Genomic DNA, 144,179 nt, shown 5'->3' on the forward strand with positions numbered 1-144,179 from the left:
AGACAATGTAGTACTGGCATAAGGACTGACATATAGGTCAATGGAATGAAATTGAGAGTCCAGAAATAAAGTCTTATATTTACGGTCAATTATTTCTCCATAAGGGTGCCAACACTAGTCACAGGGAAGTAAGTCTTTCAACAACTGGTGCCTGGACAATTGGATATCCACATGCCAAAAAATGAAGCTAGACTCCTACAAGGCACCATATGCAAAAATGTATTAAAGATCTAAATATAGGAGCTAAAACTACAAGACACATATGATTCTTTAAGATATGACACCAAAAGCACAAGCAACAAAAGAAAAAATAATTTGGATATCACCAAAATTAAAGTCTTTTGTACTTCAAAGAACACCATCAATAAAGTGAAAATACTATCCAAAGGATGGGATAAAATATTTGCAAATAACTTATCTGGTAAGGGACTTGCATCAGAATTAAACAACTCAATAATAAAAAGACAACTCAATCAAAAAATGGGGAAATGTTCTGAATAAACATGTCTCTAAAGATGATAAAACAGCCAAAAGCACATGAAAAGATGCTCAACATTAGTCATTAGGAAAATGCAAATCAAAACTGAGATATCGCTTCACTCCCACTAGGACGGCTGGAATCAAAGTCAGATAATATGTGTTGGCCAGGATGTGGAGGAATAAGAACTCAAGTTGCTGGTGGGAATGTAAAATAGTGCAGCCACGTTGGAAAACAGTTGGCAGTTCCTTGAAAGGATTGGGCATATGACCCAGGAATTCACTCCTGTGTACATAGCCAAAAGAAATGAAAGCTTATGTCCACATAAAAACTTGTACACAATGTTCATGGTTGTAGTACTTATAATAGCCAAACAGTGAAAACTACACAAATATCTACCAAATGAACAAAGATATGGTATAGCAATACAATATTATTCAGCTATAAAAGGAAATGAAGTGCTGAAACATACTGCAACATAGATGCACCTTGAAAACATTGTTCTAAGTGAAAAAAGCTAGACACAAAAGGCCACATGTTGTATGATTCTATTGATATGGAATATCCAAAATTGGCAAATCTATAGACAAAAAGTAGATAAGTAGATTAGTGGTTAGTACTTGGAGAGCGGGGAGAGACAGTCACTTTTAATGGGTACAAGATTTTTTTTTTTGCAGTGATGAAGATGCTCTAGAATTATATGTGATGCTTGCACAATCTTGTGAATATTCTAAGAGCCACTAATTATATACCTTAAAGGGGTGAATTTTATTATGTGAATTATCTTAATTAAAAAAACAAAGATGAGGGAAAACACTCCTCCTCCATTTTGAGGTAGATGAGGGTCAACTCCTGTAAAAGAAATCACTACAAGCATCTCCAGCCTCTCAATAGATTCCCTCTTCTGTCTTGCAACAGGTTGCCTAGCATCTGTATCTCAACTTCACTGAGTCTTGGATATGATAATCCAAGCTGAAGGAAGGGCAGGGCCAGGACTGAGACCCAGTCATCCAACTCTGAAGGTTGTACCCTCAATCTGTGCACTATTTACTAGACACATGCCCATCACATTTTCTATGGTTTCCTGGAGACTGGAAGATAGGATAATTATTCCAGATCCTGTTCAGCTGAACATAAGAATCCTGATTTAAGGGTCAATTTGTAGCAATGGTTATAAGGTTCTGGCAAAACAGGTATTCATCATGGTGAGTGCTTCATTTAATATAAAAAACACAGTATTTAGCAAAGAATAGCTCCTTGATGTGAGGGTTTGGCAACAACAGGATGGTGTAAGACACCCGCTCCCATCTCCACTGGGAGAGGAGTGTAGCCACAGAGGCTGGCTGCACAGAGGCTCCTGGTTGCCAGAGCACATCCATAAAGCAGGAAAATCTTGCCTTCAAGGACTTTGTTCTTTTCATCCTTCCCCTCTTAGTAACCTACAGTTTCACAGGTCGAAATGACAGAGCCGGTTATTCTGGGGAGCCACTTCCTCCAAGAGCAAGTTCTTTAGCCACTAAATATTCAAATATTTAAAATAAAAACCTTTTTGGGGGAGGAGGGAGAGGAGACAGGAGACTGAGGCCATCTTTAGCGGAAAAAAGAGAAGCTTCATTGAACATTCTACGGCACGCTGAGTCATTTTCACTCATTCATCAGGTAGTGATTGACAAGCTAGTGGAAAAATAGAGCTAATCCTTTAACAAAGTTATTATGCAACTACTACATGGCAGAGGCACAAAGATAAACAATCTTCCCCATGAATCTGCCCACATCAGGTAATGATTATGGGAAAAAAAGAAAAATCCCAGTGATTCCTCACTGTTCGATGTGCCCAACCATGCATGAACTACCATGGAAGTTTGGGTTGCTGTTAGGTTACAGAGACACTCTGGGGGTTGATGAAGAAGTCTTTATGGGTGAGGCACTTTTAAAATTTTGGCCTTCAAGGTTACTTGAGAAATATGAAATAATTAAACACAGCATGCTAAGATGTGGGTGGGGATGCAGGGAGACATGCCTGTAACTGATGGTAAATAAGATGTGGGTGGGGACGCAGGGAGACATGCCTGTAACTGATGGTAAAATTGGAAAAGGAGGTGGGGCTGAGCCTATGGAGGGTTTTGGATGCAGGCTTGCAGATTTATTCAAAGGGGAACAAGTTTTGAAGCAAAGGATATTTAAATTAGCAAAATTGTGTTTTGGCAGAACAAAAAAGAATGCAAGAGGACGTTAGTCAGGCAGATGAGTTAGGAAGCTACTAACAGCATCCAGGTGAGTCAGAGGATCAGGGACTGAAAGGAAGTATGTTGAAGGATGGAGGGGGAAAGAAATGATACAAGCAGTGATAACTGAGGGATGAGGGATTCTGAGTTGAAAATGATGCTTTTAAGGAAGAAACAATAAATGGTAGGTACAGACATAAGAGTTTCATTTTTAAGTGCATTGATTTTGAGGTACCAGAAACATATTCTGGGGATAGAGACTGAGCAGAAGACATGGATTTGAGGAAGAATCTTTTTGAGTGGTGGTGGAATAACAGACAGAATTGGGCAGGTACAGACCAGAACTTTACAATTATAGTAGTATCCATCCAACTGAAAAAGGGACAGTAGCAGATGAACCAAGTTCAGGGTGCTGCCAAGGTTACTGGAGTTCTCACTGGCAAGTAGGAGGCTATGAGTATCTTTCAGGAGAGCATTTTTAGTGGTACAGCAATAGTTTAGCAGCATTTCTCACAGGGACACATCTGCACCAAAATCTTCCTACAGTGGTTAACAAAAGTCAACTACTGGATTTGAATAGGGGAAAAGAAAAAGTCTTGAGACTCTGCACTAGTAACACTCTCTAGCCTCCCCAGGAAATTACACACTAACACTGTAGTAAAAGACAACAAGAGAGAGAGCCAGAGGAAGCTGTGCTTTGAATTCTCTGGCAGCTCAGGGAAGGGGTAGGGAGGGTAAAGATGGTCCTTAGAAGGCAGTGGAAGGTCAAAAAAGAAATTTAAGGTAAACAGGTAAGGGGAGCATGACTACAGAGAGCAGCCTTGGGAAGATACTCCTTCCAATGACAGTTGGAATGAAATTCTTGAGAAAACCCCTTAAAGGGGCCTGAAATCCCAGCACAGTCATGGTATTATGGGAACAGGGAGTCATGTTGCCAGGTTACAATCATGTCTTTTCTAGTAAGATGGACCTGTGCCAATGGGGAAATGAATACCATCAGCAAGTGCTGTTTGAAGCCTCATTTCGTGTATCTCCCTGCTTACGTATGTATCCCAAAATAAAGCTAGGGAAGTTGTCATTGGATTTTATCACACAACTAAGCACAGCCCAGGAAAGTATATAGGGGAGGAAATCCAACTCAATTTGCTGAAGCGGCCGGGCTCCAGAAAAGTTTGGCTACAGGCCGTGTTTTTTTTTTAATCACACAACTAAGCACAGCCCAGGAAAGTATATAGGGGAGGAAATCCAACTCAATTTGCTGAAGTGGCCAGGCTCCAGAAAAGTTTGGCTACAGGCCGTGTTTTTTTTCATCACACAACTAAGCACAGTCCAGGAAAGTATATAGGGGAGGAAATCCAACTCAATTTGCTGAAGCGGCCAGGCTCCAGAGAAGTTTGGCTACAGGCCGTGTTTTTATTGTATGTTTGAAATACTCAGTAACAATGATATATAAGAGAAAGTTTGTATTTTATTTGGAAAACCAATTACTTTAGTTTATGGTTCTTTATTTCCTCCAGAGCTTCCTGCTGATCCAGGCAAAAGAGTACTTTATAACATGACATCTGGGGTAGATATCTACTACAGTCAAAATTTCTATTTTTTTTCCTCTTCCTAAAGATATTGTTCCGTGACAGTTTTGTAAACAGTAGTGAAAAGGAAGGCAATGATAAAAAGAAGTGGTAACATGCCCAGGATAATTAGTTACTAAGCAAGTGAGAGCAATTAGTCTAGACAACCAATGAATTTTTCTCTTAAAATATTTTCAAGAGTAGGTTTATTTTCAACTGTTTGTTAAAAGTCTATTTGATGTGAATTCTATGTCTGATAACCTATACTCAATTACTATTCAAAAACTTCACACAGATATTATTACAACTGTAGAACTTCAATACTGTAGTGATAATAAAACTTGAGAACCAAAGAACACAAATTTCTTCATGAATTTATTATACAAAACGCCCCCAGAGTATTTGATTTCTCTTATTCTCACTTTCATTATACACAAGAAGCACAGGAATGAGAGGCCTTTTAAGATGACTGTAGTAGCATGAGGGTCCCTTGCATCAAGGTAGTGTACATACCTTAACAGTGTTCTAAAGGCTGGCCCAGAAAAACCCCATGTTACTTTATCACAATATGGAAAGCAATGTCTTCTTTTTCCACTAAATTATGGTGAAAAATGTCACTTTTATTTAGCATTATGGTACATAACAGTTAAGTCTCAATTACTAAAAGAATTAAAATAATTCTTAAAGACATCCTCTTTCCCCCTCCAATGATTTGAAAGCTGTATTTTTCCTGCCAATTTCAAACAAATCATCAAATTGATCTGTCATAGTCAGTTAAAACAATCATCGAGGCACAAGCTCAGCACATTAGCTGTAACTTGTAGTAAAAGGATATATCAATATGTCTCTTCTCAGTTAAAAATACATAATCCTTTTATTTTATATTGCAATAAAAGAAATTAACAACACAGACACAGAAGACTAGAAAGGGGAAGAAACTACTTACTTCTGAATGTCCAGTAATTTAAACCAACCTGTACTTTTCCATAGTACATGAAAGTATTATTTAACACTTACTTTTTGAAATAAACTTTAATCTTTGGGGATAGACAATGTAAATAGGACTAAAGAGTAATAGTTCCATTCACTTCCAGGTCTCTGCTTACTGTATGATTAGGTAAAACAAGGCACAGTAGCCATCCTTTCCATTATGTTCCAACACTGATCATGTGCCTTGATAAAATGGCTGATTAGATATGATGGCAACATGAAGGGAAGACTTTGGATTGTCTATTTAAAATGCGGGTAATAAGCAATTAATAAAAAATTTATTTTAAGTGCACTTTCACATGCTTTATGTTTATAATAAACAACAAACTTCCTACCTTTCTTGCAAAGGGTTTGACTACCATTTCTTTTGGCCAAATGCACTTTTCCCCAGTAAACTTAAAACAACAACAACAACAACAACAACAGTGACGACAACAACAAATCCCTGTCCTTCCATATACTAAGAAAGAGGATTGGCTACTGAAACAGTTCATTGCAAGACACATGAAGACAACATACTGTGGCATGAGTTGTTTTTAATTCGTTGTGCTGTTACTAAAGTAAAGTTCTGAGGGCTGCAGTTAAACATTTCAAGTTCTCCCTTCCATCTTTATTGATTTTAAGATTTTGCACAGAAAACTCTTTGGGGACTAGAACAGCAGCAACTGCATCACACTGTTTTCAAGACTTCAAGTTTCAAAAGCAAATTGTTTAAAAAAAAAATACAGCTCCTGATTTGAGTTAGATACAGGGACAAAAAAAGTAGCACATACTTGAAGGTTACATGGTCTACAAATGGTGGCAATATTTTCCTTGGGAGAGTAGTTTGTTGGTATATATTTTTTAAATATGCAAAAAGGCTCAACCTCAAGCAGTAATAAACACAAGCAAAAGTGATTTAACCCTTAAAATAAATATTCCGAAAAACCTCTCTGTACATACAAGTGAAAGAAAAAGTAACACTTTCACGCAAAAAAATAAAATAAAATAATAATAATAATAAAGGATTTGTTCATATAAGTAGCTGAAATCTGCTGTTCCAGCCCACATATCCCCAATAAAGAAGGGAGGCACAGACATAGGTGACTACTGTGGTTCACTATTTTACAGCCTTTTTGTACTGGGTCACTATCACCACCAATTTTATCCCTCTTGTTATATTTATTAAAATTTAAAATTTTTTTCTCCCCCCCCCTTTTTTTGTTTTTTTACAGCATGCCAAATCCTTTGGCATAAGTGATGGCCTTCAACAATCTCTCTTTAAGTTTTTCTTTGCTTGAATATTCCGGAAGTAAAAGGACATTAAAGCAAGTATGAGATGTAGGTAACCTATATAGAGAGAAAGGGGAAAAATAGGAAAATAAGTCATGGGAAATACGCTCAGTATTAAATGATCCTACTTTAGATGGTATATATGTTGAGATGGTTTGCAATGCAGACTATACATTAATACAAGTCATGGATAATCTTTCTGCTCTTGCCATACAACTACCAAACTGCAGTTTGTCTCTATCTCATAAATTACTCAGTGCTAATAATGATGATGGTTGATGATAACATATTGCATCCACAAAATTATTACTACATACCAGATACTGTTTTAGGTACTTAACCCTGAGAGCTCATTTAACTAAATTTTCTCACAATAAACCTACAGACTGGGTGTCAGTTTCCCCACTGTAGAGTTGAAGTCACTGAGAAATTAAGTAACTTACTCAAAGGTGGAGGTAATATATTCAAACCTCATTTCCAAAATTTCAAAGTCTGGGCTCTTTAATGCTTATTAGAAATATTCTTGTATGACTATGTAATTGATTTGATAACCAATAAACTTACATTAATACCAAATAATACAGACAATACCAAATAATATCAAATAATGTAGAAAACTAATAGAAATGTTTCTATACATTCAAGCTATTAAATATACTACTGCTCACATACGGTCACTATGCACCAAATGTTAACTTACACGACGGAGAGGAAACACAATGTAAGGACTATGAAATTCGTCATTCTAGCATAATATAGGGCTGAATAGACAATCTCCTGAGCCTCAACTTTACTATTCTAAATAGATGACATAATATGGCTTTCAATTAAAAAATTCTCAACCAAAAACTAATCACACCAATTTTTAAAATTTCAAATCAAGTGAACTCCATAATAATTTTTAACCTGGCCAGTGTTTAAAAATTTTCTCAAACATTAACAGCAAAATATTCTCTGAACTAATGTTTCATGTGATTTGGAGATTTCTATATAAAATTGCAAAAGTGCTCAGAAGCTTCTGGATACGTCACACATGTGTAATGTGGAATGCACGGTTTTCAGTATACAGTCACAATTTAATAATTACCTTTCTGTGTCTGGGCCATTTTTGGCTATAATCATCTTTAATTTTCCTAGTCCGCCCACAGGTGCCCTGTCTGTGCCCGTTGTAAACTGCAAGAAGAGTCTTTTCTGCTCATCTGTAAATGAATGAACGATTTCCCAGAACTCCCTAATAAGAAAAGATAAAATACTGATTTTAGTTTGGCATTCATTATAACGAGCACTAATGTAAGTTTATGATTTGCATTAAAACCATAATAGGAGATAACCTGGAAGTTAATATCAAGTACCCTGAAGATTCTTTTCTGGTCATCTAGGACCTAGGAATTCCACTACGCAAATTTATCTTAAGGAAACAGTTTTTAAAAATATAAAAGCTTTTGTTCATCACTACATTATCTACAACAGCAATAACTGGTAAACCTAAGTGTCCAACAAAAGGAAATAATTATGTAAACTGTAAATATATAATCAGTAACAAACAAAAGACAAAATGTGTGTACTGTGAAAACTTAACTCCTGATGTCTTCGGGTGTGTGTGTGTGTGTATTTTATTTACCCCTCCTTTATTTTCTTTGTCTACGTGTGTGCATGTGTGTATACATTGTATTTACCCGTCCTTTATTTTCTTTGTCTGCTCATATCTTACACAACATTGGGGAGAAGGTGATACAGATAAGAGACAAAAGAAAAGGAAAAGAAAAAAATAAAAACAACCCACACACCTAAAAGTACTAATAAAAAAGTATACAATTATTGTATAATCAATATCAATAGTGTGTGCTGGGGAAGGGGAGATGGGGTATTATTCTGATATATCTGTCATCTGCAGTCATTTTAAGAGAATAATTTAATCCCTGGCATTCCTAAAACCTATGTGATAAAAGTCATGTTATAATGATGCTTGTTAAACTTACTCTAAAAACAAAATGCAAGCACATTAAGAGCAATCCTGGCATGCTTGTTTGAATAATAATCCATAAATTTAACATACACACTACTTCTCAGATAAAAATTTTTAAGATTTTGGAAAACAATTAAAAACATTTTTAATTGGTGAAAGAATGCATTTTTTAAATTTAATTTTTATTTTATATTGGAGTATAGTTGATTTACAATGTTGTGTTAGTTTCAGGTGTACAGCAAAGTGATTCAGTTATACATATATCCATTCTTTTTCAGCTTCTTTTCCCATATAGGTTATTATAAAATACTGAGTTCCCTGTGCTACAGAATAGGTCCTTGTTGATTATCTATTTTATATACAGTAGTGTATATATGTTAATCCCAAACTCCTAATTTATCCCTCCTCCCACCTGTCCCCTTTGGTAACCATTAAGTTGGTTTTAGAAGTCTGAGTCTGTTTCTGTTTTGTAAATAAGTGCACTTGTATCATTTTTTTTTAGATTCCACATATAAGTGATATCATATGGTATTTGTCTTTCTCTATTTGATTTACCTCACTTAGTATGATCATCTACAGGTCCATCCATGTTGCTGCAAATGGCATTATTTCATTCTTTTTTATGGCTAAGTAATATCCATTGTACATATGTACCACATCTTCTTTATCCATTCCTTTGCTGATGAACATTTAGGTTGCTTCCACATCTTGGCTATTGTAAATAGTGCTGCAATGAACACTGGGATGCATGTATCCTTTTGAATTATCCTTTTCTCCAGATATATGCCCAGGAGTGGGATTGCTGGATCATATGGTACCTCTATTTTTAATTTTTAAGGAACTTCCATACTGTTCTCCATAGTGGCTATATCAATTTACATTCCTACCAACAGTGTGGGAGGATTCCCTTTTCTCCACACCCTCTCCAGCACTTATTTTTTGTAGATTTTTTGATGATGGCCATTCTGACCGGTGTGAGGTGATACCTCATTGCAGTTTCTATTTGCATTTCTCTAATAATTAGCGATGTTGAGCATTTTTTCATGTGCTTTTTGGTCATCTGTATGTCATCTTCGAAGGAATGTCTATTTAGATTTTCTGCCCATTTTCTGATTAGCTTGTTTTTTGATATTCAGCTGCATGAGCTGTTTGCATATTTTGGAGATTAATCCCTTGTTGGTCACTTCGTTTGCAAATATATTCTCCCATTCTGTGGGTTGTCTTTTTGTTTTGTTTATGGTTTCATTTGCTGTGCAAAAAGCTTTTAAGTTTCATTAGGTCCCATTTGTTTATTTTTGTTTTTATTTTCATTATTTCAGAAAGATATTGCTGCAATTTATGTCACAGAGTTTTCTGCCTATGTTTTCCTCTAAGAGTTTTATAGTATAGTCTTACATTTAGGTCTTTAATCCATTTTGAATTTATTTTTGTGTATAGTGTTAGAGAATGTTCTAATTTCATTCTTTTCCGTATAGCTGTCCAGTTTTCCCAGCACCACTTACTAAAGAGACTGTCTTTTCTCCACTGTATATTCTTGCCTCCTCTGTCATAGATTAATTGACCATAGGTGTATGGGTTTGTATTTGAGCTTTCTATCCTGTTCCATTGATCTATATTTCTATTTTTGTGCTAATACCAAACTGTTTTGATTACTGTAGCTTTGTAGTATAGTCTGAAGTCAGGGAACCTGATTCCTCCAGCTCCATTTTTCTTTCTCAGGATTGCTGTGGCTATTCGGGGTCTTTTCTGTTTCTGTACAAATTTTTAAAATTTTGTTCTAGAAAATGCCATTGATAATTTGATAGGAATTGGATTATCTGTAGGTTACCTTGGGTAGTATAGTCATTTTGACAATACTGAATCTTTCAATCCAAGAACATGGTATATCTTTCCATCTGTTTGTGTTGTCTTCGATTTCTTTCATCAGCATCCTATAGTTTTCGGAGCACAGGTCTTTTTTCTCCTTAGGTAGGTTTATTCCTAGGTATTTTATTCTTTTTGATGTGACGGTAAATGGGATTGTTTCCTTAATTTCCCTTTCTGATCTTTCATTGTTAGTGTATAGAAATGCAAGAGATTTCTGTATATTAATTTTGTATTCTGCAACTTTACCGAATTCATTGATAAGCTCTAGTTTTCTGAAGAATGCATTTTAATATTTATTTGAAAGTTCTTTCCAGAAACTTGGCAGAGAATGTCATACTTCCTACATCCATAATTACAATTCTAGTTTTTGATATTCTAGTATTCTAGAATACAATTTCTATTACCAAAATGCTAGTATTTTTGTTGGTGCAATGCCATTATTTCTAACATAGCTTAGCAGCTTTATTAGCATTCTTGGCTCTCTCCACTTCCCTTCCCTGACACTCCAATATCCTCCCCACCCTTCAGTTCTTGCAAACCCCCTATTCACCTAGAGAAAAGAATTTTAAAATAACTACACAAGAGGAAATTGGACATGGAATGTATAGGCACATCTCTCAGGAAGGAGAGAAATCATACCACAGTTTAGGTCATTCCTTTTGGGTGGCTGGCAAGAAAAAGCAAGTCTGCTGTAACCCAGAGCCCTTTGTCAGGGCAGAAAAGCTTCCTCACCCTTCAGGAGTGTTCTAAAGCCATACTGAATCAGCCACACCTGAAGAGGCAGACCAACGGGTGCCCTTGAGTAGAGGAGACAAACCCTGAAGGAAACAGCAGACCAGCAGTGGTCACTGTGACAAGTTTAGCTGTTTTTTTGGTTCTTTCTAAAAAATTAGAACTTAAAATATTAGGGTTACTCCTATCAGTTTATATAATGAAAACACTTACTGAGCAAAATTCTTCTTTTCCTATAAGTGTTACGTTCTACATTAAAACTGTGAACTAAGAATGCAACTATTTAGAAAACTGAAAATGAAAAAAAGAAGCTTCTGTGTTTCTACATTAAAGTGGTAGCTGTATGGATTGCATCCCACTCACATCTTCTAAAACCTATCCAGTACATAAAGGAGACAAATTCCAATAAAAACACCCATAATCTATGCCTAAGTTAACTAGAAAAACAGAGTGGAAAACTCAAACTGACATGTAAACTGGAGTTTATATACACCTGAGTCCACACCAGCAGAGTCCAGCAGCAGCTATGTGGAAGAATGGGGTGTGCAGAATTACATGGGCTAGGGTTCACCCCAAAAGGGCACCCCAAGAGTGAACTACTAAGGGCAGGTAAGAGCACTGGCAAGAGGAAAGTATCTTGGACCAAATATGGCAGTCTTAGGAAGACATCATGCCTGAAAGGGATAGGGGGCACCCTGGAAAGCAGAGGTGTCCCCTAAAAGTAGCTTCTGGTTGTAAAGGGATGAAAGCAGGTGACAAAAATTGGCCCTAGTCAGGTAGAAGGCACTGGGCCACATAAACACACATGGAACTCAGTGAGAGATGGACAAATCTGAAATAGAAATTAGAAGTCTCTAAAATACTCAAGAAATATGCAAAATAAACTTGGAAATAAAGCTAATTTATGTGGTGACTAAAGGAGAAACAGTATGACTAAAATTTCTACTATGGACATAGGAGGTCAGAAACAGAAGAGCAAAAATAAAAAGTATTTTAAAAAAAACTAAAGAAATACAAAGTATTTAACTGCATAAACATAATAGTTTTCATTTGGAAAACACCCCTGTAAGCAAAGTCAAATGACAAACTAGGAAAAAATATCTGCCAATTTATTCAAGTGCTGATGTCCGTAATACAAATATAAAGTTTCTAAAAATCAAAATGAGCAGCAAAATGAGCAGAACTATAAAAATTACTAATAGCTTAAATATAAGAAAAGATGCCCAACCTCCCTCATTCATAATGAGAAAACCACAAATTATAACTACACTGAAATGCCATTTCTCAACTAACAGACAGGTAAACAGCTGAGTTTAACAACACAATGGGTTTGGGAAAATTGTAAGAAATGAGATACTCATATATTACTGGTGGGAGTGCAAAATGTCACAATTTCTGTGAAGGAGAATTTGGCAGTTAACAAAATTACATATGTATCTACCATTTGGTTCAACAATCCCACTTTTAGCACCAATTCCCAATTTAATGATGTCTCTACATATGTATGGAATAATCCGTATGTAAGATGATTCACTGTGACTTTCTCCTAACAGGGTTGGAAATAACCAACATGTCTGTCTACACAATACGACAGTATTTAGACACAGTTTTTTTTTTAAACTGCTAAAGTAAAAAATGTAATAGGACCCAGGGTCTCCTAACAAAACAGCCATAATGTCCACCATACAATCCAAAATCACCTGTCAAACCAAGAACCAGGAAAATCACAAGGAAGAAAGAGAATCAACCAATGTCAACACTGTGATGAATAAGATACTGGAATTAACTGACAAAGATTTTAATGAGGTCGTCATAAAAATGATTCTACAAGCAATTACAAGTTCTAGTGTTTCAAAACTGAAACATCAGAAACTCTCAGCAAAAATTATAAGTTATAATAAAAAAGAGCCAAATGGAAATTACAGAACTAAAAAACAGAGTAAGAGAAAAATACGAGATGGGCTCAATAGTAGAGTCAAGATGACCAAGGATAAAAATCTGAACAAAAGAGAAAATAGACTGAAAAAAGATAAATAGAGCCTCAGGTACATGTGAACAATGACAAATGACTGAATGTTGGTATCATGAGAGGCATAGAAAGAAAGGAAAAAGAGGGATTTCTCTGGTGGTACAGTGGGTAAGACTCCATACTCTCAATACAGGGGGCCTGGGTTTGATCCCTGGTCAGAGAACTAGATCTCGCACGCATGTCGCAACTAAGAGTTCACAAGCCGCAACTAAAGATCCCACATCCACGATGAAGATCCCGCATGCCACAACTAAGAGTTGGTGCAGCCAAAATAAATAAATAAAGGAATATTTAAAAAAAAAAAAAAGGAAAAACAGAGTGGTACTGAAAAAGTATTTCAAGAAATGAAATGTTTCATGCCTGAAAACATCCCATGTTTGGAAAAAGACACAAACCCAGACTTAAGAAGCTAAGAAACCCCAAATAGCACAAACAAAACTGTTCTTCAGAAATAAAGGGGAAGTCACCCTCAGGCAAAGGAAAACTAAAAGAATTTGTCATTAGCAGATCTGCCTTTGAAGACTAACTAAAGGAAGTGATAAAAGATGGACTCTGAGGCAAACAGAAGAAAGAACAGAAATAGAAGAAATACAGGTACATACAACAGACTACCATCCTCCTCATGAATTTTATAAATCATATGTGATGACTGCTACAAAAATTATAACAGCAGTAATATTCAAGACAACGATATTTAAAGGTGGGGTTTCCATACTTCACAGGAAGAGATTTTGATAGCAATATCACATATGTACAATGTAATACCAACAGCAACCATGAAGAACACTATACTAAGCAACATACACAAAAAAAGAACACTAAAATCATGAAATCCTTAAAATGTTCAAATAACTAAGTATCCCACAGAAGGCAAAAAGATATCAACAAGGAACCATAAAGAAGAAAGAAACAGAAAACAAATAAAATGGCAGACTTGAGTCCTAACATATCAATAATTACCTTGAATACAAATGGCCTAAATATACCTAAAGGCAAAGATTGACAGACATGACTCAGCTATTTTTAAGAAACTCATTTCAAATTCAGCAACATAGATAGGTTGAAAAGTAAAAAGACATTAAAAGATATATCATGCAAACAAAAAGCAAAGCAATACAAAACCAGGAATGGTTACAGTCATATCAGATTCAGATCAAAGAAAATTACAAGACATAAAGAGAGACCTTACATAATGATGGGGGGTGGGGTGGGGAGTCAAATTAGAAGTATGGGATTAACAGATACAAACTACTATACATAAAATAGATAAGCAACAAGCATTTACTGTACAGCACAGGGAATTATACCCAATCTTATAATAACCTATAATGAAATATAATCTGCAAAAAAAAATCACTATGTTGTACACCTGAAACTAACACAACATTGCAATACTGCAAATCAACTATACTTCAAAAAAAATTTTTTTAAGCATTCACATATGATCTTAAGATATGTATCAAGTAGCAATTATGTTATTATAAAAGATAGAAATAAAACTAAGACCTTAACTTAAAAAGTAATTTCTCCATAAGGAGGAGCACAAGATATCTTCAACTATTCTAAGGGAAACATTAAGACGCTACACAGTCATAACTATCTGTGATCAATAATATCACTAACAGAGATGCTGCTGTGATAATACTCACAAGTGAGGTTATCCTTTCATCATGTTATCTCAACCCTTTTATGGGTCACCTTTGAACTTCAAGTAAATAGCAGAACCGTGGTTGCTAAAAGTAAAAAAAGCTCACGACTGCTGCTAGAAATGACCAAGGGTGTGCTAAATAGAGGAAATATCAGTAACCTCCCACAAACCAGAATGAAGAATAAAGTAACAGAACAAAAGTAAACAAGAGAACATAAAATAACATATTGTTTATTTCTAGATACAACTGATATTCATTATGGTTTTCACACACTTGAGTCTTAGAGTAATAACCTTCAGAGACAACCTCCAGGAATGCCTTCCCACCTCACTCCACCAGTGACTACCAGAAGGGCATCTTTGTCCCCTTAAACCCACCTTAGTAGGAGAGGAAGAAGCCTATGTCTTTCAGGACTGGACAGTAGTAAAGAAAAGAAGACAATAGCATTTGCTTGGAAGCAGTTAAGACTGGGAATCTCTGCTTCTTTCTGTGAGCATCTGGAGGCTTCAGATGTACAATAACAATTCTAGTATGTACCCTGCCATGTTGTAAGGATTAAATCAAAGAATGTACCATTTCACACAAAAGATGCTTCATATAGGGTAGGTAAGTAACATTTCACAGAGTTCAAAAGAAAGGAGAAATACTTGGAAGTGATAGTTCTATTTTCCTCATCATGTAACTGGCAGTAAGCACATTCTAACCAGAATTACTAGGAATATTAGATACGTTATACCCCCAATGCAGAAAAAAACATGCCACTTACATAAAACACATTAGTCAGGAAATAAACCACAAGATTAACAATAAGAACTGGTGACTGATTATATTACAAATATACCTCCAATTTTATAGATTGAGAATTTGTGAGTTTGCTTATTTGGGAAGTAAAACCTGGAGACAAAGGTCTAAAGCATAAAGCACACATCCCTTTGGTGAATTAAATCTTCCTTTTAAGAATTAAGCACTTACCTAATCACAACAGAGTCCCTGGTATAGCCACCGTCATATTCTGTAGTTTCTTCTAGTGCTTGGAAATCTAGATTCTGCAAATTCAAGAAAACATGTCTTAACATCTACACCACACCATTACAAACAATTAATCAATAGAAGATATTTTTGCAAACCCTTGCTTTCTTACCCGGCTTCCACATATAAGCAATTCAATTTCCTCTGGTCTGAATAAGTACTTTAAAGGAGATTCATTGGTCACCATATGAAAACCTCTCCGAAAAGCCTTGAACTGTTTTTCTACTGATTTATTGAGAATGTAGTCAGAATAGAGATTGACAAATTCCTGCAGAAAATATTAACCACAAGAGCATCTTATAATATGCAGTACAACAAAACACAACGAGCTACAGGGCTGCATAACTTTTTTGTTTTTATTTTCCCAAAGAAAAAACATTCAAGAATATTTTTTAAAATTCAAACTTTACACACACAAAGGAAAATACCTTTAACAATTTCACAGCTCTCTATTATAGTCAATACTGAACTGTAAAAAGGCCATGCACAAATAAGTTGATACAATTTTAAAGTTCTCTCAATTAGGTATGCAAACAAAGAGACATTTAAACCATTTATACATCAATTTATAAAAATTAACATTTTTAATAAAGTGCAATGTACTGGATATGTATAAGCAAACAAGAAAGTCTCATGTTTTCTATTCTAGAATATTTGGGGAGCTGCCTACTGTATCCAGTTCAACAAAAATATTGGTTTTAATTGATGCACAAGCTACTATACCAAATCATAAATGGAAAATATACTTTTGTATCCTAACTTAGTGAATATAATATTTTATCAAAAATTATATTAACATCACACTTACTAAAGGTTTTATATATATCATAATTTCCCTGTTATGCTCTGGGTTATTCCCCTCTGTTTACAGATGCATACTTTTCTAGTCAACAGAAAACACAAAACTGATTTCTTTAAAGTATTCTTTAATACTTTTCAGACATATACTTAAGGCACATGTATGTGTGAGTACATTAAATGCAATTATCATCTGTTTGGTTATAAGGACCTTAATTACAAGGTCCCTGTTTCCCTCCCCTCTACAGCTTAATATGAGAAACACCCCACTTCATGCTTTATACCACAGCCACACTGAGCCATTCACTACCTCCTACGCATGCCTTCTTTCTCTAAAAGGGGCTTAATGCCCAACCATGTGCTCTCATACAGCTTACAGCCAAAATTTAGGAAACTGTGGTTATTTCCTTTATAATAACTTGGTTACTTGATTTCTTGGGTCTCTGTACGGATATTAGATACTCCTTTAAAAACTAGAAGCATATATGATTTAAAATTCTGTTAATAAAGAGAAAAGACAAGGATGACATAAAAACATTTATTACCTTCCTGTTTTCATTTGTAATTGGAATTTTATCACCATTTTCCTTTAGATCATACATCATTGGATTACCAAAAAGATCCGTCTGAGATATCTGGAAAGTGATCATCATATCATCTTCCACATTCCCTTCATACTCCAGTAAGTCTTTTAAACTCTGATATAGAACCTAACAATCAGAAATGGAAAATTAAGGCTACCACAGAACTACAAAATACAACAGTTTGTATCACTCTTCTTGGGAAAAGATTAAAAAAAAAAAAGCCTTTAACAATAAAAATTAAAGCATAGATAGTATTCCTGCCCCAATAGTTTATATGTAGAAACTAAAGAAAGACTGTCAGTCATTGGTGATGTCCCATTCTCTGCTGAGAAACCCCACACTAGCTACTTAGCAATGGATCTCACACTGTGCTCTTATGAGAACCTTAGAGGTGTGTCTCAAGGTTAAAGAGCGGCTGTAGCCACCAGCCCCTTACTCAGCGCAGCTCTGATTTAACTGGGCAATTTCATGATTTCATTAAAAACAAACAAACGAACAAAAAATTAAAAACACTTTCCTACAGAATCAATCTTTACAAAGCCAGCTTGCTGACAGCAATATGTAAAAAAGTTCCCCTTCGAGTTTTTAAGTGTTTATGGTACTTCAGACAGATTAAAGCAACTTTATTTTACTAGGTATAGATATTAACAAAGGTTCCAAATGAAAGCTTTAAAATTTTTATATAAATGAAAGTCTGTATTTGCTTTTAAATAAAATCTAAAAGAGAGAAGAAAAAATGACCAAAGACTTACAGGGTGCGAGTCTCCCAGGTCAAGAAAAGTTCCTTTTTTCCCCATTAGCTTCCTGTAGACAACCATGGGAAAATGTACATCCAGTATACAGTTATTGTAAATAGCCAGACCCAGTACTATGCCAATCAGAGTAAACTGACCCTCAGTTTCAAAAGAGGATGGATTAAACCAAAACAATTTTGTAGATTCATCATACGTGAACATACCTATAAGAAATGATTTTTAAAAATACATTACTTTCACATTTTATTACAGACTGATGAACAAATATTTATACATATAAAATATAAAAATATACAATAATTATACATGTAAGCTTATGTGCACTACGTATAGAAATATTTTTTCTCTTAGATTAACACTTGAGAAAACAAAGTTCAAATACATATGAATGTTATAAATTGTGGCAAATGGTAGCATATATTTTTAAGAAGCCAAAGAAATAAAGTAATAAGGCATTTTGGTGGCATTTTCTAAGAAGTTAGGGAAAATGTTCATTAAATTCAAGTTCTCTAATCTTCTACTAACACAAATGAAAAGTTAATCTGCATTCACACTTTATCTACTCAATCGTTGAAAAATAAATGCAAACGGAAAAAAGGCTAATCATACTTTGAAAATGTTTCACTTATAAAAACATATTCAATCCATACATACCGTTTTAAAAAACAATTTTGAATTTCATTAAGTAAAAGTCTGTTTTCTCCCCAAATTGCACAACGGTTCCATGAACTTTTTCCAGCACCTTTCTAACAAAGATGCCAAGTACTTAAACTCAGGTAAACTTGATAAACTTAGATTATACCCCAAAATCAAACCCATTTAATACACACATTAACTGTGAGCCAGTAAGTAAAACAAAAGTAATTTGTATTTGTAGTCTTCTTTCAGTTTCACATGGTCTTCACTATTTTAAACGCAAGTTTGGAAACCTTTTTGATATCACTCATTTAAAAATAGGAATCTGAATAGCCATTACCAAGGTAGATTTATCTCCTTCCCTTTAAAGAAATATCTAAGATAAAAGTTAAATGGTATTTTAATTGAATTAACAATTTCATTTTACTAAAATGTTTTTCACTTGCTACTGTGAAACTGAATGAAAATATTTTAAGAATTAGGTCTGGAAAAGAGGGGGAAGTTCCAATAGAACAAACTTTAGAAATCAATAGAGCATATAAATCAATTTATAAGTTTTTTAAAAGTTTTGAAAATGTTTCTTCATTTTCACATGCAGTTTAAGTTAAATGTAAAGGGAAATTTAAAAGGTCCCCTTGATCATAAGAACATGAATTAAACTAAGACATTTTTCTAATGCAATTTAATGTTCATGAAATAACATTTTATAAATTATCCAATTCATACTTGAATTTCACAGTTTACATCCAAATTTTTTTACAGGCCTAAGTTACAACATCTACTGAAGTGCTTAAAAACTTCATTTAATTATAAATATGGTATTAACAGGGTCAGAACAGTTAAAAATAATTACAATTAATAACTTTGATGAAATATCACAAATGCATGTCCTTGGTCTCAAGTGCAATAAATTACAAATTAATCAGAATGTAAATTACATAGGTCACTACTCTCATCTTTCTGTGTGAAAGATAATAATATTAAAGTTCAAGGAGATACCATTTGGGGCACATTTATTTTCAGGTCCCTGGAAGAAAAGCTCCATAAAGCGTGGCTCTTCTAAAATATTCCTTTTTGATATTTCTATTGTCATCATTTTAATTGTTTTACTATCAAGTGGATCTGTTTAATGTATGGTTTTTCTTAAAAGTATTTCTGCATATAATGTAAATATACTTTATAGCTAATGTTTAACTTTTTTAGATACATCAGAACCTACAGCTAAAGTTTACCAAATTTATGAAAGTCATAAATTTTCTGTCTCAAAAAGGGCATGGTTCTATGTGTCTAGGTTTACTTTGAATGAATTACATACAAAATGGCATAGCTTTCTGATTAACAAACATTAGCTAAAATACAAAGTCTTAACTATTATATTTATGTCATGAACTCAAAATGTCTATTTTCATTTGCAAGTAGACTAAGAACAATTACAGAAAAGTCAATTCACTGTACATACTGAGAATCAATAGACTTTAACGGTTCAATTCTCAAAGCTTAAGGGAAATGATCTGTAGTACTCTCTGCCACATTCTTCACAATTATGATGGTAGCTTTTGAGAAATTCTTTTCCTATAACTGTCATGCAATCAATTTTAAAAGTAAGCAAACCCAGTAATCAAGTAGTTATACTGTAGAAATTGAATCAGATCACAATTATACAATAGTATACTACCTAAGAAGCTGTTATCTTTTTCCTGTTCTACTTTGCCAAGTCTGTCTATTACTTTGTCTATCAGTGAAACCCAAATTCTTCACTTTTAGACTGATATATTATAGATCAGTTTTTCCCAAACTGTGTTCAATGAAAACTCTTCTGGGAAGCAAATACTATTAGATACAGGATGGAAAAAGGGTTCTGGAGTTCAAAAAGTTTGGGAAAACATTACAATATTAAGCCCAAGAAATCCTGTAGCAAATAAACCAAATTAATTTGATATCAGCCAGTGTTTCCAAACTTTGAGCATGATACACTTGTGAGACATTCTCAACAGTCTTCAGACCATTATTCTATGAAACTCTTGTCTCAGAAATGCTATGGGTCGGACTTCCCCGGTGGTCCAGTGGTTAAGAATCCACCTTCCAGGGGCTTCCCTGGCGGCACAGTGGTTAAAAATCCACCTGTCAATGCAGGGGACATGGGTTCACTCCCTGGTCCGGGAAGATCCCACATGACGCAGAGCAACTAAGTCCGTGTGCCACAACTACAGAGCCTGTGCTCTATAGCCCGCGAGCCACAACTACTGAGCCCGCGTGCCACAACTACTGAGCCTGCATGCTGCAACTACTGAAGCCCACGCACCTAGAGCCCATGCTCCACAACAAGAGAAGCCACTGTAATGAGAAGCCTGCGCACCGCAACAAAGAGTAGCCCCCGCTCGCCCCAACTAGAGGAAAGCCCATGCGCAGCAACGAAGACCCAATGTAGCCAAAAAATAAAAAATAAAATATCTGTTTAAGTTATCTAAATAAGAACTTGAATAAATGAGTGATGCAGGACCAATCCCCAAAGTCCACAGATTCAGTCATTATCTGTGACTCTAGGTAATCCATACCAAAATCTCCTTCTGCTGCTCTTCATAACTGAAAATATTTATAAACCTAGGTAAATAAATTCTTAATTCAAAAAGATATGACACCATGATCACATCACTAAAATATTTACCAATATCTGGATTGAAGATTTCCTCCACAACCAGCTGAAAAAATTCTTTGGAAACACCTCCCTCATCAACTCCTTGTTCTCCTTCAAATTCCACATACAACTGTTTCTTCAAGTCTGCAGGATTTTCCATAGCGATCATCTCTAGCTAGTGAGTGAAAAGATAAAGTGAAAAGGTGAATGCCAGTATTAGGATGAAAGAAAATAAAAATAAGGTGTAGGGGTAGGGAGCAAATAAAAGATAACGTTTTTGATATATTTTAAATGGAAACAGGAAGCAAACTGGTAGAAAGCCAGCGAAGGCAAAGATTCAGTCTCACAGATAATGGAAAAATAGGACAGAAGAAAAACCGGCATCGAATTCTAAAGGGTTACTTTCTAACTACTGATCTGTTATGAAATTAACATACAGTAGAAAATTAGAATTAGGTTTTCTGTTAATTATGTATATAACAAACCTGGGCAGTAAGATTAGGACATGGAAAAAAGTCAAGATAACAAAAATGCCTTAAGTAACTACTCAAATTATTTCAGGAGAAACAACGGCTTATAGAAGTTTGACTTCAAAACTGTTCACTTGTAGTTCTTTATGTTTACTAAAATAGAAACTCAAGAATTAAGTCTTAATATCTATTAAACCATAAACAAAACAATTTCAATTAAGAAAAATACATTTAGGGAAGCAGTTTATGGTCTCCTAATAGCACCTTAGGTACAAATTACCATTTTAATGGATTAGAACATATTTTATATCCACTTTTTTTTTAAAGCAGATGAGACATACACTTGCCTATATCCTTACTCTTAACTTCTAACAGTTATCAAACCCCAGTTTCAACATTTCTTCAACTATAAATCTTTACCAAATACTTTTTGTATCTATAGAATAATATAATGATTGCTCTCAGTTATTGAGATTAATCATAAAATCAACACTGTATTCTAATGTGAAATATTTATACTGTAATTTGTTGTCTTATGTGTCTGAAATTTACTAACAGCATGCCTGACTGATCATCCACCTTATTTGCTAAAGTGACTTTAAATCTGCCAAAACAGAACATATTTAAGGGTGTTCAGGTTTTTGCAACTATTCCAATTAGAATCTTTAAAATGGTTTTGAGCAATGCAAACATCATCAGAGTAAGTGTACTATAGTCAGTCCTAAAGTAATTACTTTAAGTAACAGCACTATTTTGTACATTCTAGTGTGTCTATAAAAAATAAAATAAAATCTCACAAATTCATGATTCAGGTCAGTTGCCCTAGATCAATGTTTTTCAAGCTGCCAACTGCAATTCATTAGTGGGTAGTCCAATCCATGTAATGAAAACCAAATAAGGGAAAAAATCAGAATGCATTCCACAAAGTACTGGCACCTACTGTTCTGTGAAACTTTTGCTTCAATTATATGTACAGGCAGATATGCACATGAGTACTGGAATGCTATGTAAAATATCTCTTACTAGGGGCTGCAATCAAAAACATTTGAACAAAGCCAAAATGATCTCCTGGATATCTTCGACTTTTGGATCCTATGATTCTGTGAATTTAGAATCTTTAGCTTTAAGGAATGTCTATCCCGTACAACAGTGGTTATCTACCATTTGCAAAATCATTTTTATGCCAAGTTGTATTAAGATAATTTATCTTTGAGACAGTGCCGTTGTGGAAAGATTGAGTCAAATACTCTGTATTAGTCCCAACTGTCACTTAACATAATTTTTAACCTTTAAATTTTAGCAAGGAACTCAGCTGAGCCTGTTTCCTCATCTGCAAAGGGGGGAAAAAATTAGGATGGTATTCTTCACACTGCGAAGTTGTGAAGGCTTAATAAGAATGTATGAGAAAGAGTTCTAGAGTGGGTGATATTAAGGTAACACATCATACTGTTACCTTTTAAAACACCTCTGCTCTTTGAACAAAAAATTCTCAATTTGATTTTATAGCCTAGTCTCAAATTTTGAAAATAACTTAGGGGAAAAAAAATAGTTCCAGTTGGAAACCTGTTTCAAATCACTGGCTATAAAGAATTCCATGGACTAAGTCAGAATTATCATCTTAGCTCAAATGTGGTTTACCCATCAGGCCAATATCCTGTATTGCCATGAAACGCATTGCTAATTTCCTTCTCCCAGTTTCCACCTGCCTAGGTGTTATAGAAATGTACATCAATGTTTATGTACACCCTTACAACACAAAGACAAACCTGCTTCTATCAGGTACAGCTATTCCAAGGTGGAAAAAAATAATTATCTGTTATTTAATTATGTGTCCTGTATCTCTTCCTCACTAACATTTGTAACTGAGAGCTGACTCTGTGTCAATGTGACATACTTTTTAAAAAATTTGGTGTAGTTTCTAAAGAATTCAGAGGCCCCGTGTTCTAGTCTTAGCTCCACACAAGACACTTCGTATCACAGGTGAAGCAAATTTATCTTCAGTCTTAATAAAATATTATATGTCTCTCCATTCCCACCAATCTTCACTCCGTTCCACACCTTGAATGCCAAAAGAATTTAATGCAATATGTTCTATTATTATGATAATTATAAACAAGTCACTTTATCTCTTTTAGTTTCATCTGTAAAATGAGCATAAAAATATATCAATAAGTTAATGTATGTGAAGCACAGATGAATTCCCTGCACAACAATTCTTTATAAATACTAGCTCTTGGGCTTCCCTGGTGGCGCGGTGGTTCAGAGTCCGCCTGCCGATGCAGGGGACTTGGTTTCGTGCCCTGGTCCGGGAAGATCCCACATGCCGCGGAGCGGCTGGGCCCGTGAGCCATGGCCGTTGAGCCTGCGCATCCAGAGCCTGTGCTCCACAACGGGAGAGGCCACAACAATGAGAAGCCCACGTACCACAAAAAAAAAAAAAAAAAAAAATACTAGCTCTTATTATTACGTTTGTTTTATTGGCTCTCAAATTTTTTTCAGGCTTGGCTGAAAATTTAACGACTCAGCTATAACAGAACAAAAATATTCCGGTATTAACAACAAAACAATATATAGCACTTAATATGCCAGGACACTTTACACGTATCAACTCATTTAATCTTCATAAGAATCTTATCAGGTCGGTAATATTATTAACCCTATTTTACAGATGCATACCCTGAAGTAATGAGATTCATAAACTTGCTCAAGTCAGTCAGTAAATGGTAGAACAGAAATTCTAGTCCGGGCACCAAGCTCTTTACCATGCTTTACTGCCTCTCCTCAATGACTAGCAACAATCTTTTTTAAAATATTGAGTGATTTTCATTGTTATGCTCTTCTGTATGTTTCAATCTTTTTTTATTACAATAAATATATATTATTTTTAGAATCAGGATATATTCAAATGTAAATATTCACAGAAAGAATGGCTTGAAAAACAGACTGCAACTGAATTCCGTGGGTGAAAATTTCCCATTATTATTTATTTTAGATTATCATTCTCAGATATACTACATGGTTCTCTAAAATATGGTATAATTTATGACATCAGTAGCCTATCTTTTATAAAAATTACATTTGTGGTAACAAACACGTAACAAAATTTAGCAATAATTATTTTGACAAAGGCCATTATGAATGGACTGCATTTATTTTTATTTTTCTTAAAAACAAGCACTTCTAATTCATTGTTCAATTAGAGAAGACTTAAGAATTAAATAGTAAAGGTATATCACTTTATGTAATAGACACATACCATTTAAAATTCAATTTTTTTAATCAAAAGCTATCTTGAAGGCAGGAGAATATTTGGAAATTGGAAGCATATGTCAATGAACAGTCTGAAAAAGGAGAATTTGCATGCATCCTTTAATTAAATTCATTTAGTACACAGACCTGGATTTTTACATATAGGTTTTCTTAGAGTACACTTTGTATTAATTTAATATGGAGACTGGCAAAAGACAGATGATGTCAAATGTATCCTGATTCATAGTCGAAAAAAAAATTCCTAATGGTATGGATATTTAAGTAGAAGTAGCAGTATTCAGATAAAACAGACCTAATACTTAAGAATGCTTAGGATCCATAAGAATGGCTGGCTTAAACTACTTCAGTCAACTTACTAGAATCTACGTTTAAACACTTTGCTAGTGAGTACATTAAAACTATTGACTGGAATGAGATTTTTAGATCACCTGGGTATATTTAGCTTTTTCATTTCTCTGTAAAGAGATTAGGAAAAGTTGTTTATCTTAAATATAAAGTTTAGATGTCTGGGTAACAGCCAAATCATATAATCACATCTGCCTGTGAGACCAGGAACCCTGAGTTCTACTTCCAATTCTGTTATTAATTTCTGTAGGTCAGAATCTGAGTTTCATTTTCCTCGCATGTAACAACTAAGAAGTTTGACAAGTTTCATTGCTTTAAACTATTTTACGATGAATCTATGTAGATCTATTTCACTCTCTTGTTCTAAGTAAAGGACAAAAATCAGGTATGAAATTCTTCAATTCAATTAGAATAAATCTTAAGAAACTATAATGGCCATTGCATTAAGCACAATATAGTGAATGTAGATGATACAATTAAACATACCTAAAGGAGCACAGAATAATCTTACTCCTAAAGCACTGTAGGTCAATTGACAAGAATCAAGTTTTGTTTCAATAATAACTAAGGGTGTCTATCAAGAAAAATGCTGGGGACTGGGTTAGACAGTATTGGTATAGCAGAGCCCAGAATAAAATGAGTGAGTGATTTTTAGAAGAGATTGAGCATAACCTCTTGGCAGTAGGGCTTGCATTTGTACCTATCACCTTTAATATGTTCTAGTTCTTATTTTTGGACTTTCCTATCCAATTCTACATCACAGCCATTTCTTTTGGTCTTTAGATCTCTACTCAAAATTCTAGGACTCCCTGACTAATCTGAACCAAGTCTCATATCACCCCTTACCCCTATGCCTACAATCCTCATCACTCTCTTAAAGCCTGCCAGTTCCTAAACATGTAATTGTATATAAAAATGGCCTCAATAAATATGTATATATAAACTTGTACAAACAGCCATCTCCCAAATACTGGTTTCCAGTCTGGCTTTATCAGAATACCTGGGGTTACTAACAGAAATATATATTCCTAGGCTATACACGAGAGCTCCTAATCTGAATCTCTAGAGGGTAGAACTTTGGATTTTTTTTTTTTTTTTTTTAAACAAATCTCTCATTCAGATACGAAGGCAGTTTGGGGCACCTCACAGACAAGCAATACTGTCTTCCAAAATACTCATACCCTCAACTCAATTTCCTAACATAAAAGGTAATTAAAAAAAATTTTTTTACATCTTCTTACCTTGAAGATGTTTTGTCTAAGAAAAAAATGACAAATTATCTAAAAGATAATTTAAAAGAACACACAAATAGATAAATGTTATTAGCAAAATACCATAAAAACCTCATCACATTAGGATCGTTCTCATTCAAATGAAAGCTGAGTTCTGAGCCCGTTTATCACTGTACTATTTCCTACGGAACAACAAAAAGTAGTGAAAATAAGTCCTAGGGAGAAATATTCCAGTAATTTAAGGGTTAGGGGTAGTTTTTTTTTCGGTACGCGGGCCTCTCACTGCTGTGGCCTCTCCCGTTGCGGAGCACAGGCTCCGGACGCGCAAGCCCAGCGGCCATGGCTCACAGGCCCAGTCACTCCACGGCATGTGGGATCTTCCCAGACCGGGGCACGAATCCGTGTCCCCTGCATCGGCAGGCGGACTCTCAACCACTGCGCCACCAGGGAAGCCCCTGTAGGGGTAGTTTTTAAACGATTCTGATATCTATTTGTGGAAAGACAACTTATATATTACATTTCATTGATTTTTAAAATTTGCTTTTGTTTTCATATTTTAACGTCTCTGAAATCAGGATATAACATAAAATTGACAGCGTCTCAAAACTAAATTGGCAGCATTTGTTCTTTTTAGCTGTATTAAAATAACAGTGTGTCCTACAACCAGTGAAGATATCTCAGGTTTGATAAAATATTGTAAACACTAATACTCTTATTGTCATCAAAAACAGTTCCTCTAAAAACTCCAGTTAGGAAACAATTTGCTACTCTGGTTTGAATTATATGGTACATGAAAGCAAGGAATATATTTTTCTTTAAATAAAAAAAAATCTATAATCATTAAGTTACTACCGCTCCCTCCAAGCTAGTCAGTCTTACAATTAATAACTGAAAAATAAGACCCAACAGAAATACTCAAGAGTGCCATTGTTTCCAGGAAATAGTCACTATTTTCCAGGCCTCATTTATAAACTAACGAGTAGATGAGCTCCAAGGCTCCCTTTAGCTCTTAAAGTCTAAGGTCCTATAACCTTGATTATTTAATTATTAATATTGAGCACACCACAAAGTTTCTCATTTCCTCTTCTCTTCCTGACCCTACTCTGTAGTTCAAAATTAGCAGGTCATAAGAAAGTGGTCAATAGGTTTATTTTGTTTGTCAAACTGTTATATAAAAAGATGAGGCTTAAAAAAGGCAAAGTAGGGCTTCCCTGGTGGCACAGTGGTTGAGAGTCCACCTGCCGATGCAGGGGACACGGGTTCGTGCTCCGGTCTGGGAAGATCCCACATGCCGCGGAGTGGCTGGGCCCGTGAGCCATGGCCGCTGAGCCTGCGCGTCCAGAGCCTGTGCTCCGCAACAGGAGAGGCCACAACAGTGAGAGGCCCGCGTACAGCAAAAAAAAAAAAAAAGGCAAAGTAGATCTTACTGGGGAATAAGATGTTGAAAATCCATCAGTACTTCTGAGAGTGTACCTGAGAGGATCACCTTAAACTACTTTTTGTTACTAAAACACTATAACTTTATCATGATCATCACCTGCTAGGAATGTTTCCCCAAAATTGGCAGATTATCAATTTGACTTCCAAGACCTATTTTGATGCTTTTTATTTTTTAACCTTTTCACACTGTGTTATTAAAGAAGGAAAGAAGGGGAGGGAGGGAGGGAGGGAGTGGGGAGGAAGGAAGGGAGGGACGAGATGGGAGGAAGAAAGTTAGCAGTAAAATCTGCTTAATGTGTACCCCTAAGAAGCTCCTCAGTGGTCATGATTCATCTTTACATCTCTATTGCTTAGCAAAGTGCCTCACACAAAGGGTTTCTGAAGTGGTAATATTCAAGTACAGATATTATCTAGTGAATCCTAGTTTATAATAGGTAAATTGATAATATTTAGCTTTGACATAATTAAGCTGAACTCACTAAAAAAACAATTTGTTAGCATAATTTAAAAGCTCACAGTTAACTTTACCCTAACACTTGCTCAAAGGACATCCTTATAAACTAAAATGGTTGTTTCCTCAAAATTCTAGAGGATAATTTTAAAAATAGAATAAAGTAAGTATACAATAAGCACCTAAAGTTTCGTAGGTTCTTAGTCTTGCTTTACTGGGGGGGGGAAATGGGATGGTGTGGGGGAAGACAGTAAGGCTCAGTAGATTTCTGAGAAGGCAGCTAAGAAAGGTAGACATTTTTTTTAAATTCTGGATTGAATGTCACAGAGAGTAATTTCATTGCTTTTAAAGGCCAGGTACAGCTTTTGGAAACAGATGAAAAGGTCCTAACCCAAGAAGACAAAGATAAAATGTGTAGTTTGGGGATTTGTAGTTCTGCTCTAACAATGGAAATTCATAGATAGACCTCAACGTGCTTTCCATAAAATATCATCACACCCTTATACAATACCCTATCATTCTGCTAAACTATGGAAAATAAGTTGCTGGCTGTGTGATGATCTGTTATTAAGTATATTAAGTCAGACTTATTCATGTAGCTCAAAACTACTAAAGTAAAATTAAAAGGGCACCAGAAAGCAAGCAAGCAATAATTACTCTAAGCAACTACTGCCCCTTTCTGTCTCTGGTGAAAAACTGCCTGAGTTGCTTAAATAATGAAGAATCCTTTTTCAACATTAGAGACCTATTTGGTATTAAAAAAAAAAAAAAAAACGGTAACAAAAGAAGCACAGAACCTCTGCAACTTTTAAATTTCTAAGATGTCAAACAACTTTTTCCACTGGTTTAGTTTTATAAATTCTCAGATTTAGATAAATCCATTCTACAACTAAAATATATTTTGAAATAAATTTCATTACTTTCTAGTTATCTGTGTCATGGGTTCTTTTCCTTTATTAGTATAGAAGACTGACTATATCTTAATTTTAGTTGCCATTAAATTTTACTTGAAGTTGATGAAAAAGAACTAGCAATGCCAGGTACATCTAATATTATAAATACAATAAAATCCTGTGATAAAGAACCCTGTAACAAATGTAAATGTTGGTACAATGTGATTGGCAATTGGTTTCTGTCTTCTGGAAAGGCTTACATTCTTAAATGGGGGCACTAAAATTCTTATTTTCTGTGGAGGGAAGGAATGAACAAAAAGCAACCCATCTGGAGAAACAGGGAACTAGAAGGTGGGTACCTGTGTTCTCAGTATTCTCCCAGTTCAATCTCCCTGGATTGGGTTGATAATACAGACACCACTAATTACAAGATTCCTGGAATAGTTGCTGTTTTCCCAGAAGTTCCAACCAACTCCAAGACCTGGTGTAGTCCATATGTATATTTAAGTAGGAAGAAACTACTACAGTCAGGCAGTGCCAAACAGGGACCTTCTGAGTGACCCCGCAGGAACTCGTACCAGCAGCATGCACCACCTGCCCGGGTCACTTCATTAACCTCACAATAATGCAATACTCAACCTCACATGATGGCATTTTTAGACACCACTTATTATTTCATGGTGTGGTTTTATTCTACCATTTCTCCCTATTAAGACTTTACATTCATACTTATTATTGGGTATCTCCACAACCCCCTAGTTTCTGTGCTCTGCAACATCCACTTCTCTTCTGAATGACAAAACTTTGGGGGTTAGTTGTCAAGATTTAGAAAATTTATTCTTTTTCAAAGAGAGAGTGATCATGACACAAGACAACCAATATTTTGTGGAACATTTATGAACTTGGACAGGAGCAACAAAAATATAGTACTTACATTTACAATAAAAAAGTCCATGTGTTCCTATACTATATAATCATATACATACATTTTCCCCCCAAAGAGTCACTTATAAAATGAATTCACTGAACTGTATCACAGTCTCCCCATCATTAGGTATTCAATCTAGTACTAATTTTTAAACAGTAGCCCAACTTACCCGGACGAGGGCATCATCTATGATGTGGTCACGTCTGACTTTGAGTCTCAAATATGGATTCAACTGCTGTCCTTGAACTAAGCTGTAGAGAACAGTGATTCTTCGTTCACTGTACATGCGAATTCTATTGTCATAATACAATCCCAAATTCTTTGTGACAGCATTCAATATAAAGGGACATGTCATAAAAGAGAATTTGTTCTCTGTTTCTACTTTGAAAAAAGTATAATCTTTATCCATTTCTAGAACATCATTCAGTGGTTCATTAATAAACTCTTCAAAAGGGATAAGTGGTTTTCGACAATCCAGAGTTTTAACAGCAAGTTCAGTTTCTAGTGGGTCCACTCGAGGACCTTTCTTGTTCCTTCTTTCTTCTCCCAATAGCTCCTGAAGTGTCAATTCACTGGACTCAGGAATGGGCTCTTCATCATCTTCTTCATTATGATTTGTGTCCACTTCCCCTCCCACTACATTTGCATAGTAAACCATTTTCAAGCACTTGGAAGCAGCAACAATAGCATCATCATCGTTCACTAGATTTCGATTGTTAAAGTCAGTGCTTATGACTTTGTATGTAATAAGCTGTTGAAATGTTTCCATCATTCTCCGAATCTGGTCTGCGCTGTATTTAGACCACAGTCTGACCAGTTTTCCTTGGGCTGCAAGGGGTAGCTTACTCATTGCTTTGCAAAACAGTGGCAAAGCCATTTCCAGATATTCAGGACTGTGGAGATTTCTATTCTCCATGACAATAATGAATAAATTCAGATAATTAGGATCTCGGGAGTATACATTGTGATATGTCAAGTCACATTCCACATTAGGTGACAAATACACAAGTGCATTGAGAAAGGCAGTTTCTATTTTTTCATTAGAGAGCAATCTGGTGTAGACCCTTCTAATGGCCTCAATATCCACAGACACATCGTCAGGACCTAATTTTTGTAAGTTGTTATCTCCTTGTGAGCTATCACTTATCCTTGAGGAAGATGCTTCTGAATCTTCTTCCATAGCTGCAGCAGAACATGCAGCTTTTTCCTTTTCATCTTCATCTTTGTCTTCATCCTTTCCTTGAAGAGATTTCAGTTCTTCCTTGGTGTGTTGTTTGACTTTCCGAAAGCTTTGTACCAATGCCTCAGCACTAGAAAAAACTCTTCCAATAACACGAATTAAAGGGGAATAATCCTCCCTCTCTCTACATAATTCTAGAATTTCATATACCGTCTCTTCTGTTAGGTAAGTCACATCTAGAAAATTAGGAAAAAAGAGAACATTTATTTTCATAATATATATGTATGTTTGCTTTCTTTTAATAAGTTCTAGTGAAAAATAAAATTGCCAAACATTTTGCAATAAATACCATTTATGATTTACAACTCTTAAAAAGTATCTTAATACTTAGGTTCAACCAACAAAATATGCTTACCTATTTTTTTCAATGTACTACTAATATTAACAACTTTACTCATTCTTTTACATTCTATATGTATTCTTATATATAGCTTTTAATGAGCTCAAGCTCATTTTCACAATGATGGTATATATTAACGTGCAGTTTTAACTGTAAATATGAACCAAGATATCATGTGCCGACTCATCACAATATACCTCTTACAACTTCGCTTTACTTTAGAGCAGAAACACCACTATTTTTCTGAGAGGTTTCTTCCTTATTTCACTACTCTGTTTCAAAAGACTAGGAAGGCAAGGTTTTAATAAAGATTTCTTCAGAGTCCTCTTTTGGAAACAGCCCTTGTCCTAAAACCAGACTAGTTCCTTTCTGAGTCTTCCTTTCTGAGTCTTAGTTTTTTTTCAGGGTGGCCATTCTGTGGGTGACTGAGAAGGATTAATATATCATTTCCCATAAGCTCTGAAGTTGACAGACACTGCCATCTGCAGCCAGGTTGGAATAAATCTTACACAGTGACAGGAAATAGTTACAAAGCAGTGAAAACAATAGGGTGGGAAGAAGGCAACTTATGAGCAGACAAGTGAAACAGACTACTATGTAGTCACCAAAATCTGTTTCGTCTCCTTCCTGGGCACAGAGTTGGACACATTCTCCAGCTTTCCCAGCTTTTTGAGATAAGTGCTACTTTCAGGCTAATGCTTTTCTCCTTCTGGCTAATGGGATGATGCTTCCAGGATGGTTCTGAAACTCGTGTGTTAAAGATAGTGCCATTACAGCTGCAACTCTGAATGACTGCATGAACCAGAACTCTCTGCCAGTCTAAAATATTATGGCTGTTAGATGAGCTAGAAACAAATTTCCACTGTTTGTAATAAGCTAGTATTCTTTCTGGGGTCTACTTAATATTGTATTCTAGCTGATCCTTACAAGTAGAGAAGCCTTTCATTTTCCCCATCTTGCCTTCAGAGCCTTTAAAGTACACGTAATGACCATCTCCCCCCTAAAATGATATATTACCACTGTTTTTACAGCTTGTAGTATTCAAATCCATGGGAGTTTTATTATGATTTTCTATTATATCCATTCTTCCCCATAAAGAAATAACATCATAAAAGGCAAAAATGACAGCAGGCCCTGAAAGGCCAGACTGAATATCAACTTACTACACATTTTCAGAGTTACCGTAATGTTAACAAATTAAAATTCTAATGAAGTCACAGAAGAAACAAAGAAGAAAATACTTCAAGGACTTTTTGAGATAAAAATCTCTGGAGCCATGGACAGTTGCAGGGGTGAAAGAGTTTGTTGCAGTTTGCTGGAATTCATTTTACTTCCTTCTCATATCTGTCTTAAAATATAGTGGCTTAGGCCTCCACTGTCAGCTTTTGCCATTAGACTTTTTACATTTGCTATTATTCGCTTTCAGACAAAACCAGATAAACCTACAGCTCCCATTCTCTTTAACAACAAAATTTAAATCTATACATATACTCCCTTGAGAGGAACAGAGTAAGTTTGGAGGTTACAGAATGCATGAGTGCTTAAGGTGAGTGCCACTGCATGAAATACATTAGAAAAAGAAAGAAAAACTCCATGTGTTCCTTCTCTTACACTTTTCTTACTCGAGAAAATACAAGCACACACACAAAAATGAATTTTAACATGCTGTTTCCTAAAACTGCAAGTTCTCATCTTACTCAAATGTTGATTTATTTTGTGCAGTTTAATATGAGCTTTCATAATGTTTGACTTTTTTCAAAGAAGTTACCGAGTACAATGACTGGAGTGAAAAACAATGTAAAACATTCAAACTCAAAGAGTAGTAAATCCCAATGGTTGGGAATATCATACAATAGGCAGTGGGTTGATTCAACACCTCATATCATAAAACTCCCTGGCACTTACCATGAGTTTCAACTAAAAAAAAAAAAGAAAAAAAAAGAAAAAAACTAACAATTTTAAAATGAAAATTAGCTTAGCTATAATGTACTCTACCCTCATAATGTTATCAAAAAAACCAAACCCACCCTACATTCTCTCACTTATTTTCTGAGATAAGCCTATATAATTACAAAATTTCACCTACCAAAGCTGAGAAATATAACCCAATAACACTATTTTTTGTTATGACTTGCATGAATATTAGATTACTAGATATAAAATAAAATGTTTTAACAGTCAACAATTTATTGCATGCAATAAACAGGAGCATAAACGATTGTATTTTAAATGAAAATACAGAAGTAAAAATATTTCAATCCTGTAGTCAAATAACTACATTAATAAAAGAAGTGAAAACAGCCTTTAAACAGAAGATAACCAAATTTCACTTTATAAATCAATTCTAATAGCAAAGAAAACAATGAATGCTCTGGGCAGAGATAATTCAAAAACCCTGAAAGGGGGTGGCTGGGAGTGCGCATGTGCGCAAGCGTGTGTGCGTGTGCGCGCACGCGCATTGTGTGTGATCCCTAATGACTATAAAACATGTCTGGCATTACTCAAAGTACTCAAATGTTTGACAGGTAAGACTAACCGATTACCAAAAGGATATGAAACCTCTAATGACCGACCACAAGATCTCATTCTCAACTAACAGAAAGCTGAGTAACGCTGGGTAATACCCCAAGACTTTTGTGTCCTGATTAATAGCAGTTTAGTTTACATGGCTATATCAACTTAAATTTTCATTGCAATTACTTCTAACTCCAAAGCAAGTGCTATCATTGTTCTGTATCTGAAATGTGATCCTCTGAAACTGCTCTCTCAACCTCCAGCTCTCTAATATATCTGGGCAGACACTTTAGGCTGGCTAACTCCAAATCTATTCACCATCTTTACCCCGACATGCCATTGTGATAGAAACTGAAAACTAAACACTAGTATTCCAATCCTCACTTGCATTGGGGGCGGTATGTGACACAGGTCTGCCAGTGACCTAAGTGGAAGCCTACTGGTGGACTTCTCAGGATTTGTTTTCCTGATAAATGAGACAAATATGACTAACTCATACTTTGAGTAGAAAAAAAAATCATTTATTCTTATTAGCAGATGTACAAAATAAGCTAACTAATATAATTTTCAAATTACCCAAGCAAAGACTATACAGGTCTCTACAAATTATAAAACTGTCCTTCAAATTAAAAAAAAAAAGTGTTTACTAATATTTTGAGACCACTTTTCATACAGGCCAGTAAAAATTATCGAATTGTGCAAGAAATAAAAATGTAGCACCCCAAATAAAGAGGTTTTGCCATTTTGAATTAACTATTCAGATATGTTATTTTACAGGAAAGAGAACAAATGATATATTTTGTCTGTTAACTCTAAGAAGATGTACTGGTAAAACAATATTACTGACAAAAGTCTTAATCCCTTTAATCAAAACAGTGACAGCCTTGTCATCAAATACTTAGGCAGAGGATAATTTTAGAGTCATGTAGATAATCCTATCTTCATTGTGTCAAATGGACCCTTATACTTGTAATGAACACATATAAAATTTCTTAATATGATTCCTACTTCTGCTTTTGTATTTGCTTCATAGTAAAAGATAATACAAAATGCAAATGGTCAGTGAATGAGCAGCTTCCAAAAACTGAACCACAAAAATACCAAATTTTATCACACCACGAATCTAATCTTTGGTCCTTGCTACCAGACTGTCAACACCTTCTTTTATGGGCCATAACTCTTTAAGAACGGATCCTTAAGGTTTGTTCTATTCAGGATATTTAGGCATCTTCTGCTAAACTTCAGTAACCTCTTCCTGAAGTGTGTGAAACTGCTAACTGGGAGCTTATTTCGCACTACTTTAGTTGGAAAAAATTATAATATGTTCTTATGAGACCAGGCCCAAAAAACAAAAACAAAAAACACCTAATTTCTTAAAATGTAACCAAAACATAGTAATTATCTATTATAAATAACTATCCAGTTAGGACATAGGACACTCTGTATCCTAATCATCAAATAATAACGTTAACAAAAAGTTGCCTTGCATGTAGTAAATATGGCTTATCTTACGGATAAGCAGCGTTCTAGACCCACGCACCCTCTGTTGGCATGACATGCTCTTCAGAACATCTTCAAGTGATTCTGACATTCTACTAATTCTACATAAAATATACCAATACTTTATTCACGTGGTGTTTTGTTTAAAATGTTAAACTGAGTTTTTCAGACATAAATGTAACTTAGTTAAAAAACACTGCATTTTGAAATATAAACATTCATTAACGTCTGGGTATCAATAAAAGGAGGTATTCTACTGAGAAAACAATAAATGAGACATTTTTGTATGACATACCTGTATATTTTATGATATATGTGTATTTGAAAAATACTCAATCTATAAAATTTTAAACTTAAATTCTTATGCAAAAAGAGAGTTTGGGGCAGACTATTCAACACCTGAAACTTTGTAACTAGAGCTAACATATATAATTAACACTCAAAATGAAAGTACTAGTGCAGTTAATATATTTATAATTCCTAGTAAAAATATACTATAGTAAATACAGATGTTGCAGGAAAAAGGGCGCAGGGGGGAAAGAGTGTAGTATGTTGGAAGAAAGTACAATGAACTGCTAAATTATATAAACTTGAGCTTAAACAGTACACAAAGACTGAGGATAATCACCCAATAAGTACCTCTAAAATGAACCACATAGCCAAAAAGAAGATGGGTACGTCCATCCTGCACTATAACCCCCATATGGCTTCCTGCCTTCAACTGTGGCAGCACATCCTACATTCACAGTAACGGCTGTTCTTATGGTGCACACTTGCTGGGGAAATGTGTATAATGCAACTTCCACATTAACATATTGACAACGTTCACTTATTTATCTGGTGTGTGAGCTAATTCATGGAATAGAAATATTCATGCAATAAGCTGTAATAAAGTTATGAAAACAGCTTTATTATGGAAACAGAGTAGAAGCTATTAACACAATTCCATTTCACTAATTAATTTAAACTTGATTCAAATGACGTTACTGAAAACTTTAGAGGTAGTATCTAACTTCTATATATCCTAAACAAAAAGCTTCCTCTTTTAAAATACAATTACCTCTGGTAGGACTGTCAGTCATTCAAAAATCTGATTAACTTGTTTCTAATACCGATTTGCCTTCACTGGGAAAAAGAAAGCTTGAAGTTTATTAAAAAGAGAAAAAATTTTAAAAGTATTGAAATACAGCATCATTTAGAAAGAAAAATAAGGCTTGGGTAAGACCACCATTGTTAGGTAATGATTCTTGGCAGTATGAGCGTGCCAAATGCCTGGGAGAAGGTGAGCAGGATATAGGAAGAATACATTAGAAAGAAAAATTGATTATTTCTCAGGTAACTATTAACAACATTTTGCCTTGCCTTCAGAAACAGAAAAAGACCACTAATCAGTCTGCTACTTTCACTGTATAGTGCTCGGGTTCCAAAATGCATGCCAGATATTTAGTCCAGCTATTCCAACATCTAAATGACTTTGTGGCCTAGTTTAGGTTATTAACTACTACTTAATACATTTTTCCTAGTGGAAAATATTTAAAATTTCTAATCAATCCATTAGCAAAGGAACTTTGGGGAATATAATCTGCTTCTAATTAAAGATCATCGGAACAGTAAAACAGAGTGAAATCATTAACTCAACTATTAGTTCTGTCCTCTATCACAATAAAAAATCGATTCCACCATACTATCATGTCCGAAGGTCAAAAATGAGACAAAAAAAGCAAACAGCAACACCTCACACATTTTGAAAATCTCCAATGTGGTTTTCAGTCCAAAATTCTCAATTAAAAATAGAACGTCTTACCTTTAAAATCATCTCTTGCTCCTTGTCCATCCTTCTTGTTCATTTTCATGTCAGAGCAGTTGTTAGGGGCACCTTTAGAGTTTTCAAGGTAAGCTGAGCTTGCTCCTTTCTTGGAGGGATGAGGATCACAGAGTTTTGCATTAATCTTATAAAGCTCAAGGGCTTTAATAGCTGCTGCATTGTTATCCATACGACGAAAAGTTGGACAGGAAGCACAAAACTCATTCGTGCAGGCGTCATTTCCACAGCCCTCAGTTAACTGGTGGTAGTAGCGTTCTATTAGATGTTTTGCAGCTGCTCGCTTCCTGTACCAAACATTCAAACAATAAGCACAGTGATTAGTAGAGCTCTCAGGTACAAAGCTCAACAGATCATCAACAAGGCAGAAGTTAGTCAAGCACTGAAGTAATAAACCTGCGTATTAAGATGAGGTATAGAAAATGGAGATACACTATTTACACAAAACTTTTAACTGGTGAAATATGTGATACTTATTTCCTAAGACATATGATAAAGAATATCAATGCTTGTCAAAAATCATTGTTTTAATATAATATGCTTTCCTTTGGTTTGGGGCGCAGTGGAGGGGCGCTTGTTTGATGTGCTTCAATTGTTTAGCACCACAGCTGAAAATCACAAGTTTTATGACTAAGAGTTTTAGTATTCTATCACTTTAAAAATTAACATTAAGAAAATGAGAGTCTATTTAAAGTATCAATCCAGCTTTCCTTTATATAATCACCATTTTGTTTCAGCAGCCTGTAAATACTTGACTTACAGTTAACATAGAACTTCTATGTGGAACAAAGAAGGACCCCCCCCATTATCTACTATACGGAAGATTTAAAAAGAAATTTATAAATAAAATATCCAAACCTTGTGTTATATTACAAGAAAGTGGCTCAAAACATACAATTTTGAACCCAAAAGGTATCAGTAAACTTCCTCATTAATACCATGTCATAGGAACATGGAATATTTTAAATTCCTTTTAGAGCAAAATCTTATGTTACTCTTACTTTGTGAACATAAAGTATGCGAATTAATGTTCCATTATGGCTCTTCTAGCAGACCTAGCAAGGATATTGAAGAAGGGGTTATTTCATCAAGCAAGAAGCTGGACTAATTTCTATCTCTATGGCTTATTCCAACTCTTAAGATCTATACTTCTACTATTGATGATATGAGATCACCATAACTTGAGTAGTCGACTGGATCCAAAAAAACATAATTCACAGCTATTCCTTTTGTTTCCAAATAGACATGCAGGAATAAAAACTACAAATAATCAAAACTATTTAAAAAATAATTTATCTAATTTAATTCTCAAAATGTTCCTACAATGATCTCACAAACATGTAGGACTAAATGGCAAATGGTATTAGAATTTACATCTTGTTAATCGTGAGATACATCTTGTTAATCATGAGATACATCTTGTTAATCATGAGAAACTGAACAACTTACAAGAAGACAAATAAGAGACACACTAATAAGTCCAATTTTGTCTCAAAAGTAGGACTTTGTCTCTAAACTATCAAGGTAAGTGACAAACAGTAATAACTCAAACACATTCAATTCATTCTGGTGCTGTTTTTCATATGTTCCATGCAAATTTACCACTCAATGCATGCAAACAGAGAAAAAAGAAAAACCCACAAAACGCACTTAGATATTTTATTATATGTAGCTATAAACAATTCCACTCCTGAAAATTAAAACCTATTATTTCAGATATATCACTGTGCAAAATACTAAAGTGACAACATGTAAAGAAAGAGAAATATAGAATTTACAAGGCTTATACCATACACTGCTATTCTTCTTCCAAAACGCTATAGCTTTCCCTAGTGAGAATGTAAATAAGTATGTATTTCCATTCTGGAAGAAAATTATGAACATTTATCAAAAGTCTTAAAAATGAATCAGAGGATGAACCATATGAATCAAAGATCCCATTTTGGGTGAAAATAATTGGACAATTTTGTTTCTACAAAACCTGGAAAAAAAATTGTCATGCCCAAAAATAGATTACTAAAATGAACTGATAACCATTCACACAATGGAATAAACAAAAATTATCAAGATCTGAATTTGGCATAGATCACTAATTGATCTTTTAATTGTAAAAGACTGTTACAAAGTAGTGCCATATGAAGCCATTTTTATTTCAAAGTGTTAAGTCATTTCCCTGAATAATGTGATTGAATCCGTTTTTTAAATTATTCTATCATTTTGCTTGCAATTTATTTTTTCTATAACATGCTACTTGTATATTAAAATTAATGAATATGAAAAGGGAAAATGTTAGTGGTTTCAAAACTTCATATACATGATTTGAATGGCCTCAAGGTTTACTAAATTGTCCATATGAGTTTTTAAAGATTAGTTTCAAAAATCAAAATACCAAAACAGTCTAGCTATTTTTCTTATTGTCCTAAAAAAACAAACAAACCAAAAAATACCGGTCATACACATAATGCTTCTGAATGTAATACATAAACAAGTGTGAACATTAAAAACAGAACAAGACTGAGAAATCAGAAAACCGGCTTTAAGAATCAAAGTAGCTGTACTATCTGAACAACTCTGGGCCTAAGTTTCCCATCTTTAAGACTCCTTTCAGTTCTAAATCTGTTAATAGGGAGGTGAGCAAGGAACTATAATTTGTTGAATGCCTGGTAACATACTGGACACACTGCAAGGGACTTTCACATAGGTTATCTCATCTGAATCCCATGACTTTGAGGATGATCTTCAGGCCACAGCCAAAAAAGGAGACAGAACTGAAAGAGTCAAATCACGTATCCAAGGTCGCACAAAGGAAAGTGCAGAACTAGGATGAGAGCAGGAGTCCAGAGGTCTTCCAGCTTCAGAGTGTAAGTCGTTTCTACTATATTGTCTTACAGGTGATACATTTCAAAATAATTCTTAACAATAGTAGTACTAAAAACTTTTATGGAAAAAAAAATCCCATAAATAATGTGTAATTGAAAAAAGTAAAATGCCTTCTGAAAAATCGTAATTTGAATCTCAAATTTATGCATACCTGGTATCACACAAGAACACAGTTTCCTGAAGAACAGGTAGCACTATATTCTGTAAATTTAATATATTTATAATTTGTTGAAGACCTACGTGCTAGGCTTACAGATGTTCTTGCTTTAGACGACCATAAACCCTAGAAGTTAAAAGTTCACACTCTGAGGCCAGATTGCCCAAGTTCACATGCTGGCTCTGCCACTTAATAACTATGTCACCTTGAATGAGTTTACTTAACTTCCTGTGTCTCAGTTTCCTCATCTTAAAAATGATGGCATACAGAAGAATTATTATGGCTGTGAGAGAATTAAATGAGTTAATATATAATAAAGTGCTTAGAACACTGCATGGCACATAGTAATTATGGCACATAGTTAGCCACCATTATTGTTACAATTTTTATTAGCATCCTCACAAGTCTATGATTAGCTATATTAACCTGCATTCTGCTGATGCTCAGAGCTGCTACCTAACAAGTTACATATCTAGTAAGAGATCTGAACCCAGGTTTGACTCAAAACTTGGGCTTTTAATACCACTAAGGGTAGATTTAATATAAAAGTAGGCCCCTCTATTTGATCTGCTTTGCTGCCCCAAGACTTAGAAACGGCAGCTAGACTGATGAAACAGGACTGAAAGGAGGCCAAGACAGAACCTCCATGTTATTAGTGGAATCAACCACACCAAGTATTTTTCTTCTTTCCTCACTTCAGTGACACCCTGAACTACCTGTATATAATTCTGTATCCCCATCTAATTTAGAGCACATAAAAAAGCTCTACATTGGGAATATGTACACTAATAATGACATTTTGGTAAATAACCTGTACAAGGTTAATCCCTATACATCAAGTTGCCAAATCATAGCTTATGGACCAAATCTAGCATGCCACCTATTTTTTTATAGCTTGTTTGGTTTTTAAATTTTAAATGGTTGAAAAAGTCAGTAAAAGAATAACATTTTGTGACATGTAAAAATTACACGAAATTCAAATTTTAGCATCCACAAAGTCTTACTAGAACATAGCCAAGCTCATTCATTTACATATTGTCTACTGCTGTTTCCACATTACAACAGCAGAGTTGAGTAGTTTTAACAGAGACTGTACAGCCTGCAGAGCCTAAAATAAATACCACCTGGCCTTTAGAGAAAAAATTTCCCAACTCTTAATTTAGAGACTGTGCTTTCTGCCCTCCAGTGACACTTCCATCCAATCACATGGCCTCCTACTCTTTCTTTTCCCTCAGCAAATCATTTTATGCAGTAAAATGTATAACTCCCTCAAGTATGATTTCAAAAAACAAAGGAGAGAGGGAAAAAGAAAGATAAAGAAGAGATGAGGAGAGAAAAAGAAGAAGAAAGTGAAATAGAAAAAAGGAAAGAAATGAAGAGACATCTTTTCCCAATGGGGTCCCCTTTAGTGACACCTTATCTGTCATTCAAAACTACCCCAAGAGGGGCTATGGCTAACTTTCTATAATTTCCTCACATCTCACTGCCTTTTCTTCTATGTAAAAAACAAACCAAGTATTATACTTTATAATATACTGATTTTTTATAAAGGGATTTTTTCTTATCAAGTCAAGTGACATTTAGTGATAGCGCTCTCAACGCTCTTGAGATTACTTACACATTGAAAACAGGTAATACTTTCCACTGACTTCTTTTACTTCTATGACTGAATCAGTGAGACAGTCCTACAAATAAATGTTCTGTGGAATAATAATATAGAGAGCCAGAGTTACTCTAGAAAACTTGGCGGAAATCTTTTAAAAATGGTTTCACCTTAGGGGGAAGTGTACTGATGTCAGCAATTAACTTTGAAATGTATGGGGGGGGGAAGATGGATTGATAAATAGAAGGGTGGACATATGATAAAGCACTGTAAATATTAAAGGTAGAATGTAGATGACAGGCATATGGCATCAACTGTGCAATTCTTTCAATTTACCTGCATGTTTGGAAGTTTTCGAAGTAAAACACTAGGGGAAAATACTGTTGCCGTATTGTAACTTTTTAGACAGCAGATCAAATGGCAGAGGAAATGGTTTCAGCCATCAGGGGAGGAAAAGGAAAACCAATGTCAACATCATCAATGGTACTAATACCACATTTGCCGACTCTGTTTTTGGAACAGTCCGGTACTTAACAAAAACAAACAAAACCCTATAATAATAATGATAAATACAAGAGTTAAACTCTGACCACATTATACACAGCAACTTAATTTGCCTGTCAAGGACACAAATACTAGGAAAGTATGTTTAATGTTCCTATACCAATGGCAAACCACTGGAATCAGAACCACTGAAACAGCTGCCAACAATATAAGAGATGTTAGTGGAAAATGATCTTAAATTGAACTTAGTAGGAAGTTGGAAAATAAACAATGAATACAAGAACAAAGAAAATGAAGAAATAAAAATAGTAACTGTCAGGGGACTTCCCTGGCAGTCGAGTGACTAAGACCCCGAGCTCCCAACACAGACGGCACAGGTTTGATCCCTAGTCAGGGAACTAAAGATCTCACATGTTGCATGGCATGGCCAAAAAAAAAAAAGCAACTGTCAGAAAGTGAAGATGTATCAGTGAACAGTGAGCAAACAAGACTGTTAATTATAATACAAAACGACAGAACTTAAAAGAAATATTAACTGTGACGTGCAACCTAAGAACTATTGGTGGAGGAAGTACAGAATAATGAAAGGAGATTAAAAGGCAAAGATCAAAAGAACATGTGAACGTTAAGTAGAGGGGCTTTAATTGAAAATGAAGTCAAATGAAGACGTGAGGAATCAAGAAGCCAGAGATAAAACAGAAAAGGGCCCAAGGCTTATATAATCAGTCTATAAAGCTAATAACCACTGCTTACTAGCCTCAAAGAAAGTAGAACACCTTTGTTCCTTCTAGGATGTTGCCTTTGTAAATCCTCCACCCCTTCCCCAAAGTTTTATTTAACATAAAAAAATTTTAAGAACGACCAATGTCATCCTAGATAGTATTAGGCCTTACAGAAATAGATCCGACCAAAAATACATCTGTGACACAGCCATGATCAGGTTTATGGCTGGGTCTATTACAATGGATTTGAGTGAATTATTAGATTATTTCAATTGTGAACTCATTATTACCATGATCCAAGCAACAAGCCATTAACTATAGAATAAGATACAGTTTTCACAAAAAAAAGTTTTTATTTAAATTGGTATTTTTTTACTGTTAGAAATATGTTTACTGTAATAACTCCTGAGTATTCTTTTATTGAGGCTTATAATCTCAATGCCTAGAGAGTTCATTATACAGTAAACACAACTGTACAACTAAATATTTATACAAAATTACTCACCTTAAAAAAACTTTTTGTTTTTAAAACAGTGTGACATTTTAGAGTGAAGAATAAACAAAATAAAAAATATATCCATCCACCTCCCTCCAATTAAGATCCTAAAGGGAAAGGAATACAAAGTACACGTTGGCATTAGTGTAGAGCAACTACTAATTCTCTGTGATGATCATGAAATATGGTCTTTGATTTTTATTTCTGATTCAAAGACAATCAAGACAAAACTTGTACCTTGACTAATTATACACTTGAGTGTCTACCATGGATCAGGCAATATGCTGTAAATTCTGTGATAAAGATCTGGTTGGCAGACTATTCTGCATTCTAGATAACTGGATCACTCTTATAAAATAATCTTTTCTAGGAGGTTAGGGAGCTAAGAAAACCTTGGAGTTATTAAAAAACTTAATAACTTTTATAAATATTGTTGAGAAACACCTAGAGTTCTTTCAGTGTTAGGGTGAGAAAATTCTTAAGACTTAACTTTGAATTTATACTAAAGATTTAATACACATCAAAGTTAGCTTTGTATAGGTGATAAATGAGCTTATAGGTGCATTCCTATCAACTGAACTGTAGAATTACTACATTTATCTGAACAAAGATAAAAAAAAAAAACTAACCAGCCAACCAGAAAGGACAGCAGGATGGAGAAAAAAAGAAGCACCAGAACTGATTCCCCCACAGAAACTCTGACTTATATGTGATCCCAAAACCTTTTAGGAAACCTCCAAAACCAATTAGAAAGTTGCAGTACCTCAAGCAAGCTCAAAGCCTAAACCAGCCAGAAATGTGTAAGAAAAGTTGTTTCATATCAATTGCCTCAACCCCTCCTCAAACTGGCACAGTTCACAATAGTGATGAAAAGCCCAACTTGCAGCATCACCCTTGGGAACAGAAAAAAAAAAGAGAAGAATTATGTCCAACATTCTCAAGGGGGCTGCCCAAAGAACTATTTTCTGTCTTGCCTAACTCAGAAAACTGATGGAACTAGCATACACTGGATGCCTAGGGAAAACAAAAGACAGTTCTCTGGCTTGCTCAGAGAACCGTAAGTGCTACAGAAAGACACAAGAGAAGGCAAAATACTATAAGCTCTTGAAACAACACCAATAAACCTCTTCAATTGGGAAATTACAAGCACAAGTCCAGAGAAGATGCACTCCCTAAAAGGTTTTAGAGGTACCAAGAATCTCTAGCTAGGCTGAATGATGGTGATCTTCCCCTCTATGAAGCCAGACCATAAAGACTGGGAGAGAAGCTGTTTTCCAAATGCAAAATCCACATCAATAACAACAAAAAAAATAAGGCACATAAAAAAACAGGGAATCATGACCCAGTCAAATGAACAAAATAAAGTTCTAGAAAATGACCTAAAGAAACAGAGCTGTGTGAATTAAATGACAAAAAATTCAGCCTAATTGCTTTAAAGAAACTCACAGTACTACAAGAGAACACAGAGAAAAATAGATGAAATCATGATGCATGAACAAATGAGAATATCAAAAAATATATATATAAAGAACCAAAGATTCTAGAGTTGAAGAATACAATAAATGAACTGAAAAATTCTCAAGAGGTAATGGCAGATTTGATCAAGCAAAAGAAAAGAATCAATGAACCTGATGGGCGGGTCTTTGAAATTCTTGAGTCAGAAGAAAAAAAGAAAAGAAAAGAAAAAGAAAAATGAAGAAAGCCTAAGGGACTTATGGGACATCATCAAGATGACTAATATATGCATTAGGGGAATACCAGCAAGAGAAGAGAGAATGAAGCAGACAGCTTATTTGAAAAAATAATGGCCAAATACCTTCCAAATAGGAGGAAGAAAAAAATGGTATCTAATTTTAAGAGGCTCAAAGGACTCCAACTAGGATGAACCCAAGGAGGCCCATACTAAGATGCATTATAATCAAACTGTCCATAGCCAAAGGTAAAGAAAAATCTTGAAAGCAACAAAACGGAAAATACTGGTCATGTACAAGGAAGCTACCACTAGACTATCAGCAGATTTCTCAGCAGAAACCTTCCACACCAGAAAGGAGTGGGATGACATATTCACAGTGCTGGAAAAAAAATACCTTCCAACCAAAACACTATTTACTATCTGGCAAACTGACTTTAAAAATGAAGGAGATATAAAGACCCCCTAGCATAAACAAACCTGAGATAGTTCACCACCACTAAACCCACCTTACAAAAAATGCAAAAGGGAGTCCTACAACTTGAAACAAAAGGACACAAAACACAACACAAAAGCATATGAAAGTATAAAGCTTTCTGGTAAAGGTAAATTTATAGACAAATACAAAATCCTGTAATATTATAATGGTGGTGAGTAAATCACTTTTAATTCAGGTAGAGAGTTAAAATATAAAAACATTTAAAAAACTCAACTATATGTCAATGGATATGAAATATAAAAAGGTGTGATTTGTGTCATTAACAAAAATGGGAGAGATGTAAAGAAGTAAAGTTTTTGTACACAACTGAAATTGTTATCAGTTTAAAATACTTCATTGCAACTGTAAGATTTTATGTAATTGCCATGGTAACCACAAAGAAAATACCTATAGAAGATGCACAAAAGAAAGGAAGGAATCAAAGCATGTCACTACAAAAAAAAAAATTAACAAAACACAAAGGAAGGCATCTCAGAGAAAAAGAGGGGAAAAAATAACTACAATATATACAAAAAAACAATTAACAAAATGGCAACAGTAAGTCGTTCCCTATCAGTACTTACTTTAAATGTTAATGGATTAAACTCCCAATCTAAAGACATAGATTGGCTAAATGGATTTAAAAAAGAAAAGACTCAGCTATATGTTGTCTACAAAACAGTTACTTTAGATACAAGGACATACACAAGCAGAAAGTGAAAGAACAGAAGAAACATCCTATGCAAATATAACCGAAAGAGGGAAGAGATACATATGATCAGAAAATAAAGAAAATATTTATATATAAGAAAATAAAGTCAAAAACTGTCACAAGAAACAAAGGACACATTATATAATAATAAAAGGGTCAATTCACCAGAAACACACTACGATTATAAATATATATGCAGAGCACTGAAACATACTAAGCAAACATTAACAGCATCAAAGGGAGAAATAGACAGTAACACAATTACAGTAGGACATTTCAGTACCTCACTTTCAATAGTAGATATATCAACCAGACAGAAAATCACTTGGGAAACAGAGGACTTGAACATCATAATAGACCAAATGGACCTAACAGACAAATAAATGACACTCCAACACAACAACAGCAGAATCTACATTTTCTCAGTTGCACATAAAACATTTTCCAGGAAAGAGCACGAGTCTTAACAAAATTTAAGAAGACGGAGATCATACCAAGTATCTTTCCCAACCACAATGGAATGAAGTTAAAAATCAAAATCAAAAGGAAAACTTGAATATCCACAAATTTATGGAAATTAAACAACATAGTCTTGAACAACCAATGAGTCAAAGAAGAAATCAGAAGAAAAATCAGAAAATATCTTGAGACAAACAACAATGAAACACAACATACCAAAATGTATGGGATGCAGCAGAAGCAGTACTGGAGAAGTTTATAGTGGTAAACAGCCACATTAAAAAAGAAAAAAGACCTTGAATCAACAACCTAACTTTAGACCTCAAGGAACCAGAAAAACAGACTAACTCAGAAGAAAGGAAACAAAGATTACAGAGAAATGAAATAGAGCATAGACAAATGAAAAAATAATCAATGACATTAAGAGTTGTTTTTGGAGAATTTCAAGAAAATCAACAAATCATTTGCCAGACCAAGAAAAAAGAGAAATGACTCAAATAACAAAATCAGAAATGAAAGAAGATAAATTATAATTGATGCCACAAAAATAAAAAGAATCATAAGAGACTACTAACAACAAGTATACACCAACAAATTGAATAACCTAGGAAAAAAATGAATATATTTCTACAAAAGCCCAGGATAAGATAGCTTCACTGGAGAATTCTACCAAAGATTTAAAGAAGAATTAACACCAATACTTCTCAAACTCTTCCCAAAAAATGAAGAGAAGGATACATACACTTCCAAACTTACCTATGAGGCCAGCATTACCCTGATACTGAAATGAGACAGAACTACGAGACAAGAAAAATACAGGCCAATATCCCTGATGAATATGGATGCAAAAATCAATAAATTACTAGCAAGTAGAATTTGACAACACCTGAAAAGGATTATATACCATTGCCAGGTGGGATTTATTCCTGGAATGTAAGGATGCTTCATCATATGAAAATCAATCAATGTCATACACCAAATTACCAAACTGAAGGACAAAAATAACATGATCATCTCAACTGATGCAGAAAAAGCATTTGACAAACACCCTTTCATAACAAAAAGTCAAACTAGACACAAAAGGAAATTACCTCAACATAATAAAGTCCATATAAGCAAAGCCCACAGTCAATATTATACCCAATGGTGTAAAACTGAAAACCTTTCCTCTAACATCAGGAACAAGGGAAGGATGCACACTCTCACCGTTTCTTTTCAACACAGTACTGGCAATCCTAGTCAGAGCATTCAGGCAAGAAAAACAAATGAAGGCATCCAAATAGGAAAGGAAGAAACAAAATTATCTTTGTTCATAGATGACATGAATATGCAGGACACCATAAAGATCCCACACAAAAAAATGTTAGAATAAATGAATTCAGTAAAGTTGCAGGATACAAAAATCAACTTGCAAAAATCAGTTGTGCTTCTATAAACGAAAAATGAACAATGTGAAAAGGAAATTAAGAAAATATTCCCATTTGCAACAGCATCAAAAATAAAATACTTATGAACAGACTTACCAAGGAGGCAAAAGACTTTTACAGTGAAACTGACAAAAAATTTCTGAAAGAAGCTAAAGACACAAACAAATGGAAAGACACCCTATGTTCATGGACTCAAAGACTTAGTTAATGTTGTTAAAAGGTCCATACTACCCAAAGCAATCTACAGATTCAATTCAATCCCTATTGAAATCCCAATGGCATTTTCTCAGAAACAGAAAAAGAAATCCTAAAATTCATATGGAATCTCAAAGGATCCCAAATAGCAAAACTAATCTTGAGAAAGAAAAACAATGCCAGAGGCCTCACAATTCCTGATTTCAAAACATCTTTACAAAGCTACAGTAATTAAACAGTATGGTACTGGTATAAAGACAAGTCATACATACCAATGGAATACAACAGAGAATACAGAAATAAACTCTTACACATACGGTCAAATGATCTTCAACAAAGATGCCATGGGTACACATGGGAAAGAACAGTCTCTTCAACAAATGGTGCTGAGAAAACTGAATATCCCCAAGCAAAGAATGAAGTTGGACCCTTAACTTATACTATACAATATATAAGTTAATTCAAGATGGATTAAAGACCTAAATATATGACCTGAAACTATGAAACTCCTAGAAGAAAACATAGTGGGATAGTTTCAGGACACTGGATTTGGGTAATGAATTCTTTGACACCAAAAGCATACGCAATGAAAGCAAAAATAGCCAAATGGGACTATATCAAACTTAAAAATAAAAAATATCAAAGGAAACAATCAATAGAGTGAAAAGGCAACCTATGGAATACAATCTATTCAATCTTCTGGGCTCAACAGTCTATGTCAGGAGTACAGGAACCAGAGGGTTGAGGCTGGAAGATAGTAGAGGGGCCAAGGGACATCTCTTAAAGACAAGGAAGGACAGATGGGATGACAGAAAGCAAGTAAGAAAGCACACAAAGTCTGCAACCAGAGGTGGGTGTTTTAATTAAAGGTTTCAGGGGTAAAACAGTTCAGACCTACCTGCCTATGGGAATGGGAAGGAGCAGGAAGCAGAGGTGAAGGTTTTTGAAGATAAAATGGGTGGGGAACTGAGATGTTGTTAGAGGTTACCCATGTAAACAAAGACAGCGGATCTGCAGCAGAGTACAAAAGTATGAGTTCTTCAAAGACTGAGAAAGGCCTGGGAGATAACTAGATAATGAAGAGAGAAGATGACACAGCCAGAAAAGCACAGCCTCAAAGGAACAGGGATTCTTATACTGAGAAAATAACAGAAACAGTCCAGAAGCATTAGTGGAAAAAACAAGTAACAGTGTGTAGGAAACAAAGTCAAGGCTTACAGCACCCTGTATCCAGTAATGTAGAGACTGTTCTCACCAAGTTACCACTTTTCACTCCTTATTTTACTTAACCTTGCTGAGAAATGTAGGCCTTTTGGAAATTGTTGACTGTGGGCTTTCAGGACACTATTTCCTGATTTCCTCCTTTCTCTCTGGCTGTTCTTCAGATACTTCCCTTCCTAATCTAGAAATGCTTATTATACTCCCCAGGGACCAGCCATTAGACACTTTTTCTTTTGTATTTCTCTTCAGACAGTTTCATCTTTCAAGGCTTTAGGAACACCTGATGACTTCCAAATGTCTCCTTCAGTATAGTTCAAACTTTGCTTGAGAAACTAGTACTATTCCAGCTCCTATGGCTATTTCTATATGGGCTCTTTCTTCAAGGAACTTACTGTTTAAAGGGGAAAAAAAACAGAAGATTTTAACATCATAGGGACTCAAGAGGTATGGCAATATAAAGAGAGGCATTTTGACCAAGATGAATCACAAAGGATGACTAGGAACTGACAACACAAAGGGTGGGAAGACTGGTTCAGATAAGAGGGAAATGAGTGAGTGAAGGCAGAAGAGCCTAAGAACATGGTCTTATGACAACTGGAAGCAGTTCAACAGTAAAAAGTTCAAAGAAGGACTCAAAAATTATGAAGAGGCAGGGAGAAGCCACATTATGGGAGACTTTATAAGATATGATAAGAAATTCAGATTTTAGCCAGCAGAGGAGTAATCTTACAAAGGCTAATAACTTTCTCCACATAAAAATTCATGCACATATACTCCATCTGGCAAAAAGTTTCAGAACGTTCACACACTATTCATAAACCACTAGATAAGAACACTTGCAGCAGGAGTCACTAAAGGGTTTTAAGCAGGTCAGTGACTAAGTCAAATCTGCCTTTATGATAATTCCATTTTCTAAACTGGGACCAAAGTTGGCAAAACTGGAGACAGGCAATAGAGTTAAGTGATGACTACTATTACAGACCAGGCAAAGAATGAAGAAGTAGCAGGAAAGAAGAGGAAACTGATGCAAGAAACATTTAAAAGATACTGCTACTACATACTGCTATGTAGGGGCAAATGAGTTGAAACAGCTAATACCTAGGTTTCTAAGATGGACACCTGGGTAGAAGGTAGCGCTACAAGCTGAAATGATAACGATAAACATTCATTAACATACAGTGAGTGGTTTTTGTAAATTATGTCCTTTAATCTTCACAAATTATCCTAAGAGCGAGGATTGTAAACTATTCCAACATTTCTTAAACTTTTTTTAAGGACACGTAAGATATAATGAATAAAATGCAAAATTCACACTGATTCTAAAAACTGCTTCATTGGAGTACTTCAACAAAACAGCAGAATTTTGCTCATTCTGCCTTCTGAGAAGACTCAGTCAGAGGCAGTTCATCTATTCATCCATCCCTACCATGAACCAGAAGCATGTTTCCTTGTATACAAAACAGAATATATAGGTTTCTACAATGCTTTGTGGTAGAAAAGTGGACAGACTATGACTCATGTCACTTCTATGCCTAACACTTTTCATTAGTTCCCATGTCTATCAGGAGAAAACCAGGGACTTTTCAGTAGTGTCAAGGCCTTTCACTATATGGTTCTAGCTTTCTAATTCCAACTACCTTTTTCACCACTTCTCTCGTCTCGTAACTCTGTATTCCAGCATAACAGTTCAGAGGATTTGTTCTGCTGTCTTCCTTGGCTCCAGGTCTTAAAAAAGTTTTTCTTCCTGCCTAGAATACTATGATCTCAACATTTATAACTAATCATCCTCAAAGATTCAGCTTAGCTATCATTTCCAGGATCACGACTGCTGCTCCCACAGTAACCTGTACCTACTCTCAGTACACCTTATAATAACTGCCTATTAATTACATGGTAAGCTCCCTGAGACACATGATCCGTTAATTTATTTATTAATAAATTAATAAATAACCCAGTGAATTTCAGAGCCTCAATGAGGAGTCTTCAATTTCTCTCCTGATATTGTCTAGATAACAGTGTCAATTAACTCTATCTTTTTCTAGTACTTAACCATAAAGGGAAACAGATGTCAGGATACCTCCCAGTTTCTTAGGTATATCAGATGCACACAAAAGAATATGCAAAGGCTCAGTCTGAAGAAGAACGTGCTATCAGAACCCATAGGAGAGAAACCTGAAAACAGAAGAGCTATCTTTATTTGGTTGAAGAGATTTGTATCTTTTACTTCAGAATGTATTTCAAGATGTTACTTAATCCATAAATGTTTTTATACACATGTAAGTATATTTGAGTTGAAAGTCGTATAGAAATATTTTCTCCCACTCCACACTGAAAACAGCATCCAAGCTATATCTCAACTTCTGATTTCTGGTTCCACAAGTAAGGAGCTAGGAAATCACTTCTCCAATCCAATAACAAGTAAAAAGCTAAAGAGACTAAAAAATCCACAACTCTTCTTGAATCCCTAAGGGAGGGAGAACATAAACTGCAAACTGTTGTCCCTAATACTGAAGAGACAAACACAGTTTTACTGAAGCAGAGATCCACAAGCAGGAATCTGTGACAGGACATGAGACTGAGCATAGGTAAGTCTAGAGTTAAAAACTCTAGGGGGGCCCAGTCACAGGGGAGCCCCCACAGTTCTTATGAGACTTACCCCAAGAAGCTCAAGCAGGTTCTCAAAGCAAGTACTGGGGATAATCCTCTCATACTTCCAGCAGGGATAGGAGAAAAGGAACCATTTTGAGACACACCAGAGCCCTCTATTCTTCTTACCAAGGCCTGTCCTCAAGCAAACTAGTTTACCAGAGCCTACCCTGATGGGATATTATCAAATGCTTCCTTTCCCCTTATATCTCACTATCACATTACTAAAGCCCTATTTACAGCAATTCCTTTACTTGGGAAATCATGTGCAGCTATTAAGAAAAAATTACAAAGCATACTAAAAGGCAAAAAACACTATTTGCAACCACAGAGCAAGCATAAGAACTAGAAATGGCAGGGATGTTGGAATTAACACACCAGAAATTTAAACCAACTAAGGGCTAGTTAATATATAATTTACTAGTTTTAATGAATAAAGTGGACAGCATGTAGGAACAGATGAACAATGTAAACAGAGAGATGGATATCCTAAGAAAGAACTAAAACAAACAAACCTGGAGATCAAAAACACTGAAACAGAATTCAAAAATGTCTTTTATGGGCTTAATAGTAGACTGGAAACAACTTTTCTCAGTAGACTGAGAAAAGACTCTCTGAACTTGAAGATATATCAATACAATCACCAAAAACTGAAAAGCAAACAGAGCAAAGACTAACAAACACAAAACTGACTATCTAAGGACTGTGGGACAACTATAAAAAGTGTAGCATACACATACAAGGGATACCAGAAAAAGAAAAGACCATCAGAAATACTTGAAACAATGACTGAGAATGTCCCCAAATTAATATCAGACACCAAACAACAGATCCAGGAAGCTCAGAAAACACCAAGCAGGATAAATGCCCCCCCAAAAACCCTACACTTAGGCATATCATTTTCAGACTATAGATAATCAAAGGTAAAGAAAAAATTCTGAAAGAAGCCAGAGGAGGGAAACTCCTTACCTACAGAAGATCAAAAATAAGAATTACATCTGACTTCTCCTCAGAAACTATGAAAGGAGAGTGAAATGAAATATATAGAGTATTAAGGGGGAAAAAAGAAAGAAAAAAAAACCAACTTAGGGCTCCCCTGGTGGCACGGTGGTTGAGAGTCCGCCTGCCGATGCAGGGGACGTGGGTTCGTGCCCCGGTCTGGGAAGATCCCACATGCCGTGGAGCAGTTAGGCCATGTAGGCCCGTGAGCCATGGCCGCTGAGCCTGCGTGTCCGGAGCCTGTGCTCCGCAACGGGAGAGGCCACAAGAGTGAGAGGCCTGCGTAGCTCAAAAAACAAAAAACAAAAAACACCAACTTAGAATTCTGTACCCTGTGAAATTCTTCTTTAAATGTGAGGAAGAAATAAAGACTCAGACAGATAAAAATTCAGGGAATTTGTTGTCAGTAGACCAGCCTTCTTGTTACAAGAAGTTCTCTAGAGAGAAGGAAAATGATACAGGATCAGAACCTCAAATTTACATAAAGAAGGAAGAGCACTGTAAAAGAAATAAGTGGAAAGTAAAGTAAAACCTTTTATTTTTCTTTATCTTAACTGACCTATCAGGTAACAGTTTGTTCAAAATAATACCACCATGTATTTGGTTACGAATACTTATGTGTGTGTACATATATGTGCGTGTACATATATGCTCATATATCTGTATATATATGCTTATATATGTATTTATGTGTATGTATGCTATTATCCAAGTGAAATGTATGACCGCAATGATACAAAGAATAGGAGGGAGGAATTAGGGTTATTTTGTTATTACAAGGTACTCACACTCCCTGTAATGTGATACAGCATTATTTGAAAGTGGACTAAGAGTAGATGTAAATGCAAACTCTATGACATCCACTAAATAAAGTAAAAATGTAGGATAACTGATATGCTAACAAAGGAGAGAAAATGGAATCATATAACATGCTCAAGTAAAAACCACAAAAGGCAGAAAAAGAATAGAAGACAAAAATAGGAACAAAAAACAAGGGCAACAAATAGAAAATAGTAACAAACATGTTAGATATTAAACCAACTGTATCAATAATCAGTTTAAACATTAACGGTCTAAATGCACCAATTAAAAGAGATGTCAGAGTGGATCAAAAAATAAGACCCAACTATATGTTTTCTATACTTCAAATATAAAGACACATATAAATTTAAAAAGATAGAAAAAATATATGCCATGCTAACAATAATCAAAAGAAAGCAGGAGTAGCTATATTAACTTCAGCCAGAGGGCTTCCCTGGTGGCGCAGTGGTTAAGAATCCACCTGCCGATGCAGGGGACACGGGCTCGATCCCTGGTCTGGGAAGATCCCACATGCTGCGGAGCCACTAAGCCCGTGTGCCACAACTACTGAGCTTGTGCTCTAGAGCCCGCAAGCCACAACTACTGAGCCCGCGTACTGCAACTACTGAAGCCCGTGCGCCTAGAGCCTGTGCTCTGCAACAAGAGAAGCCACCACAATGAGAAGCCTGTGCACTGCAACGAAGAGCAGCCCCCACTCACCGCAACTAGAGAAAAGACCATGCACAGCAACGAAGACCCAATGCAGCCAAAAATAACATAAAATAAATAATTTCAGCCAGAGCAGATTTCAAAGCAAAGTAGTTATCAGGGTTAAAAAAGGGGCATTACATAATGCGAAATGGGTCAGTTCTCCAAGAAGATATTATAATCCTTCATGTGTATGCCCCTAACAACAGAGCATCAAATTACATGAGGCAAAAAGTGATAGAACTGTAAGGAAAAACAGATGAATCCACTACCATAGTTGGAGACTTCAATACCTCTCTATCAGGAATGGGCAGATCTAGCAGGCAGAAAATCATTAAGGACACAGATGACTCAATAGCACCATCAATCAACTGGATATAATCGACATCTCTGGACTACTTCATCCAACAACAGATTACACATTCTTCTCAAACTCACATGGAACATTCACCAAGACAGACCACATTCTGGGCCAAAAAACACACCTTAACACATTTAAAAGAACAGAAATCATACAATGTCTACATTCAGACTACAACGGAATTAAACTAGAAATCAGTAACAGAAATATAACTGGAAAATCTCAAAATATGTGGAGATTAAACAACACATTTCTAAGTAACACAAGTCAAAGAAAAAAATCACAAGAGAAACTAAAAAATATTTTGAAATAAACACAACTCATCAAAATTTGTGAGATGCAGTGAAAGCAGTGCTTTACAGGGAACTCATAACATTAAATGCATTTATTAGGAAAGAAGATCTTAAAAAAAAAAATCAATCATCTAAGCTCCCACCTTAGTAAACTAGAATAAAGAGCAAATTAAATCCAAAGTAAGCAGAAGAAATAATAAAAGTTAGAGCAGAAATCAATGAAATTGAAAAAAGGAAATCCACAGAGAAAAACCAAAATCTGGTTCTTTGAAAAGATCAATAATAAAACTGGTAATCCTCTAACCAGGCTAATTAAGGAAAAGAGAAGGCACACAAATTATTAATATCAGAAATGAAAGAGGGCACATTGCTACAAATCACATGGACATTAAAAAACAATAAAGGAGTACTATGAACAATTCTATGCCCACGAAATTGATAACCTAGATGCAATGGACCAATTCCTTGAAAGACACAGTCTGTCAAAACTCACAAGAAACAGACAACCTGAGTAGGCCTATATCTATTAAAGATATTAAATCAATTAAAAAATAACTCTTACTCTTTGTAAGAGTTTCACTGGTGGCGCAGTGGTTGAGAGTCCGCCTGCCGATGCAGGGGACGCGGGTTCGTGTCACGGTCCGGGAAGATCCCACATGCCGCGGAGTGGCTGGGCCCGTGAGCCATGCCCGCTGAGCCTGTGCGTCCGGAGCCTGTGCTCCACAACGGGAGAGGCCACAACAGTGAGAGGCCCGCGTAAAGCAAAAAAAATAAAAAAATAAAAAAAATAACCTTCCAAAACAGAAAGCACCACTACCAGAAGGGTTTAACAAAAATTTAAGGAAGAAACTATACCAATTCTCTACAATCTCTTTCAGAGGACACAAGTTATATCACCATAGTCTACTCTGATAAAAGGCTTACTTCTCCCATGATATAATGCATGTACAGTACTGAGCACTATGGCTTGTCGTATGGTAAGTGCTCAAGAAGATGTTATTACCCAAGTTCTGTAGGCTATGTACATATATCAGTTTATTTATATTTAACTGATCCTAGAATATTCTTCCTACATTTCTACAAGGGAATTGAAAAGGTAGAAATAAACATTTTACATAAATGTAGTCATTTCACTCTTTCACATAATAAATACTTACTACCTCTTGTATGCCCGGCACTCTCATTAGGCTTCCAGGCTACTGACAATATTAAATGAGCCAGACAACAAAGAAATCAATAGGAAACCAGTCAGATGACATTAAATCCCATGAAGATAAATACAGCACAGAAAGGGGCACAGGGAAGACAGAGCATGACCATTCTTTGAAGAAAGTTGGTCAAGGAAGGCCTCTCTGATAAGGTATCATTTAAGAGCTCTAAAGCAAGTAAGAAAGGAGGCCATGTGGATATCACAGAGAAGGGTCACAGAAAACAGGCACAAATCTTAAGAACACCAAAACATTAAGGGCAAGAGCATAAAGCCAGTGTAGACAAAAATGGTCAAGAGAAAATGGAAAGGTCACAGAAGTGAAAGGAAGTTCATACAGGGCCTTGTAGATCCTTTGATTTTACTCTGAGAGAGACGGGAAGCCTTTGAAAGGTTTTGAGTATAAGCAACATGGTTTAACTTCGATCTTAAAAAAGATCACTCTGGCTGCTACACAGAAAATACCTTGGTAAGGGGTAAGTATGGAAGCAGCAAGACTACTGGGAAACAACTTCATTCTTTTGGCAAATGATGGCTTTAATCAGAGTGGTTGAGGTGGAAATGGTGTTTAAAAAAAAAAAGTTGTTGAAGTATCAATTAATTTTAAAGGTGGAGTCAATAGGATTTGCTGATGTGAGTAAGACAAAGAGAAAACAAGGATGCTTCCAAAACAAAACTTTGGATGAACTGGAAGAAAAAAAGAGTTGCCACTGATTAAAATGGCAAAAAGATTACAAGAGAAGCAGATTTGAGAGGATGAAAATCAAGAGCTCTATTTTGTTTTGGACTTAAGTGTGAGAATCAGGCATCCAATTATTAGATATATATGTCTACAGTTCAGAAGGTAAGTCGGAGTTGGAGATGAAAATATGCAAGTTGTCATAGTATATATGTTAAAGTTCTTACCTAGAGAGAACAGATAATGATGGCCTGAGAACTAGGTCCTTGGTCATTATCCAACATTTAGAAAAAATAGGCTTTCCAAACACTGAACCATAAATCACTTGATACATTTACCCTTGGTTCCACTTACTGTATTAGTTATAGACCTGAAAACATAGCCTAAGTGTTAGAGATAGGGTTGGGGAGTAACTACCAAAGATAAGAAATCTGAAGTTACTAGAAACTGCTTTGAAATCATTAAGAAAATTAAAGAGTCTAAATTAATATGTGCAAAAAGACTACTACATGGTATATATAAATTTAAACAAAATTCAAGTATATAATACATATATAATTGAATAAAAAGATCTGGGTTATTGTGTTAGTTCTATTTCTAGGCTAAACTATAAATTAGCATGCAGCTGTTAAAAACTTTTACTATGTTTTTCTGCACTCTAGGAAATGGGTGACACTAGGAATTCCTAAAAACAGGCATATTCTTTAATTTTATATAAATTACTATTTTAAATGTACTCAAGGTGTCCCCTAGTTAAAGGATGTCAAATGCAAATGCATCTCAAAGTGCTAAAAAAAAATCATGCTTTAATAAATTTAAGATGTTGCCATTAATAAAACACACTAGCTAATTCTTAGGTAAAAACAAGATTCCTTCATCACCTATTTTGTAAATCAAGACCCACAAGATTAAGGTAGAACAAATCTTACTAAACTACTGCCTGGTTACAATTTCTACAGGTATAGGAATTTGAGAAACTGTTTCAACCTCACATTCTTGCCATCCTTGGTTTTTACTACAAAATGCAAGCCTCCATCTTTCCTTTTCCATTCTTTACTCCTGATTCATCCATCTAACCTCCTCCACCAAGATGTCTAGAAATACATTTATGATATAGGCTGTCACCTATCTTCAACTGCTTTATATAATAGTTCCTCAATCTCTTAGCTTTCACTAAAACCTGATTTACCCCCGAAGGCTTTTCTTACGTTGCAATCCTTTTAGGTGAGGGTTCCATAGACAACTCAAACCCCTAAGTGCACCATTTTTATTCTAATTGCTTATATTAAAAATAATGCCCATCCCCCCAAACAAAACAAAGCACAGCACAAACACAACTTATTCTTTGAAACTCATGTTATCTACCTGAAATCCTTCTTCTTTCCCTCTCTGGCCTGGTAAATTATACCCATATACTAAAGGCTCTATTTTTCCCGAGTTATATTGCTGGCATTGTGACTTCAATGTCTGTGTGCATGATCTATCCCAACACTCTAGCCCCCAAAATATTTGACTTTCTTAACTTGAGGGTCCCTCACCTCCTCTCAATTTCAGCCAATCACCACCTTAGGCTCTGATCATTATCATCTATCTTTGTAAGAGTTTCACTTATACTGAACTATCTCTTTGACCCATCAGGCTTTTTGTAACCAACCCAACATCTTCACCTGGCATCACAACCTTTCCAACAGTGGCCATCGCCAATGACATATAAGTTCAACTACTCCAATGTTAACACTCTACACATATGCCACTTCCCATATGCTCTAATAGCCAACCCTGAAATACCATGCATCTTCGTCTAGCTATTAAAGAAAAGTCTTTAAACTGCAAGTATGCAGTAAGCTAACCTTAGCTGGCCACTCAGTAGCATGAGACTCTCAATAATATCTGGTCCACTTCTTCACCCATTTCCCCCAGTAACTTTCCAAGTTTTCAGTCTTCTCAAATCCCCTAACCAAACTCCGTGTTCCATGAGAACTACTTGAAAATATTTCTTAAAAAGTTACATAGTCAGGACTTCCCTGGTTGTGCAGTGGTTAAGAATCCTCCTGCTAATGCAGGGGACATGGGTTCAAGCCCTGGTCCAGGAAGATCCCACATGCTGTGAACAACTAAGCCCGTGTGCCACAACTACTGAGCCTGCCCTCTAGAGCCCACAAGCCACAACTACTGAGCCCGCATGCCACAACTACTGAAGCCCACGTGCCTAGAGCCCGTGCTGTGCAACAAGAGAAGCCACCGCAATGCAAAGCCCGCGCACCGCAACAAAGAGTAGCCCCTGATCGCCGCAACTAGAGAAAGCCCACAGGCAGCAAACAAAGACCCAACACAGCCATAAATAGATAAACAGATAAATTTATTACAAAAAAAAGTTACAGGGTCACAGAACTACCAAGAAATATCACCTTACTCCCATTAGGGTGGCTACTATGAAAAAAACAGATAATTACAAATGCTGATGAGAATGTGGAGAAATTATAACCTTTGTGCATTATTAGGTCAGAATGCTAATTTGGTGCAGCCACTGTAGAAAACAGTACAGAGGTTCCTCAGAAAATTAAAAATAGGACTACCATATGATCCAGCAATCCCACTTCTGGGTATATACCCAAAGAAATAAAAGCAGGGTCTCAAAGAGCTATTTGTACATTGCAGCATTATTCACAATAGCTAAAACATAAGCAACCTGTGTTCATCAACAGATGAACGGATAAACAAAATACGGTACATACATACAACAGATTATTCAGCCTTAAAAAGGAAGAAAATTCTGACATATGCTACAACAGGGATGAACCCTGACATCATGCTACATAAGTAAAATAAGCCAATCACAAAAAGACAAATACTGTGGGCGCTCACAGTAAATGAGGTAGAGTCGTTAAAATCATAAAGACAGAAAGTAGAATGGTGGTTGCCAGGGGCTAGGGAGAAGGGTGAATGGGGAGTGATTGTTTAACAGGTACATTTTCAGTTCTGCAAGATGAAAAGAGTTATGCAGATGATGGTGGCAATGACTGCACGACAATATGGATGTACTTAATACCACTAAATTGTATACTTAAAAATAGTAAAGATGGTAAATTTTGTTATGTGCATTTTACCACAAAAAAATTTTTTTAACGGTTACATGGACACATAAATTTGAGAAATACATTTTATAGTCCCTTCTTGGAGATGCACAATGTACATCAGCATTTTAAAGGATTTCCACTATTTTCAGTAGAGAAATCTGCTGTTTAAGTCTGCATGTCCCAAGCTTAATCCACAACCACTTTTTCAAGAAGCACACAGTGGTGTAGCTACCTAATTTACTAAGAAAATTGACAGTTCAGACACAAATGACTTTGACTTCCCCATTCTTACCTACCAATACATTTAACATCACATATCCATTTTTACCTCCTTCTTCTAGTTTCATAAGATCTGGGTCTTTGCTCTTATTCAAGAGAAATCCCTACACCTATATTCTTCATTCCAACCCTTACTATCTTAAAAACCTTGCTTCAACAATTATCACTTCTCCTATTATCTTAAACTTCTTATATTCTCACAACTAATCACTGAAGTCTTACCTACTTTACCTTCTATTTTTCTTTCATCCAGAAAACTTTATCTTGAATTCCTAATATACCACTGCCCTTATTTAGGCCCTCATTGACTGAAGCCCTGGTCAACGTACCACCACATGATTTCTCCTCAATCCTGCCTCTCTGTTGGCAAAGTTATTAAAAATATACACCTAACAAGGTTACTACCCCTACTTAGCAAGTTCTTTACTGACTCCCAAATACCTATGAGAGACAGGCCAAGGTCCTTTACATAGTATGCAAGCACCTAGTCCTTTCTTTCAAGTCTCACCTCCTTCAATTTCCTACATTTCAGTCAGTCTATGATCTAAAAATCCTCAACTGCCTACTGTTCCCTACATTCACTATGCTGCTTTGTAACTCTGCTCCTGCTTCTGCCTAGAACGTGCTACCTAACTCCCAGTCACACTTCAAGACTTAACTTAGCCTTCCCTGATCACCCCTATTTCCCTGCCATCTGGATTAGGTCCCTATTGCATCAGGGTACTTGAGTACCCTGGTACTTCTTTATGTTCATGTTCCATCCTGGGTATCCTTCTACCACAATGATTGAAATGATTTGCTTCTGGGTCTTTCACACTGACTAGACTAAATTTATGTAGGTTAATTTAGCTTAACTAATCTTATGCATCTCTGTATCCACAAAACAGCACCCAATATCTTATACACAGCAGGCACTTAATAAATGATTGTTAAGCTGAACTCCTCCCCATCTATTTCCCCAAAACTGCTAGGTGAGCAAAAATATGTAAGAATCCAGGGGCATGCAATTATCTATCCAGAAGTAGAAATCTAGTAGCATGTTACCAAGATTTAGAGGTATTTATTTGGTAGGGAAAATATTAGACATGCGTATTCCTATCTTCCAATTTACTTTTTAAAGCATTATACTCTCTTTAACTGGAAATTATTTTCAAATAATGTGATACCATTTAAAGCAATCTAGAGCAACTTAAAAGACACCACAGCCTCAACCAAGTTATACTTACATTCGGCTAGCTTCAATGTCGTCAGACTGAGGTTCTCCTGATGATCTGTAAAATGCAATTCAGTAAAGTTAAGCAAAATATTCCATATTTCAAAAAGGGGCAAACATTTTATTTTGGAAGACAAATTTGACAACAAGATTTAATGGTTAACAGTTTTAAAAGTTCAACATGTGAAAAAAGTGATCAAATCAGATTGCCATACAACACATTTATTGTAAGGGCTAGACTAATAAAAACTCAGTTCTCTTTTTTTTTTTTTAAGGAAAGGAAACTGTAAACACTATATTTAGATACCAACATACAAACCAGTGTAATAAATCATAATTACTCACAAAGTCAAATATTTATAATAAAAACCCACAACTATGAAACCTTCTACAGCCAAGTACTGGTTACCCACAATATCAAAAGTATTCACTGGTATTAACAGTCCCAAACTTTAGATGAGGGATCAGCAAACTACTGCCTGGGATGACAAACTAAGGCCTGGGTTGGCCGCCTATCTTTGTAAAGTTGTACTGGCACAGAATCATGCTCATTTATTTACGGCTGCTTTTACATTACAAAAGCAGAGCTGAGAAACTCTGTCAGAGACATGTGGCTCACAAAGCCTAAAATATTTATTACCTAGCCCTTTAAGAAAAAGTTTGCCAACCTCTGCTGTAGATAATTCAAATTTCAATCTAATACCCTTCTGAATTTTGAGACACTTAAGTCTGTTTTACCATTCTAACCATGATTACCTTATTTCAACAATGAAAGCAGCTTTCCCTGAAAATACACGGGCAGGATGTACTACCTGTCAAAATTGTACCATCCTAGGGTATTAAAATTTTGCTGTGGATAACTGTGAATTGACTTCAGTTATAAATAGTTGCCAGTTATTTTCTTTTTTTTTTTTTTAATATACTGCTGCTATTTTAAGTAGAAATACTGAAAATTCTAAGACACTAAGAAGCCTTTTATTTTCATTTTGGGGCATGAACCAATTTTGCCTACCCCATCATGCTGTTAAAAATAAATTCCTGTTACTCTATTCACTTTTACAACCAGCATCAGTCAATATATATTGTATTAAGGTGAATCAACATAATACTGATTTCTAACACTTCTAATTCACAAAACAGGTAAAATATTTTTTAGAGGTCAAAAGCTAAATTTTCAAACTGACATTACAAGGACTTGATTTGTAAATTTATAACTGACTTGAGACTTCAAATTCTAAACAACTTTTAACAAGAGAATCTTAAAATCAGAGCCACCAGAAAAGAAAAGAATCTGTTTTCCATATTTCTTAGATTTTAAAAAACTCACTTCTTTATCAGACTTTCAAAATTACCCCTCACTGCAGTGGTCCAAGGACAAGAATGCAAAAAATAAAAATAAAAAATAAAAAAAAAATCCAGCAGCTCAAATATTTATTTTAGATCTTCTTTGCAGTATATTTACATTTTCAATTTTGCACAAAATGATATTAGAACTAAAAACTGGGGCATGCTGGAGGTGGCAGTGACTTGGCAGTGACACAAATGCAAAAATTTCACTCCACCCTCTCCCCCAGGGAGCAAGCAAATCACCTTTGTGACACACCTGGTCTCCACCAGCCTTGTGGGTAAGTACCCCAAGATTGCTTCCAAACTTGTATCTCTCAGACAGAAGAGCTAAAAAGTGATGATAACCCCATGTACCAGCTGACTCATTTTTGAAAGTGCGACCCTCCAGCATCAGATGTCATACTGTAAGGAGGCAGAGCAGGCTTGCAAAACAAAAAATAAACCTGCTGGCACTAAGGGAAGAGAGGCAGATTAGAAGCTTTCATACATGTAGGCGGCAAAACTTTCAAAATTAACAGGGAAAGAGAGAGAGGGGAAAAACTGAGGACACAATGACAGGGAAATTAAACTACTACTGCAAAAAGGTAAGATACAAGCAAGAGGAAAAACAAATCCAAGTCTCAGAAGCACAATTTTTAACTGCTGCAAAGTTTTGAGATTCTGAAATGGGATAGAGGTTAAATACATCAAATGGTAACTACATTCTATTTTCCAAAGTCTATTCTCTAAACAAGAGGATATGTAAACATTAGCACCAAAATGTCATGAAATTACTGTAAATAAACTAGATCACTTAACATTAACATATATTAACGTGAGCTACCAAAAACCACTTTAAGTCAAACCAAGTAATTTAAACCAATTCAGTCAACAAGAAGAACAAAAGAATAAGGACTGAAGATTATTACCTTAAAACGATCTATCCTAGGTCTCTTAAACAGAGTTAGCATAATTGTTTTTTACTCAAAACAAAAATTGCTTTTTAATCAGAGAAAGGTGAATATACACTGAACAAATAGAAGCACCTTTTACCTTACAGTGAGCAATAACAGTACCTGCCTGAATAAATTTCTAGTCATTCTGCTTATTGTATTCTGTTTTATTCTAAATATTCTAAATAATTAGAATATTATTTATTCTAAATATTTTACTAATTTTCTAAATAATTTACTAAAGAATATCCTAAAATTAGGATCCAAACTCTTAAAATTATAAAATACCTAAGATCTAACAATAGTTTCCAAGCTTCAATTTAGCCCCTGAAGAGTCTCTTTATTCTTTACTCTCAAGTTCTTGGAAGTAAGGATCTGGTACATATTTTAATTTTACCAAATTGAGGACATATAACCAAAGGAGAAAAAAACCCAAAAAGTATTGACTTAGGTTAACCTAAAGTTCATCAGAATAACAAATCAGAAAAGAGATTTCTATGAGGTCCAGCTTCTCTAGCCTGCAAGCCAAGCCCTTCTACTGTAACTCTCTAGGAGACAAGTATACTAGATTTATTAAAACTCTCACCACGTAAAAAGCACACTTTAAAAGGCATATTAAGACTTTTTTCATAGTTTTTTTTAATGTTCATAATAAAATGTTTATTTAAAAACTAGAAACTTTTTAGAAATACTTTCCTGTTTATTCATACAGATAGGTCTGGGGAAAGGGCACAAAATATTTTAGGAAGGAGATTAAATGGAGAAACAGGTCAACTCTTAGGTCCACTATTCTTAGCAGGCAGTATTCCTGCCAACTGTACATTTTCTTCATTTTTTTTACAGCACGTATTTTACAATGACAGCCTTTTAAAGGCTGTAAAATAACATTCAAAATTACCTTTTACAAGCTGTGGCCATTCGGTGACATCAGGGTGATCACAGCTTTGAGTCACTGATTAAAAACAGGTTGTCACACCAGTCTAGCTGCTAACTTGATCTGAGCGTAGGTTTAATAACTCTAATAAATTAAACAAATCTTTAGTTAGAACACTTTAATATATAAACCCAATTCATTGTTCAAAAATAATCTTCAAAGGTTCAAATTAGGTGCCAATGCAACAACCATCAGAAGAGTAATTATAGAAATGCTTTTAAGGACTATTTTCCAGCATTTTTTTTTCCTTAATGATTTCTTCACTTGAGAAAATATAATAATCTCCTGTACTTTTATGAAATGTTACAGTTTACAAAGCACTTTGGTCAATGGCATCTTAAATCTAAAGATAATTTGGGCTCTACCTATTCAGAGCAGATACTATAGAAAGAATTTAAAAGAAGAAAAAGAAAAAACCAAGCAGCCTTAGAGTGATTAATTGACTTGCCCAAGATTTTAGTATTAGCGTTGAAGCCAGGACTAGGATTAAAAACCCAGATATACTGACTGCCTATCCAGAGTTAGTATTCTGTGATTTTATTTAGTTTTGCTATAGAGTCTCATGATTTAAATATATGAACAAAGATTTAAAATATGGATTGACACCCCACCATTACAATAATTTAAATGGGACTAATAGTAGTACAGTTTTCCAGGTAGTCAAATGCTTAATGGAACAGTTATACACCCACACCCACACAGATACACACACTCACACACACACACACACACACACCCCCAGTCTATTCCTACTTATTCCATATTAAAATAGGATAATCTAACATTAGCCAAAACTCCTTGGGTATTTCATGAAAACATGTTCTCCACATCAGCCATAAACCCACTAATATTCAATTTCATGAGAGAGAATGGCAAAATATGAAAACATTTCCTCCTCCTTCAACCTAGTATCTTTTGATCCTCTGACTTGGCCTTAGCTGAATTTTCCTGATTCCTGATTATCATGGTTCACATTTATCAGGCATCCTAATCACACTGTAGTTTCAGGCAAAGATACACATCCAAAATATCCCAGAATCAAGAACTCATGTCCTGCAACTAGTTTTTCCCCTGATGATTTCCCTACCAAACTATATATCCCGGCCAAATCTGAAAAGTGAACTGAGGAAAGATGAGAAAATTAGGAAAGAAAAAAAAAGATCCTTGATAGTTAACACCTTCCAAGTGACAACAGACAACCACAGAAGGTGGTTTACTGCACGGATCCAGAGCCCTATATAAAATAGCAAGTTATCTGAGAACCCTAAGAGAAGGGATGAAACATCAATGCTTGAGCCCATACCTCTGCAGCCTATGAACTTGGGCTTCAAATTCAGATAAGGGTGAGAGTTTGCCTAAGAATACATTAACTTCAGGGGACTCCAATACAGGCATACTTCATTTTATTGTGCTTCACGGATATTGTGTTTTTTACAAACTGAAGGTTTGTAGCAGCCCTGCATCAAGCATGTCTATTGGTGCCATCTTTCCAACTGCATTTGCTCTCTTCATGTCTCTGTGTCACATTTCGGTAATTCCTGCAATATTTCAAACTTTTTCATCATTATTATATTTGTTATGGTGATCTGTGATCAGTAACTTTTGATGTTACTACAACAACTCGCTGAAGGCTCAGATGATGGTTAGCATATTTTAGCAATAAAGTATTTTGTAATTAAGGTATGTACATTACTTTTTTAGACATAATGCTATGGCACACTTAATAGACTGTAGTATAGTGTAGACATAATTTTTATATGCACTGAAAAGCCAAAAAATTCACCTGATTACCTTTATCTGCCTTATTGCAGTGGTCTAGGACTAAACCTGAAATACCTGAGGTATGCCTATAACTGGGATTTTTAATATATATATTAAATATATATTAATATATATTTAATATATATATATATAAATATATATTCAAATTCCCCAGATTTTCCTATCATAGTTGCATGTTTTCTAATAAAAACCTAGAATATTCCTGAGGTCATATGGGAAAGAGGTAAGGCGCCCCTGAAATGAACAGTGTTTCCTGTGGGGTCCTCATAAGACTAATAGTGTATGTGGATTTAAAAGCTGCAAGTCTAACTTTCCAACCTGTAAACATAAAAATGAGAAAGTCAAAATACCTTTTAACTGATTAATTAATTGAGATGAATTAATTCATTAAAGAGCTACGTGTATTGTGAAAATTACTGAGGCAAGTCCTCTCTTCTAGACCTCCGTTTTCATGAGGTCCAGTGCTCCACAGAGCAGAGGTTCCAGAGTCAGTCTGGATTCAAGTCCCTGTTTGGTCACTTACTAGATGGAAAATCTTGGGCAAGTTACTTAACCTCTCCAAGCCTAAGTATCCTGATATGCAGAACTAAGATAACAGTAGTATCTATTTCAGAGGGCTGTCATGAGGATGAACAAACATATATATTGTTCACAACAGTGTCTGGCACATAGTAAGAGCCCAACAAATGGAAGCTATTATTAACTCATAGCCTAACAGCCAAACTTACCCTCTCAACCTTCTTATGCAATTATTTTACTTCTCATAGCATACTAACCTCTTCTAAAATTCTTCAGAATCCCACCTGGATTCCTCATACAGTCTACCTGGTAGCACAGTGATTTAGCACCTAGCACATGCTTTAAAAATGGCAGACACCCAAATTTGCTGAATACATTTGTCATTATTCTAACCATGGCATTAAGATATACATGCAATTTTGAATTCCAAAAAATAAAACGGAAACATACCATATTTCGCCAAACTTCTGAGGAGCTGGTGAATTCTAAAATCAGGCTCTTACAGATTTTTAACCTAAAATATAAAACACCTCACTCAATTCTTTTTACACAGACAACTGGATGGACAACTTTCATAGAAAAAATTTTTTCTGAAATTTATTATAAAAGCAAATTCATTTGTAATACTTATGAATATCCAGAAACATATTAAGAGACAAATGCCCCTAATGCTGTTGCCAGGATGCATGGAAAGGTGGTTAGGCAGGCCCTGTGGTCTGAGTGCTTTCAGCTGGCAGAACCATGATACCCATTTTCATCCAAAGAACTTACTGCTTGCCGTTTCTTTACTCTTCCCTCCCTCCAAAATGGCTGAAAATATATGAAAACTGTTTAACTACGTGCCTGTAATTCCTTCAGATACCTACAGCAATTAAGCTTTTAATTAAATTCCCTATGCTGAGGACCTGCTGTGTTAGGTACATATATGGGCATCTGCCCAACTACCTCCTGAGTAGCAGCCTTTGGCAGGTCCCTTGACCTGTAAGTCTTAGGTGTCAGGTTGTTGTAACAGTGAAAATATTTTTAAAGTATGTAGGACAATGCCGCCTGGAGCATAATAGGGCCTCAGTGTATGGTAGCAAATATTATTTCTTAAATCAAACATTTCATATATCTATCAGAACTTAACTTATCAAAAACCAAATTCTGCAGCTTAAAGCATGCATCCAAATAATCACCGTAAATTCTTAACTCATCTGTATATTATCAGAGCATTCCTCAGTTGAACAGGAACTAAAGTCTTTTAATACATTTCCTCTTATTGCATATGAAGAAACCAAGTCCCCCACCAAATAAGGAAACCCACCCAGCATCCTACAGGTTGATGGCAGAAAATGAATATATTATACTGCATATAAATATTTTTTTAAAATTAACCAAGTGTTAAGAGGACTGAGTCTCAAACTCTGTTCTATAATACAATCACCTAAGGAACCTGTAAAAAATGCAGATACTGGGCTTCCCTGGTAGCGCAGTGATTGAGAGTCCGCCTGCCGATGCAGGGGACACAGGTTCATGCCCCGGTCCGGGAAGATCCCACATGCCGCGGAGCGGCTGGGCCCGTGAGCCATGGCTGCTGAGCCTGCACGTCCGGAGCCTGTGTTCCGCAACGGGAGAGGCCCGCGTACCGCAAAAAAAAAAAAAAAACAAAAAATGCAGATACTTACTTGATCTCAACCTCCAGAGACTGTGATTCAGTACATAAAATGGGGGTGTGTGAATCTGTATTTTTAACATACATTTCAGGTGATATGCATACCCCAATTTGAGAAACTTTGCCTTAGAAGATTAGGAACACATAATCACAGAATGTACCAAATCTACGAAGATATAGGATAAGTAACAGAAACTGTAAGCACCAGAAATGTTACCTGCACTCTTGGCAAATTTAACCATTAGCACTCTTACACCAGACCTAGTGCCTTTATTTTATTTATATACACATTCCTTTCCAACAGAGGGCTCAGTCTAATAATCTAATAAGAAAGGAATTAAATAATAAGAAATGCCTATACCAATCCACCTGTCCCTGTAACGTTTTCACTTATCCTTAAAATAGCCCATCTGCCTGCTCTCTTTCTCTCTCCCTCTCTACACAGGTGCATACATATTATTATTACATCTGTCATGTCCTTTATCTCCTCTCCAACAGCCTATTTCCTTCACCTCCTTGTAACCCTAGGTCAAACTTAATTTCAGACTACCTTTTCTATCACTTTTTTATTGTGTCCACTCAGCAATCTTGTTCTCCTTTATGCCATGTTTATGGTGTCTTAAATTTATGGGAAAGCTACTTGTTGAAACTCATTAAGTTTTGTACATTTGTAAATTTCACAACAAAAGACTGTTCCAATAACTTTCTTGTGTAAATTTTCCTGTCTTTAGGCTCTCCTCATTCTAGTCCATTCTGCAGTTAGACTAAAATTTCAAAACACTGCTTTCATATAGTACTTTCAACATAATTCCCTCAACTCCATTAACTCTTTACAGTACCATTTCCTTACTCTCCTTCCTTTAACTGCCAGAAAGGCCTGAAAACGGTTAGCTCAGATGCTAACATACAAAACCTTCCACATACTGAAACTTTTCTTATAAAAGTCATCATCATTCTTATATGTCCCAAATCCTGTGGCCTCTTAATCCTACTTTTTCTCTGCAGCATTTCACACTGCTAACCATTTCTCACCCCTCCTGGACTTCCATAATGCTGTACCTGCCTGTGTTCTTCTACCTCTGACAGGAACTAAGTCTTCTGCTAGTTCATCTTCCTACCCCTCAATCATAGCCACTCTCCAAGTTTCTATCAATAGCCCCTTTTCGTAGGTTAAGAATTAATTTTCTGTGCAATGTCATCATCCATTCCTATAGCACCTCTCTATACTTAGGATCCCTAACTCTACATCTTTAAGCCTTCATCTCTTGAGTCATAAGCCTGCTACTCTCAATTACCAATAGTACACATGCACTTGGTTGTTTCATTAGCATCTAAAATCAAGCTCAATTATTCCCAAAAAACGTACTCCACCCTGAATGTGCCTAATCTTGTTGTCCTACTAGTTACAGAATGAAAAAAATTGGTGCCATTCTTTATTATCTCCCCCTCATTTTTATTTAGCCTAACCAATGTATGGTTTGATACTAAAGGTCATTCAAAGAATGTCTACTAGCTAAAACTAATACAATGTTATATGTCAATTATAACTCAGTTTAAAAATATGTTTGAGTGTCTACTAAGTGGATGAAGACATAGTGGTAAAGAAACTAGACAATCTTGTATCTCCATGTAATGGGGGAAATGCGCACAATAAAAACCACAATAAACTAGGTAACTGCAATGCATAGTTAAGTGTTGTGAAGAAGAAATCAGGATATGGTTAAGTGTACATATACAGTACTCTGACTTAGTCTGGGGAAAAAGGAAATACGTTCTTCATGAAGTAACATATAAACTGAGCTTTGAGGCATGAGCAAGGTTTATCCCAGACATATTAAGAAAAACCGTGGAAGGTATAACAGTACCACTGCCAGTCCAGTCATCCATTAGAAAATTCTGAGTCATATTCTAAAGAGAAGGCCCCTCTCTTTGCAGTACAACAAACCGTTCACCCAGTGCTATCAATTCTACCTCAGAAATTCCCCCACACTCCAACATTGCCCCCAATTATTCCTTTGTTGGCTTTGTTCCAGAGTAACATTTCCTATGAAACTATACAAAATTTGGCCAAAACCTGCCAGTCCAGCCTCTTCTCTCAGACTAGACCACACTTGTAGAGAACACATATATCATTCATTTTTATTTTTACACTTCCAGTGCTTGAAAATGTTCACAAAATATACTTCACAGGATAAACATCTTATGAAGAGGAAAGTTTTCTTTTACATGACTTGCTTTAGAGGTCATTTAACTAGTGAATACAAGATTAAAAACAAGTTGTCTGATTGTAAAGGCCATGCTCCTTCCCTTGTACACTTCTAATTTATACCCAAATCCTGTAAATTTTTTCTTTGAAATATCACTTGCATCCTTTTTTCCCCATGCATAGTCATGTTACAGATGCTCATTACTTCACCTAGTTTTACTTTTTCCTCTATCCTTGACTCTGACACTAGAATTATCTTCCTAAACACCCAAATTTGGCCATATCACTCTCATACTCAAAATCTATACTTTCCCAATGCCCACAGGATAAATTTCAAACTATCATATGAAGTCCCTGCCACTGGCTTCCACCCATTCATACAAGCCTTACTGCCCACTCTATGACATCATTACCAAGTACTTGATCTAGTCCCATCATTGGATTACTGGCTATCACATACTGGCCATCTGTATTTCTAATTTCAATGCTTCTGTTTCTCACGACACTTCACTCAGAAATACTTCTCTCTCCTTTGCTAACTTCCACCCCCCACCCACCTATTATGCCCTGTTTAAAAAAACTCTACTCATTTTAAAGGCTGTATCTCACAGAGTGCTCTAAGCTCTTCTGTAAATAACCAGTCTTGTCTGGGAACTATATGTTCCTAATACTATAAAATAATTTCTTAATTTCCACCCTAAATTTATTATTTTATACATTATAGCTATCTGAATAGGTTTCTCAGTGCCTCTAGCTATAAGCTGGTAGAAGGTAGTGCTCATCTCATCCATGTTTATTTTCATAGTAATGGGGATTGTTTTCTTGACACCACACCTCCCTCTACAAGGAAAGAAAAAGGAATAAGGATCATGGCCTGACAAAGGATTCTAAACTAGCTCCAAATGCAATTCATGGATGCACAAACAAGGGTATCCTTTAATTCCAAATTAACACAAATTTAACCCAATGCCAATCTAACAAAAGTCTATTTTGAAGGTCAAACATGTAAGAATAACCATGAAACTTTCATTTTTCTCAAAGAAGAATAATGCCTCTCTCCCAAGAGCTTGTTCTACCAGGGACTAAAGCATAAAATATTTTAGTATAATTAAAATCAATACAACCCCTTCAAAAAACTTTGACAGTACCTATTAAAACTAAATCATTTAGTTTAGTCATTTACCCTATGACTTAAAAATTCCACTAAGTACACATCAAAAAGAAATCAGTACATATGTTCACTAGAAGACGTTCAGTGGAATATTGAGAGTAACTATATTCTTAGTAGCCCCAAACCAAAAATGACTAAAATGTCCATCAACAGCAAAATGAAAAACAAAATATAGTTGGCCCTTAAACAACCCAGGTTTGAACCACGCAGGTCTACTTCTACGCGGATTTTTTTTTCAGTAAATACATTAATACAGTACCACACTATCTGCAATTGGTTGAATTCACAGATACAGAAATGTAAAGTTCTCAAGGCCTACTGTAAAGTTATATATGCAGATTTTCGACTATGCAGGGGATGGGTACCCCCAGCCCCTTACCTAGTTCAAGGGTCAAGTGTACTATACAGAAATTATAAGCAACTGACTACAGCCAACAATGTAGATGAATCTCACAAATGTTATTTGAGAGAAGCCAGACACAACTAAATGTGACTGTTTCTAATTACATAAAATATAAAAACAGGAAAATCTAATCTATGCTAGTAGAAGTCAGGATAGTGGTTACTCTTGGGGAAAGAGAGGTAGTGACAAAGAGAGCACAAGGGGCTTCAGAAGAGCTGATCTTGTTTCTTGATCTGAATGCTGGCTAAACGTGTGTGCTCAGTGTGTGAAAGTTAAACAAGCTACGTGCACATTTATACACTTTTGTATGTGTACTAATACTTCAATCAAAAGTTTATTTTAAAAAGCACAGTACAGTATGAGCATTAGCTAAATGTTTAAATGGAACAGAAAGTTAAGCCCAGAGAAAGATCCAAAAGTATATAAGAGTTGCTTCTAGTCAAAAACAAGAAAACTGGACAACACATGAAACAGCTGTTTTCAGACCCTGGATAACAGGCAGTGTGAGACTGATCCATGAGAACGAACAGAAATGAGGTGAACCCTTCCAATGCTTGAATTTCTTCATGGAGGAGGCTTTCCAACCTGAGTCAATGGAGGGGAAACCCAGTCAGAGGACAGCAGTCTCACTGAGGTAAGAAGCAAGAGGTCAGAGTTGAGGCTGAAGTGGGTGGAATTTTTAATAAGACAGACTGCCACAGAGGGGAGCTATGCAGAGGAAAGTCCAGAAATCTGTCACTTGGGGGTCCTTTCGAGTCTGCCACTATACACAAAACTGCATGAATAAAGGGAAAGACTATATGAAGCCGGGGAAAGAGGAGCTGTGAGCTGAAATATCCCCAGTGATCATACAGGACTAGGAGATCCCTAAGTTTCTCCCAACCAGAGTGAAGAGAATATGCTGACACTGGGGACATTTAGTAGAGAACTAAGAAGGGCCATGCATTTGTAGTAGCTACCAGCCTTAAAGTAAAGCCTTCTCTAGATACACCCTACTAGAGCCTTGAAGGGATCAAGCTGACCAGCGAGTTACTTAGCTCGCTGGCAAAACAAAGTTTAACACTTTAAAAGACAACAAAATTCAGCCACTCAACAATAGACTATAACAATGTTCAGTATCCAATAGGAAAGTATTAAATATGTAAGCAGGAAAAGACGGCCCATAACCAACAGAAAAACCAATCAATAGACCCTGAAATGAAAGAATTGATAGAATCAGTAGACAAGAACTTTCAAACAGCTATTATAAATATGCTCAAGGATTCAAAGGAATACATGAAAACAAATCAAACGGAACTTCTAGAAATACAAAAAGTAAATAAATATATACATATTTATATAAATATATAAAATATCTGAAAGTATTTGACCCTGCAGGGGGGAAAAAAAAGGACAGTGAAATATAAAACAAAGTAAACTAAAGCACAGAGAGACCAAAAAAACTAAAAATGTTAATGACCTGAAGATAATATCAAATAGTCTAACATTATACATATAACCAGAGTAACCCTGGAAAAGAGTGTAGAAGGAAGAGAGCTAACTTTAAAAAAATACATGTGAAGAAATAATGACTAACACTTTTCCAAATTTGATGAAAACATAAACACAGACCAAAAAAACAAAACCAAAAACTCAATAAATCCTAAGCAGGATAATCACAAAGAAAACCAGCAATGAAGAGAAAATCTTAAAGAAAAGCCAGAGGTAAATAAAAAGACTTTAAGTACAGGGGAAGAAAGATAAGTATAACCGCAGACTTCTCATCAGAAACAAATGCTGAAAAAAAAATTTGTCAACCTAGACATATTTATCACTTGATATATCACTTATATATCAAGGGATAAATATCCTTCAAAATATGAAGATAAAGCTCTATACATCTACCAGAATGGCTACATCAAAAAGACTGACAGTCCCAAATGCTGACAAGAATGTAGAGCAACTGGAAACTCTCATATAATTGTTGGTAAGAGTATAAAACAAAACAACCAACTTGGGGAAAAGATCTGGCAACTATCCTATAACCCAAACTGCACTCCTAGGTATTTAGCCAAGAGCAAAGAAACCATACATATCTACACAAAGTCTTTCATACAGCTGTTCACTGAAGGCTTTTCACAACAGCTAGAAACTGAAAATAGCCCAGGTGTCCCTTAAGAGAAGAATGTAGTTACAAACTACTGACACATGCAGTACCATAGATGAATTTCACAAACATTATGCTAAGGGAAACCTTATATAAATAAGTACCATGATTTATATTTATATGGAATTCTAGAGCAAGCTAAACTAATCTATGTTAAAGTGATCACAACAATGATTGACTTAGGGGTGTGGGTAATGTGGGGGCAGGAAATGGCTAGGAAGGGGTACAGATTCCATAACTTGATAGGACTTTGTGTTGCAAAGCTGTAAGCATTTGTCAAAACACATGGAATGGTATATGTGGCAGACTGTATATTCTAAAGATGGCCAGCCACAATATAATCCATCCCACATGCTCTTCTTACAAGGTTAACATTGGCATTCTCCCATCAGCTGGTAGGGTCTATGTGACTTCTTGAATTTGAGCAGCCTCGGTGACTTTCAATCAAGAAAGTACGGTGGAAGTGTGTGCTCTTTTATAAGCTAGACTTTTGATGCTAGGTTATAAAAATGCCATGCACTTCTGCCTTGGTCTCTTGAGATACTACTCACTCTTGGAACGTAGCCACTCTACCGTGATGAAGCCAGCCACTTGGCAATGAAGCCAAGCAACCATATACAAAAGCAACATCTAAGTGTTCTAGACCAGAGCTCCAGTTGAAGTCCTGACAGCCAGCATCAATATCCAGATGTGTGAGCAAGACTTTAGATGATAACAGCCTCAACTTATCAGGTAACCTCAACTCCAGCTCACATGCTTGAAGTCAAGACAAGCTATCCTTGCCAGTCTCTGCCAAAAGTACAGATTCATAAGCAAAAGAAATGACTGCTGATGTTTGGGGTACAATGAGTTTGGAGTGATCTGTTAGGGAGCAATAGATAACCAGAACAATATACTAAATTCAGTTAATAATACTAAATTTAAATAATACTAAATTTCTAAGTTTTAGTTGACTATATATGATGACTATATGACTATATATGATGAAGTTAAGGATGAGATATTCTACTATATATGATGAAGTTAAGGATGAGATGTTCTAACATCCACAACCTACTTTGAAAAGCATCAAAAAAAATAAGACAAATTAATAGATGGATAGATATAAGACAGTAAATATAGTAAAGTGTTAATTGTGGAATTACATTCTGGAATTATTTCACATCCATGTAAGTCTGAAAATTTACCTAATAAAATCTTGAAGAGTGAAATAAAGTCATTTTCATACAAATAGAAGCTGAAATATATTTTTGGCCAATAGACCTGATGCTTTAGAAATTTTTTAATTCTTCAAGTAGAATGAAAACAACACCACATAGAAACTTAGGTCCATGAAAAAAGTCCACACCAATCTACACAAAGGAAAAGAAATGAAAATGGAAAATATGGGCAAAACATCAAAGAATGCTGCTTTTCGTTTTTAAATTTCTTTATAAAACAACTGACTGTTTAAAGAAATAATCAGAAATTCTATTCGGGAATTAATGGAAGACTACAATGGCAAAGAGGTAAACGAATTTATAATGTATTAGAATTCTTACATTATACTCTAAGAGGTCTAATTTTGAAGGCAGACTGAAATAAACTAAGGTGCATACTGTAAATACTAGTGCAACCACTGGAAAAAAAACAGAGGTAGGTATAAGCTAATACTGGAGATAAAACAGACTTCCGAAAAACTGCTCAATCCAAAAGAAAGCAGGAAAGGAAGAAAAAAAAGAAGGTAGTATAAATGGTACAACTAGAAAACAAATAGTAACCTGGTAGTGTTACTATTGAAAATTACAATAAATATAAGTGGACTGAACGCTCAAATTAAAAAGCAGATTGTAAAAAATCCAAAAAATGCAACTATACACTATCTAAAAGACTTATTAAATATAATGGCATATAAGTTGAAAATAAAGAGACAGCAAAAGATATAATATGCAAACACGAATCCTAAGAAAGGAGAAGTAGCTATATTAATACCAGACAAAGCAGACTTTAGGACAAGGAACATGACCAGAGAACAGAGACATTTCTTAATGATAAAGAATCAATTCATCAAGGAGGTCTTCCAGTCCTAAATGTGAATGCATCTAATAACAGAACTTGAGAATATATGAAGCACGGGGACTTCCCTGGTGGCACAGTGGTTAAGAATCAGCCTGCCAATGCAGGGGACATGGGTTTGGTCCCTGGTCCGGGAAGATCCCACATGCCACGGAACAACTAAGCCCATGAGCCACAACTACTGAGCCTGAGCTCTAGAGCCCACAAGCCACAACTACTGAGCCTGCATGCCACAACTACTGAAGCCTGCATGCCCTAGAGCCTGCACACCGCAACTACCACATCCCGCACGCTCTAGGGGCCCACATACTGCAACTACGGAGCCCGTGTGCTGCAACTACTGAAGCCCACCTAGAGCCCGTGCTCTGCAACAAGAGAAGCCACCGCAATGAGAAGCCCGCATGCCACAACAAAGGGTAGCCCCCACTCGCCGTGACTAGAGAAAGTCCACGTGCAGCAACAAAGACCCAACGCAGCCAAAAAATTAAAGAATAAATAAAGAAAATACATGGAAGCAAAAATGAAGAGAAGTGAAAGAAAAGATAGCGGGTTCACAACTATAGTTAAAGATTTCAACATTCCTCTTGTTAATTAATAAAGTAAGTATCCCCCCCCAAAAAAATCAGTAATGATACAGAATACATGCCTGTCTAAAAAAGGACCTGTATCCTGAAAAGAAAAAGAATGTGCAAAATATTTGGATACTCACAAAAGAAGACATACATGTGACCAATTAATACATGAAAACATCATTAGTCATCACAGAAATGTAAATTAAAACCACAATGACACTGCACACCCATTATCCAGCAATTATTTTTTAAAAATAAAAACAACATATTAGCAAGGTATTAGCAAAGATGTGGAGAAATTGGGACCCTTGCAGGAAGGTAAAACAGTACAGCTGCTATGGAAAATGGTATACTGGTTTTCAAAAAAATTAAACACAAAATTACTAGATATATTACATTCCTAGATATATACCCAAAAGAACTGAAAGCAGGGACTTGAAGAGATCTATTTTTAACACCCATGTTTATAGCAGCACTATTCACAATAGCCAAAGGAAGGAAGCAACTCAAGTCTCCATCAATGAAAGAATGATTAAACAAAATGTGGTATATACACACAATAGAATATTATTCAGCTTTAAAAAGGAAATTCTGATATACGATGTAACATGGGTGAACCCTGAGGACACTATGCTAAGTGAAATAAGCCAAAAGCAAAAGGACAAACATCATATGGATTCCACTTACATGAGCACCTAGAAAAGTCAAATTCGTAGTCAGAAAGTAGAATAGGGGCTGGAGGAAGGAGGAAGAAACTGGGGGGTTACTGTTTAATGGGGATGGAGTTTCAGTTTGGGATGATGAGCAAGTTTCAAAAATGGGTTAAGAATGATGGTTGCACAATGTGAGTATAATTTATGCCACTGAACTGTACAGTTAAAATGGTTAAGATGGTAAATTTTATGTTATGCATATTTTACTACAATTAAAGAAAAAGAAACTGCAGTGGGATACCACTACACATCCATAAGAATGTCTGCAATTTATTTGAGAGTATCAAATGCTGACAAGGATTTGGAAGAAACGGAACTCTCATACGTGGCTGGTAAGAATGCAAAATGGTATAACCATTGGGAAAATAGTTCATCAGTTCCTTATAAATTTAAACATAAAACTACCACACACTTCCCTGGTGACGCAGTGGTTAAGAATCTACCTGCCGGGCTTCCCTGGTGGTGCAGTGGTTGAGAGAGTCCGCCTGCCGATGCAGGGGACACAGGTTCGTGCCCTGGTCCGGGAGGATCCCACATGCCGCGGACCAACTGGGCCCGTGAGCCACGGCCGCTGAGCCTGCGCGTCCGGAGCCTGTGCTCCGCAACAGGAGAGGCCACAACAGTGAGAGGACTGCGTACCGCAAAAAAGAAAAAAAAAAATAACCTACCTACCAATGCAGGGGACATGGGTTCGATCCCTGGTCCAGGAAGATCCTACATGCCACGGAGCAAATAAGCCCATGCACCACAACTACTGAGCCTGCGCTCTAGAGCTCGTGAGCCACAACTACTGAGCTCGCATGCCACAACCACTGAAGCCCGTGCACCTAGAGCCTGTGCCCCGTAACAAGAGAAGCCACCACAACGAAAAGTAGCCCCCACTCGCTGCAGCTAGAGAAAGCCCACGCACAGCAATGAAGACCCAATGCAGCCAAAAAAATAAATTAAATAAATGAATAAATAAATTTTAAAAATAAAAAAAAGATAGGTGCACTTTACTGGATATAAATTCAGTACTTCAATAAACATGATTTTTTTCTTAGTTTATGAAAACAATATATAAAAAGATGGTAATTTAAATCAGTGGGGAAAGGATCCCTTAGGTGGTCTAGAGCAGGGGTCCCCAACCCCCGGACCAGTACTGGTCTGCAGCCTGTTAGGAACAGGGCCACACAACAGGAGGTGAGCGGCAGGCGACCAAGCGAAGAAGCTTCATCTGCAGCTCCCCATCGCTTGCGTTACCGCCTAAACCATCCGACCCACCCCCACCCCCTGTCCGTGGAAAAACTGTCTTCCACAAAACCAGTCCCTGGTGCCTAAAAGGTTGGGAACCGCTGGTCTAGAGAATTAGCTGCCCAAGTGGGGATATTTAGATATTAGAACTTAGAAAAGTTAGATATTTTCACACAACATCCAAACATATGCCAAATGCAATCCAAATCTAAACCTAAATCATACAATATTCAAAAAAATGCTGAATGTATTCAGATCTAAATCTATAAATCTAAATCTATAAAGTAACCTCATAGAAGTCCTAGAAAATATGAGATTTCTGTATTATCTTTGTAAGCATGGTGAAACTCAGAAGCCATAAAGGATAGATAGATTTACCTATATCAAAAAATTCTAATTTCATGACTAGATACTATATAATAAGCAATGAGGTAAATCAGCAGTCCTACACAATGTGCTGGGAATGAAACTTGATTAAAAAGCTTTTTTTTAAAGAGTAATTGACAGTATCTATCAAATCTTTAAGCTGACATAGCCTCATGGTCTAACAGTCATTTTATAGAAATCTACCTTACAGAAATAATATGTACCATTATTTGTAATATCAAAAATTGAAAACATGGCTTCCCTGGTGGCGCAGTGGTTGAGAGTCCGCCTGCCGATGCAGGGGACACGGGTTCGTGCCCCGGTACGGGAAGATACGACATGCCGCGGAGCGGCTAGGCCCGTGAGCCGTGGCCGCTGAGCCTGCGCATCCGGAACCTATGCTCCGCAACAGGAGAGGCCACAACAGCGAGACGCCCGTGTACCGGAAAAAAAAAAAAAAAAAAATTTTAAACAACCTAAATTCCACAATAAAGAGTTTCAAAATATATTATGAACTCTGAGTTAGTTTCCTAGTTCAGTTCTAAAGGCTGATAGAAGTCAAAAGATTGATAGTCTTCTATCAAGTTTACTTCAGGACATATGTTCCACATCTAACATTCTTTTCCTTTCTTGAGTTTTTTCTTTTGCTTCCCTTTCCACCAAGCTGATACGGTAAAATTACCTGTAGTTATGTGGGCATGTGATACCACACATAGATTTAATGCAGTAACTAAAAAGTACTGTTCAACTCCATACTTTCAGTTGTTCTAGCCAAAACCTCAGTGTCATCTTTTACTCCTCCCTTTATTTCACACATATCTGACCTATTACCAAATCCTACAGACTATAATTTCAACACGTATCAATAATTCAGCCACTTCTCACCAACCTGATAGGCCTCACCTTGTCCAACCCACCGTCATCACCTCCTATCTGTACTGCTGTAATAGCCTGCCAACTGGTCTCTTGATTCTGCCCTTCTCTTTCAATCTACGATCAACATGGCAGCCAGAGTGATCTTGCTAAAATCTAAGTCAGAACTTTCCACTCTCCTCAAAAACCTTCAATGGCTTCCCATCTCACTCAAAGGTAAACGTCAAACTCTTTATTATGACCAAATGATCTGCATCCTACATTCCCTTTCTGACTCGATTTCCATCATTAACTTTTCTACAGCCCCACAGGCCACCTCACTGTTCCTCAAACAGATCAGGCACTCTCCCACTTCAGTGTTTCCTTATTCACTACACTCTTTGCCTGAAATGCTCTTCCCCCAGTCATCCACATGGCTAGCTCTCGCATCTCCTTCAGTTCTTTACTCAAGTTATCATCTCAGCGAGGCTTTCTCTGGCCACACTAAAATTTGCACTCATCCCCTGCATTCTCAAATACTTCATATACCACTTCCTTTATTTTTCTCCTTAGAAGTACTATGCAACATACGATATATTCTACATATCTTGTTTTTGATGTTTATGATTTCTCGTTCCCTACTAAGTATAAGTTCCATGAAAACCGGAGTTTTGGTGGATTTTGTACACTGCTGTCTCCACTAGCACCTAGAAAAATGCCTATGACATAGTAGGTGCTCAATAAATATTTGCTAAATGAATGAGGTAGATGCACATGTAACCACTCATATGGAAAAGATTTCTATAACAAATAGTTAAGAGGGAAAAAAAACAAGTTGTACAGAATACAAGTTCAGGACAAAAATCTATACACAAGCAATGAATAATCTGTAAATAAAATTAAGAAAAATTCCATAAGCAATAAAATCAAAAAGAATGAATCTTAGGAATATATAAAATACATTTCTTTTGAACAGAAGAAGTGTAAGACCTGTACAACGAAAACTACAAAACACACAAAAAAAGTAAAGACCTAAACAAACAAAGACATCCCATGTTCATGGATCAAAAGACATAATACTAAGGTAGCAATACTCCTCAAATAGACCTACATATTCAACACAAATCTTATCAAAATCCCATCTGCCCTTTTTGCAGAAATTGACAAGCTAACCCTAAAATTCACACAGAAATTCAAGGAACCCAGACAGCCAAAAAAAGAAGAGCCAAGTTTGAATATTCACATTTTCCAATTTCAAAACTTACTACAAATCTACAGTAACCAAGAATGTGTATTAATGGCTGAAGAACAGACATACAGATTAATGGAAGAGAACTGAGAGTCCGGAAATAAATTCTTACATTTATGGCCAGTTGATTTTCAACAAGGGTACCAAGACAATTCAATGGGAAAGAATAGTCTTTTTCAGCAAATGTTTCTGAGACAGCTGGATATCTATATGTAAAAATAATAAAGTTGGACCCCTACCTCATATAACACCATATGCAAAAATTAACTCAAAACAGATGACAAACATAAATGTAAGAGCTAAAACTACAATACTCTTAGAAGCAAACAGGTATAAATCTATATGACTGGTGAGACAATGGTTTCTTATTGTGTTGGCCAAAAAGTTCATTCGGGTTTTTCTGTAAGATGTATGGAAAAATCTGAACAAACTTTTTGGCCAACACAATAAATAACACCAAAGACAACAAAAGAAAAACAAACAGGACTTCACCAAAATTTATAACTTGTGTGCCTCAGAGGAAACAATCATGAAAGTGAAAATACAACCTTTTGGGGGAAAATACTTGGAAATCATATATCTGATAAGGGACTTGTATCCAGAACATATAAAAACGCTTAAAAGCCAACAATAAAAAGAAAAATGACCCAATTTTAAAACAGCAAAGGATCTAAATAGATCTCTGAAGATGGACAATTAGGGCATGAAATGATGATCATTAGTCATTTAGCAAATGCAAATCAAAATCACAAAGATGCCTTCACATCCACAAGATGGCTAAAATAAAAGGGACAGACAATTGGTTTGGCAAGGAAGTAATTAGAAAGAACCCTCATATACTGCTGATGTAACTGTAAAATAGTGCAGCCACTTTGGAAAAAAAGTTTGGCAGTTCCTCAAAATGTTAAACACAGTTAGTTAGCTAAGACCCAACAGTTTCACTCCTAGGTACTTACCCAAGAGAATGAATTTATATGTCCACACAAAAGAGCTTATATATGAATGTTTGTAACATGATTCATAATAACCAAAAAATGGAAACAATCCAAAGTTATCAACTGATTACTGAATAAACAGTAAGTGTATACTCATACAATGTAATATGAACCTCCAAAATATCATTTAAGTAAAGGAAGACATACACAAAAGGACATATATTTTATGATTCCATTTATATGAAACGTCCAGAATAGGCAACCCATAAAGTAAGGAAGCAGATTAGTGGTTGCCACTCTTCAGGGGCTGAAGAAGGAAAGAATGGTGAATGACTGCTAACAGGTACAGGGTTTCTTTTGGGGATAATGAAAATGTTCTAAAATTAGATAATGGTGATGGTTGCCAATTGAATATACTAAAACCCACTCTAAATGGTGGATTTTATGGTATGTGAATTATATCTCAATTAAGTTGGAAATTATAAAAAGTGTATGGAATGATTTTTTATAAACCACCCCAAAAAAGAATAAAACTACAAGTATCTGTTACACAGATGTATTTGTTTGGTATTCACCAGATGTTTTTATGTTTTTCTACATTTAAATTGAACAACAGTTAAGTTTTGGAACTGGCTAAAAAAGGAAGAGAAAACTTTCACTTCTTTTTATACTTTAAAAATACGTATTTTTTTCTGTATTTCCTTATTCTCAAAAATAATTAATTCTACACACCAATATTTGAGGGGAGGGGCAACCAACCATGACATATAAAAGGCTCTCTGGAAATATGAAAGTTCTAGGATTTCTGGTTTTATGATTTACAGGAATAACCTAACATTTAAAATTGAGGCCATGCTGGCAAATCTCGGTGTATGGTCAGTTTATATACAGGAGTAAAATTTTAGGATCACAATCACTGTGCATTAGAAAAGAACAGAACTCTCTAATGTGACCCTTGGCCCTCCCCTCTCTCTGGGTTCTGTGAACATTTTCAAAAGTAAACAAACTATGCTTATTTACCTGTCTGAAAAACTATAAAAGGTAAACCCATGATCTGCCAACATTAAAATGCTCTTTCCCCAGTGTTTACTTAAGTGTTTATTATGTGACTTACTAGCAGTGAGAGAATCTTATCTCAGTGTAGATCTCTAGTGTCATCTATGGAAAGCCTTTAAAAATTCCAAAGTACCAGAATTATTTCAATTTCCTGACTTTAATTATAAATCACTTATTGCAATCAACAATTCCATGATCTGAAAACAGAAGCAATATGCCACACACATAGTCCCAATGACTTATTATTCTGAAATTTTCCTCTGGGTTCTTTCTAAACAATAGTTAAATTGAGTTCAATCTTACATAGAACTTAACCGAAAATTAAACACAGAATTACATTAGTATTCAGCGCACACACAAAAAATATTTATAATGCAATATACTAAAATAACTAAAGGTAGGTGAGTTTTCCTAGAAATAATCATGAACACTATTTTATGTTTAATTTATTACATTTCATCTATCAAATGTAGCATCTAAAGTCATAAAATCTGAATTAAGGATAAAAGACCATTAGCTTCTAATTTAACTTCAAAATGCTTTTAAAAATTCACAACATATGGGCTTCCCTGGTAGCGCAGTGGTTGAGAGTCCGCCTGCCGATGCAGGGGACACGGGTTCGTGCCCTGGTCCGGGAAGATCCCACACGCCACGGAGCGGCTGGGCCTGTGAGCCATGGCCCCTGAGGCTGTGCGTCCGGAGCCTGTGGTCGGCAACGGGAGAGGCCACAGCAGTGAGAGGCCCGCATACCGCAAAAAAAAAAAACAAAAAATTCACAACATATAATTTTAAGTGAACTAGATTGCATCTGTTAAAAGACAGAAAATTGTTTTTCTAAAGACCATCCATACTCGAAGGACATAAATATTAAACATTGAGAACATTTAATTTTCTATTAATGTCTAGTAAAATACTAAAGTGTAGCCTAATTACGAATTTTCTTTTGAGCAGTTACCAACTGGAGTAATATTTCTCTAACTGGAAAAAAAATGCAATTCTGATCAATCAGTAAACATCCAACACTGACAAATGCCTGAAACTGCACGTGAAAAAAAAATGAGACCGACATTTGTTTTTCTCATTGAATCTTCAATTCAAAAGTAATTATTTAATATCAGTTGAGCTAAGTACTTATCCAGGAAACACAGAATTCAATAACCATACCATACAAGAAAGCCCTAATACTAGTAAGTACAAAGAGATTCTAAAAGGAAGGCTTCCCTGAGTAATATTTAGGCTGAGCCCTACAGGATGGATAAAATTTGTTGGCTAACTGTGTTCTAGGCAGACTGAAATGCACTGGGCAAAAGGTTTGCAACAAGGAGCCTGGATAGTTCAAAAAACTGAAAAAAAGGCCAATATTGTTAGGTGGTTCCAAAAAAAGGAGAGTGTGAATTAAATCTTAGGAGGCAGAGAGAATCCAGATCAGATGGGACCTTGCAGACCAATTAAGGATTCTGCATTTTATTCTAAAAGCCACAGAAAGCCAAAGAATAATTTTAAACAGAAAGTAACAAAGTTAGACTTGTATTTTTAAAAGTTCACTGGAAAAGACAGAATTGTTGTTTATAATAATCTAAAAGAATTATAAACTAATAAAACTGATGGAGTTCACCCAAGTTAATGGATACAAAATTAACATCAGCAATGATCAAATGTAACAGAAAAAAGATCCTATTTACAGTGCAAAAAAATATGTATAGATCAAATATCTAGGAATAAATTTAACAAGGTATGTATAAAAGGAATTTAGGAAGAAAACTGTAAAATACAGAATAAATGGCAAGATAAACTATGTCAATTCTCAAGTTAATTGATGTATTCAATGCAATTCCAATTAATATCCGCAAACAAACTTGATACACTGGTTTTAAATTATTATGGAAAAGTGAAAGTCTAAGAATAAAAGTTCTGAAAATGAATAAAGGAGTAGGCTTTGACTCACACTTCAAAGCTTAACATAAAGCTATTTGAAATAAAACAATGTACTACCAGTGTTTAAAAAAAAAATTAAAATCAAACCCAAGCATTTGGCAGATGATACAGGTGATATTTAAAAAATTTAATGGGGAAAAGATTCAATACTTAATGTTGGGACAACTCGTTTTTCATTTAAAAAAAAAAGATTCCTAATTCCCTCCCAGATGGACCTAAATGCAAAAAAATAAACAACAACAAAAACCTCTCAACTATTTGCAGACAATATTAAAAGGGATTTCTTCAATAAAAAACAGAAATCATAAAAGAAAAGACTCATGAGCTTCACTTCAAAAATTGAGATATATCCCAAAAGAGAATATCACAAAGGACAATAAGGGTTTTATATTTTATTCTTATTCTGATAACTTTCCCGGCTGCATCATAAAGAATGCTGGATGAGATGATCTCCAAGATCCTTTACAACATAAACGTTGTATAACACGTTGTCTCTTACTTTCTTTTAAACCATTTCTTTATGAAACATTTAAAACATACAGAAAATAATAAAATTCATATCCATATATCCACCACCCAGAATAATCAAGGAAATGCTAAAATGAGAGTAATATTTTGCTAAAATTTCACACCCATCAAATTTGCAAAAGTTTTAAAATCTGACAATCTCAAGTATGGGCTAGGATGCTGGAAAAAGAAATGTCCGTACACTGCTGATAAAGTATATACTGGCATAACCGGGCTTCCCTGGTGGTGCAGTGGTTGAGAGTCCGCCTGCCAATGCAGGGGATACGGGTTCGTGCCTCGGGCCAGGAAGATCCCACATGACGAGGAGCAGCTGGGCCCGTGAGCCATGGCCGCTGAGCCTGCGTGTCCGGAGCCCGTGCTCCGCAACGGGAGAGGCCACAACAGTGAGAGGCCCACGTAAAGCAAAAAAAAAAAAAAAAAAAGTATATACTGACATAACCATTTTAGAGAAGAATTTAGCAACATCCAGTAAAGTTATTCACAATCTATTTCCCAGCAGTTTCACTTCCATGAATCTTCCCAAAGAAATATGTGCACAAAGAAATGTGTCAACATGATCACTGCAGCATCATTTATAATAGCGAAAAAGGAAAAAACTCAAAATATCCATTAGTAGTGGGACACATATATTTGATATATCATACAATGGAGTACTATACAGCAGTTAAACTAAACTAGAGCTACATGCATCAACATACATATCCCAAAAAATAGTTTAAAAAAAAAAAAGCTGATGAAAGATATGTACAGTAACAATACCATTCTGTAAAAATTTTAAAACACAAAATCCAACACCATATATAGCATTTACAGATACAAGTACACATATACAGTAAAAGTATAAACAAGGATATGAAATTCAAGAACCTCGGGATAGTTATTACCTTGGGTAAAGAGAGAAGGTAATAGGACTTGGGGGTGAGGTGGCTACAAGTGCATATGTAAGACTGCATCTGGTTCGCTAAGGATCAAAATTGGCGTAATTTATAGTTCTGAGTGATGGGTAAATAAGTACCTGATATATTATTTACTGTTTTAAATGTTTTTTTAATTAAAATATATACATATATTTTAAAAAGAAAAAAGTGAGCATATAATATACAAGCCGAAAATTACTTTGGAGATCTTCTAATCCAACCTACTTCCTTGATAAAAGAACTAAGGAAAGATATCAGAATAAGAACACAAAATAAATACTATTGGAGTCATCGCCATTTTAAACACATACTACATAGCTAAAAAAGCACTTAAGGGGATTAGACCTTGTTCGCTGGAGAGAAAACCTTGGTAGGCTGAACAGCGATCAGCCCCAATTTCTCAAAATCTGGTGTCAGCTAGTAATATGGAATGGGCATGTGTGAGCACATGCGCGCGCGCGCACACACACACTCTCTCTCTCTCTCTCTCTCTCTCTCTCCCCCCCCCCTAGGAGTGCCTTGTCAAATTCAGCACAGGAATAGGCAGTAAAGTGGGTCTCTGGCCCACTATCCAGGCTGACCCCTAGTCCATCTTTACTTAAAATTACTTGAAGTTCTGAGGCCTAGAGGATTGTTCCAGATCATACTTCATTATATCCTGATCATAGTTCATTAGCCCACAGCACATATCTAAAAGTAGTCCTGAACTAACTAAAAAGTAGCTCATTCATCCAGCACTTATAAATACCTAAAACAGCACACGGAAAAAAAAAAAAGAGAGAGAGAGACAGCAAATATTTAGTGTTCACACAGAATCTTCAATCCAGGAGTAAATAGTTTAATTTCAGCTGAGATAAGTGACCTATCAATATTTTACAACTTGGATCCATCTATTTTTAAGTTCACCCCTCCCTACCCTTCATCTACCCAAAACATGTAAGAGGAATTTTGAGGAGGGAGGAGACTGACTCAGATACTGAGTTAAATGAAACCCTAAGATTTTACTTTTTATTTTGAAGATAATATGAAATATAGTACACTGGGTAATAATTAAATTTAAAGAAATAGATGATTTTAAATGCAGAAATCTAGTTTTATGTATATGAAAGTCTAATGTTTGTTCAGCTTTTCTAATATATTATACTTAAGTGTTCTCATGTCAACATTAAAGTCAACTTTTAAGAAGCAGTTCCACCCGTTTACAGGGCAGAAATAGAGACAGATGTAGAGAACAAACGTATGGACACCAAGGGGGAAAGTGGCGGGGGCGGTGGTGGTGGTGGGATGAATTGGGAGATTGGGATTGACATATATACACTAATATGCACAAAATAGATAACTAATAAGAACCTGCTCTATAAAAAGTAAAAAAAAATTCAAAAAAAAGCAGTTCCATTTTATCAAGCACAATGTACCCCTACGTTAGCTACCAAACTTTATCTATTTCCTATTTTCCTCCTCTGTTCTTTAAACATGTTTGATATGTGTCCTAGTCCATTTAGGCTGCTTATACAACAAAACACCATAGACTGGGTGGTGTATAAACAACAAAAATTTCTCACAGTTCTGGAGCCTAGGAAGTCCAAAATCAAGGCACCGGCAGATGTGATGTCTGGCAAGAGTCACCTTCCTGCTTCATAGATGGCCATCCTCTGGCTAGATCCTCGCAGTGGCAGAAGGGAGGGAGGGAATTCTTTGGAGTCTTTTAAAGGGCATTAATTCCATCATGAGGGCTCCATTCTCATGACCTAATCAACTCGCAAAGGCCCTACCATCTAATGCCATCACAATGGGGGGTCAGGATTTCAACATATGAATTTGGGGGTTGGGGGGGACATAAACATTCTATAACAATACGTTACAGACATAGCAAAATGTGTAAGAAATTGAATATGAATGAAGCAGCTTAACTAATTAGGGAAGGTTTTCATTTCTTAGGAGCTCTAAATTTGGATTATCTTAAACAGCATAGTTTTCTATCACCAACATGGAATATGGCACATTATCAGCTCACTTCAGAAAACTAGAAAAAATGTTACCTAAATATTCTTTGTGTGAAATGGGATTTATCAATTAGTATACATGTCACATACAATAGGTGTTCAAAAGACAGGTATTTTTTAATTCTCAAAACAAAAACTTTATTTAGCAAAGGTAAATATTTAGTATCCTTATTCATGACACACTGTAAGGTTATCAATATTGGCAAATAGAAACACAAGGCACAATAAGCAGAATTCCTAAGAAAAAAGTACTAAGGTAATTAATAAGTTGGAAATAACCCAAATTTCTCCGTGACCCATTAGCTTTATATAGAAAACACTGCTGGGCATCTCATCCTTTCCCTTCCAAAAAACAGGATTATGCTTTACATATGATTAAAGATAGGAAAGTATTTGTTGTATGAAGAAATTCCTGTAGTGGTATCTGCAGTGCTAGAGCTATCATCTGAGAAGAAAATAAAGAACATCCCTTTTAGAAAGGGTGCTAAAGAGTGCAAGTGACAAAATGTGACATTTGTCCATACTGAGTGGTACATACATGGTTGTTATATTATTCTTTCTACTGTTTGTATATTTAATTTGTAAGGAAAATTCAGAATTTACACTGTATCACAAAGAATATAAAAATAACCGAGTTAGCATATTGGCTACAGCTCACAAGGGCAATTAATCCTAAGACTATTTCTCACATTCAAGGAGACTGCTGAGGTAGACGTCTATTAGAGACTTGAAATGGATAAGCCATTCTTTTTGATACAAGGAGACAAAAGTCAACAAATGAAAAGAATATGTGTAAAGTACTGGTGGCATCTTCATTCAGCCCCTAGCTATGTAATTTGTGTGTAGCACTACTTGTCTCAAATGTGAAAAGGAACATTCTGAATTACTGAAAGTATGAAAAAATGGACACCTATTAAGACCTAAAAAAGAGCTACAAGCCTGCATACCACAGAGACAGGTCAAAAAAAAAAAGTTTCATGTTTTATTTCTGTAACATAAAGGGATCTGTGCTTGACTAACCTCATCTCTTCCCAAAGGGTACAGAAGATCAACTTCTGGAACACAATGAACTGTTAAAGAGTCACCACAGTAGTCTCCACACTGGCAAGCCACGAGTTTCATTGAAAGAAGATTTTTATCCTACTTGGGTTAAGTGTTCAGGGCTCATACACCACCTCCTTGCTTTATTTGCAGCACAGATGTTGACTTTAATTAATGAAGTCTTACTTAGGATTCTCTTCCACAATCCACATATGACATCTTATGTGAGATTCCAGAAGATTTCCTAAAACTGAACTTCAGGAATAATTTAATCTAGTAAGGTTCTAAGTCTCCAAAACCTCTTTTCCTTTCAGGTCAACCTTATGATTCACTTGCCTTTATCACATTAACAGGAGAGGTCAAAAGTAAAGCAAATTACAGAAGTGATTTGACTTTGGACTAATAATACTGAATAATGCATCACTAACTATTAAGATCTACTGTTTATTTCAAATGTAGTTACCAAATATAAAATAAATTCACATACTAAGTATTTCCAAAAATAATATTTCTATGGAAAGGTTAAAAATGTTAGTAAAGAAAAGCATGAAAATACACCAAGGTTCCAACAGTCTGTCTACCACTAACCAAGCTGTTTTCTTGGGCAAGTCACTAAATCAGTTATAAGGTCACTTTATAGAGTACCATTAATTTACTTTTTCAAGAATGATCTCATTTGAAAATCATTCCTCAGAAACAAAGCAAGTATCACCCTTACTTGACAGAAGGAACAGAGCCAAGGCTTAGAAAGCTAAATGGCCTACTCATGCCCAGCTAGGAAGCTAGAGAAGAAGGATGAACCCACAATCTTCTGACACCAAAGTTAGTGTTTCTTCCTCCACATCAATGGTTCTCCATGACTTTCGTTCACAGAACCTGTTGAGACTCTAAAGCACTTAAATTTTTATATATAATTTTAGGGCGTTCACAGTCACAAGGCTTAGAATCAAACAGTAATAACAGTCAGCTAAATCTCATGTGCAAACAACAATAAAAAAAAAAAAAGTACTAGCCTTATTTCACTTTCAGATAGACCTTATACTTAATGATCTTTTTTTTTTAACTTACTATCCATAATGGTATTTATGTTAAAGATAACAGATAACTCAGGTCAAAGCACTGTGACAATTTTGAGATTAAATGAAAAGTTGGCAAAGAAATTTATCATGTATTTGTAAGTAATCTCATTAAAAAACTATTTATAGGGACTTCCCTGGTGGTCCAATGGTTAAGACTCCGCACTTCCACTGCAGGGGGCGTGGGTTCGATCCCTAGAACTAAGATCTCGCACCTTGCATGGTGCAGCCAAAAAAAAAAAAAGAAAAAAGAAAAACCTATTTATGTAGCATCTTTAAGTATTTCAAACATCTCATGTTTTGGACATAGATATAGGCTTGTAGATTAACACTATTTCCACTTACTGTAATTTTACTTTATTTTCTTTATTAGAAGAAAAAGCCCCACTTCCTCCAGTAACTGCTATGGTCAGAAAAGGCATCTTGTTGAAGGCTGCCTTCTACTAATATCATAGAAAACACTCACTTAACTGCAATAAGGTGGGTGGGCATTCTCAAAGCAAAGTAACACTCCTCCTAACTGGTAAGACAGAACATGTACCATTATGTGCAGAGTCCTGACCTGGAGTCCAGAGGCTCAATTTGTGCCCTGGCTCTGCCACCTGGTGACTTTAAGAAAACCATCTTAAAGCTCTGCACTTCAATTTCCTCATGTGTAAAACAGGAATAGCCCTACTCAGGCTCACAACTTCTGTGAATTTATAACCAGAAGACAGAATGATGACTGTCCCAGAAAAATACCAGAGTATTTACAGGCAACTTGCCAAAGTAAATTTATTTTTTTTATACATATACATACACACAAACACTAACATACTATGTGCCAGACACTGGGTGGAGGATTGGGACCAAGATATGAAGTATCTAACATGTGCCAGACAGTGTATAAAGGAAGCAGTAAAACAATATTCTTTAGAACAGGAGCTGGGAGTAGGAGGTGTTGAGTCCATAGAACTGCCTGAGGAGTGGAAGGGCACCAGGAGAATGGGGCTCCATTATTTGACAGGGTTTCACAAAAAGTGTTATATGGAGAAAGTCACTAGACTATACACTTCCAAAAGATAGAGACATGAGTCTTGTCTTTATAGCCCCTACACCAAGCTCAGCTCAGAGTAGCCACAGTAGATTCCTAATAAATGTTAGCTGATAACTAAGTCATCCATACTCTGGTAACACACTCTCTGGTAAACACTAGAAGTCCTTGTCCTTAAAAAGTGAGTTCAAAACCAGTAAGCAAAGTAACAATGTAAAGGATAATATGTTAGAGTCCACTGTCTATAAGGTGCTTTGAGAACATTCGGAAAAACTGGGTAGGAAGACTTCAAAGGATTAATACTTATTAAGTGCCTATGTGTTAGGCATTGCACATGCTTTAATCCTCACAACTCTGAGTTAGTCTCACCACCCCATTTTACAGATGACAAAACTTGCGGCTCGAGATTAAGTAACTTGCCAAGGGTCAGACAACCAGGGTAAGCCAGAATTAAAAGCAGGATCTAACTCCAAAGCTATTTCCACTATACATACCATAATGTCTTTGGTTTTTATACTTTACCTTTACATTTGCAGTGGAGAGAGAGCAGGGACTATCACAATCAGCCAAAATTTTGTCATCCTGAATCATTATGAAAAGAGCATCTAAAACTTTACCCAAGTATTTTACTTAAAAAATCACTTCTGAAAATTGGTCTTCACTCATAAAAATCATAAAACTAATTTTTTAACAGCTGCATATGTATATTTAATGTCATGTTTCTACATTTTGACCTATACAATTACAGGTCTAAACAAAAGGGCAAAACATGACTGAAGAACATGACCAGCAATCATTTAAGAAAACAGACACTTTAAGTGTTTGGGCTGAAAAATTTAGGTATGATCCATAGTTTTATATTATTCCACTGACTGCATATTGAGAGAAACAGCAAATTATTCCAAATATTTTTTTAAGGGGAGAGAGGATTGTTTTTGGAGGGGAGAGAGGAGGAGTCATTTAGAAATGATTTATGGTTTAAGGAATAAAACATTAAATGTTACGTGTCAAAGACACTGTAGGTACCCAACAAATCTTGTTAAATGGACTGGGCAAGTTGGATGAGAATGTGTCTTCCTCTCGCTTCTGACTACTTACTTAAGAAGCTTTTTTTTAAGCCATGAAAAAAAGTGTAAATTTAAGAGATATGAAATACAAGCAGCATATAAAACCTGTGAAAATGAATCAGAACATTGTAATTTGTGTCTCTGTGTAAACTCCTCAGTAACCCAGCAATGTCAGAAGATGGTGTACATGCTACTCAGCACATTAATGCTACTTAGTAAATACTGACACAATAAGACTTTCATAGTTTACGTTCTAATTTTTAAATTTTTTTAAAACTGTTTTTGGTTTGCTATTTAAAGCATTCCTTTAGTGCCACAGGAGTTTAAGTCTTTTTTTTTTTTTAATATTTATTTATTTGGCTACGCCAGGTTACAGCTGTGGCATGTGGGATCTTTCAGCTGTGGCATTCGGGCTCTTAGTTGTGGCATGCGGGATCTAGTGCCCTGACCAGGGGTCAAACCCCGGCCCCCTGCATTGCGAGCCCAGCGTCTTAACCACTGGACCACCAGGGAAGTCCTGAGATCATTATTTCTTCAAGCTACTTCTTGTTTCTGTTTTGTCATGATTAATAATTTCTTTAATGGGCTTCTGGTCATTCTTTGGATTTAGCAGCACCATCATTAATATTGTATTTTTTCATTAAAAATGTGATAAGCAGTTCAGATTTACAAGCAGGGTCTAATTCCAAAGTTATTTCCACTTCTTTTTATCTTCCTAAACTCTAAACTTTTTTACATGGTTTACAAAATAATCTCTTAAGTAAGGGTACTTACTCGTCAGAGGTGTGAGATAAACACTTCTCAGCCCTCTTGTCCAAATCACTTGACAACATTTACTGGGTATCTCAAGTGTCTTTCACAAGTAACTTTTTAACAGTTGTACTTCTGAACTTTAGGTCGTTTCCATTTCAATCCCCCTTCTCCCCCGACCCCAGACAAAATTCTGGGGTAATCTGCTGCTTCTCTCAATATTGCAGATAGTGGAATGATCTGAAATTATGGGTCATACCTGTATTCCTTTCTGATTGATGGAGGGTAACTTCGGACTGTAAATCCCATATGCCATTAGCTGACATTTTCGACGGCACCCTAGCCACTTAATAAATATAATAACAGACTTTGTAATGTTTCTTTTTTAACATATCCACAGAACGTTTTAAAAAATTCGGAAACTAAATTATCTTTCAAGAATTCTAAGATTAACCAACCAGCGTCATATTAAAATTATTTTTAACAATTTTATGGATCAAAACATCTGTCGCATTAAATTCTGACTTTACCAACAAAATCCTCCACACCATGACGAGTCCTTTTCATTTTCTCAACTGTAAAAAAATAAGGGCCAACTGTTTGCAGGTTTGCATTTAATAGTCTCCAGCAAACCCAGTAGCTCACGTTTAATTTCAGAACCTCGATGAGTAATCTGTGAACACAACCCTTGGGCTTGATTTAACAATTCATCCGCCCTCCCTCCCCACCAGTCCACCCCCAAAACCCCAACCCACCAAAGCACACGTCTAAATATTTCTTCACCAAGAAGGCCAAAACCTCGAAAGCAGCGAGGAAGAGCTCCCCTTGGAAGGAAAAGGCCAGCCCTTCCCAGCCTGAGGCCCAGGCCGGCCCTGCTAGCCCCACTCCAAGAAGGGCCACCTCTAGATCGCCAGCACGCCCCGCCCCGGGCCCGCTCGTGTCCCCTCGGGCGACAAAACCCTCCCTCCCTGCGGCGCCCAGCCAGGACTGACAGTCACGGCAGGAGCAGCAGCAGCCGCTGCTAGCAGAGGCCTACTTCTGGCACCGGCCTCTCCAGACCGCGCGCGCCCCCAAACACTCGCCCCGGCGGGGGTGGGGGCGTCCCTACCCTCGCCGGAGCCTGCCCCGAAGGGGGACTTGGGCGGCCGAGGAGACGATGGGAGATGCCACCCAGCCGCCCCGGCCCAGGCCCAGTCCTCAGCCACACTGACCTGTCGTCGCCCCCGCGCCTGGGCTGCGGCCCCCGCAGCAGCAGCAGCCGCTTCACTGGTCGTCGCAGCCCTCACCCGCCGCCTCCGCCCGCCACCGCCTCGTTCCCTTTCGCTGCCGCCACCGCCGGCGCTCATGCGGGACCCGCGCTTCCTTCTCCGGAGACCGAGACCGGGAAAGGAGGCGCAGGGGCCGCAGAAAACCCCGCGCTCGTCGCCAGCCGCCGCTCCGCCGCTGCCTGTCCGCACCGGGGGGCTACGCGGCCCGCCTGGCCAGGGCTAGGTGCGAGGTGGTCCGAGCACAGCCCCGAAGTAGAGCCGAGAGAGGTGCCGCCGCCCGCGGCCGTGAGCGCCGGGTCGGCAGAGGTGAAGCGCAAGTCGGCGCGGCGGCGGATGGCGGGCGCCCGAGCCGGCGGAAGGCTACGCGGAGGCGGGGTGCGCGAGCAAGAGAAGGGCGGTGTGTCGAGGTTCCGGCGAAGGCGAGTCAGGCTCTATCGTCTCCTACAGTCACCCCGAGCCCAGCGCCACCATCTTGGGAAAAACGCGGATCTCGCGGCCGCGGCGTAAGCGGGGAGGACTGGCTGGGCGGGCCGAGTATCCCGGCAGGCAGCGCGCGCCACCCGGCCGGGCGAGGGCTCCAGGCCTGGACGCACGGACGCGGGGCGGGGCCGGTGTGCGGGCGGGAGGGCGCCGCGCTCTGCCCCGCCCTCCACCGCCAGCTCCGCTCCCCTCCTGCTTGCCGTCGTCGCCAGCGCAGGGGCTGTTGGGAAGGGGAAGTAGCTAGCGCCTCCCGGAGTCCCACCAGGTTGGTCGCCATGTTGGCACTGGGAAAAGGGGGCGATGCCTCTTTTGAGCCACCGTGGTCTGTGGCCCGACAGAAAGCAGGCGGTACACTCCGGAAACGCCCTGGAGCCCTCTGGAGTGTTGGCGAGTCCCGTGGTCAACCCAACCGAGGAACGTGCCTGAACTTGGACGCTCCCGATTTTGTTGGGGAATGAATCGGCTCCGAAATTGCGCCAAGGGGGCTTTGATAGCTGCTAGCCCCGCGGTGGGGCAGAACACTCCATATTCTAGGTCTCCGATCCCAACCCTTTTACGCCCTGAGCTGCTTTGTAAACATTGCAGAGGTAGCCCAAGAGTGCGGACCAGCTTTCAGGGGACCAAGGTCATCTGCTTAGGACTTTTGCCAACACACGATGTGTCACTAGTTTACATGATGGTGAAAGCCTGTCTCCTGCAATTTTGACCTTCAGTAGGTTGTCGATAAAGAGAAAGTGGCCCCTTAGTTGACCCCAGCTGGATACAGGCTAATTGTGATCCGTATGACGACTGAATCCATTTAAAGCCGTGCGCCTTCATATTTAGCACCAAGGTCACCATCTTATTTAAAAGGATTTTTTTTTATGGCTCTGCAAGACTTACTAGCAAAGCTGCAATGGGGTCACTAACAATTCATATCCTTAAGGTTTGCGGCTTTTGCTGCATAGAATACTGTATGAGATCCCATTCATCTAGTATTCAAACTTTTTATATCAACAATAGTACATAACAGTGAATTTAACTGTCATTCTTAGAACATCTTTTATATATTTATATGTATATATGTATATATATAATATAATATATATTTGTATACTGCTTCCCAACAACAAAAAATAAACTAGTGGAATTTAAATTATTCTAGGACAACTGATGATAAATGACAGTATTAAAGCATGCCCAATTTTAACTCAGTTCCTTATTTTTTCATTTTCTTCCATTACAGATTCTCATTTGGAAACTTTGCAGTTATGTTTTATGGGAGAGATTAGTTAAAATCAGTCTCTTAAGGATTTATCTTTGCATATTATCAAAATAGGCAAGTGTAAATCTTTAAAGACTTCATTAAAGTAAAATATTACTACAATATCTAGCATATGAAGATTCTTTTAGCAATTCTACTTCCTCTTACGTAAAAATTGTCTGAATAATGTAATTTTTTTTGTAATAAACTGGTATATCAAATGTGGCAGAAAACCACGAGTTCCAAGAAAATTAAAGACAAGAGAAATAAACCTCTTAATTAAATGTCAGTTAAATGCCAGTTCTTTACTAAGATCAAAGAGGATCCCAATTCCTCCTTGAAATCTGGAGAAATTACCCATAGCCCTTTTAGCTCGTTAATATTAAATAGGCATTCTTATGTGTGATGCTAGTGTCAGACTTGTTTCAAGAACCCACTGTGCTGTTTGCCTTGTCCATGTTCAAATTTCAAAATGTTTGCTGGTAAAAATTACCAGTATGGAACATTGTCAGGAATCCTTAGAATACTAATAGTGTTCCATCTCCATATATATCAGTTTTTATGAATAATTTTTTTTCCCAAGTCAAACCCATATTTTTCTTCAGGTACGTTTTCCCAGAAAAACAACTTAGTAGCTACCAAGTTAAGTAGTAAATTTGTTAGACTATTGTAGGCAAAATGAGACCCAGTAGTTTCTAAGTTTCTCATTTCAGGTATAAAGTGAAAGGAGCAGTTTAATTTTTTTAGCATAGTGCATTAATTCCTTTAACAAACTTTGAACTTCTACTATTTACCCAGAACTGTGCCAGGCTTTGGAAAACAATAAAAGATCAACAATCCCTATCCTTGCCCTCAAGAACTCACAGTCCAAGAGGAAATCACCAGTAAAATGAAATTTATTTTGGAGTAACCCAACAGTTTTTATAGAACAGTGTTCCCCAAATTGCTGATGAAGTTGGTTTTTCAACAGGGCTGTTTTGTTGCTCAAGATTTCTTTTTGATGTGAGTCACAACAGATGAATCAAAATGCAAAAACACAATTTTTTATTACCTAGCATGCCCCTGGGATCAGGAAGAAGCTGAAAGAATGGAACAAAAAATGGTTGGATATGGTGGGATAAAAGTTACTGTTGCTATATTTAGGTTGCATCAAAATGTTACACACTCAACTATCGAAAAAGACTAGGCTTTCAGTATATGAGTAGCTCTCAGTATTTAAGAAATACTGTTGTAGCAAAATTAATTCCATGAAAAACGTTGCCTGGCATATGACAAGTGCTCAGTAAATGTTAGTGCTTAGTAATAGCTGTAGTGATATTAGCATTATCTGTATCATTGTTTATCATTACGGACTTCAGGCATTAACTCCTTCACACCTTCACGCTTATTCCTACAGATTACCCAAATCTGTACTCCCCCTGATCTCCTGTCCTAAAGTATGAGCCATCTTTCTTCCTTTCTACAGCTAATATATATATTATATATATATATATGGGGAGAGGTGCCCCTCAAGACTTAATCCCTCAGTCATTCCCTCTCCTGTTCATTAATTCTATTAACTTTGTCCTTTCTGTTTGGAAAAGCTACCAGATTGCCATTTTCTTCCAAGTCCCTCTTCAACTACTGAAATTTAGCATGTGCCCCCACTTTACTAGCAACATATACATTGCTAGTATTAATGTCAGTAATGGCATAATGATCAAATTTAAAAGTTGCTTCTCAATTTTCATGGTATATGACCACTTTGCAGCCTTCCACACTGCTAACCACTACCTACTGGAAACTGGTCCCTTGGTTTCCATCACCGTGAATTCTCCATCTTCTGTGTCTTGGACCACTCTTTCTCAAGTCTTCTTTACAGAATGCTTATCCTCTCTGCTTTTGGTTCTCTTTACCCGCCATTATTACAGTCTCTCACAGAACTGTTTATGTATACTCTTTCTCTATCACTTATATAAGTCAGGAATGAAATCTGAATCTTGAACACTGACCTCACTCAGAAACTTGAGACATGTATCTTCAGCCCCTTATTGAAAATTTGTATTGAATATCCTACAGGCACCTCAAATTCATCCACATCTGAAATCGAACTGCTGACTGTGTCCCATTTTTCATCATTAGCTGAGATGTGGAGAATTGTGGAGAGAAGCAGGTTTTGGAAGAATAAGCAGGAATTGGTTTTTGCAAATGTTAAATTTGAGATGCCTATATCTCTGTAGTACAGACTGATTGCTAGTTGGCCCCTAATATGCACTCTATTCTACTCTTCATACATGATAATGGAATATCTAGCCAGATACACAGTTGCCTGTAATAAGCTCTCTAAGTGTGGCCATGTCACTAAGTTCTGACTAGTGAGATGTGAGCAGAAATGATGTGAGCAACTTCCAGATCATATTCTAAAAGAAATGAGATGCTCCTTTCCCTTTGTCCCTTTCTGATGATTGGAATGTGGTGTTGTGAGCTAGAGCAATAAGATGTGTCCCTGAGGACTTCCTGAGTCACAGTTTGTATACCAGTGAACTTTGGTGTGAGACAGCTACTAACTTCTATAATCTGCCATGGTTATTCTAGATACCTTTCACTGCAGCTGACCCTGTATCCTAATATCCAAATGAAGAAATCAAGGAAGCAGGTGGACGTAGGCATCTGGAGTTAGGGGTGAATGAAACCAAATCATCCTACATTCTTTGACTTGATTGATGACTCTACCATCTGTGGCAGTCCCCAATCATAATGTTAGTAATCCTAGATTTCTTCCTCTTCCTCACTCTCCTGACATTTAGGAGGCAAAGTTACATATTCCTTAAAGAATTGATTTTAGAATTAGGTAGCATAGCAAAGTGGTTAAAAGCATAGGTTAACAACTGCAAAAATGCTGGGCAAAATCATAAACTCCTCTGTGATTTGGTTTTCTCATCTGCAAAATTGGGTTGTTGTAAGGATTACAAGTTAGTATACATAAAAGCACTTAGAGTAATGCTGGGTACGTAGTACAAGCTCAGTAAAGGTGAGCTTTTTTTTAATCCCATGCAAATTCCAGTTCTGCCGCTTACCAGATATAGAAACTTCAATTAAATATTCAATTAATCTTTCTGTTTCCTCATCAGTGAAGCAGGAAAAATAATAGTACTGACCTCATCCGGCTACTGTGGAGAGTGAACAGGGACAATATATGTGGAGTGTTTAGTGCCTGGCATATGGGAAGCGTCCAATAAATGGGAATAGGCACTACTATTACTATTAATAGCTGTTATTGTCATTATTATTATAACATCCATTTCCTTCTGTATAATCCCACTGCTGCTACCATAATTTAGATCCTTAGTGTTTCTTACTTGAACCAGAATATAAGCTCCAGAAGGGCAGGGCCATTTTATCTTACTCATTGTTGTATCCCCAACACCCAACACAATGCTGGTCCAATACTTTCCTACTGAAGCATCTCATCATGGAATGTTTTTTAAAGAAACAAATGTGAATCTTATTGCTCCCTTGCTTGAATATAGCAGTGGCTCTTCATAGCTTTCTGGAAAATGTTCAAACTCCAAGAATAAGGCCCACTGGAGGTGGGCTCTGCCTCCCAGCCCCGTTTCCTTCCACTCCCCTCATGGATCCCTTCCTGGAGCAGTACTTTACAGTCATTTGGAGCCCTTTTGCCTGCAATTCGTTCTGTCTTTTAAACAATTTCAAGCACCTCCTCTGAGAAGCCTCTCTAATCTTTCCAGGCAGGGTTGTTGCTCATGCCACTTCTTCCTATCATGTCACTTTTCACATACTGTTGGTTTATGTGCTGTGCTTACAATTCTGTCTCCCCTTAAGTTCCTTGAGAGAGGAGAGTGCCTTTGGTTTGCTTTTTGTTCCCAGTATCTATCTCCGTAGCTAAAACCTGGCAAGTCCTCAAAAAGTGTTTGAATGAATGAGCTAATATATGGTAAAGTAGTGTATCTTTGGATATTTCACTTTTCAACTGTGCCAAGCAGAGATACAAGGTGCAAAAGTGCCTGCCTATACAATTTAGTGGGGACAGAAAAATCAGGCAAATAAATTTGTTTTGATAAATTATCAAAGTAATATATTTTAACTTGTGAACTCCAGCAACTAAGTAAGCAACAATATATGTCTTTTAATCTTTTGGGACCTTAGTACTATTATGTATAAAATTAAGATAGCAAGATAACCTACAAAATTCTCTTAAATCTACAACTTATTCAACCACTAAATTTCACTAATTGCACATATATCCAAGACTACTTAAGAAGTCATTCAAGGGCTTCCCTGGTGGCACAGTGGTTGAGAGTCCGCCTGCCAGTGCAGGGGACACGGGTTCGTGCCCCGGTCCGGGAAAATCCCACATGCCACGGAAAGGCTGGGCCTGTGAGCCATGGCCGCTGAGCCTGCGCGTCCGGAGCCTGTGCTTCGCAACGGGAGAGGCCACAACAGTGAGAGACACGCGTACCGAAAAAAAAAAAAAAAGTCACTCAAGCAAAACCCTGCAAGTCATTAAATCATGCTTTTACTATGGTCATTTCAGTCTTTGTGCCAGCCTTACCCAGCTGGAGAGTAGATGGAAAAGAGGAGTTTTATTGAACAGCGGTTGCTGCTTTCACACTGAATTCATGCGTCTAATACAATTTTTAACACATATCATACTGATCCTAACAGAAATTCTAACAATTTTTTAAAACTAAGGAAGTGCGTTGTTTAAATAAAATCTTGGTTAGTAAAAATAGTGTAGACAACTATACTTACTGTTTTTCTTTGGGATACCTCAACTAAAGAAAATATCTAGCAAGGGAAGAATCGTGAATATAGTTTGCAATTGATAAGCAATATTTTCTTATTCTTACTCAACACAAGAGAATAAAAAATTATCAAAATGATAAAATTTACTATTGGAATTTTTTGGTATTCCTTGAAACAAAGCTTGCCTTCTTTTTGTTGTTTTTATTTTTTCGTTGTGACAGTAAACCATCATTATAATATAAAAAGACAAAGGTTTATAAAAATTCTAACGCTGATATTATTCTTGACATAAAATATTTTATATTGCTTCTTTTTTTAGTTCCTGCTAAGCATGATAGTGATTGCATATATATTTCAGTACTTAACGCAAAGTTCCTGAAAATGAATTCATTTCCACAAATTGCATTTCTGAACCAATTAAGTGCTAGTTGCTTAAATACATTGTACTAATACTGACAACAATCTTTGCTATTATGCATTTCATGGATTAGGAAATTGAGCTTAAAATAAGTAACTTGCCCATGTCCCACACCTAAAACCTAGTAGAGCTAGGGTGTAAATCCGTGGGCGGGGGGTGGGGGGGGGATGGGGGTGGTGTGTGTGTGTTGCAGCTTTCCCAGAAAACAAAGATAAGTTTTTTCAATTGCAAAAATATGTTTCCTTGAAATGTTTTCTCAATTTTCCAGTCATCACTTTTATTCATTGCTTCCTAAAAGTATTATAAGGAAAATATTCTCCTTTAGCAGTTGTTGTTAAGCTAGTTTGGTGGTGCTGAACTCTCTCAGCTTTTGCTTGTCTGTAAAGCTTTTAATTTCTCCATCAAATCTGAATGAGATCCTTGCTGGGTAGAGTAATCTTGGTTGCAGGTTTTTCTCCTTCATCACTTTAAATATGTCCTGCCACTCCCTTCTGGCTTGCAGAGTTTCTGCTGAAAGATCAGCTGTTAACCTTATGGGGATTCCCTTCTGTGTTATTTGTTGTTTTTCCCTTGCTGCTTTTAATATGTTTTCTTTGTATTTAATTTCTGACAGTTTGATTAATATGTGTTTTGGCGTATTTCTCCTTGGATTTATCCTGTATGGGACTCTCTGTGCTTCCTGGACTTGATTGACTATTTCCTTTCCCATATTAGGGAAGTTTTCAACTATAATCTCTTCAAATATTTTCTGTCCCTTTCTTTTTCTCTTCTTCTTCTGGAACCCCTATAATTCGAATGTTGGTGCATTTAATGTTGTCCCAGAAATCTCTGAGACTGTCCTCAGTTCTTTTCATTCTTTTTTCTTCATTTTGCTCTGCAGTAGTTATTTCCACTATATTATCTTCCAGGTCACTTATCCGTTCTTCTGCCTCAGTTATTCTGCTATTGATCACATCTAGAGTATTTTTAATTTCATTTATTATGTTGTTCATCGTTGTTTGTTTCCTCTTTAGTTCTTCTAGGTCCTTGTTAAACGTTTCTTGCATTTTGTCCATTCTATTTCCAAGATTTTGGATCATCTTTACTATCATTATCCTGAATTTTTTATCAGGTAGACTGCCTATTTCCTCTTCATTTGTTAGGTCTGGTGGGTTTTTATCTTGCTCCCTCATCTGCGGTGTGTTTTTCTGTCTTCTAATTTTGCTTATCTTACTGTGTTTGGGGTCTCCTTTTTGCAGGCTGCAGGTTCGTAGTTCCCATTGTTTTTGATGTCTGTCCCCAGTGGCTAAGGTTGGTTCAGTGGGTTGTGTAGGCTTCCTGGTGGAGGGGACTAGTGCCTGTGTTCTGGTGCATGAGGCTTGATCTTGTCTCTCTGGTGGGCAGGTCCATGTCTGGTGGTGTGTTTTGGGGTGTCTGTGGACTTATTATGATTTTAGGCAGCCTCTCTGCTAATGGGTGGCGTTGTGTTCCTGTTTTGCTAGTTGTTTGGCAAGGAACATGAAGGAAAAGACCTACAATAACGAATCCAAAACAATTAAGAAAATGGGAACAGGAACATATATATTGACAATTACCTTAAATGTAAATGGATTAAATGCTCCCACCAAAAGACACAGATTGGCTGAATGGATACAAAAACAAGACCCATATACTTGCTGTCTACAAGAGACCCACTTCAGGCCTAGAGACACATAGAGACTGAAAGTAAGGGGATGGAAAAAGATATTTCATGCAAATGGAAACCAAAAGAAAGCTGGAGTAGCAATTCTCATATCACACAAAATAGACTTTAAAATAAAGACTATTAGAAGAGACAAAGAAGGACACTACATAATGATCAAGAGATCGATCCAAGAAGAAGATATAACAATTCTAAATGTTTATGCACCCAACATAGGAGCACCTCAATATATAAGGCACATACTAACAGCCATAAAAGGGGAAATCAACAGTAACACATTGATAGTAGGGGACTTTAACACCCCACTTTCACCAATGGACAGATCATCCAAAATGAAAATAAATAAGGAAACACAAACTTTAAATGATACATTAAACAACATGGACTTAAATAATTTTTATAGGACATACCATCCAAAAACAACAGAATACACATATTTCTCAAGTACTCATGGAACATTCTCCAGGGTAGATCATATCTTGGGTCACAAGTCAAGCCTTTGTAAATTTAAGAAAATTGAAATTGTTTCAAGTATCTTTTCCGACCACAACACTATGAGACTAGATATCAATTACGGGAAAAGATCTGTAAAAAATACAAACACGTGGAGGCTAAACAATACATTACTTAATAACGAAGTGATCACTGAAGAAATCAAAGAGGAAATTAGAAAGTACCTAGAAACAAATGACAATGGAGACACGACGACCCAAAATCTATGGGATGCAGCAAAAGCAGTTCTAAGAGGGAAGTTTATAGCAATACAGTCCTACCTTAAGAAACAGGAAACATCTCGAATAAACAACCTAACCTTGCACCTAAAGCAATTAGAGAAAGAAGAACAAAAAACCACCACAGTTAGCAGAAGGAAAGAAATCATAAAAATCAGATCAGAAATAAGTGAAAAAGAAATGAAGGAAACGATAGCAAAGATCAACAAAACTAAAAACTGATTCTTTGAGAAGATAAACAAAATTGATAAACCATTAGCCAGACTCATCAAGAAAAAGAGAGAGAAGACTCAAATCAATAGAATTAGAAATGAAACAGAAGAAGTAACAACTGACACTGCAGAAATACAAACGATCATGAGAGATTACTACAAGCAACTCTATGCCAATAAAAAGGACAACCTGGAAGAAATGGACAAATTCTTAGAAACGCACAACGTGCCAAGACTGAATCAGGAAGAAATAGAAAATATAAGCAGACAAATCACAAGCACTGAAATTGAAACTATGATTAAAAATCTTCCAACAAGGGCTTCCCTGGTGGCGCAGTGGTTGAGAGTCCGCCTGCCGATGCAGGGGACACAGGTTCGTACCCCAGTCCGGAAAGATCCCACGTTCTGCAGAGCGGTTGGGCCCATGAGCCATGCCTGCTGAGCCTGCGCATCCGGAGCCTGTGCTCCGCAACGGGAGAGGCCACAACAGTGAGAGGCCCGCGTACCACAAAAAAAGAAAAAAAAATCTTCCAACAAACAAAAACCCAGGACCAGATGGCTTCACAGTCAAATTCTATCAAACGTTTAGAGAAGAGCTCACACCTATCCTTGTCAAACTCTTCCAAAATATAGCAGGGGGAGGAACACTCCCAAACTCATTCTACGAGGCCACCATCACCTTGATACCAACACCAGACAAGGATGTCACAAAGAAAGAAAACTACAGGCCAATATCACTGATGAACATAGATGCAAAAATCCCCAACAAAATACTAGCAAACAGAATCCAACAGCACATTAAAAGGATCATACACCATGATTAAGTGGGGTTTATTCCAGGAATGCAAGGATTCTTCAATATACGCAAAACAATTAATGTGATAAACCATATTAACATATTGAAGGAGAAAAACCATATGATCATCTCAATAGATGCAGAGAAGGCTTTCAACAAAATTCAACACCCATTTATGATAAAAACCCTGCAGAAAGTAGGCATAGAGGGAACTTTCCTCAACATAATAAAGGCCATATATGACAAACCCACAGACAACATTGTCCTCAATGGTGAAAAACTGAAAGCATTTCCACTAAGATCAGGAACAAGACAAGGTTGCCCACTCTCACCACTCTTATTCAACATAGTTTTGGAAGTTTTAGCCACAGCAATCAGAGAAGAAAAGGAAATAAAAGGAATCCAAATTGGAAAAGAAGTAAAGCTGTCACTGTTTGCAGATGACCTGATACTATACATAGAGAATCCTAAAGATGCTACCAGAAAACTACTAGAACTAATCAATGAATTTGGTAAAGTAGCAGGATACAAAACTAGTGAACAGAAATCTCTGGCATTCCTATACACTAATGATGAAAAATCTGAAAGTGAAATCAAGAAAACACTCCCATTTACCATTGCAACAAAAAGAGTAAAATATCTAGGAATAAACCTACCTAAGGAGACAGAAGACCTGTATTCAGAAAATTATAAGACACTGATGAAAGAAATTAAAGATGATACAAATAGATGGAGAGATATACCATGTTCTTGGATTGGAAGCATCAACATTGTGAAAATGACTCTACTACCCAAAGCAATCTACAAATTCAATGCAATCCCTATCAAACTACCATTGGCATTTTTCACAGAACTAGAACAAAAAATTTCACAATTTGTATGGAAACACAAAAGACCCTGAATAGCCAAAGCAATCTTGAGAATGAAAATTGGAGCTGGAAGAATCAGGCTGCCTGACTTCAGACTATACTACAAAGCTACAGTAATCAAGACAGTATGGTAGTGGCACAAAAACAGAAATATAGATCAATGGAACAGGATAGAAAGCCCAGAGATAAACCCACGCATATATGGTCACCTTATCTTTGATAAAGGAGGCAGGAATGTACAGTGGAGAAAGGACAGCTTCTTCAATAAGTGGTGCTGAGAGAACTGGACAGGTACATGTAAAAGTATGACATCTGATCACTCCCTAAAACCATACACAAAAATAAGCTCAAAATGGATTAAAGACCTAAATGTAAGGCCAGAAACTATCAAACTCTTAGAGGAAAACATAGGCAGAACACTCTATGACATAAATCACAGCAAGATCCTTTCTGACCCACCTCCCAGAGAAATGGAAATAAAAACAAAAATAAATGGGACCTAATGAAACTTCAAAGCTTTTGCACAACAAAGGATACCATAAACAAGACCAAAAGACAACCCTCAGAATGGGAGAATATATTTGCAAATGAAGCAACTGACAAAGGATTAATCTCCAAAATTTACAAGCAGCTCATGCAGCTCAATAACAAAAAAACAAACAACCCAATCCCCAAATGGGCAGAAGACATAAATAGACATTTCTCCAAAGAAGATATACAGACTGCCAACAAACACATGAAAGAATGCTCAACTTCATTAATCATTAGAGAAATGCAAATCAAAACTACAATGAGATATCATCTCACACCAGTCAGAATGGCCATCAAAAAAATCTAGAAACAATAAATGCTGGAGAGGGTGTGGAGAAAAGGGAACCCTCTTGCACTGTTTAGTGGGAATGTAAATTGATACAGCCACTGTGGAGAACAGTATGGAGGTTCCTTAAAAAACTACAAATAGAACTACCATATGACCCAGCAATCCCACTACTGGGCATATACTCTGAGAAAACCATAATTCAAAGAGTCATGTACCGGGGACGAGGGAAAGATGGCGGAAGAGTAAGACGTGGAGATCACCTTCCTCCCCACAGATAGACCAGAAATACATCTACACGTGGAACAACTCCTACAGAACACTTACTGAACGCTGGCAGAAGACCTCAGACCTCCCAAAAGGCAAGAAACTCCCCACGCACCTGGGTAGGGCAAAAGAAAATAAAAAACAGAGACAAAAGATTAGGGACGGGACCTGCACCAGTGGGAGGGAGCTGTGAAGGAGGAAAGGTTTCCACACACTAGGAAGCCCCTTCGCGGGCAGAGACTGTGGGTGGCGGAGGGGGGGAGCTTCGGAGCCGCAGAAGAGAGCGCAGCAACAGGGGTGCGGAGGGCAAAGCGGAGAGATTCCCGCACAGAGGATCAGTGCCAACCGGAACTCACCAGCCCGAGAGGCTTGTCTGCTCACGCGCCCGGGCGGGCGGGGCTGCGAGCTCAGGCTCGGACTTTGGTCCGAGCGCAGGCAGAGGACTGGTGGAGCGAGCACAGCCTGCAGGGGTTAGTGTGCCACGGATAGCCCGGAGGGAGTCCGTGAAAAGGTCTGGAGCTGCCGAAGAGGCAAGAGACTTTTTCTTCCCTCTTTATTTCCTGGTGCGCGAGGAGAGGGTTTTAAGAGCACCGCTTAAAGGAGCTCCAGAGACGGGCGCGAGCCGCAGCTAAAAGCGCGGACCCCAGAGACGGGCAGGAGATGCTAAAGCTGCTGCTGCCGCCAGCAAGAAGCCTGTGTGCGAGCACAGGTCACTATCCACACCTCCCTTCTGGGGAGCGTGTGCAGCCCGCCACTGCCAGGTTCCCGGGATCCAGGGACAACTTCCTCGGGAGAACCCATGGCGAGCCTCAGGCTGGTGCAACGTCACGCCGGCCTCTGCCACCGCAGGCTCGCCCCACACTCCGTGCCCTTCCCTCCCCACGGCCTGAGTAGCCAGAGCCCCCGAAACAGTGGCTCCTTTAACCCCGTCCTGTCTGAGCGAGAAACAGATGCCCTCCGGCGACCTACACGCAGAGGCGGGGCCATATCCAAAGCTGAGGCCCTGGGAGCTGTGCAAACAAAGAAGAGAAAGGGAAATCTCTCCCAGCAGCCTGAGAAGCAGCAGATTAAAGCTCCACAATCAACTTGATGTACCCTGCATCTGTGGAATACAAGAATAGGCAACGAATCATCTCAAATTGAGGAGGTGGACTTTGAGGGCAAGATTTATGATTTTTTCCCCTTTTCCTCTTTTTGTGAGTGTGTATGTCTATGCTTCTGTGTGAGATTTTGTCTGTATAGCTTTGCTTCCACCATTTGTCCTAGGGTACTATCCATCCATTTTTTTAAAATTTTTTTTTAATAATTAATTTTAATTTTAATAACTTTATTTTATTTGACTTTATCTTCTTTCTTTCTTTCTTTCTTTTTACTTTCTTTCTTTCATCTTTCTTTCTTTCTTTCCTTCCTTCCTTCCTTCCCTCCTTTAGACAACGAATCATTCCAAATTGAGGAGGTGGACTTTGAGGGCAAGATTTATGATTTTTTCCCCTTTTCCTCATTTTGTGAGTGTGGTTGTGTATGTTTCTGTATGAGATTTTGTCTGTATAGCTTTGCTTCCACAATTTGTGCTAAGGTTCTGTCTGTCCGTTTTTTTTTCCTTAATAATTATTTTTTAATTTAATAAATTTATTATATTTTACTTTATTTTATTTTACTTTATCTTCTTTCTTTCTTTTGTTTTTCCGTCCTTCCCTCCTTACTTCCTTCCTCCCACCATCCTTCCCTCCTTCACTCCCTCCCTCCCTCCCTTCCATCTTTCCTTCTTTCTGTCTTTCTTTCTTTCTTTCTTTCTTCCTTCCTTCCTTCCTTCCTTCCTTATTCCCTTTCTTTCTTTCTTTCTTTCTTCCTTTCTTCCTACTTCTACTAATTCTTTCTCTCTACTTTTTCTCCCTTTTATCCTGAGCCGTGTGGATGAAAGGCTCTTGGTGCTACAACCAGGAGTCAGTGCTGTCCCTCTGAAGTGGGAGAGCCAACTTCAGGACACTGGTCAACAAGAGACCTCCCAGCTCCACATAATATCAAACAGCAAAAATCTCCCAGAGATCTCCATCTCAATGCCAGCACCCAGCTTCACTCAACGACCAGCAAGCTACAGTGCTGGACACCCTAAGCCAAACAACTAGCAAAACAGGAACACAACCCCACCCATTAGCAGAGAGGCTGCCTAAAATCATAATAAGTCCACAGACACCCCAAAACACACCACCAGACATGGACCTGCCCACCAGAGAGATAAAATCCAGCCTCATGCACCAGAACACAGGCACTAGTCCCCTCCACCAGGAAGCCTACACAACCCACTGAACCAACCTTAGCCACTGGGGACAGACATCAAAAACAATGGGAACTACGAACCTGCAGCCTGCAAAAAGGAGACCCCAAACACAGTAAGATAAGCAAAATGAAAAGACAGAAAAACACACCAGAGATGAAGGAGCAAGATAAAAACCCACCAGACCTAACAAATGAAGAGGAAATAGGCAGTCTACCTGAAAAAGAATTCAGAATAATGATAGTAAAGATGATCCAAAATCTTGGAAATAAAATGGATAAAATGCAAGAAACATTTAACAAGGACCAGAAGAACTAAAGATGAAACAAACAATGATGAACAACACAATAAATGAAATTAAAAATACTCTAGATGGGATCAATAGCAGAATAACTGAAGCAGAAGAACGGATAAGTGACCTGGAAGATAATATAGTGGAAATAACTACTGCAGAGCAAAATGAAGAAAAAAGAATGAAAAGAACTGAGGACAGTCTCAGAGATTTCTGGGACAACATTAAATGCACCAACATTCGAATTATAGGGGTTCCAGAAGAAGAAGAGAAAAAGAAAGGGACAGAAAATATTTGAAGAGATTATAGTTGAAAACTTCCCTAATATGGGAAAGGAAATAGTTAATCAAGTCCAGGAAGCACAGAGAGTCCCATACAGGATAAATCCAAGGAGAAATACGCCAAAACACATATTAATCAAACTGTCAAAAATTAAATACAAAGAAAACATATTAAAAGCAGCAAGGGAAAAACAACAAATAACACAGAAGGGAATCCCCATAAGGTTAACAGCTGATCTTTCAGCAGAAACTCTGCAAGCCAGAAGGGAGTGGCAGGACATATTTAAAGTGATGAAGGAGAAAAACCTGCAACCAAGATTACTCTACCCAGCAAGGATCTCATTCAGATTTGATGGAGAAATTAAAAGCTTTACAGACAAGCAGAAGCTGAGAGAGTTCAACACCACCAAACCAGATTTACCACAAATCCTAAAGGAACTTCTCTAGGCAAGAAACACAAGAGAAGGAAAAGACCTACAATAACGAACCCAAAACAATTAAGAAAATGGGAATAGGAACATACATATCGATAATTACCTTAAATGTAAATGGACTAAATGCTCCCACCAAAAGACACAGATTGGCTGAATGGATACAAAAACAAGACCCATATACTTGCTGTCTACAAGAGACCCACTTCAGATCTAGAGACACATACAGACTGAAAGTAAGGGAATGGAAAAAGATATTCCATGCAAATGGAAACCAAAAGAAAGCTGGAGTAGCAATTCTCATATCAGAGAAAATAGACATTAAAATAAAGATTATTAGAAGAGACAAAGAAGGACACTACATAATGATCAAGGGATCGATCCAAGAAGAAGACATAACAATTGTAAATATTTATGCACCCAACATAGGAGCACTTCAATACATAAGGCAAATACTAATAGCCATAAAAGGGGAAATCAACAGTAACACATTGATAGTAGGGGACTTTAACACCCCATTTTCACCAATGGACAGATCATCCAAAATGGAAATAAATAAGGAAACACAAACTTTAAATGATACATGAAACAACATGGACTTAATTGATATTTATAGGACACTCCATCCAAAAACAACAGAATACACATTTTTCTCGGTGCTCATGGAACATTCTCCAGGGTAGATCATATCTTGGGTCACAAGTCAAGCCTTGGTAAATTTAAGAAAATTGAAATTGTTTCAAGTATCTTTACCGACCACAACACTATAAGACGAGATATCAATTACGGGAAAAGATCTGTAAAAAATACAAACACGTGGAGGCTAAACAATACATTACTTAATAACGAAGTGATCACTGAAGAAATCAAAGAGGAAATTAGAAAATACCTAGAAACAAATGACAATGGAGACACGACGACCCAAAATCTATGGGATGCAGCAAAAGCAGTTCTAAGAGGGAAATTTATAGCAATACAATCCCACCTTAAGAAACAGGAAACATCACGAATAAAAAACTTAACCTTGCACCTAAAGCAATTAGAGAAAGAAGAACAAAAAAACCTCAAAATTAGCAGAAGGAAAGAAATCATAAAAATCAGATCAGAAATAAATGAAAAAGAAATGAAGGAAACGATAGCAAAGATCAATAAAACTTAAAGCTGGTTCTTTGAGAAGATAAACAAAATTGATAAACCATAAGCCAGACTCATCAAGAAAAAAAGGGAGAAAACTCAAATCAATAGAATTAGAAATGAAAAAGGAGAAGTAACAACTGACACTGCAGAAATACAAACGATCATGAGAGATTACTACAAGCAACTCTATGCCAATAAAATGGACAACCTGGAAGAAATGGACAAATTCTTAGAAAAGCGCAATCTGCTAAGACTGAATCAGGAAGAAATAGAAAATATGAACAGACCATTCACAAGCACTTAAATTGAAACTGTGATTAAAAATCTTCCAACAAACAAAAACCCAGGACCAGGTGGCTTCACAGGCGAATTCTATCAAACATTTAGAGAAGAGCTAACATCTAGCCTTTTCAAACTCTTCCAAAGTATAGCAGAGGGAGGAATACTCCCAAATTCATTTTACGAGGCCACCATCACCTTGATACCAAAACCAGAAACAGATGTCACAAAGAGAGAAAACTACAGGCCAATATCACTGATGAACATAGATGCAAAAATCCTCAACAAAATACTAGCAAACAGAATCCAACAGCACATTAAAAGGATCATACACCATCATCAAGTGGGGTTTATACCAGGAATGCAAGGAATCTTTAATATATGCAAATCAATCAATGTGATAAACCATATTAACAAATTGAAGGAGAAAAACCATATGATCATCTCAATAGATGCAGAGAAAGCTTTTGACAAAATTCAACACCTATTTATGATAAAAACCCTCCAGAAAGTAGGCATACAGGGAACTTTCCTCAACATTATAAAGGCCATATATGACAAACCCACAGACAACATTGTCCTCAATGGTGAAAAACTGAAAGCATTTCCACTAAGATCAGGAACAAGACAAGGTTGCCCACTCTCACCACTCTTATTCAACATAGTTTTGGAAGTTTTAGCCACAGCAATCAGAGAAGAAAAGGAAATAAAAGGAATCCAAATTGGAAAAGAAGAAGTAAAGCTGTCACTGTTTGCAGATGACATGATACTATACATAGAGAATCCTAAAGATGCTACCAGAAAACTACTAGAGCTAATCAATGAATTCGGTAAAGTTTCAGGGTACAAAATTAATGCACAGAAATCTCTGACATTCCTATACACTAATGATGAAAAATCTGAAAGTGAAATCAAGAAAACACTCCCATTTACCATTGCAACAAAAAGAATAAAATATCTAGGAATAAACCTACCTAAGGAGACAAAAGACCTTTATGCAGAAAATTATGACACTGATGAAAGAAATTAAAGATGATACAAATAGATGGAGAGATATACCATGTTCTTGGATTGGAAGCATCAACATTGTGAAAATGACTCTACTACCCAAAGCAATCTACAGATTCAATGCAATCCCTATCAAACTACCATTGGCATTTTTCACAGAACTAGAACAGAAAATATCACAATTTGTACGGAAACAAAAAAGACCCCGAATAGCCAAAGCAATCTTGAGAATGAAAAATGGAGCTGGAGGATTCGGTCTCCCTGACTTCAGACTATACTACAAAGCTACAGTAATCAAGACAATATGGTACTGGCACAAAAACAGGAAGATAGATCAATGGAACAGGATAGAAAGCCCAGAGATAAACCCATGCACATATGGTCACCTTATCTTTGATAAAGGAGGCAGGAATGTACAGTGGAGAAAGGACAGCCTCTTCAATAAGTGGTGCTGGGAAAACTGGGCAGGTACATGTGAAAGTATGAGATCTGATCACTCCCTAACACCATACACAAAAATAAGCCCAGAATGGTTTAAAGGCCTAAATGTAAGGCCAGAAACTATCAAACTCTTAGAGGAAAACATAGGTAGAACACTCTATGACGTAAATCACAGCAAGATCCTTTTTGACCTACCTCCTAGAGAAATGGAAATAAAAACAAAAATAAGCAAATGGGATCTAATGAAACTTCAAAGCCTTTGCACAGCAAAGGAAACCATAAACAAGACCAAAAGACAACCCTCAGAATGGGAGAATATATTTGCAAATGAAGCAACTGACAAAGGATTAATTTCCAAAATTTACAAGCAGCTCATGCAGCTCAATAACAAAAAAAACAAACAACCCAATCCCAAAATGGGCAGAAGACCTAAATAGACATTTCTCCATAGAAGATATACAGACTGCCAACAAACACATGAAAGAATGCTCAACTTCATTAATCATTAGAGAAATGCAAATCAAAACTACAATGAGATATCATCTCACACCAGTCAGAATGGCTATCATCAAAAAATCTAGAAACAATAAATGCTGGAGAGGGTGTGGAGGAAAGGGAACCCTCTTGCACTGCTGGTGGGAATGTGAATTGGTACAGCCACTATGGTGAACAGTATGGAGGTTCCTTAAAAAACTATAAATATGGGCTTCCCTGGTAGCGCAGTGGTGAGAGTTCGCCTGCTGATGCAGGGGACGTGGGTTCGTGCCCTGGTCCGGGAAGATCCCACATGCCGCGGAGCAGCTAGGCCCGTGAGCCGTGGCCACTGAGCCTGTGCTTCCGGAGCCTGTGCTCCGCAACGGGAGAGGCCACAACTGTAAGAGGCCCGCATACAGAAAAAAAAAAAAAACCTACAAATAGAACTACCATATGACCCAGCAATCCCACTACTGGGCATATACCCTGAGAAAACCATAATTCAAAAAGAGTCATGTACCCAAATGTTCATTGCAGCTCTGTTTACAATAGCCCGGATATGGAAACAACCTAAGTGCCCATCATCGGATGAATGGATAAAGAAGATGTGGCACATATATACAATGGAATATTACTCAGCCATAAGAAGAAATTAAATTGAGCTATTTTTAATGAGGTGGATAGACCTAGAGTCTGTCATACAGAATGAAGTAAGTCAGAAAGAGAAAGACAAATACCGTATGCTAACACATATATATGGAATTTAAGAAAAGAAAATGTCATGAAGAACGTAGGGGAAAGACAGGAATAAAGACACAGACCTACTAGAGAATGGACTTGAGGATATGGGGAGGGGGAAGGGTAAGCTGTGACAAAGTGAGAGAGAGGTATCGACATATATACACTACCAAACTTCAGGCAGATAGCTAGTGGGAAGCAGCCGCATAGCACAGGGAGATCAGCTCGGTGCTTTGTGACCGCCTGGAGGGGTGGGATAGGGAGGGTGGGAGGGAGGGAGACGTAAGAGGGAAGAGATATGGGAACATATGTATATGTATAACTGATTCACTTTATTATAAAGCAGAAACTAACACACAATTGTAAAGCAATTATACCCCAATAAAAATGTTTAAAAAAAAAATAAAAGAGTCATGTACCAAAATGTTCATTGCAGCTCTATTTACAGTAGCCCGGAGGTGGAAACAAACCTAAGTGTCCATCATTGGATGAATGGATAAAGAAGATGTGGCACATATATACCATGGAATATTACTCACCCATGAGAATAAACGAAATTGAGCTATTTGTAATGAGGTGGATAGACCTAGAGTCTGTCATACAGAGTGAAGTAAGTCAGAAAGAGAAAGACTAATACTGTATGCTAACATATATATATATAGAATTTAAGAAAAAAAATGTCGTGAAGAACCTAGGGGTAAGACAGGAATAAAGACACAGACCAACTAGAGAATGGACTTGAGGATATGGGGAGGGGGAAGGGTAAGACGTGACAAAGCGAGAGAGAGTCATGGACATATTTACACTACCAAACGTAAGGTAGATAGCTAGTGGGAAGCAGCCGAATAGCACAGGGAGATCAGCTCGGTGCTTTGTGACCGCCTGGAGGGGTGGGATAGGGAGGGTGGGAGGGAGGGAGACGTAAGAGGGAAGAGATATGGGAACATATGTGTATGTATAACTGATTCACTTTGTTATAAAGCAGAAACTAACACAGCATTGTAAAGCAATTATACTCCAATAAAGTTGTAAAAAAAGAAAAAAAAGAGCAATATTCTCAAATTATTACCTGAACAGAAAGCCCCTTTTCCATACTCTTCAGTTCAAAACCGGGCTTCTGAGAGCCTCAGCCAGCCAGCACTGCCACCACTCCCTTCCAGTACTCAGTCCTAATTGTGTGATTTGGGGCCAGCTGCTTATCTTCTTTAAGCCTCAATTTCTTCATCTATAAAGTGGATGATATTGTGATGATTAAAGAGACAATGTTCTGCTAATGACTTGGCTCAGTGCCTAGCACAATATAAATGCTCAATAAATGTTTATGAATAAATGCGTGAATGGATGAAATTGTCTCAATTTGGGATTGCCCCAGAAACAGATCTTGAGAAAATGATTTGGGTACAAGTAGTTTATTTGGGAACTGATCCCCAAAAAAAAACATTAGTAGGGAAGTAAGGAAGTAAGTTAGGGAAGGGAGACAACCAATAAAGGGTGGATTATGAATCAAGCATCCAGTATGGGCAACTAGTATGTATATGTTGTAATTAGTAAGTAATCTGAGTGGTGATACTTTGAGAATTGAGTAAATATTTCAGTATTTTACCCACTAGTTTTAGCATCCATGGGTGATCATTGCCTAACTCAACTTTACACTGGTGATTGTACAATGATAAATTTTCCTCCATTCCTTCTAGGTTTATTAGTCGTGTTCTTCAGAAAGGAAGAAATTTTCTGCCTAACCACCACTTTTCTTTAGTATTAATCTGGATTCATAGCTTCCCTTTTTATCCATATGGCATAATACATTACATCATTATTCTTTTTGGTGCTCAAATTGTCCCAGATTTGTCCAGTTGGGGCCCCTCAAGCCAACTGTGTATCCTTTTGACATGTCCCTATCCGCCTGAGCATTTCTTTGATTTTGGCACAATATAATGTTCAGATTTATTCTGCCCCATTTCAGCCATTTCTCAGAAACCTGGTTCCTTTTAGTAAATCTGGGCACTAGTCATTGCATCTAACTTGTCACTTCTTCAATGGCCATACTTATGGAGTATATACATATACATATATATATATTCATAATGATATTTCATATCCAATGCTGGATTCTTTTGCATTTCCTCTCATTCCATATTTATTTCTCTTCTCCCACAGTGAGAACCCAATATATTTATCACAGGCTCTATCTTACAATACACACAAATTACCAATACCACTATCAACAACAAATCTACTAAGTTTAAGATTTCTTTGCAATTCTTTTAGTCCTTAAACTAAATTCCCATAAAGATGTTCAGAGTATTATGTTCAGAAGTTTCTTGAATTAATTCTTATTAGTTTGATACATAATTAGATTTTTTTGTTTCTGTCTGTAGGAATTTTAGGGCTTGATTCTTTCATCTACATTAGTTTAATTTTAGTTTTTTAATATGTAAAATATTTTGATGTTTCAAATATGAAAACTACATAAAAGATATATCTGGAGATGTTTCACTCTAATTCCCACTCCTTCAACCCCATTCCCACCCACTCTCTATAAGTAGCCACTTTTATTTTTTTAAGGTTATCCATCCTGAGTTTCCTTTTACAGAAATAACCCCCAAAACACACACATTTTTATATGTATATGTAATATATATTATATATCCTTATAATTATTCTTCCTTTTTCCTTTATATTTACTAAGTTTATCTCTTTTGGTATTTAAGAAACATAAATTATGACAGAAAACTTTACACTCATACTTTATATAATCCCCTTAGGATCCTTTATTGAGATTTCTACTATTTGATTCAACAGCTATGCAATATCCTTTGAATTCTACCTATTGTCTATGTAACAATAAATGAGCATATTCTTCTTTCCCTGTTCTCTCTCCCCTCCCTTCTTATTTTAAAAAGGGTGTTAGTTCTACTTTGTAACAACATATTTTTACAAACTATTCTTACACCTAATCAACAGTTTGTTTTAGGGTTAGAGCTATAATTAAATATATTTAACTCTTATAATCAGTCCTTTTACTGATGTTTCTTCAGTCATATCTTGGTTTAATAAAGGCTGTCTTTTAGTAAATTCCTCAGGAAGAGATCAGGCATACAGTATTCCCTGAGTTTGTTTATGTTTAAAACTGTTTTCCTACAGCTTTGATATTCAAAGCACAGCTTGGTTGGCTCTAAAAAGTTCCTTGGTTCACATTTTATCTTTGATCTTCATGTATATGTTGCTCCACTCCTTCTTAGCTTTTGTTGCTTTTAAGAAATCTGATGGCAACTGGATTTTCTGTCCTTTGTCTGGTCTTTTAGTGTGGAGTCCAGTTTTTTCTTTATTTTTAATGTCTAAAGGTTTTACTAAGATATGATTTGGAGATGACCAGTTTCCAAGTTCACAGTGAGGACCTTTTCAGCATACAGATTCAGATCTTTTATTTCCATAATATTTTTTTGAAATGTAGTCATAGGATTAGATAGGACTAGCAACAGTTCATCGCAACAGTGGAAGTGATATATCCAAGATCAGTCTTAAGCAGATCCAAACATCACAAATAAGCTGAAAGAACATCTGTCTCTCACCCCCATGTTATTCACCACTGTTGCACTGTTCCCACTCCCTGAGCTCACACCTTTGACCCAGTAAAGTATTCCCTATAGCCAGCTAACAAAGAAGAAAAAGACCTGAGCTTGATTCACTATGGGTCAACTTGTGGTGTTGGTATGATCAGAAAATGAAAAACAGTGGTGTAGGGTAGTGGAAAGCCTCTCAACGGGTAGAGCTTTGGGTGGTACGTCATCCATTTTGGGGGAGAGAGATACACCTGGACTCGTGGGCAATAGCAAATGACTTAGCTGATTGCAGGGGCTATAGACAAAATTGTTCTAAATAACAAGAGACTAAGAGCATTCCCTCAAAATTAAGACAAGGATTTTCACTCTCATTATTTCTCTTCAATATTTTCCTGGAGGTCCTAGCCAGTGAAATAAGGCAAGATGAAGAAATAGAAAGCATACAAATTAGAAAGGAAGAAGTAAAACTATTATTATTCATAGATGACAAAATTATATACTCTGCTATAATAAAGAGAATCCAAATGAATCTGTAAGCCTACCTTTAGAATTAGTAAGGAATTTAGCGAGATTGTTTGAAACAAAACCAATATATAAATATCAAATTTTTTCTATATGTTAGTAACAAGAAATTAGAAAATGAAAAATTTTGAAAACATTATTGATTATAGCATTGAAAAAGCAACAAATACTTAGTAATAAGTGTAATAAGTGATATACTACTCCTTAACATAGAAAATTACAAAACATTGCTGGGAGAAATTACAGATCTAAATAAATAGAAATTTATTCCATCTTTATAGATTAATTGACTAGTTTTAAGACGTCAATTATCTTTAAATCAATGTACAGATTCAATGCAAATGTGATTTTAAAATCTCAGCATTATTTTGTGGAAATTAGCAAACTGATTTTAAAATTCACGTAGAATAAAATATTTAGGATAAATTTTTTTTTTTTTTTTTTTTTTTTTTTTGCGGTATGTGGACCTCTCACTGTTGTGACCTCTCCCGTTGCGGAGCTCCGGACGCACAGGTTCAGCGGCCATGGCTCACGGGCCCAGCCACTCCGCAGCATGTGGGATCCTCCCGGACCGGAGCACGAACCCGCATCCGCTGCATCGGCAGGCGGACTCTCAACCACTGCGCCACCAGGGAAGCCCTAGGATAAACTTAACAAAAGGAGTGCAAGACATGTACACTGAAAACTACAAAACATTGCTAAAAGAAATTAAACAAGAACTAAATAAAGGGAGAGATATATCATGTTCATGGATTGGAAGATTCAATCTTCTTAAGATGTCAAGTCTCTCTCTAATCTATGGATGCAATGAAACTTTTTTTTTTGTAGAATTAACAAGATTATTCTAAAATTTATATGGAACTAACAGCAAAATAATTTCTTGAAAAATGGTTCTTCTGTTTGTTTTTTTTTTGTATACTACCTGATTTTGAATTTTATGATAAAGCTAAAGTAAACAAGACAGTTTGGTATTAATATAAGGATAGATTTATAGATGGATGAATCAGAATAGAGAGTCCAGAAATAAATTCACTTTTATGGTCAACTGATTTTCAACAGAAGTGCCTGAGAAATTCAGTGGGGAAAGCATAGTCTTTTAAACTAATGGGATTCTGGGGCAATTGGATATTCATAGGCAAAATATGAACTTATACTCTTACCTTATACCATATACAAAAATTAACTCAAAATGAATCATAGACCTAAATGTAAGAATTAAAACTATAAAACTTCTAGAAGAAAACATAGGAGAAAAATTTTTGTCCCCAGAATGGGTAAAGATTTCTTGGATATGACAACACCAAAAGCACAATCCATAAAAGAACACAACAAATTGAACATCATCAAAATTTAAAATTTTTTTATCAAAATACATTATTAGTAAAATGAAAAACCACAGACTGGAGACAATATTTGAAAATTATCTATCTAATAGAAGATATATTCAGAACATATAAAGAACTCTTACAAATCAAAAATAAGAGGACAGGGAGACTTCCTTGGTGGTTCAGTGGTTAAGACTCTGCGCTTCCAATGTAGGGGGCACGGGTTTGATCCCTGGTCAGGGAACTAAGATCCCACATGCATGGTGCAGCCAAAAAATAAAAATAAATAAATAACTAATAATAAGAGGACAGATAATCCAATTTGAAATTGACCAAATATTTGAATAGCCCTTTCACCAAACATAATATTCAAATTGCTAATTAACACAAGATATTCAACATCATTAGTTACTAGCGAAATTCAAATTAAAACTACAAAGAGGTACCACTTCATGCCCACTAGGATGACTACAATTACAAAGGCTGATAATATAAGGCTGTTGTCCAGAATGTGGAAAAATTTCTGGTGGATATATAAAATGGTGCAGTCACTTTGGAAAGCAGTTTGGAACTTTCTTGAAAAGTTAATCATGTGCTTGTCATATAACCCAGCAATTCTTCTCCTAAGTTTCTATCCACAAGGAATGAAAACATACATACCCACCAAGACTTGTATAGCATTATTCATAATAGCAAAAACTGGAAGCAGTGCAAATCTCCCCCAGTTTGTATATCTGTACAACAGAATGCTAATCAACAATAAAAAGGATCAAACTACTGATACATACAACATGGATGAATGTCAAAACATTATGCTAAAGTGGAAGGAGCCAGACAGAAAACACTGTATATTCCATTTATATAAATTATATAGAATTCCATTTATATAAAATTTCTAGAAAAGGCAAAACTGAAGAGACAGAAAGATGATCAAAGGCTGCCTAGGACTGGGAGTGAGAGCAGAGATTGGTTGCAAACGGACATGAGAGAACCTCATGCAGTGATGGAATTGTTTTAAAATTATACTGTGGTGATGTTTGCAGAACTGTATATATTTACTAAAAATTGTTTAACTGACACTTATGAGTGAATTTCACGTATGTAAATTATACTTCATTAAAGAGACATGAAAACATAAAATATTTGACAATCATTAGATTATTTTTACTAGTAGGCAAGGCCCTTGTATTTTTTTTTAAAGATTTTGTTTAATGTGGACAACTTTTAAAGTCTTTATTAAATTTGTTACAATATTGCTTCTGTTTTATGTTTTGTTTTTTTGGCCATGAGGCACGTGGTATCTTAGCTCCCCAGTCAGGGATTGAACCCGCACCCCCTGCATTGGAAGATGAAGTCTTAACAACTGGACTGCCAGGGAAGTCCCAGGGTCATTGTATGTTAAAAGTTGCTTCTCTCTCTCTCTTTTTCTCTCTCCCTCTGTGTCTCATTCCATGTGCCAGGATATATACGTTCACTTGGGGATCCCCTGGGGTCCCAGCCATTGTACTCTGTATATTTGGTTGCTTATTGCCCGACCAAACTGGTCACAGGAGTTTAAATATAAAGGACAATAGGTAGTCTAAGCTTCGTGCTTTAATATAGCATTTGTTGGAATCTATACTGAGAGTTATTAGGAATACGTTGGTGTGTTAATAAAGACACACTACGATTCTATTTTAGTTAGGATTCCATTGTTGATTACCACAGTAGGAAAATAGTATTCAGGCAAGGGAAATTGGTAAGGCAGGATTTGGGCATGCCTGGGTTCCTAAGAGATATAGTATGAGAAAACACCATAATATCTTTCTTAGCCACAATGTTGGGCTGAGAAGATACATGCATAGGGACTGGCATTTGGAAACAAGTACCAAGAGGAGAAGTTGAAACTGCTAGTGGCACCAGCAGGTACGTAATTAGGGTTGGATTAGTAAGAAAGAACCTTCATTTTGAGAGTAGAGTGAGATTGTACCTCAATGGTTCATGGCCTCAGCCTAGAGCTATCTTTATTTGGAGATTTTGTATATATACACACACACACACACACACACACACACACATCACATTTTCTTAATCCAATCATCAGTTGATGGGCGCTTGGGTTGCTCATTGTTTTACATGTGGCTGTCCAGTTTTCCCAGCACCATTGAAAAGACTGTCTTTGCTCCATTGTATATTCTTGCTTCCTTTGTCATAGATTAATTGACAATAGGTGTGTGAGTTTATTTCTGGTCTCTCTGTTCTGTTCCATTGTGTCTTTTTTTGTGCCAATACCATACTGTTTTGATTACTGTAGCTTTGTAGTATAGTCTGAAGTCTGGGAAGGTTTCTTCTGTTTTTCTCAAGGTTGCTTTGGCAGGCAAAGCCCCCTCACCTGCCTGCTTTTATCCCTCACTAGCATCCTATATTAATATATCTACTTCTTGACTTCACTTTGCCTCTTGCTGAATTCCTTCTGCTCAAAAAAAAAAAAAAGATTGCTTAGACAATTCAAAGTCTTTTGTGGTTCAAAATAAATTTTAGAATTATTTGTTCTAGTTCTGTGAAAAATGTCATTTTGATAGGGATTACATTAAATCTGTAGATTGCTTTGCGTAGTATGTTCATTTTAACAATATTAATTCTTCCAATCCAAGAGCACCAGATATCTTTCCATTTCTGTTAAGCCTTTTGAAATTGCCCTTCATCTCTTTGAAACTCTATCCATTTGTTTTTCAATCTCTCTTCTTCATATTAGATGATTACTACTGATTTATCTTCAGGTTCACTGATTCTTTACTCTGTCATCTCCATTCTGCTATTAAACCCATGTAGTTAATTTATTTCAGATACTGTACTTTTACAGTTCTAAAGTTTTCTTTTTTAAAGAAAAATTAATTTTTTTAAATTCATTGCAAGTGTATTTTCCTTTACTTCACTGAGCAAAGATACAACAGCTGTTTTTAAATTCTTGTTTGATAATATCTGGGTCATCTCTGGTTGGCATCTGTCAACTTCTTTTCCCCTGAGGCTAAGTCATATTTTCCTGGTACTTCATGTATCAAATAGTTTTGTATTATATCCTGGACATCAGGAAGACTTATGTTATGGAGACTCTGGTTCATGTTATATTGTTCTGAATAGTGCAGGCATTTAACTTGGTTATACTCAAACTGAAAGCTGTCATAGCTGATGTGGGGAGCATGTGCACACTGTTTTCAGTTTGCTTCATCCATTCATGTTTCAGTGATCAGCAAGAAAGTTTGGCTGAGTTTAAACACGGAATTTGCGGTTTGCCTTCTCTCTCTTCTTTATGGGGTTCCCCCTTATTCTCTGATGACCCTGATTACTTTGGTCTCCTTTTATTGGTTCCTCTCTCCAGAAGATAGCAACCTTTCTATCAAATGTTATCTGCCCCACATTGTCATCTCCCTAACTGTGGCTGCCCTCGGGGCAAAGCTGGAAAACATGGGAACTCTCTCCCTTCATGTCACTTGTTCCCAATTTCAGCTCTTTCCCCAAATCTATTTGTTCAGTCTCTAGAGCCCTCAGGCATTTTTGTATTGTTGTTGTTATTGTTCAGAGTTCATAGCTATTATTTGCAGGAAGATTAATTTATCAGGCTTTTGATCTTATATAAACTGCTTCCAATTTCTGATGGAGTGCAGCTGGGCACGGCCAACTTTATGGCTTGGTAGATTAAATAATAGTCCACCATGGAAATTTCAGTTCATGAAGTAACTTGATGTCCCCTTATCACGCATTTAGTCTCTTTCAGAACCAAGTAGCAAGCTAATTGGAAAATTTCAGAATAGGATAAATATCATTTACTGTCTACTCAAGAGTCACCATGGCTTACAGTTCCTGACTGAGAACATGCATCTTCCCAAGGTGATAAATGTTGGGAAAGGCCTTCTTTTTAAAATGAAATCTCACTTATCTACTCTATTATCTCTATGTCTTACCCAGGCATCTTTGGTATCTGCCACTCCCAGGTTTCCAGTGTCTCTCAGTAAGATGTCATCAATGTAGCAGACAAGGATGATTTCCTGTAGAACGACAAGATAAGCAAATCCTCTGCAGGTTGTTCTGGCACAGAGTTGTAGAGGTTACTCCTGCCAGACACAATGAATTCATTCAGATGTTTTCTGGTCATTGAGACACAGAACTTACATCTTGCAGATTCATCACTATGTACCAGTAACCAAGAACTGTATTTATTTGCTCTGGTAAAGAAAATATACCTGGGATAGCAACTGTAATTGTAATCACTATTTGATTGACATTATAGTAATCTGCTGTCATTCTTCAAGACCTATTTTGTTGCAGGAAGGGGGACCTCTTCTGGGGCCCGAGAGTGGGCACTTGTCTAACACTCAGAAATGAATTGTCCAAGGAGACACATGTGCTGACAAAGCAAGAGACTTTGTTGGGAAGGGGAACCCAGGTGGAGAGCAGCAGGGTAAGGGAAACCAGGAGGACTGCTCTGCCACGTGGCTTGCAGTCTCAGGTTTCGTGGTGATGGGATTAGTTTCCGGGTTGTCTCTGGCCAATCATTCTGACTCAGGGTCCTTCCTGGTGGCCTGCACATCACTCAGCCAAGATGAATTCCAGCAAGAAGGATTCTGGGAGGTTGGTAGGACATATGGACTGGCCTCTTCTCTCTCCTTTTGAGCTTTCCTGAATTCTTACCATTGGTGGTGGCTTCTTATTTCTGCGTTCCTTACCAGGACCTCCTGTCACAAGATAACTCATGCAAACAGTTACTGTGGGCCTGGCCAGGGTAGGCAGTTTCAGTCAGTGGTTCCCCTAACAATTTGATCTCCGGAGATGTGATAGGAATCACCAACTACTATATATTTCAAGCCTTTGAATGTGGTATGATCTTTGAAATTTTCACAGGCATGTGTTTTTCTGTTTTTTTAGAGAGGCAGCTCCATAGTTTCCTTTGGTCTTTCATCCAATAATATGCTTTGCTCCACTGACTAAGGAACCAGTTGAGGATTCTGTCAATTGCTAAGGTTAGTCCAATCACACTCTCAAGATCTAGGAAAATAATTTCAGCTTGTTTTCATGGTCCTCTGAGACTTAGACACAGGCTCAAAGTCTTTTTTTTTTTTTTTGACCCTTAGTGTTACCTATCTGTTTAGTGAACCACAGAATTAATTCCAAGTGTCCACAGAAGATCTGGGTTTTTCTCTTTCTTCAGCACACAATTGGCCTTGTAATTGTCTGCTACTCAGACTGGGAAATGTTAGGAGGAATATTTCCCATTTGTACTCGTGATATTATCAGAAATTGCTTCCTCAAGCAATTCAAGGGGCTCTGGGTCTGTGAAATAACTACAACTTGGGACTTGGTGAAGGATTTTGAATCCTCATGGTATTTGTTCCCCAACTAAGAATTCCTTTTGCAATATGGATCAAGTTAAATTGCTTTATGGATTGCTCCTATATTTTTCTTTTATGTACCTTGTGATTGATTGCCCAACACCAAAGACCCCCTGTAGGGTAAGCCTTGCTAATTATCATTCTGGGCTTGTTGCATATTGTAGCTTCACACTCATCTTGTCTCTGGCAGTGAGTTGCTGCTACTCTGCCTCTGCTTTATCATTTTGCTATAATAAGTATCTGAGTGAAAGCAGAGAATTAATGAAGTCAGAAATTCAAGCACTGTAGTACTGGACTAACTTACTAAAATATTTGGGAATGGGGGAGTTAACACCATAGATTGGGATTCAGTAGGTCTTAGATGAATCTCAGGAATCTGAATTTTTGCCAAATGCTTTAGGTGATTTCAATGGTAATTATCCAGACACCCCCCACCACTCATCCTCCCAACAATAACCCACTTCAGAGAACAACTGTCATTAATCATTAATGGCTGCCCCCAATTCTTTTGAACTCCCTGCGGTCATTTTGATATGCTCTGACGTTTTGAATTCTACCTCCCAAAGTGGAATTGAAACAATCTTACATTCCCCAGTCTTCTGTCTTTCTGTGCAGGGGGACTTAGGCTGTACATATTAGTTAGTGGTAGCCTTCCATTTGCAGCAAAAATAGTCTTGTCTGAGATAGCATCTCCATTAGCAGGCCATCTCTATGATATGGTTCTGAGAAATGTTCTCAGAAACCTAACCTAGAGGCAGTCCCTTCTGATTGTACTGTGATCTTTGTGATATGTCTTTATAAATCTTTAACTGCTGGGCAGGAATGGGTTAGTTAACTCAATAAGCCTGGGTAGTTCAAACACTGCACATTCTAAAGAAGGGCCTGCCTTCAAGACTAACCCTTGACTGGAACCCTGGGAAATAATCTTTGAGCCCTTGTAACAGTCTGTCTTGTAAGGCATTACATGTCTACATGACTAACCCTGAATAAAAAATCTGAACACCAAGGCTTGGGTGAGCTTCTCTGGTTGGCAATATTTCATATGTGTTGTCGCACATCGTTGCTGGGGGAATTAAGCACATCCCCATGTGAATACATGGGAGAGGGCACCTGGAAGTTTGTGCCTGGTTTCTCCTGGACTTTGTCTCATCTCCTTTTTTCTTTGCTGATTTTAATCTGTATTCTTTTGCTACAATAAACTGTAGCCATGAATATAACAGCTTTTCTGAGTCCTGTGAGTCCTTGTAGCAAATCATCGAGCCTGAGGGTAGTTTAGGGAAGCTCTGACACACCTGCCTAAACTGGTTACAGTGGATTCTGTTGTCTTCAATCAAGAACTATTACTGACACAGAATTGATCCAGAAAGATCCTCAAAGAAATAGAAATCTGGGACTAGTGTCTGAAATGGTTGGTTGAAGGCAGTAAGAACACTAGGTAGTGTTAGAGAATGGGACAGTAGTCCACAGCAGCTAGTAACCAAGTAGTTACTTAAATGATAGCCTGTAGTCAACTGGACTAAAGTGGGTATTGAAAAAAAGACTTTGATGAACCAAGAGATTCTTTGTCCATATCATTAAGAAGGCTCCTAGATGACATTTACAAAGTCCACCTTAAGAGAAGAATTCTTACATAAAAGAGCTAGAATAGAAATCTGAATGGTTTGGCCTACACGGATATTTAACAGAGGCTAATTGGTCAGAAAGTACCAAGGACTGAAATAGTTGTGCAGTCCACTATGCCTTTTTTGATAAGTACAATGCTAGTTCTGGTTAACCAAAGCTTGACTGATGCCATCTGAATAGAGACAACATACTTCCTAGAAAGACACCATGGTCCCTCAATCAGAATGGGGACTTGTGAGCACCAGCTGCATCATTTCTCAGTGGTTCCAGTAGGTCCACAAGCCATCCTGAGATTAATTCTCCAGATTCTGAATGTCAGTTGTAATAAGCATGCTTGTCATCTGGCAGGATTCTCACATCAGCTCCCTGACCCATGGAGTGAGGGGCTATTGTGGTATAAACATATGCACCTACCCTGTACTCAAAACATAAACCCAAAGTAGTGCCATTTTACAATGGGAATGTTGGTGATTAGTGTTACCACCCAAAACTTGAAGGATACAGAAGTGTTGATTTTTACCACCTCTCCCATTTAACTTGCCTGTATGTCCTGTGCAAAAATCAGATGGATATTGGGGAGTCACAGTGTAATTATAATAGGTCTAATCAGATGGTGATTTCAATTGCAGTTGCCATTCCTAAAATGGTTATCTGCCTCCCTCCCTTCTCTCTCTCCTACCTCATTTTTTCCTCCATTCCTTCTCTCACGTTTTAAAATTTTACGTTGTAGAATATATCATACTTACAGAGAACTGTATAAACTCTATAAGCACTGTTTCATCAGTGATAATAAAGTGTATCCCCATGTAAACACTACCCAAGATAGTATATGAACTAGTGCTAGAAACTTAGAAGTTTCCCACATGCCCTTCTCTAATGGTAAACCTTCCCTCGAACCTAGAGGGAATCATTATGCTGACTTAAGTGACAATCATGCCTTTGCTTTTCTTTATAGGTTTGTTATCCATATATGTACCTCCAGGGAACATAGTATTTTGAACACTACATAAATAAAATCATACTATATATTTTGCTTTGTGATTTCTTTCTTTACCTTAATATATTAGTGTTCTATTGCATTGTAACTAATTACCACAAACTTAATGACTTAAAAACACACATTTATTATCTCATAGTTTTCATGGGTCAGATCATCCGAGTTAGTTGAGTCATCTGCTCAGAGTTTCACCAGGATGAAATGTAGGTGTCAACCAGGGCTGCAGTCTCATCTGAAATTCAGAATCCTCTTTCAAGCTCACTGGTTATTGGCAGAATCCAGTTTATTGCAGTTATAGGACTGAGGTTCCCATTTTTTTACTAGCTGCCAACTGGAAACAACTCTCAGTTTTTACATCCCTGCCATGTGGGTCCCTCCTTTCACAGGATGACAGCTCATTTCTTCAAGGCCAGCAGGAGGATTTCTCACCAGTCTGCTACAGTGGAGTCATATTACATACCATAATAAAGGGAGTGACTGTCCCATCATATTCACAAGTCCCATCAACACTCAAGTGGAGGGGACTATTGTGTGTATACTAGGGCTTTGGAATCTTGGGGCTATCTTAGAATTCTGCCTACAGCACTAAACGTGATATTTATACTTCATTTATTTTAATTGCTGTGTTATCCCATTATATCTATAGTATTCATTTACCATTCTACTGTTGATTTACAATTGTGTTATTGTCTAGATTTTTATTATGACAAACAAGTTACCATGAACATTTTTATTTACGGGTCTTGTTACAAACTTCTTGTGCAAGAGTTTCTCTATGGTAAGTAACCAGGAGTAGAATTGCTTGTTCATAGGTTATGTATGTGTCCAACATCACTAGGTGATAACATACTGTTTTCAAAGTCATTTACCAATTTATACTCCCTCCAGCAAAGCATGAAAATACTCACTAGTCTACAGCCTTTCCAATTCTTGTTTTATTCAGACTTTAAATTTTTTGCCAAGTTGGCAGGGTAGTAATTTTATATCATTATGACTTTGCTTTGCATTCCTGTGATTGCTAATGAAATTGAGCATCTTTTTGTATGTTTATTGACTATCTGCTTTTTCTGAAAATAATCTCCTAACTGGAAGGGCTATGATGAAAGAGTGGTTGTTGGACTTCTTTGGGTTTTGGAGGCAACATATGCCACATTTTAGCATGCTGCTCCAAAAACTATTTACTGAGGAATCAATTAGGCTGCCAGCTCTTAGTGATCTTGAGCAAGAGAAGGCTCTCCAGCTGGAGGCTTCAAGAAAGCATCTCTGCCATCTAGCCATTAAGAGGCAATGGATCCAGTTAAACTTGAGTGCCTGTGATTGACTAGATACTACATGGAGTCTGTGGCAAGTCACAATTAGAGAATCACTGCAAAGAACCCAGGGTTTTGAAACAAAGCTAAGTTTTCTTTGGTAACTATTCTCCCTTTCAGAAAGAGCTCTTCTCTTGTAATTGAGCTTAGGTAGATGGGACATCATATGTCCATGCTGAGTGGCCTTCCTGTTCTGCAGGTTATCTGGCCCACTAAACAATAAAGTTCCACCATATGGGTGGTCTACAGGACAATGAATTCAAGCAGCTATGAGGGTTTGGTAAGTTGCTTGAGCAGCTGGCTCACATTCCCAGTAGGCCAATTCTTGACCCATTGCCACCTCTCATTCAACTTTCACCTACAGACTTATGGAAGGTTTTACCATTACCAGTTGATCTGAGCCTAGTATACAGTTGGTCTGCATGAGACGCTCTCACCAGCCAGAAATGATTAATCATTGCATTGTTTTATCTCTACTACAGAGAATCTCTAGATTAGTGGGAAATAAATCTTTCAGATGGGAAGAAGCTTGAGTGGCTCACTGAGTTGTTCCTCTACTTATAGAGTCAACTGCAGTGGCTAAAGGATAGCTAGATGGCCAGGGACTTGTAAGGAACAACATGGATATATCAGTGACAAGATGGTTTGGTTTGAGGGTGGAACTCTAAGAATGTGCCTGCATTGTGAGCATATCAGTGTCCCCTGTGAATGCCACCAAAAAGACCCCTTGTGCAGTGTGTCAGTCAGGGTCCAATCAGGAGAAAATTCACTTAATAATTGGAGCAGGGAAAGTTTAGTGTAAAGAATTATTAACTATATAGGGGATTGGAGTACTGAGGAATTGGCTAATTAGAAGTAAAAAGAACACTAAAGTATACATGGATAGTGGATAAAGAGAAGATCTGCTGACCCTGGGCTGATGAAGAGCCCAGAGCCTGAGGATGCAGACCTTGTTGGAGATGGCATGGCCATGGCTCACTGAAGAGCAGAGAAGCTGCTGTGGTGCTGTGCTGATGGTACCTTCTGCTCTTCAGGAAAGGTGTCTCACCAGAGGCACCACCTAATGGAGAGTGATGCTGATGGAAGTTGCTGGGTGGCTGACTACAAAGCACTACAGAAACTGGGCAATGGAAAAGTTGCCCACATTACAGGAGCCCACTGTGTCAGCACTAGAACCCTTTCCTCCTGAAATATCTCTTCAGTACCCTTTACTGAAAAAGTTTAATATATACCAGCTGGCAAAATAAATAAATAAATAAAAGGAAGAGAAAAGAAAGAAAATTTAAAGGGTCCAGATCCATTTTCACAGAGTAGGCAAAAAAGAGTAAATTTGGAGCTGAGAGGCAATAAATCGTAGGCCTAGGAGAAGTTGTCAATGACCTGGTGAACACAGTAAACTATTCTGTAGAAGTCAGTCTTCTCTCCTCAGCCACCTCAAGTGCTTCCTCAATGGACTCATGAACAATCAGCCAATGTGGCAAGGGTGGACATTATGCATGGACCCAACAACATGAAATTATCCTCACCAGGGTTGTCTGGCTATAATTAGTAATGAGTGCCTAATCTGTCAACAGCAAAGAACAACTGAACAACTTTGAGCCCTGCAAAAAGGCAAAAACCACCTGATGGCAATAAAATATATTTGTCCTATTCCATCATGGAGAGGAAAATGAATAGTGGATTAAATACCCACTTTTGAAAGGAAATTGGAAATCCTTTATCCCAGCTCCAGTTTGAAAAATTACAGAAAATGTCCCTGATTGTCCTAATTTGGATCACAAACCCATATCCTGGTTTAATCACTGGGGCCTATGAAGTACCATGATTGGCCTACGTCATGTCTTATGTCTGTGACTAAGAGAATAAGATCTTTATGAAAATGAAGGCTGCCATTCAGACCACATGGATAGAATCATGGAAGATGTGTTAGTTTGCTCAGGCTGCCATAACAAAGTACCAAAGACTGGTTGGCTTAAACAACAGAAATGTATTGTCTCATAGTTCTGGAGACTAGAAGTTCCAGATCAGGTTGTCATCAGGTTTGGTTTCTGCCAAGACCTCTCTCTGTGGTTTCCAATGGTCATCCTCTTGTTGTGTGTTCACAAGGTCTTTCTTCCATGCACATGCATCCCTGGTGTCTCTCTGTCCAAATTTCCTCTTCTTATGAGGACAGCAGTCATAATGGATTAGTGCCTCATTTTAACTTAATCACCTCTTTAAAGGTTCTATCACCAAGTAAATTTACATTCTGAGGTCCTGGGTGTTAGGGCTTCAACATATGCATGGCGGGTGGGGGGTGGGGAGAGGCACACAATTCAGCCCATAACAGAAAAGGAGTGATTTCCCAAAGAGGAAAATTATTTTAGATTATTTGTGACCACTTGAACAATTATCTTGCACCAAGGTGGGAGGGGCACAACTTAGAAGCAGGGAGAACCAGAAGCTGAAATTCAAATGTCACTGGACTCTGTCTCTTACCTACTTCTCTCAGTAGGCTGACTCCAAAATTTTCTACTTGCTTCATGTAGGTGTTACATTCAAGAGGCAGGCAAATTTACTTTTATTTTTATCGCTCTCTCTTTCCTTGCATTTTTTAATGTAGGGTTGTTTCTTCTCTGTCCCTGGATGAAATTTATGGAAGATTCAATGACTTCTTGGGTCCTTCTTGGGTAAGAAAATATTCCTTGATCACCCCAGTTCCTCCAAAGTCTCAGTTTAATAATTAAAATGTCTAATCCAAGGTAGTAATCAGAAATGCCAAACTTTATTGCTGTGGCATATTCTCCTCCTCCTCCAACTTAGGTTTATTGTAGACTGACCAACTGCATTGGAAAAGGAGGTGTGATTTCCATCTTCTGTCTTCATCTCCTTGAGCTTCTACTGATCCTCCTCTACTGTTCCTCCTTCCATCTCTCAAATCTGTTTTTACTTCACTCAGACAAAAGGAGCAGGGAATTCTTACCTGACTAGTTATGAGATGGCATGGAGATACGTGGATTTTTTTTAACTGACTATCTCAGGGATGTTTCAGTGGGTTGCCTTGAGACTGTTGATCCACATCATTGAGGATCTCTCCCCTGTAGGTCCCTTGATATAGAAAAATAGATCTTCTGTGACTGATTGTTTTTTAGCTTCTGGGATTTTGGAATTTTGCTCTGCTGTTGAGTTCCTAACATATTGGTGGCTCTCTTGGACAGGATCTAAGATAACTCCACAACAGCTCTTTCTCAGGTATGACCCATCTCTAATCCCTGGGAAATGTTTATCCATTCTTTTCCCTGAGAAATATAGGCCTGAAGGTTGTCCAACCCAGTCACACTTTCTTGCCACACAGAGTGACTAGCTAACCATTTTCCCTTTTAAGATTTTTAGGTATGAATAAGTGTATTAGTTTCCTAGGGCTATCATGACAAAGTACCATAAGCTGAGTGGCTTAAAACAACAGAAATTTATTTTCTCATGGTTCTGGAGGTTAGAAGTCTGAAATCAAGGTGTTGATTGGGCTGTGCTCTCTCTGAAGTCTCCAAGGGAAGACCCTTCCTTGAGTCTTTGAGCTTCTGGTAGCCCCAGGTGTTCCTTGGCTGGTGACAGCATAATTCAGTCTCTGCCTCTGTCTTCACATGGCCTCCTCCTATGTGTCTCCGTCTTCAGTTGGTCATCTTCTTATAAGGAGAGCAGTCATATTGGACCAAGGGACCACTCTATTCTGGTATCCCGTCATCATAACAATGACATCTGAAATGATCCTATTTTCAAATAAGGTCACACTCCAAGGTACTGGGGTTAGGACTTCAACATATCTTTTTGGAGGGGACACAACTCAATGCATAACAATTAGCTACCAGGTCACTCTGTGAGACTGTGAGGAGATGCATTAAGCTCAACTCTTGACTGATGATGAAGTGGGATGCAATACTCTGCAGCCTACCAACAGCTCTCTCCCAAAATTCCTCTAGTAATCTCCAATCTTTTTCACAGTCTCCCCAAATTCTTTTATAGTGGAAGAGTGTATTCTTGAAGGCATCAGAGGGCTGAGAAATATCTGGGAATAAACAGAAATCTAGAGAGGTAAAATTGGCATTTGGAACTTCTTACCAGGGAGCCTTTTATACCAGAAGAAATGGCTGAAAATAAGCATCACTTTTTAAAAACTTGTAAGCCTGGCAGACAAAAGTTAGAATCCAGGGCCTATCATGGATGGAGTCACCATGCTTTGAGATGAGACCCTGAAGGATGGAACCTTACATGTAAGGGCAAACATAAGTAAACCAAGATATTCCATAAAATTGCAAACCTGAAATTTAATTAAGTTGACCAAGGATTATTAGTATCCTCAGGAAGGATTTAAATATAATGTAAGTGGCAAATCTAAATGGATGCTGAAATAATAAAGAAATAAGAAAATCTAGTGAGGTTTAAAAATATGTATAGAATTAAAATACATGACAACAATACCTATAGGTTTGGAGAGGGCTAATGGAGTTAAAGTGTTCCACAATCCCTGTAGAGTCCAGAAAGATGACCAAAACAAAAAATGTTACAAGGCAAGGATGCAGGATTATTTCCATCATGACTACTTATAGAATAGTAGAAAAAAAAACACTTCAAAATTTAGAGTGAAAATTGCAATATAAAACCAATCAATTAAATATAAGAGAAAAAGAGAAAACAGAAGCAGAAAAGATGGAGAAAAAAGATGGGAGAACAAAAATAATTTTGTTGGTAAATACATTAAATGAAAATAGACCAAATGTTTCAGAAAAGGGGAAAAAATGGTCACACTGAATAAAATAAAACCCAACTTATGCTATTATCTTAAATATAAGGATACAGATAAAAAGAAATAGGAGAAAGTTAAAGGAAGGAAAACATACACACTAATGAAAAGAAAGCTAATATTACCATATTAATACGAGATAAAATAAACTTTAAGGCAAAATACTAAATAGAGATAAACCGGGATACATCATGACAATAAAATTTCAAGTTACTCAGAGTGTAGAATTGATCTAAATATTTATGTATCTAATAATAGAGCTTCAAAGTATGTAAAGGACAAATCCTCAGAGTGGAACATGTTAATATAATCCTCTCAGTAACTCATGAAACAAGTACACCAAAAATTGATAAGCATATAGAAGATTTGAATAACACAATTAGCAAATCCAACCTAATTGACATATATATCGGTTTTCCTCACAGGGCAGTTGTTGATTTATGAGACAATGTATGCGACCAGAAACTTGAGCCTGAAAGGCAGAATGGAGTCTCCCATGGTCTCATGGTGCTAAATTCCATTAGAGAGAGAGACCTGCAATAAACAGATAATTGGTCTAGATTTTGAACCTCATGACATTGGCCAGATTTTGACCCTGCACAGGGTAAAATAATAGCTAAGTTCAAACCCTACGAAGGGCAAAATTTCCAGGTTTGAGGAGATGGAAAATTTTACAGTCTCTTAATCAAAGGGCTGGGAGGACCATCTATGATTAATAGATTTTTTTAAAAAAGTAAGAGATGAAAAGACCAAAAAATTGAAGATTTTCAACAGAGAATTGAAACTATAGAAGGAATACTTTCAACAGAGACCTGAAACTCTAAAATATATATACATTTCTAGAAATGAATATTCTAGAAATGAAATGTATATTCTAGAAATGAAAAATACCACGTCTAAAATTAAGAACTCATTGGATGAATTTAACAGCAAACCAGACATAGCAGAAGACAGGAACAATGCAGTTGAAAATAAGTTGATAAAATGTATCCAAACTAAAGTGCACAGAGAAAAGAAGAATGGAAATAAAGAGCATAAAATATATGTGAAATAAGTAATCAACTAATCTAAACAGTCAACTAATTACTGTACATTTAATGTGAATTCCAGCAGAAAAGAAGAGAAAAAAAAAGAATATTTGAAAATAGACTAGCAACAATTTCTTCAAACTGTTGAAAGCTACCAACCCATAGATTGAAGACTGGTGAACCTTAAGCAGAATAAATAAAAATATATGACAACAATAGCACAATAAACAAGAACATTAAATAGATTAAAAATGCTACAAAGTTTTTGCATTGCTCAGGTGGTAAAAATAACTAACTTAAGGTAAACTATAGTAAGTGAGGGATTCATATTGAATCTCTAGGTAACTACTAAAATTTTCGAGAATAGCTAATAGAGATGAATAATCGAATAACAAAAAATGTTTAACTAATACAAAAGAAGCCTGCTAAGAAAAAATATGAAACAAAGAACAGATAGTATAAACAGAAATAAATAGCAATATTGGAGACTTAGATCCATTTATTTTATTTGTTGCATCATGTATGAATAACTAAATATTCCAACTAAAGACAGAGATTGTCACACTGGACACAAAACCAAGACTTGAGTATGTGCTATCTATAAGAGGAGAAGTTTAAATATAAGGACACAGGTAAATGGAAAGTAAAAGGATAGAAAAAATTATATCATGTAAACAGTAGCCAAGAGAAAACTGGTTATTTGTATATAATATCAAATTAATAGACTTTAAGGCAAAAAAAATCACTAGAAGCAAAGAGAAATATTTCATAACAATAAAAATATCAACTAAACAGATAGTCATTCTAAAATTTTCTGTACTTAATGTTTCACATATGTGTACGTAATAACTCGAAAATATACAATGCAAAACTTAACAGAACCAAAAGAAGAAACAGCTAAAATCATGTAATAGCAGTTGGTGATTTTGATACATATCTCTAAGTAAGTATTAGAACAGCAGTCAAAAAATCAACAAGGATATAAAATATTTGAACAACATAATCAAATTAATCAAATTTACCTATGTAAAATACCATGCTTAACAGCTGCATATCAATTTTCTTTTTATTGGAGACTTAGATCCATTTTTTTATTAGTTGGAACAATGACCAAAATATACCATATGCTGGTCCCTCAATCAAAGTCTCAGAAAAAAAAAAATAAATGAAAAGATTTAAGGTGTGCTCTCTAACCACTTTGAATTTAAACTGGAAATAAAGAACAGAAAGATAAATAGACAAATCCTTAATAGTTTAGCAATTAAACAACTTGCATCTAATTAACCCATGATTAAAAGGATAAATTATAGTGAATATTTAAAAAATAGTTTAAAATGAATGGTAACATGTAGGTCATATCAAAGCCAGTTAAATGCAGCTAAAGCAATGCTTAGAGGGAGATTAATGGCTTTAAATACAATGAAATTTAAAAATCAATGATCTGGGCTTCCCTGGTGGCGCAGTGGTTGAGAGTCCACCTGCCGATGCAGGGGACACGGGTTCGTGCCCCGGTCCAGGAAGATCCCACATGCCACGGAGTGGCTGGGCCTGTGAGCCATGGCCACTGAGCCTGCGCGTCCGGAGTCTGTGCTCCACAGCGGGAGAGGCCACAACAGTGAGAGGCCTGCGTACCACAAAAAAAAAAAAAAAAATCAATGATCTGAGCCAGAAGCCAACAAAATTTTTCTGTAAAGGCCCAGGTAGTAAGTGTTTCAGGCTTTTGGGTCATATGGTCTTGGTCTCAACTACTCGTCTCTGCCATTGTACAGTAAGAACATTCATAGACATTTAGGAAACAGGTGGTTGGCCAACAGGTCAGGTTGGCCCACAGGCCATAGTTTGCAGGCTAATATGAAAAAGAACTATGAATAATGCACACTATTTAGATCTAGTGATCTCAAGCAGTTTATCTGTTCAACCCTAAGGACTAGGGCAAAAAAATGAACAAAATCACCTCATAGCATATACAAGGAAATCATGGAAAACTTCCATTGCCTCCTCAGAAAGGTCTCCCCTGGCTTGTAAAAATCGAAATCATATTCCCCCCCACACACTTTTACTTCTACCTCTTTTCCATGGTACATTTTTTTCAAGTCTAGCTACTACTTTAAATTACATCTATACATAATTTTTATTATTTATTATTTGCCTTTTATCTTCCCATCTCAATTGCAAGTTCTATAAAGGCTGAAATTTTGTCTCTTCCACATGTTGTATCTTTAGCACAGCCAGAAGACTGCCTGGCAACGGGTAGGTACTCATAACTATCAGTCGAGTCTGTGAATAAATGATGGGGAAGAGCACTTTAAGTTAGAAAGTCCTAAAAGCCCCAGAAGTGACATTAAGGTATGTGCATGAATGAAGAATAACTCAATCACTTTCAATCATTCTGTAAGAAATGTGGCCTCAGAAGTGGGACATGATAAGTAAACCCTGGCAGATTTTTTTTTCTTTCTTTCTGTATGTATTTTTTTATTGGAGTATAGTTGCTTTACACTGCACAGGGAACTCTACTCGGTGTTCTGGTAACCGTGGCAGATTTTTGACTGCTCACTTCAAACCTGCGCTGTCCTTTATACAAAGAAAGGAGGATTCGAATTCCCTTTCCAGTCAGGAGGACATTCACTGAGAATTGCTGATATAACCCAAACACAGTATCCTCAGCTCCCCCATCAGCATAAACAGGCAAGATCCCTGGCCAGGAAAGGCCAGTATGAAATGATAGACAAACTTGACATAACCCTCTCTCTTCCCTAAAGGAGACATTTATGGAGATAATTACCTTGCATTTCTTTATACTTTAGCTACCCAAGTTTGAATTCCTAAACACTGTAGTTTAGTTTTCTTGTTTTTTGAACTTCATATAAATGGAATTGGAATCCTATCTTCTTTCACTCAAAACTATGTCCGTGAAATTCATTCATGTTGTGTCATGGGTCTGTAGTTTATTTCTATTGTCATACACTGCAAATATACTACATTTTGCTAATCCACTCTACTGTTGATGGGCATCTGAGTTCTTTCTTATTTTTGGATATAATGAATATGCTGCTAGGAAGATTCTTGAAGTGGATGTAAACTGCTTCTGCTTGAATCATGACCAAAGGACTCTTCTGCCACAGAAACAGTGTCCCAGGTTCTCCAGGCTTGCTTATTACCATCCAGTTTTATGATCTTCAATAGCTATTTGACTGACTATATTCTTCCATAGACAGCATAATTCATCAACACAAAATAAGCTTTATTTTCCTTATTGCTCTATTAATATGTTTGCCCACTAGAGAATATTTTGATAATTAAGGAGATTTAAGATTCCTGAAGTCCTTTGAGCCCCTTGGGAGACATGCACTAGATTCATTCCCTGCTTACTTATACTAATGGGATCCAGGTGTAGGACAGATACATGATATCAACACATTAAAATCTCATTTCAGTCATACAGTTCAGTCATACAGTATATTCTCCTCCAACTTTCTCAATAAACCTTCTGAGAGCAAAATTAATAGTAAGAACTAGCAATGACTGAATTGTAGACATCTGTAAGATTCACCTGGATAGTTTGCTGACATTCAGCTTCCCAGGCTCTACTCAGTGTCTGGATCAGCAAGTCTGAGGTAGAGCCCAGATAACACACTTTTAACAAGCACCCAGAGGAGACATCAGTGCAAGTGTTCTTTGGACCCTGCTGTGGCAGAGCTGTCAATAAACAAAAACAGGAGGAGAAAACCATAGAAGACCAAAAAGATGTAGGAAGATTACAAGAAAACCAACTGTACTTCTTGCTGGTCACAGTGGTGAAGTCCTGACCGTGTGAAGTGATTAGTACCCAGGATTCTCCACTCTGGACACATCTCCCTCCCACACCAGGGCTGAGGCAAGTTAGGGTTTTACCTTCCACATTGCCTAGTAGATGAGCTAAAACTTTAATGTTACATGTACTTACACCAAAAGAAGAAGTCATTTGAGGAACACAATTATTTCAAAACTAAAAATAACATACTCAATTATAGATTGTGTCAGATGTAGAAATATTAAAAGAGGACAAATAAATCAAATTATCCCAATAAACATACTCAGTGAGACAAAAGACAAAACTGGCAATGTGAAACAAGAAAAAAGAGTCTGAAAATAAGCAGAAATATTAGGTAACAAAAATAATACTTACAATAAAGAATACATTCAAAGGAATGTGTCTGAGGAATGAGTTAATGAGTTAGGAGACAGACTGAGGAAATCTCTTGGAAGAATAGCCAAAAAAAAATTTTTTTAATATATGAAGGAGAGAAATAGAAGTGCCAATATCCAGAGAATAGGAGTCCCAGAAAGATAAAATATAAATGGAGATGAGGAAATAATTGAAGGAATAATGGAGATTAAATTTTCCCAAATTAAATAAAGATGAAAGACCTCTGTTTCAAAGGCCTCATAGAGTGCCCTCAAAGAGAGGTAAAGAAAAGCTGACATGAAGGTACCTTATAGTAAAACATAAGATATCAAAAGTAAAGAGAAATTAGAGGGCTTCATAGACAAAACAAATCACAGACGAGCCCAAGAATCAGATTGACATTAGATTTATTTTTCACTACCAACTAGCTGCAAGAAGACAATGAAGTAGGATATTCAACATATTGAAGGGAAACAAGTTAGGATCTAGAATTTTATATCCAAATAAACTGTCATTCAAACTTGGAGACATGATAAGATATTCTCTGAATAGAAGGTCTTAGAAGGTTTGCCAAACAAAGATCTGCATTGGAAACTAGGGTGAAGTATTTGTATAAGTGGAGAGAAAAGTCTAGGAGATGCTATAGGAGATATATGAGGGAACAAGAGATTTCATACCTTGGTAATATTTGTCTTTAAAAATAAGATCAAAGAGAAAGAAAAATATACCGTAATATCTGTGAATTTTAAATCTAGTATTACCAACATAAGGACTGAAGAGTCTGGAATATTTAAAAGTGTGTTAAACTTCTTTCTTTTGGGGGGTGGAGGAAATGTAAACATCAATATCCCCCCAAAAAAGTGAGACATTAAAATAATGGAAAATGTGAGAGAGAACTAAAATAATACACTGAGACTGTAAAGTAAAAATAGGTTTTGTTAGATCAGATTCCCCCAAAGCACACTCTGATATGAGAATGGATCTGGACAGAACACGACATTGTCTGCTACAAATGTCCAAATTGATCAATAATGTCAATAAATATAAGTGAAATAAACCTACAGTGAAAACTACATGGATGTGTAAAAGCTGAAAATATAAGAATGGAAAAAAGACACAATTGTATAATGACCCTCTCCAACTCCACTAATACTTATGGTCTTAAACCCTATTCTTATATTATTAGATAAGAAAGGTCACTACATAATGGTAAAAACTTCAGCGCACCAGGTTGCTATCTCAGTTTTAAACATGTATGCACCTGATAAAACAGCTTCAAAATATTTCAAGCTGATAATTCAATAATGTAGAATAGCAGGTTAAATAGTTAAGTTGGAAGGCCAGCATAGTATGCATACAATTTATAAAACATGTTTATAGCAGAATTTCTCCAGGTCCTTAAGGTATTTAAATCATTAAAGCTATTGTAGAGCGGGTAGAATGGTCCCTGGAAAAAATTGTTTCTAGGTCCAAAATAATTGGGTATTAAATTATTTTCTTCATGATATGAAATTATTATATAAATGTAAGCAGTAGAAATTAAGAAGCCCAGATTGTTGCATGGAGAAGGGGTGTGAGGAAAGTGATAATAATCATGACAATTTATAGGGGTTTTCCTGGTGGTGCAGTGGTTAGGAATCCGCCTGGCAATGCAGGGGACACGGGTTTGAGCTCTGGTCCAGAAAGATCCCACATGCCGCGGAGCAACAAAGTCCACGCGCCACAACTACGGAGCCTGTGCTCTAGAGCCCACAAGCCTCAACTACTGAAGCCCGCGTGCCTAGAGCCCACACACCGCAACAAAGAGTAGTCCACGCTCGTGCAACTAGAGAAAGCCCACGCACAGAAACGAAGACCCAATGCAGCCAAAAATAAAATAAAATAAATAAATGTATTTAAAAAATAATCATCATCATGACAGTTTAAAAGGAGAGCCTGGAGTCAGGACTACTCAGGGAATGATACTGGAGCAAACAGATGTGGTTCCAAATTAGAGAGGAAGCCTGAGGTTAGAGGAAGAGATACAACAAGTGTTTTTGATGGAAGAACTGCCAACACGGGTGGCTGATGGCATATTTGGACAAAAAGGAGGGAGAGAGTTCAAGGTCCCATCAAAGCTTTGCACTGACTGACAAAGAGCATGAGAATGCCATTGGCAGAAGCTGCCATCTTGGGAGGCCCTGACTGGTGAGCACTGAGATCCCATGTGATAACTCTGTTCACGCAGCCTCATGGAGATGGTACCAGGGAGACATGTGTTGATTATAAACTATGAATTATTATTCTTTGGACCACCGGAGGGAGGGAGGAAGGAACGAGCATCTTCACAGGGCATGGTGTGCATGGTGGGGCAGATGCCAACATCTTTGATAGGGTCGTGAGTGGCATAGGACAGGAGCACCTGCTGTCAGCAGGGGACAGGACAGTTGCTTTGCATGTACAGGTGGAGAATTGGGAAAAAGAGAATAACTGGGGCATGGATTCCAGGAGACTGGTTTTATAAGGCTTAAACATTTTCTCCAATCTTAAATATCCCAATAGGGAAAAAAAAGTAAGCATAAAGTTTATATAATGTAAAATGTGAGGGTTGTGCCAGTGGAAAAGGTCTTGAGGAAGTCAGTGAAGCTTAACGTATTGTCCACATTAGTTTTGGGGACTGAAATCCTATAGTATTGAAAGTTAATTTATATTACTAAGACCTGGGATGTTTTGTATTATGTGGAATGTCACTTTAACCATGGTCTAGAATCAGATCTGAGTCCCCAGCACGTATTTTAGGAAGTAGCAGGTGAAGCCATTGAGTTTGGCACATTGCTGAAAACTGTGCCCGGGAAATAAACCCTGACATCACCCAGCCATCTTAGCTTACTAAGAATGCATCACACTTCCTTGATCCACTGCCAAAGAACACAGCCAACCTCTGGCACAGAAACCAGGAGAGAAGGCTGGGTGTCTAATGTTCTCTCCACCCTCAGAAATAATCCCAAAATAATTCCACTGGACCCAGCGTGAAGCAGCTCACAAAGCAGACAGGACCAGCCTGCAGGAAGGGTGTGTCTGCTGGCACTTTCTCTGAGCTGTTTTCTCAGGCCTGGCTGTGGTGGCTGGTATTGATGATTATGCTTTTTCTTAGATGAGGAACAGGTTACAGCAGCCTGGCCACTGGAGGATTTTTAAATAGAGGTTAAGAGATTAGTGATATATTATGACTCTCACACTAAAATCTGTAGTGGAATTGCTGGAAACGGAAACCACTCTCCAGTGCCCCATATCCTGAGTGATACAGTGTCCAGTGACTTGTGAAGGTCAGGTCAGCACAGAGCACACAGTGTGTCTAAATCAGTGACAGTGTCAAACAGCACTTGGAATCAGTAGATCTCAGAGAAGGGAACCGAATCAAGGCAATAAGACTGCCCTCAAAGGCATCACTGCCCCGAGGGGCATCACAGTGATGGCTCGGCAGGGTCACCCTTGCCTGAGGACCTCATTGTAGAGGCCATGCCCACCAGTGGCAGCTTCTGTAGCACAGAGCAACTGGAGTTCTTTCTGATCAGAATCCTGAAAGTCATCCTGGTGTCTGCTCTGGAGTCAGCAGATGAGTCTATCAGGGCATGTTAGAAGCTGTTGATGTAATTAAAGAAACTTATTTTAGAAACTCTAAGAAAGCAGTTAGCTAAGTT

General features: G+C 36.8%; 1 protein-coding gene across 6 annotated transcripts; it reads right to left on the reverse strand.

Moving 5' to 3' along the window:
- Window positions 1-4,870: 4,870 nt before the first annotated feature.
- On the reverse strand, window positions 4,871-96,281 carry UBE3A (ubiquitin protein ligase E3A). Of its 6 annotated transcripts, none has more exons than XM_082647430.1 (14): window positions 96,151-96,281; window positions 68,429-68,492; window positions 65,642-65,761; window positions 64,068-64,138; window positions 62,478-62,522; window positions 37,640-37,944; window positions 30,411-31,657; window positions 21,243-21,387; window positions 17,939-18,144; window positions 17,148-17,312; window positions 15,917-16,072; window positions 15,748-15,821; window positions 7,621-7,764; window positions 4,871-6,590 (listed from the first exon to the last, which is right to left on the reverse strand). In XM_082647430.1, coding segments are annotated over exons 5-14 (2,565 nt in total). In that variant the 5' UTR covers window positions 62,480-62,522; window positions 64,068-64,138; window positions 65,642-65,761; window positions 68,429-68,492; window positions 96,151-96,281; the 3' UTR covers window positions 4,871-6,469. The 6 variants fall into 6 exon arrangements, with proteins under 6 accessions (XP_082503556.1, XP_082503557.1, XP_082503553.1 ...); XM_082647431.1 differs by having other exon boundaries at window positions 64,055-64,138; XM_082647427.1 differs by having other exon boundaries at window positions 64,068-64,213.
- Between the last annotated feature and the right edge of the window lie 47,898 nt (window positions 96,282-144,179).

The sequence above is a fragment of the Grampus griseus genome (assembly GCF_964374135.1).
Source record: "Grampus griseus genome assembly, chromosome: 2".
Classification (NCBI taxonomy): domain Eukaryota; kingdom Metazoa; phylum Chordata; class Mammalia; order Artiodactyla; family Delphinidae; genus Grampus; species Grampus griseus.

Coding starts and splice junctions, on each gene's coding strand:
- UBE3A (XM_082647426.1), bottom strand. CDS start 65,661: ATGGCCACAGCTTGTAAAAG. Junction 18,145..21,242: donor AATCTTCAATCCAGATATTG/GTAAATATTTTA, acceptor CATTTCTTATAG/GTATGTTCACGTATGATGAA. Junction 16,073..17,147: donor TTACAAATGAAAACAGGAAG/GTAATAAATGTT, acceptor TATTTTCTGCAG/GAATTTGTCAATCTCTATTC.